The 142,663-nt window shown below is 48.6% G+C and overlaps 7 protein-coding genes across 13 annotated transcripts; 5 read left to right on the plus strand and 2 right to left on the minus strand.

Annotated features, from left to right (window-relative positions):
• The first annotated feature begins 7,108 nt into the window (after positions 1-7,108).
• wdr26a (WD repeat domain 26a) lies at positions 7,109-24,349 on the plus strand. The gene is made up of 14 exons (XM_047042323.1): positions 7,109-7,753; positions 8,452-8,551; positions 8,691-8,747; positions 9,172-9,308; positions 10,018-10,115; positions 12,626-12,782; positions 14,004-14,142; positions 15,011-15,151; positions 15,411-15,530; positions 15,723-15,868; positions 16,824-16,902; positions 17,317-17,446; positions 22,235-22,429; positions 22,589-24,349. Exons 1-14 carry the CDS (start codon positions 7,488-7,490, stop codon positions 22,609-22,611), a joined length of 1,788 nt encoding a protein of 595 aa, XP_046898279.1. The 5' UTR covers positions 7,109-7,487; the 3' UTR covers positions 22,612-24,349.
• Positions 24,350-24,451: 102 nt separating this feature from the next.
• Positions 24,452-28,580, minus strand: cnih4 (cornichon family AMPA receptor auxiliary protein 4). Of its 3 annotated transcripts, XM_047042348.1 has the most exons (6): positions 28,353-28,454; positions 28,153-28,255; positions 26,283-26,351; positions 26,050-26,162; positions 25,672-25,812; positions 24,452-25,282 (listed from the first exon to the last, which is right to left on the minus strand). In XM_047042348.1, exons 4-6 carry the CDS (start codon positions 26,115-26,117, stop codon positions 25,255-25,257), a joined length of 237 nt encoding a protein of 78 aa, XP_046898304.1. In that variant the 5' UTR covers positions 26,118-26,162; positions 26,283-26,351; positions 28,153-28,255; positions 28,353-28,454; the 3' UTR covers positions 24,452-25,254. The 3 variants fall into 3 exon arrangements, with proteins under 3 accessions (XP_046898304.1, XP_046898290.1, XP_046898296.1); XM_047042334.1 differs by lacking the exons at positions 28,153-28,255; positions 28,353-28,454 and adding an exon at positions 28,473-28,580; XM_047042340.1 differs by having other exon boundaries at positions 28,153-28,455.
• Positions 28,581-32,870: 4,290 nt separating this feature from the next.
• fez2a (fasciculation and elongation protein zeta 2a) lies at positions 32,871-43,740 on the plus strand. 5 transcript variants are annotated; one of them, XR_006957661.1, is made up of 9 exons: positions 32,871-33,171; positions 33,581-33,689; positions 34,088-34,291; positions 36,542-36,671; positions 37,077-37,312; positions 38,487-38,567; positions 40,013-40,088; positions 41,478-41,794; positions 42,932-43,740. XR_006957661.1 is itself a non-coding variant. In XM_047041486.1 (9 exons), the coding sequence occupies exons 1-9, from the start codon at positions 32,888-32,890 to the stop codon at positions 42,946-42,948; spliced, it is 1,203 nt and encodes a 400-aa protein (XP_046897442.1). In that variant the 5' UTR covers positions 32,871-32,887; the 3' UTR covers positions 42,949-43,740. The 5 variants fall into 5 exon arrangements, 2 of the variants coding, with proteins under 2 accessions (XP_046897442.1, XP_046897452.1); XM_047041486.1 differs by having other exon boundaries at positions 41,729-41,794; XR_006957662.1 differs by lacking the exon at positions 38,487-38,567.
• A 1,341-nt stretch (positions 43,741-45,081) lies between these two features.
• On the plus strand, positions 45,082-46,900 carry clec3ba (C-type lectin domain family 3, member Ba). Its single transcript, XM_047043014.1, has 3 exons — positions 45,082-45,599; positions 45,746-45,841; positions 46,166-46,900. Exons 1-3 carry the CDS (start codon positions 45,488-45,490, stop codon positions 46,564-46,566), a joined length of 609 nt encoding a protein of 202 aa, XP_046898970.1. The 5' UTR covers positions 45,082-45,487; the 3' UTR covers positions 46,567-46,900.
• Positions 46,901-46,920: 20 nt separating this feature from the next.
• On the plus strand, positions 46,921-48,894 carry LOC124475485 (fibrous sheath CABYR-binding protein-like). The gene is made up of 2 exons (XM_047032149.1): positions 46,921-46,940; positions 47,051-48,894. Exons 1-2 carry the CDS (start codon positions 46,921-46,923, stop codon positions 47,832-47,834), a joined length of 804 nt encoding a protein of 267 aa, XP_046888105.1. The 3' UTR covers positions 47,835-48,894.
• Positions 48,895-53,877: 4,983 nt separating this feature from the next.
• LOC124481246 (four and a half LIM domains protein 3-like) lies at positions 53,878-90,326 on the minus strand. The gene is given in 7 exon segments (XM_047041161.1): positions 53,878-54,123; positions 54,392-54,461; positions 54,463-54,579; positions 55,477-55,646; positions 58,285-58,459; positions 61,708-61,880; positions 90,037-90,326. Coding segments are annotated over 7 exon segments (954 nt in total). The 5' UTR covers positions 90,119-90,326; the 3' UTR covers positions 53,878-53,956.
• An 11,440-nt stretch (positions 90,327-101,766) lies between these two features.
• Positions 101,767-118,712, plus strand: utp11 (UTP11 small subunit processome component). The gene is made up of 8 exons (XM_047044026.1): positions 101,767-101,945; positions 102,079-102,140; positions 102,320-102,422; positions 103,381-103,500; positions 114,942-115,035; positions 115,246-115,376; positions 117,842-117,952; positions 118,553-118,712. The coding sequence occupies exons 1-8, from the start codon at positions 101,886-101,888 to the stop codon at positions 118,634-118,636; spliced, it is 765 nt and encodes a 254-aa protein (XP_046899982.1). The 5' UTR covers positions 101,767-101,885; the 3' UTR covers positions 118,637-118,712.
• The last annotated feature ends 23,951 nt before the right edge of the window (positions 118,713-142,663 follow it).

Here is a 142,663-nt window from a genome sequence, read left to right on the forward strand (position 1 = left end):
CTGTAAACACACTTCAAGATGTAACAAACTTTCAAATTCAGATGCTCACAATCGCCTTCCGAGAGAAACTATAGAGGGTGAAACGTTGTCATGCTGTCAACATAACACAATCAAACCAAACCTGTTCTGGCTTTTGGACTAAATGCCTGATTTTTAGTACCTTGTCCCATGTTACCAAACTGCATCTGAAGGCAGAACTGGGCTGTACCGGGATCATCTGCGCTGCCTGGAGGAAATGGATGAGACATGTTTTAGCCCTGCAAGGCCTGGCTGTCTGGCTCTGACCAGCAGGCCTCCACCCTCCCACCCACCCAGCGTCCACCCTCCCAGCATCCACCCTCCTAGCCTCCCACCTTACCCGCCTCCACCCTCCCACCTTACCCGCCTCCACCCTACCAGCTTCCGGTCATCCTGGGGTCAGTATTACTCCTCCCTGGATTCTGTTCAGCCCCCACCTCTACCCTCCAGCCTCCACCTCTACCCTCCAGCCCCCACCTCCACCCTCCAGACCCCACCTCCACCCTCCAGCCCCCACCTCTACCCTCTACCCTCCAGCCCCCACCTCTACCCTCCAGCCCCCACCTCTACCCTCCACCTCAACCCTCCAGCCCCCACCTCTACCCTCCAGCCCCAGCACCCCTCTCCACCTCTACCCTCCATCCTCCAGCCCCCACCTCTACCCTCCAGCCCCAGCACCCCCCTCCACCTCTACCCTCTAGCCCCCACCTCCACCTCGAACCCATGTTTGTATGAATGTACTCCATGGTAGACAGGATAGAAGGAGCAGAAGTGCTTTGATGGTGGTTTTCCACCAGTATCTTTCTTATACTGGATGAAAGTGCAATAGTTTATTCTTCTACAACACCCTGTCCAACACCCCTTGTGCAGTAACAACATTCCTGTCCCTTTAATTCATATTTTTATAAATAATGACTGTGTTTGTTTCAATTATATTTAAAGAGAGTGGATGGGGGAACTAACAGGTGTAAGTTGTACATACAGGTTAAGCGGTTAAAAGGTGTAATAATTTAATTTATTGCAGATGTCAGGGACACATTTCGTTTCTTACCCAGATGTGAAAGTGCCAATGCTGAAGGCATGACCGAGGTCATTGTGGCCAAAATGTGGGCCTTCGCTATTTCTATTTCTAAAGAATCTCAGGCTTGGAGAGTAAAAAGGCACTTTTAAATAGTCTGTAACTGTGGTGTTGAGTAATTGGTTACCCTTAATGTATTTTATTTCAAATACCTGTCATTTTAAAGTGAGTTGATTAATAAAAACAAATTACATTTTAAATTGTCTTTTTTATCCATGACTTTGAAATGTGTGAAATTCCACAGAAATTCTGTCCACAGACCTTTTGAATCAGTGGTTGTTAACCCTTTCATGCATGCATAATGACCACCTACCCAGGGGTGTCCAAACTTTTTTTAGTGGGGGCCAAATACAGAAAAATAAACAAAGGGCCGGGCCACACTAGAGGTGACATGTTGACGCATGAATATTGTGTGTATTTCTAACTCGCCTACAGTGTGAAGAACATTGGGTTAAAGTAACGTTTTTTTACCCCCTTAAATGTAAAAAAAAAACCACATTGCACTTAGTGGGAGCAGTGATGCTGTCCTCTGGATTGAAGGATGGCTGACATGAGAGAGAAAGGAGAAAGCTTGGTGGTTGAGACACGAAGGACTCCGCAGAGATGGCTATCAGTAATTCTAGTTCTCAGTCTGCTTTTGTTCTGATTTAATATAGAAAATGTTTGTTCACATGTGTGTTGAGCCGAACAGGCTCATCATTCTTTAGGCGTGGCGTCTCATCAGAGGAAATTTGGCATTATTCAAACTCTGATAAAATTCAGGTAGGGAAAGAAGCTGATGTTGACTCTTCAGATAATCATCACATTGCATTACAATCAGTTCTAACTGCTGACTCTCTTCCACTTCTTCTGCATCCACCAGGGAGGGGGTCGAGAACAGCTTGATTTGTTTTTCAATTACATGAAAATCTTGGAAACGCAGGTTGAACAACTGGCCCACGGACTGTCCCAATCCGGCCCGCGTGAGGTACATCAAAAATTTAAAATAAATAAATGTGTTGAGTGGTAGTAAATATGTAGTCCTGAAAGACTACAGTGATTAGGCGATTTACATATGTGCGCTTGCGCAACCTCACCGACAGGAGAGTTAACTTTTGGTTAGCCCTCGAAAATGAAAAACGAAAGGTGATACAGAATGTAGAGTTTGCTTTACAAGACATGGACTTCTAAGTATCTGTTTACTGAGGTGAAAGTCAAAGTTGTGTTCTTAGTTTGTGAAGAAGAGGTCGCTGTGTTGAAGGATTACAATTTGAATCGGCACTAAGGGACTAAAGAAAAAAAATAACGCGGACATAATAAGAACTTGACTGATTCAGTGGGCACGGGCCGCTGATTTGCTAGTTAAGCTACAGACCCTGATCATCACCTGTCAGCTGTCCTTTGCTAGCCTGGCTGCCAGCCCAACTTCTCCCCGCCCCCCCAAAAATTTGGTCGGGAAGTTGGGTCTGGAGGGTCTCGTATTGTAGCCTGGCTGCCAGCCCAACTTCTCCCCGCCCCCCAAAAAATTGGGTCGGGAAGTTGGGTCTGGAGGGTCTCGTATTGGGGACCAACTACAGAAAACCAGAATCTGGGCGAACCAATTAAATTGCCAGGGCGGGCTTTATACGATGATGGACAGATGATCAACAGTAACGTAATCACCCACGTCACAAAAGAGCGCTTATTGAATTCGTTTTGAACAAACATGGCTACCGCTGGAGATCTGGGATGTTATGATACTGCCATCGAGTCTGTTTTAGAAGACATCGACAGCGCATTAATTTTGAAAGAAGAACAGAGAGACGCAATCAAGGCATTTGTCAATGGAAAATATGTTTTTGCCGTCCTTCCTACGGGATTCGGTAAAAGTTTAATTTATCAGCTGGCCCCGATGGAGTTGTAATCCTAAACGGAGAATTTATGCATTGCCCTTTATTGTTTCGCTCAAAAAGGTTGACCGTGTGAACAAGTACTCTCCCTACCCTTAAATTAATTTTACAACACCCGCAAAAATCGTTTGTATTCATTCTTCAAGCATACTTCAAGTCTGCTTGTAGTGTAGTTCTGTTGACAACAACTATGCGGTGCTTAACATGTCACATACTCTGTTGCTCTGATTGGTTGTAGATCTATCCAATTGAGCGAAGAGGCATTTGTTTTCCAGGCTCGTTTGAAACACGCCCTGTAGTCAAAGCCCAACGGAGAGTTCTCAGACTCATATTCTGACTAGAATTATGAGTATGACTATGGAAGCAAATCGTGACCAAAATTCAAATGAAAATGCATTTCCAGAAATGCATTTTCATTTTAAGAATGTGGCTGCATTATTTGACTCATAAATCAAATTAGTATTCAATCATCCTATTTGCATTTTCATTTTCTTCTTTAAGACTGCTCATTCTTTCCCTTAATTAAAATGAAAACGAAAAAGACATTTGAAATTTAATTTTCAAAATATGCCCCAGCAAATAGATACCAAAATTCAATTTGAAATGTAAAATTTGAAAATGAAAATGCATTTCCAGAAATGCATTTTCATTTTAAGAACGTGGCTGCAAAATCGTGACCACAATTCAAATTCAAATGCATTTCCAGAAATGCATTTTCATTTTCAAGAACGTGGCTGCAAAATCGTGACCACAATTCAAATTCAAATGCATTTTTAGAAATGCATTTTCATTTTAAGAACGTGGCTGCAAAATCGTGACCACAATTCAAATTCAAATGTATTTCCAGAAATGCATTTTCATTTTAAGAATGTGGCTGCATTATTTGACTCATAAATCAAATTAGTACTGATTAGTACTGAGCGGACATTGCATTTTCATTTTCATGTTCTGCCCGCAAAGAACTGCCCATAATTCGAAAACGAAAATGCATTCTGAGCGGCGCAGTTGAGTGACGTCAGTAGCCGCTCTTCTTCAGCTCCCTGCTGACCGAGCTACCCATCTTGTTCGGTAGGGGGCGGTGTGCACATACGCATTGCATTACATGGCAAATGTGCCGGGAAATTGATTGAATTGCCGGGTCTTTAGAGGACGCATCACAGATCATGGCGCTCCCTCAAATTGTGCAGACACTGATAGAATTAGCTGAGCTGGTAGAAACTAATAATATATCTGAGTCTGATGCCCGTGACCGAGTAGAACAAGTCACAGAGAGCTTGGCTGCATACTCTGCCGTCACAGACGTACACATTAATGAGGTTGCCATAGTAAACCTCTCTTCAGTCCTGGAACGGCTGGATGCTGTGGAGCCTCAAATGGGACGGGGACGACCAACCATCCACATCCCGTTCGAGTCCATCGAAAACTATTTATTAAATGGTTTAAAAATAAAGGACATAGCGGAGCTGTTGTCGGCCACCAGACCATCCGTCGGAGGATGCAAAGCAACGGATTTATGGAGCTAGAAAGCTGACAAAAGTATCTGAATTTGAATATGAAAGATCTGAAATATTTGTGTGTCGAATTTCATAAAACTGAAATATATTGCTGTTGAATATATAATATCTGAATTATTTGTATGCCAAATTTAATACAACTGAATTATTTTGATCCAAAAATAAAACATTCTAAAATTCAGATTGCAGGAATTCAGATTCTTGAAATTCAGATTGCGGAAATTCAAATTCAGATTGCGGAAATTCAGATTTTGTCTGAACCAGGCCAAAGGTGAAACAGCTTGCTTTCACAGGAAAAAGTAGACCATTTAATAAATAGTTTTCGATGGACTCGAACGGGATGTGGATGGTTGGTCGTCCCCGTCCCATTTGAGGCTCCACAGCATCCAGCCGTTCCAGGACTGAAGAGAGGTTTACTATGGCAACCTCATTAATGTGTACGTCTGTGACGGCAGAGTATGCAGCCAAGCTCTCTGTGACTTGTTCTACTCGGTCACGGGCATCAGACTCAGATATATTATTAGTTTCTACCAGCTCAGCTAATTCTATCAGTGTCTGCACAATTTGAGGGAGCGCCATGATCTGTGATGCGTCCTCTAAAGACCCGGCAATTCAATCAATTTCCCGGCACATTTGCCATGTAATGCAATGCGTATGTGCACACCGCCCCCTACCGAACAAGATGGGTAGCTCGGTCAGCAGGGAGCTGAAGAAGAGCGGCTACTGACGTCACTCAACTGCGCCGCTCAGAATGCATTTTCGTTTTCGAATTATGGGCAGTTCTTTGCGGGCAGAACATGAAAATGAAAATGCAATGTCCGCTCAGTACTAATCAGTACTAATTTGATTTATGAGTCAAATAATGCAGCCACATTCTTAAAATGAAAATGCATTTCTGGAAATACATTTGAATTTGAATTGTGGTCACGATTTTGCAGCCACGTTCTTAAAATGAAAATGCATTTCTAAAAATGCATTTGAATTTGAATTGTGGTCACGATTTTGCAGCCACGTTCTTGAAAATGAAAATGCAATTCTGGAAATGCATTTGAATTTGAATTGTGGTCACGATTTTGCAGCCACGTTCTTAAAATGAAAATGCATTTCTGGAAATGCATTTTCATTTTCAAATTTTACATTTCAAATTGAATTTTGGTATCTATTTGCTGGGGCATATTTTGAAAATTAAATTTCAAATGTCTTTTTCGTTTTCATTTTAATTAAGGGAAAGAATGAGCAGTCTTAAAGAAGAAAATGAAAATGCAAATAGGATGATTGAATACTAATTTGATTTATGAGTCAAATAATGCAGCCACATTCTTAAAATGAAAATGCATTTCTGGAAATGCATTTTCATTTGAATTTTGGTCACGATTTGCTTCCATATATGACAACGTCAGGCTAGTCCTTTGCATATCCACCTCAGACATTAAGACAGATTTTGAAGCACTTGTTCAAGCCCACTGGATTTCTCTCACAGAACAAAATGAACTGAAAAAATGTTTTTGTATAAAGTTGATCAATTGCATATCTTTAACATACTGCCAAACAACTTTTCGGTGTTTGTGAAGATTAACTAGTCACAAATAAAATGAAACACTGATGTAATGATTGTTTTTGTTTTGACTGTTTATTACTTCTATAGTCTTTTCCTATTTGACCTACACCAACATTTTACATAAATATTTACAGAATATCCTTGTTATTCTGATGGCCAGTACCAGCTAATCATAATATATACTGTACTGCTTTTTACAATGGGAGAAAATGAATAGTGAGCAGAATTAAGTTCAAGTTATCGTTGATGTGGCCCTCCAACACATTTCAGGTTTCTCATGTGGCACCTTGTAAAAATGTATTGCCCACCCTTGAGTTACGGAGCTGGGCCATGGAGCTAGGATTTTGATGCTAGGGAGAGTGTGGCAAGCTGGTTTAGCCAAGGCCAAAGGGCAAGAAGGCCAAATTACAGGTGTTGGCCAACTGAAGGGCATGCGACAGCAAGGAGGGACCCGCTATAAGACTTTGAGCCCTGAAATGTTAGGTCTCAGTTCAGGGAAGCACTTTTAAACAGTAGCATTTCTACTTTGAAATGTTTTATTTTGATTAAAATGTATTAGTTTGGCAGCTCAGTGAAGCTCAGTGATATTTGTAAAAATATTTTTACACACAGTAGCCTATAATTGTGCTTCAAATAAAAATAAAACATTTATGTTTTTGAAAAGCTATTGACTTTTGAGATTTGTAATTTGTTGATGGTCCCTAAACATACGCGTTGTTTAGGCAGCCAAAATCTAAGCGGACAGTCGTAGCGGTGCTAAAAACGGGTTAAAATAACACAATACTGGGCGTCAGAATATCTGTTGAATATGGAACTTCAAACCAACTTTACCATGGTCTTCACGGACGGATTGCCAAGATATTTTTGCGCCAGCGGCGTTTTTGACAATTCGTTGGCCAGCTTAGATTTTCGAAAGTAATCGTAATTACTTAAGTAATCGTTATGTTTTACCACGTAGCCTAGGCTGTCTCAACATAATGCAACATCTCTGTAATCAGGAGCTGGAGCAGGTGCGCCACCTACCGCACTTTCTACTACCCTGACGCAAAGTCATGTCGGAATATCCGGTGACGTCACTGCGTTTCTCTATTATGGGTTTGCAGCTGTCAGAGCAACAATAACAAGAGAAGAGCAGTAACGGAAACCATAACGAGTTATTTTGAAAGGCTCAAACACCCTTGTCAGCCGCGAATTTCATTAATACTGTCACCAAAGCTCTCGGCAAATTAACTCTGGCCTCCGCTTCTTCCTCCACCGATTCAGAAACCGGTGGAGCGTCGCCGCCACCGCGGAAGAAACACAGATTCAGTCGCAGAAAAAACAGGGGAGCTCGCGGCTGCAACTGGGTCAGCGGGCCTGACAGTGTGGGTCTTTTCAGTTTTCCAACTTTACACTTTACACCTGCCATCCGCTCAAATCCGCATAGGGTCGTCCATATCAACACTCATAACATGCAGGCCAACGGGGCAGGACAGGCTCCAGAGTCAGAACTGTCCTGCCTGAATAACGGTGCGCAAAACGGAGACGGTGGTGGAGCTCACTCCAATGGACTATCAACCGTAAACAACGGAACCCCAGTCAGTAACAACGGGCAAGTGGTCTCGAACTCCGTGGCTTCGGATGCAAACTCGACCGCAAAGAAAAATAAATGTCCTTCTCAGTCAGAGGAAGACGTCATCAGGCTTATAGGACAACATCTACACGATCTAGGACTCAAGTAAGTTGCCGATAAGTCGATGTTATCAGCAACATTCTGTAAACAGCGGCGAGATGAGGAATGTTGCCCGTAATGATAACATCATTGACGTGAGTCATATTGGCAGTCATGGTATTGCCGATGATGGTATAAATGTATCTACTATTAATGAAGTCCGAGCTAGCGGCGCTGGCCTATAATCGTCTTTAAACAGGACAGCTGCCTCAAATATAAAACCTGTTGACCTTTTTTAAGCAGCTTGGATACTTGAAAGTTGGCGTATTTGCCCCAAAACCAGTTAAGCTTGCAATCACATCCTTCTAAAACGCAGTGGGCCAAACTTGGTGATATTTAATAAAAAAGGTACAATTATATTAACCACATTTTAATTCAAATGATATCTCTTTGCATACCCCCCCCCCTCCCTCCACACTTCCTATTTCTCCCTCCTCCTGTCTCCCTCCCTCCTCCTGTCTTCCTCCTGTCTCCCTCCCTCCTGTCTTCCTCCCTCCTTCTGTCTCCCTCCTTCCTCCTGTCTCCTTCCCTACCTCCTCCTGTCTCCCTCCCTCCTCCTGTCTCCTTCCCTCCCTCCTCCTGTCTCCCTCCCTCCTCCTGTCTTCCTCCCTCCTCCTGTATCCCTCCCTCCTCCTGTATCCCTCCCTCCTCCTGTCTCCTTCCCTCCCTCCTCCTGTCTCCTTCCCTCCCTCCTGTCTCCTCAGTCAGGCAGTGGACCTGTTAATGCAGGAGTCAAGGTGCCGGCTGGAACACCCATCTGCCTCCAAGTTCCGGAACCATGTGATGGAAGGGGAGTGGGACAAGGTTGGCCATAGAAACACATCTAGTTTCCTGCATTTAATATTATCATGCCACATTTTTGCATAATACTCGTCTCTGGTCTTGTTTGTTGTATAGACTAATCAGGCTCCTGTTTTTCACAAAACAATTTATTTAAAAATAGGCAGAGAGTGACTTGAATGAACTGAAGACATTGATGCATTCTCCAAGTGCAATTGTGGTAAGTCCCAACATCATGCTCTATATAGCTACATAGCTACATGCTAACACCTCCTAGCTCTACATAGCTACATGCTAACACCTCCTAGCTCTATGTAGCTATGTTCCAACACACCAGGGAGAGACAGGCCTGGTAGCTTGTCTATGTAGCTATGGAAACCTTGCATTTGTAGCTATGGGTACCTGGCATATTTAGCCATGGATACCTGGCATTTGTAGCTATGGATACCTGTGACATGTAGCCATGGATGCCTGGCATTTGTAGTTGTGGATACCTGGCATTTGTAGCCATGGATACCTAGCCTTTGTAGCCATGGATACCTGGCCTGTGAAGCTAGCTGTATCTTAACTGCTAAGTATAATTTGTGGGTGTCAGTACCAGCCCTGATGCCATGATACTGTCGTCCCCCGTCCCCCCCCCCCAGCGTATGAAGTTCCTGCTGCTGCAGCAGAAGTACCTGGAGTACCTGGAGGACGGGAAGGTTCTGGAGGCGCTGCATGTGCTCAGGGCAGAGCTCACCCCCCTGAAGTACAACACAGACCGCATCCACGTCCTCAGCGGGTAACTCACACACACACACACTGTATACACACACATACACTGTATACACACACACACACTGTATACACACACACACACACACACATAGTGCACATGCATACTGTATATACACACACTGTATACACACACACACAGCATACACACACAGTGTACATTCATATTACAGTTCCTGGAATTTGTAATTTCGGTCCAGATTGCATTTTTTGGTGTCGGTGTGGAATTCCGGCCTTGTATAATATTTAAATTCGCTGTTACCTCATGAACAAGCACATCAATTTCGTTATCACTAAATCTTTGTTTTCGCTGTTTTGACTTTGGTGGCTGATCCATGATAGAAAGAGAGAAGGATGCCCATTCAATTGCGCTTTTAAATGCTCGCAATTTACAGTATAGTGGGCGTATAAAGGCGCTGATTACCCGATGAACTGCAGTTTTGGTAAATCTGACGTAGGCTGAAGTATCACAGGGTGCACCTTCTGCGGGTTGGCCATGGAGCTGATAACGCTACGTGTATGTACATGAGGGCTACAGTGTACACACACACTGTATACACACACTGTATACACACACAGTGTACACACACACACACAGTGTACACACACACAGTGTACACACACACACATACTGTACATGCACACACGTGTTGATGTCTTCAGTCTGAGCGGGATGATGATGTCATCAGTGTGAGCGTGATGATGTCATTCTGAAGGTACCTGATGTGCAGTCAGTCGGAGGACCTGAGAGCCAAGGCAGAATGGGAGGGCACGGGCCCAGCCTCACGCAGCAAGCTGCTGGACAAGCTGCAGAGTCAGTCCACACACACACACACACTACACCATACACACACACACATCCTACACCACACACACACACACACACTACACCATACACGCAGCAAGCTGCTGGACAAGCTGCAGAGTCAGTCCACACACACACTACACCATACACACACATTATACATACTACATCATACACACACACACTCACCATACACCCTCACACACACACCATACACACTACAGCATGCACACACCACAGTGTTTCCCACAGATTAGAAATCTATTTGTGGATGGAGGGGGGGGGGGGGCGGGGATGTTGGGGTTGTTTCATGTCAGACCGGGGGGGATTGGAATAATTCCTTCGTTAATAATTACACAGAATTTTATTAAATATTAATCCAAAATGATTCACACCTTCACAAAATTAACAACAACAAACAAATCATTTTTGCATATTCAAGTAGCAAAGCTAGTGCTAAATAACTACAGTGCCTTGCGAAAGTATTGAATTTATTGAATTTTTCGACCTTTTGCCACATTTCAGGCTTCAAACATAAAAAAATAAATGTTTATATCTTTATGAAAAATCAACAACAAGTGGGACACAATCATGAAGTGGAACAAATCAAAAACTGAAAAATGTGGCATGCAAAAGTATTCAGCTCCTTTACTTTCAGTGCAGCAAACACTCTCCAGAAGTTCAGTGAGGATCTCTGAATGATCCAATGTTGACTAAATGACTAATGATGATAAATAGAATCCACCTGTGTGTAATCAAATCTCCGTATAAATGCACCTGCTCTGTGATCCATTTAAAGCGCAGAGAGCATCATGAAGAACAAGGAACACACCAGGCAGGGCCGAGATACTATTGTGGAGAAGTTTAAAGCCAAATTTGGATACAAAAGATTTCCCAAGCTTTAAACATCCCAAGGAGCACTGTGCAAGCGATAATATTGAAATGGAAGGAGTATCAGACCACTGCAAATCTACGAAGACCCGGCCGTCCCTCTAAACTTTCAGCTCAAACAAGGAGAAGACTGATCAGAGATGCAGCCAAGAGGCCGTTGATCACTCTGGATGAACTGCAGAGATCTACAGCTGAGGTGGGAGACTCACAATCAGTTGTATACTGCACAAATCTGGCCTTTATGGAAGAGTGGCAAGAAGAAAGCCTTTTCTTAAAGATATCCATAAAAAGAGTTGTTTAAAGTTTGCCACATGCCACCTGGGAGACACACCAAACATGTGGAAGAAGGTGCTCTGGTCAGATGAATCCAAAATCGAACTTTTCGGCAAGAATGTAAAACGTTATGTTTGGCGTAAAAGCAACACACCATCCCCACTGTCAAACATGGTGGTGGCAGCATCATGCTTTTCTTCAGCAGGGACAGGGAAGATAGTTAAAATTGATGGGAAGATGGATGGAGCCAAATACAGGACCATTCTGGAAGAAAACCTGATGTCTGCAAAAGACCTGAGACTGGAACGGAGATTTGTCTTCCAACAAGACGATGATCCAAAACATAAAGCAAAATCTACAATGGAATGGTTCACAAATAAAGATATCCAGGTGTTAGAATGGTCAAGTCAAAGTCCAGACTTGAATCCAATCGAGAATCTGTGGAAAGAACTGAACTGCTGTTCACAAACGCTCTCCATCCAACCTCACTGAGCTCCAGCTGTTTTGCAGGGTGGAAGTGGCAAAAATGTCAGTCTCTCGATGTGCACAACTGATAGAGACATACCCCAAGCGACTTACAGCTGTAACCGCAGCAAAAGGTGGCGCTACAAAGTATAAAATTATGGGGGCCAAATAATTTTGCACGCAATTTTTCAGTTTTTGATTTGTTAAAAAGGTTTGAAATATCCAATACATTTGGTTCCACTTCATGATTGTGTCCCACTTGTTGTTGTTTTTTCAAAAACATTTTTATATCTTTGTTTGAAGCCTGAAATGGGGCAAAAGGTCAAAGTTCAAGGGGGCCGAATACTTTCGCAAGGCACTGTATTCAACTGGCCGGCTCGATGACGCCGGGTAAGTAGCTAGCTCCTGAGACTTCTCACCAAAAGAACGAAGGGGAACCTTTGATTAAGACATGTTCGTAGGTACCTAGCGAAAAGTAGCCTCAACTTTCCTAGACCTTTAGCGATGGCACTAATGCTGAAGGCTCACTGATATAGCTGTCGGTCTTACTAGAACAGCGTATGTATGCATCTTTGATAACGTGTGCTGACGTTGTGACTGTGCGTATGTGAGAAAGACGCGTTCGTGACAGAGACGGAGGGTGAGCAGGGAAAGGAAATGCAGCTGAACAAATACGCTGCGTGTTTTAACCTAAATGATGCAAAACATTTTTTTTACGAAACACTATGTAGCGGCCGGTGTTGATTCTGTGGCGCACCGCCACAAATTAGTCTGTGTGGGAAACAATGCACCATACACACACTCTCATGTCGTTGTTTAGTCAGTTGTGTATTTCATGTGAGTGTTTTAGTGAAGAGCATCACACGTCTCCCCCCCCCCCCCCCCTTCAGCATACCTGCCCCCCTCGGTCATGCTGCCCCCCCGCAGACTGCAGACCCTGCTGCTGCAGGCGGTGGAGCTGCAGAGAGAGCGCTGTCTCTACCACAACACCAAGCTGGACAGCAGCATGGACTCTGTCTCCCTGCTGCTGGACCACACCTGTTCACGGTCAGTTCGCTCTCTGTCTCTGTCTCTGTCTCTGTCTCTGTCTCTGTCTCTGTCTCTGTCTCTGTCTCTGTCTCTGTCTCTGTCTCTGTCTGTCTCTGTCTGTCTCTGTCTGTCTCTGTCTGTCTCTGTCTGTCTCTGTCTGTCTCTGTCTGTCTCTGTCTGTCTCTGTCTGTCTCTGTCTGTCTCTGTCTGTCTCTCTCTGTCTCTGTCTGTCTCTGTCTGTCTCTCTCTGTCTGTCTCTCTCTCTCTGTCTCTCTCTGTCTCTCTCTGTAGGTCAAGCTTGTTGTTTGGCAAACCAATGTCAACATGACACGCATACTTTTTATTTTGGGTCTGTAACTCCCAGAGCCTCAGACATGACATCTGAAATTCGTGGTCACGAAATGCTAATTCGTTAGCCTGGTCCTAACCAGACCCTCGTACATTTCATTTGTACAGAGGGTCTGGGATCGCTCCATTGACAAGCGTTGACTTCCTTGTAGGCGGGTACTCTGTTGAAGTTTAAAACTATTGGATCTGCCCAGAGCCACTCTGATCTGCCATAACCAATCGCAAGCGTTCGCCTTAGCCAACTCCTTCACCACTACTGTAACAGAGCTAGCTGCCGTAGCTGGAAAATTAAACATTTCCCGAACCCCGTGGGGAGGAGGGCCACAACATCATGGCCACCAACAAAACTCAGCAAGGAATGTTCTTGCTCCGGCTTTAACTTATGGATATTCGGCAGCGTTGCCACAACCGCAGAATAGCTTCGCTCGCATCTTTCTCCGCCTCCATTTCTGAACTACTCAAACTAGTGCACGACATTAACGCCATCGTTCTCTGCCACTCCCTCTGTTCTCTGATTGGACCTACAAAAAATGTGTTTCTGAAAACCGACTTCAAAGTCAAACTCCCAGACCTAGTACAGAACTAAAATCCAAATTGAGCGGAAGTACGTAGGAGGGCAGAGCCAGGCTACTAATTCGTGGCCACGAAATGCTATTTGTAGTCTAACTATATATTGCGGGCAGTTCTGCTATACCTGTGTGGGGCACATATAGACTACCCAGAGCAAGCTAAAGGTGCAGTCATGGACAGAGATGATTTGATTGTATTTTAGGCTGGGGAATGATCATGGTGAAGTTGGTTTGAAGTTTGATATTCAACAGATACGCCCAGTATTGTGTTATTTTAACCGGTGTTAGCACCGCTACGACATTTGTTGTGGTTGTTCTGTAGGAAGCGGTTCCCCTGCTACACCCAACAGGTCCTGACGGAGCACTGTAACGAGGTCTGGTTCTGCAAGTTCTCCAATGATGGAACCAAGCTGGCCAGTGGCTCCAAGGACACCACTGTCATAGTGTGGCAGGTTGATAGTGTGAGCACCTCCTCATTCATCCATCCAGACAGAGATCGGGCGGGGGAAAGGGGGCCAAGGGGCCAGGGGAAAAGGGGTCTGGAAGAGCCAGCTTGGAGAGGAAAGTGTAGGCAGGGTCATACAGACAGGAGATATACATGGTATTGGGATTGACAGCAGTTATACATGGGATTGGGTTTGATTGACAGGAGATATACATGGGATTGGGTTTGATTGACAGGAGATATACATGGGATTGGGTTTGATTGACAGGAGATATACATGGGATTGGGTTTGATTGACAGGAGATATACATGGGATTGGGTTTGACAGGAGTTATACATGGGATTGGGTTTGACAGGAGATATACATGGGATTGGGTTTGATTGACGGGAGTTAGAAATGGGATTGGGTTTGATTGACGGGAGTTAGAAATGGGATTGGGTTTGACAGGAGACATTCATGGGATTGGGTTTGATTGACAGGAGACGTTCATGGGATTGGGTTTGATTGACAGGAGATATACATGGGATTGGGTTTGATTGACAGGAGATATACATGGGATTGGGTTTGATTGACAGGAGATATACATGGGATTGGGTTTGACAGGAGATATACATGGGATTGGGTTTGACAGGAGATATACATGGGATTGGGTTTGATTGACAGGAGATATACATGGGATTGGGTTTGATTGACGGGAGTTAGAAATGGGATTGGGTTTGATTGACGGGAGTTAGAAATGGGATTGGGTTTGACAGGAGACATTCATGGGATTGGGTTTGATTGACAGGAGACGTTCATGGGATTGGGTTTGATTGACAGGAGATATACATGGGATTGGGTTTGATTGACAGGAGATATACATGGGATTGGGTTTGATTGACAGGAGAGTCACCAGGTTAAAGTGATGAGGACGCTGGAGGGGCATGCGTACGGGGTGTCCTACCTAGCCTGGAGCCCCGACGACGTCTACCTGATCGCTTGCGGCCCAGACGACTGCTCAGAGCTCTGGCTGTGGAACGTCCAGGTGAGCTGGACTTCCGGTCACCTACACCTGTAGATGTGTTGTTGTAAAGCCAGTTTAGCCCACCCTACAGTTCCTGTTGGTGGCAAACGTGTTCAATGTATTTGTTGTGAACCCCTCATCCAAACAATTTCATGTGGGTCGTGAGAAATACAGCTGCTTCAACATCTTACAAGGCCTGAGTCATGAGATCAACTAGCCACAGAGAGGCCCACAAAGTTAGATGATGAATGTTGCAGCTGAGCCTGCTGTGTTGTGTCAGACAGGAGAGCTGAGGACCAAGATCAGCCAGTCCCACGAGGACAGCCTGACCAGCGTGGCCTGGAACCCAGACGGCAAGCGCTTCGTCACCGGGGGCCAGAGAGGGCAGTTCTACCAGTGTGTGAGTATCAGAGAGGGAAGTTCTACCAGTGTGTGAGAATCAGAGAGGGCAGTTCTACCAGTGTGTTCCAAGTTTTCCAGTTGTAACAAGTACAGTTCATTTTAACACAGTGGGATGGATGGCTGGTTGTATGGATGGCTGGTTGTATGGATCGCTGGTTGCATGTATGGATATCTGTCCGTCTATGTCCAGGACCTGGATGGTCACCTGCTTGACTCGTGGGAGGGGGTGCGTGTGCAGTGTCTGAGTTGCCTGGGTGACACCAGGACGGTGCTGGCCTCTGACACGCACCAGCGGATACGAGGGTACAACTTTGAGGACCTGACGGACAGGAACATGTAATACCCTCCTGAGTTCTACACACTTACTTAACCCTATCCCTACACATCTCCTCACACACATTCCTAATTAGAGCCCTACCGATATTAGGCATTTTCAAAACTATTGGTATCGGCATTTATAATGGCGATATAATAATACATTTAAAAAACGACAAAACACCCTTCAACCATGTTATGAGTGTTGGCTTGCATAGTTTGTCCACCAGAGGGCACTTTACAACGTCCCTGTTGGCAACACTCGTGTTTAAAACGCCACAAACCCTACAACAAGCTGACCCAGCCTGAGTTGGGCAGAGTGTTTATGTTTAGTTAAGCGTTTCTGGATTATTTTCTTTTTATACAGTACCAGTCAAAAGTTTGGACGCGTGGGAAAATGTGTCCAATAGTACAGACAAACACACATACAGATACGCACACATACAGATACACATACACATACACACACACACAGATACAGATACACATACACACACACACAAACAGAGGTTGGCAAAGTATCACGTTGTTCACATCACGTACAGTACCAGTTGAAAGTTTGGACACATTTTACCATTCCATGTGTCCAAACTTTTGACTGGTACTGTTGGCCGATATATCGGAATATCCGATTTTTAAATCACCAAATATCTGTATTTGACTGGTACTGTTGGCTGATATATTGGAATATCCGTATCCAATACACCAAATATCTGTATTGATATCGGCCTTAATTGGTCGGGCTCTACTTCTAACCCTAAGTTCTACAGAGTTCCCCCCATCCCTGTAAGCAAGGTACAGGGTTGTTTTATGGGTTTGGCTACTCAAACTGTACAGGACTTTGGTCAACTGCTGTTTTTAAATGTGCTCTATAAATAAACTTCACTTGACTTGACTAGCATATTCGAGAAATGTATTTATTTATTTTTACTTTTATTTATTTCATCTTTTGAATTATTTTTCTGTCTGATGACAGAGTCCAGGAGGACCATCCTATCATGTCCTTCACCGTCTCCAAGAGTGGGAGGTTAGCTCTGCTCAACGTGGCCACACAGGTGAGAGCTAGCTATTGCTACTGCTCCCTAGTCTCCAAGTGTTTTAGCTTCTTAGTGTCTTAGCTCCCCAGACTACCTAGCCTTTTATCTTCCTAACTTACCAGCCTTTTAGCTTCCAAGCCTTCTAGCTTCCTAGCCTTTTAGCTACCTAACTTACTAGCCTTTTAGCTTCCAAGCCTTCTAACTTCCTAGCCTTTTAGCTTCCTAACTTACAAGCCTTTTAGCTTCCAAGCCTTCTAGCTTCCTAGCCTTTTAGCTTCCAAGCCTTCTAGCCTTTTAGCTTTCAAGCTTTCTAGCCTTTTAGCTTCCTAGCCTCCTAGCTTCCTTCCTGCAGCAGTCCCTGTAGCCCTTGTGTGGGAGTCCCTGCAGAGCAGGAAGTGTTGGGGTGTGAGCAGCTGTGTGTGTGTCCTGTAGGGGGTGCACCTGTGGGACCTGCAGGACCGCGTGCTGGTGAGGAAGTACCAGGGTGTGACCCAGGGCTTCTACACCATCCACTCCTGCTTCGGGGGCCACAACGAGGACTTCATTGCCAGCGGGAGTGAAGGTGACGACACCAACCTGAAACTCACGGACTGACCTTCTCTCACATCTTTGAGAACTTGTTTGGATTCACAGTTGGGATATTTTACATTTACATTTACGCATTTAGCAGACGCTTTTATCCAAAGCGACTTCCAAGAGAGAGCTTTACAAAAGGGCATAGGTCACTGATCATAACAACGAGGTAGTGTCGTAAATAATTATTCCAGTTCCCGTGTATAGTGAAAATAAATCAGAGTGTCGAAGTGAGGAAAATCCTAAATCCGTACAAGTCAAAAATAAACTAAGTCCAAAGGTTGAAAATTATTCCAAGTGTAGACAAGTGAAAAATAAACTAAGTCCAAACGATGAAAATTATTCTAAGTGTTGACCCGTCAAATCAGGCTAAGTCCCAACGTTGAAAATTATTCTAAGTCCAAACCAGTCAAAAATCAGGCTAAGTCCCAACAGATGCACTGAAACTCAGAGTATTGATGCAAAGGTTTATTCCAACACAGGGTAAAAAAGGTATCCAAGTGAGTAAGCTCCCAAGAGCAGACTGGCAAGTTCCCTCCAAACGTCCTCTTATATACTGTATTTTCTGCCTATTATTTGTGTCATTTTTTGCTATTGGTACAACACTGTTGGTCACAGATACATTATGCATCCTCACATTATTGGTACCTTTCTGTTGATGACCATTTCTACGCTTCGTCACCCAATTGGCCCCTATACTAGGGTTTCTGATTACAGAAGTTGTGTCACGTTGGCATCTCTGTCCTTACATAAATCTGACCATGTCCAGGCTCGTGTTGGGTGCACACATATCTTAGACTTTCTTCTAGTTGGTATGGGATGCTTGTGCTTTATAAACATAGAAAACCCCTTGACACAGACCTAGGCCTGACCTGGGTGACAGTTTCGGACTTGGTTTGGAGGAGTTTTCCTGCAGCTTGGCCCTATGTGTACGTTCTAATTTACGGCTAGGCCTCTGCATTCCTTAGAGTGGTACTCCCCTATCTTCCTTTGCTAAAACCAACGTTTCACACCTCTATTGTTTTTACTCATGCAGAGCTTAGCATCACATTTCCCATAATACAACTTAGAGTATAATATAAGGAATAATTGAGACATTCACTTTTCAATTAGATAGTTCCATAAATGTAACCCATCTCCATCATTTTCAGCAGGGTGACGTAATTTTCTTCATCAGTAGTCCCAAACATTGCAAGCAGCCAAAACATGAAGCATACATTGTGAAAAAAACTAAACAAGTGCCAAAAGGGAAGACCCATAAGAGCATGCAGTTATACAAGTCGTCGTCGTCGTCGTCGTCGTCGTCGTCGTCGTCGTCGTCATCTGCCGCTTGTCCGGGGATCGGGTCGCGGGGGCAGCGACCTAAGCAGGGAGGCCCAGACTTCCCTCCCCCCGGCCACTTCCGCCAGCTCTTCCTGGGGGACCCCAAGGCGTTCCCAGGCCAGCTGAGAGACATAGTCCCTCCAGCGTGTCCTGGGTCTTCCCCGGGGCCTCTTCCCAGTGGGACGTGCCCGGAACACCTCACCAGGGAGGCGTCCAGGAGGCATCCTAATCAGATGCCCGAGCCACCTCAGCTGGCTCCTCTCGACGCGGAGGAGCAGCGGTTCTACTCTGAGCCCCTCCCGGATGACCGAGCTTCTCACCCTATCTCTAAGGGAGAGCCCGGACACCCTACGGAGAAAGCTCATTTCGGCCGCTTGTATTCGCGATCTCGTTCTTTCGGTCACTACCCATAGTTCGTGACCATAGGTGAGGGTAGGAACGTAGATCGACTGGTAAATAGAGAGCTTCGCCTTTCGACTCAGCTCCTTCTTCACCACGACGGACCGATGCAGAGCCCGCATCACTGCGGACGCCGCACCGATCCGCCTGTCGACCTCGCGCTCCATTCTTCCCTCACTCGTGAACAAGACCCCGAGATACTTGAACTCCTCCGCTTGGTTCAGGATCTCCTCCCCGACCCGGAGATGGCACTCCACCCTTTTCCGGTCGATTACCATGGCCTCAGATTTGGAGGTGCTGATTCGCATCCCAGCCGCTTCACATTCGGTTGCGAACCGCTCCAGTGAGAGCTGAAGGTCACGGCCCGATGAAGCCAACAGGACCACATCATCCGCAAAAAGCAGCGACCCGATCCTGAGGTCACCAAACCGGACCCCCTCAACACCCTGGCTGCGCCTAGAAATTCTGTCCATATAGGTAATGAACAGAATCGGTGACATAGGGCAGCCCTGGCGGAGTCCAACCCTCACCGGAAACAAGTTCGACTTACTACCGGCAATGCGGACCAAACTCTGGCACCGGTCGTACAGGGACCGGACAGCCCCGATCAGGAAATCCGGTACCCCGTACTCTCGGAGCACCCCCCACATGAGCCCCCGAGGGACACGGTCGAACGCCTTTTCCAAATCCACAAAACATGTGTAGACTGGTTGGGCGAACTCCCATGTACCCTCCAGGACTCCGCGGAGGGTATAAAGCTGGTCCACTGTTCCACGGCCAGGACGAAAACCACATTGCTCCTCCTGAATCCGAGGTTCGACAATCCGACGGACCCTCCTCTCCAGGACCCCTGAATAGACTTTCCCAGGGAGGCTGAGGAGTGTGATCCCCCTAAAGTTGGAGCACACCCTCCGGTCCCCCTTTTTAAAGAGGGGAACCACCACCCCGGTCTGCCAGTCCAGAGGCACTGTCCCCGATGTCCACGCGATGTTGCAGAGTCGTGTCAACCAAGACAGCCCTACAACATCCAGAGCCTTAAGGAACTCCGGGCGGACCTCATCCACCCCAGGGGCCCCGCCACCGCGGAGCTTTTCAACCACCTCGGCGACCTCAGCCCCAGAGATAGAAGGGCCCCCCCCGATGTCCCCAGACTCTGCCTCCACGTCGGAAAGCGTGTTGGTGGAATTAAGGAGGTCTTCGAAGTATTCCTTCCACCGATCCAGGACGTCCCCCGTCGAGGTCAGCAGCGCACCATCCCCACCGTATACAGTGTTGACAGAGCACTGCTTCCCCCTCCTGAGCCGCCGGATGGTGGTCCAGAACCTTTTTGAAGCCGTTCGGAAGTCATTCTCCATGGCCTCGCCGAACTCCTCCCATGCCCGGGTTTTTGCCTCCGCGACCGCCAAAGCCGCGTTCCGCCTGGCCTGCCGGTACACATCAGCTGCCTCTGGAGTCCTACCAGCCAATAAAGTCCGATAGGCCTCCTTCTTCAGCTTGACGGCATCCCTCACCTCCGGAGTCCACCACCGGGTCCGAGGGTTACCGCCGCGACATGCACCGACCGCCCTGCGGCCGCAGCTCCGGTCAGCCGCTTCAACAATGGAGGCCCGGAACATGGCCCATTCGGACTCAATGTCCCCGGCCCCCCCCGAGACATGATCGAAGCTCTCCCGGAGGTGGGAGTTGAAGCTCCTTCTGACAGAGGGTTCCGCCAGACGTTCCCAGCAGACCCTCACATTACGTTTGGGCCTGCCAGGCCTGACCGGCGTCCTCCCCCACCATCGAAGCCAACTCACCACCAGGTGGTGATCAGTTGACAGCTCCGCCCCTCTCCTCACCCGAGTGTCCAAGACATGCGGCCCCAAGTCCGATGACACGACTACAAAGTCAATCATCGAACTGAGACCTCGGGTGTCCTGGTGCCAGGTGCACATATGGACACCCTTATGCTTGAACATGGTGTTCGTTATGGACAAACCGTGTCTAGCACAGAAGTCCAACAACAAAACACCACTCGGGTTCAGATCGGGGGGGCCGTTCCTCCCAATCACGCCCCTCCAGGTCTCACTGTCATTGCCCACATGAGCATTGAAGTCCCCCAGGAGGACGAGGGAATCCCCAGGAGGAGCGCTTTCCAGCACCCCCCCCAGAGACTCCAAAAAGGGTGGGTACTCTGAGCTGCCGTTTGGTGCATAAGCACAAACGACAGTGAGGACCCGTCCCCCCACCCGAAGGCGGAGGGAGGCTACCCTCTCGTCCACCGGGGTGAACCCCAATGTACAGGCGCCGAACCGAGGGGAAACCAGTATTCCCACCCCAGCTCGACGCCTCTCACCAAGGGCAACTCCAGAGTGGAAGAGAGTCCAGCCCCTCTCAAGGAGACTGGTTCCGGAGCCCACGCTGTGCGTCGAGGCGAGGCCGACTATATCTAGCCGGAAACTCTCTACCTCGCGCACCAGCTCAGGCTCCTTTCCCGCCAGCGAGGTGACGTTCCACGTCCCTAAAGCTAACTTTTGCAGCCGAGGATCGGACCGCCAAGGCCCCCGCCTTCGGCCGCCGCCCGTCTCACACTGCACCCGACCCCCATGACCCCTCCTGCGGATGGTGAGCCCACTGGAAGAGGGTCCCACGTTGTCTCTTCGGGCTGTGCCCGACCGGGCCCCATGGGAAAAGGCCCGGCCACCAGGCGCTCGCCATCGAGCCCCACCCCCGGGCCTGGCTCCAGGGGGGGGCCCCGGTGACCCGCTTCCGGGCAGGGGCAACTGAGAACCATTGTTGTATTTCTTCATGGTTGGTTTTTTGAGCCACTCTTTGTCTGGTCTTTCACCTGGAACCTGTTTGCCTTGGGTGACCCTACCAGGGGCATGAAGCCCCCGACAACATAGCTTCCAGGATCACTAGGACACGCAAACCCCTCCACCGCGGTAAGGTGGTGACTCAAGGAGGGGAGTTATACAAGTTACAAATTAAAACAACATGAACCACAAACTACATAAAACACTGCCTCTTCTCCCATCCTCCCCCTCTCCCACTCTTTCTCTTCCTCCCCCCTCAGACCACAAGGTGTACATCTGGCACCGCAGCAGTGAGCTGCCCATCGCTGAGCTGACGGGACACACGCGCACGGTCAACTGTGTAAGCTGGAACCCAGTGCTGCCCGGCCTGCTGGCCAGCGCCTCTGACGACAGCACTGTACGCATCTGGGGCCCTGCCCCCTCCCTGGAGGGCCAGGACGCAGAGGGAGCCAATGGTAAGGAAGTGATGTCACGCTGTGCCACCACATTGACATGATGTGATGTCATGCTTTGTCACTACATAGAAAAGATGTGTGGTTTTTCAGGTGTTTCTGATAAAGAACGAACTAAGGAATGTGTTGTTGACTGTCCGTGCTTGTCGCTGTCTCTTCCAGAAAGTTCCAGCATGGACAGTTGATGGTGACCCCAAGAGACCCACTTGGGGTCCCCCGATGTTTCCTTGGTTATAGGAGAACCCTGCTACTGACTCTTAACGAGCCAGGAGAACCCCCTTAACGAGGCAGAACCCTGCTACTGACTCTTAACGAGCCAGGAGAGCCAGGAGTTTTAACAGCTGCAGTGTGGGGGGTGTGGCAGTGAGGCTGAATGTCTGAGCACAATGATGATGATGTCAGAGAGACGTCAGGCTGGTCACTCAAATGAACCTTTATGGCAGGCAGGCAGGCAGGCAGGCAGGCAGGCAGGCAGGCAGGCAGGCAGGCAGGCAGGCAGGCAGGCAGGCAGGCAGGCAGGCAGGCAGGCAGGCAGGCAGGCCTCCTGCCTGTGACCTCCTACAGGGCAGCAGGCTGTCTCCTCTGAGAGCTCCTGCCAGGCGTCTGCCTCACCTGCCAGACGTCTGCCTCACCTGCCAGACGTCTGCCTCACCTGCCAGACGTCTGCCTCACCTGCCAGGCGTCTGCCTCACCTGCCAGGCGTCTGCTTCACCTGCCACCACCAGAACGTTTATTTATTATATCCACTTTATTTAGTCTTGTGTGTCTGATCATCAGGGCTTTAGAAAGAAGGTGGGGGTATGTTTTAAGTTACTCAACATCCACAAAGTCATTATAAGTCGTAAATTCAGCCTTTGAAAGTCTTCAAAGGGTTTGATGTCATGTTGTTTTTGTTTCATAAAGCTGAAATTGAAGATTGTTTTTCTCTCCTGAACTGATATTTTTAGGAGGACTTGAAAGCATTTTATCTAAAATCAGATGAAAACTCAAGAGTATCTAGGATATGCTTGTGTTTAGATGGTGGTTGTGTTATCTTTTCTCCGTTGTGGTTCTTACAGAAGGTACATTTTACTCAAGTGTTTTCTGATGCATAATGGGAAGGAGTGTATTGATAGTGTTTAACGGCCACACTTTTGGGCTCTGGTCATCTGCTCTGCGGAGTAGTTTGACAGTCTTGTGGCTACACAGCGTAAGGCTTCACAGAGGGCTGCTGTACTGCAGAACAGGAAGCACTGTTCTTCCCGTCCCCGTAACCTCACTTCCTCTCTCGAACCCTCTCCCTGCTCTGCTCAAGGAACTGTTGCTTTCTTGGTGGTGTTTTAGTTTATCAGGACTGTCAAGTACTCTACATCCTGACATGACCCGTCTGCTAAAATTTTGTCTGTTATGATTTTTTTCATGGATAATGTTATTGTGTATCATTTTGTTGCACATGCAACATGCATTTCTATTCATGAGTGTATCGTGTTTAGGATGTTGTACAGAGGAAGCCTGTGGGACAGTCTTGGGGTGGGTTAGACTACTACGGTAGTGTGTGATGTAGGAACAGGGTCGAGGCTGAGGTCCCCCCTGCCACCTACACCTTTTCAGAGCATAAACATATATATATATAATGAAAACACAGATCTAGATCAAATGATTCAATAATTCCAGACATGGTGTTTTAGTTTCTGCATATGAAGTACTTTTTAGTTTTGACTTCTGCTTTTGTGTTGTTTCCCTGGTGTTGGGTTTCCCTGGTGTTGGGTTTCCCTGGAGCCACTACAGCTGGCGTGTTCACAGCCTGATTCTTAATGTTTAGCATTTAAAAGGTGTTATTACAAATGAAGTGATCGTACCATGTAGGAGGAATGTCATGTATGCTTTTCTTTTCAATAAAAGCATTGAGGATTTTAAAAGGCTATAACGTGTGGATGATTTACTGGATTAATAAATGACAGTCTGGAGAACCAACAAGGCTTCCAGCCACTCAGGACATATCTACTGATCTGAGCTACATATCTACTGATCTGAGCTACATAACACTTTACTCTTTCAAGTTTATTTAAGAAACTCCATAATTTTCAAACGCAAAGTTTGTAAAACCTTCCAAAATGAATCTTAAAATACTTCCCTCCCCAGTTTGGAACGTAAAGAAATACTGATGCATTGAACACAGGTACTCCCAAACTGCCTAAGAAGCTAGAACAACAGCAGGCATTTTCTCATGGAAAAAGAATCAAACAGGCAATGCATTATCCTCTAACGCATCAAGAGACAGAATCAGTCAAAGTTGAAATGACCCAAATCAGTGTGTAAGACAATGTATGAGAACTCTCATCACCAGCCAGTGGAACCTCAGAGCTGGATCCAATATCAGGTTACTGTAAACACACTGGCTGTTGCTCTGCAGTACAACACTATGGTCAGAAAGAAGAAACCATGAAGAAACAGACAAAACGCATTAAAAAGAAAAAAGCAATTTTTAGAAAGCTTGCTGTTCAGGCGGCTGGGCTGTGATTCCTCTGGCCTGGAACACCAGGAGAGCTGCCAACATGGTTGCAGCAGAACACATGCTCTCACACACACACTTCAGTTACTTAGGACAGTTTTGAGATCAGAAGGAGCATGTTATTAAAATTGATATTTGAGCTGGGCTGAGTGGTGCTGGGCTGGGTGGTGCTGGACTGGGCTGGGTGGTGCTGGACTGGGCTGGGAGGTGCTGACTGGTTGTCCGAGGTCCATGGAGTGTGATGAAGTCTTGGGATGAGCAGGAGGCTTGGCCCAGGTTAATCTCATACCCAAGAGTTCATCATTTGGCTGCTCGGGTTGGGAGCAGAGCAGGACTGTCAGTCGTTGATCAACGCCAGGATCATGCTGGGAAGAAAATACAAGTGTTTCAGTTAGACCACTAAAGTACCAGGGTGGAGGAACTAAACCTAAACTCTGCAGCAGAGCACAGCACTGCTGTCCTGCACTCTGTAGCAGACCACAACACTGCTGTCCTGCACTCTGTAGCAGACCACAACACTGCTGTCCTGCACTCTGTAGCAGACCACAACACTGCTGTCCTGCACTCTGTAGCAGAGCACAACACTGCTGTCCTGCACTCTGTAGCAGACCACAACACTGCTGTCCTGCACTCTGTAGCAGACCACAACACTGCTGTCCTGCACTCTGTAGCAGAGCACAGTTCTGAGTGCTGCACTCTGCAGCAGTGGACAGATGAGACTTCCCTGTAGTTGACAGACGTGACCTGGACTCACCTGTACAGGTAAATGAAGAAGCAGAGCAGGTGGAAGCCCAGTTTGATCATTGACTCCTTCATGTGGGACTTGAGCTGGCCACGGTTGTGTATCTCAGTGGGGTCGAACACGCCCATGTTCCCCATTGGCACCTTTACAAACCTGCCAAAGACAACCCACAAACCAGCAGACTTAGTACATGTACAATGCTGTAGTTCCACTCTACCAATGAACACATACACTGATAAGAAACAATGAACACACAACAGAATGTACTGTTCATGTCACTTTAGGTAACTGATATACATATGATAGGATAACTGATAAACATATGATAGGAAAACTGAATTATGTAGGATAGTACATTTGAATTCTATGTACATTGTAAATCTAGCTCACCTGAAGACATTCCAGGCCGCTACAGGCAGGTTCAGTAGAAATATGAACCAGTGCATGGACACCAGCATCAGTACTGTAGCCAGGGCCTGTCCTACCAGCTCTGGAACAACCCACTACACACACACACACACACACACACAAACTGATTTCTTATCTGAAAATAAGGTTTAAGGAGATGCGGGAATTTCATCCTGCCAAAAAGAAACCATACATGTTTACTGATATTGACTTACTTTGTTCAACTTTGAACAGCAAGCTCGTGCGTTAATGTAGTCACACTCCAAATCCGACAGTGTGATTATCTATCGGTGAAGTTAAGGTACAAGTGATGAATATATACCACCTACAGTGCCCTCCAAAAGTATTGGAACAGTGAGGCCAATTCCTTTATTTTTGCTGTAGACTGAAAACATTTGGGCTTGACATCAAACGATGAATGTGAAACCAGAGATCAACGTTTCAGCTTTTATTTCCAGGTATTTACATCAGGATCTGATGCACAAATTAGAAAATATCACCTTTTTGTTCGAACCCACCCATTTGTCACGTGAGCAAAAGTATTGGAACATGTGACTGACAGGTGTGTTTTGTTGCCCAGGTGTGTCCTATTACATACATTATTCAATCAATAAATACCACTGAATGTCTACACTCAGGTTCAGATTGGGTAAGATAGGTTTTGTCTATGCAGACTGTATTCAGAGGTGAAAACAACATGAAAACCAGAGCGCTGTCTTTGGGTGAAAAACAAGCAATTGTGAGTCTTAGAGAAGATGGAAAATCAATCAGAGCCATTGCAGAAACATTGGCCATAGCCAGTACAACCATTTGGAATGTCCTGAAGAAGAAGAAAACTACTGGTGTACTAAGTAACAGACGTCGAACAGGTAGACCAAGGAAAACATCAGCAGTTGATGACAGAAACATTGTGAGAGCTGTAAAGAAAGACCCTAAAACAACTGTTAGTGAGATCAGCAACAACCTCCAGATGGCAGGAGTGAAGGTATCACTATCTACTGTTCGCAGAAGACTTCATGAACAAAAGTACAAGGGCTACACCAGAAGATGCAAACCACTCATTAGCAAGAAGAATAGGAAGGCCAGGCTGGAATTTGCCAAAAAGTACAGAGATGAACCTCAAAAATTCTGGGACAAAGTTTTATGGACTGATGAGACAAAGATTAACTTTTACCAAAGTGATGGAAAGGCTAAAGTTTGGAGAAAGAAAGGAACTGCTCATGATCCCAAACACACAAGCTCATCTGTGAAACACGGTGGAGGTAATGTCATGGCTTGGGCTTGCATGGCTTCTTCTGGGACGGGCTCATTAATCTTCATTGAGGATGTAACACATGATGGCAGCAGCAAAATGAACTCGGAAGTCTACAGAAACATATTGTCTGCCAATTTAAGGAAAGATGCAACCAAACTGATTGGCAGAGCCTTCATCATGCAGCAAGATAACGACCCAAAACACACTGCCAAAACAACAAAGGAGTTCATCAGGGGCAAGAAATGAAAGGTATTAGACTGGCCAAGTCAATCTCCAGACTTAAACCCTATAGAGCATGCATTTTACCTGCTTAAGAGGAGACTGAAGGGAGGAACCCCACAAAACAAACAACAACTGAAAGCGGCTGCAGTGAAAGCCTGGGAAAGCATCAAAAAGGAAGAATGCAAAAGTTTGGTGACGTCAATGGGTCACAGACTTGCTGCAGTTATTGAAAGCAAAGGATTTGCAACTAAATATTAAGTCTTATTCACTTAAATATGTTTTAAGTATATCTGTTCCAATACTTTTGATCACATGACAAATGGGTGGATTCAAACAAAATGTGATATTTTCTTAGTTGTGCATCAGATCCTGATGTAAATACCTGGAAATAAAAGCTGAAACGTTGATCTCTGGTCTCACGTTCATTATTTGATGTCAAGCCCAAATGTTTTCAGTCTACAGCAAAAATAAAGGAATTCGCCTCACTGTTCCAATACTTTTGGAGGGCACTGTATACTGGAATGGTTGTATGTGACAGCTGAAGTTATCTAGCTGTAGGAAGGGGAATCGATGAGCCTAACGTTTAGTTGGCTAACATGCTAGCTTACTGTGTCATGGCTTCCCGAGTGATGTTTTTCAGTAGCAAGCTCCCAGTCTCAACATCAGCAAGCAGAACACATCTCAACACGGCGGCACTTGCCGGGGCTGGAGCTAGGTAGATACTCAGAGTAAACAGCTGCAAGGCAGGGGAAGCTACTGCAACGTAACTTGTAGGCTGTGATTGATTCTGCATTCGAACACAACTTACTCCCGCCTATCCCGGGGCACCAACGCCGGAGCGCTATTACAAAATAGAAAAAGGTCTTCACTCGAGCCCAGAACCCATTACGTGTACTCCAGGTGGCAACAATAAACGATAAAAGGATACAAAGTATACCGACAGGAAGATGAGAGCGCAGCAGTCGACCAGCGAGAGGATGAATACCGCCGCCTCCATGTCTCGTCCTGCTTCCGTGCTATGCTGTCATTTCCGGTGAAGCAGGAACGGTGATGAACTTTAGACCGGGACAGTTTTATATCGCCGTCTGGCGCGCAAACAGCGGCCCACACATGGGTGGAGCTTGCGTTACAAAACAACCCCTAATAATAGGGCTATTGCTACTACAACCGATGTTTATCGTATAAATTAACGAACAACATAATCGGTTCTCTATGATACATGTGCCCATCGTATAGATAGGATTTGGGCTTGCCTACAGTATTCTCGTCACGAATAAAAAAAACATGTGTAGGCTATAGTAACAAGCTTTGTGTATAGACCAATTATTTGTTTGCAAACATTCGGGATGCGCGCGCAATGTGTTTGCAGGAAAAAGCCTTTGAGAGAGAAAGCGATTACCCATTGATCTGATGCATCAGAATTTTGGTTTGGGTCAAGAAAGTCTTGAAATTTGACTGAGAATGTCGCCCGGTACAGACCGCATAGTCGAGCGGCAACCATGTCTTCATAATCATGAGTGATGTCACAAAGTTCTTAATTTTACAGTTTTACAGTCAATACTACATCTAAAAAGTCGAGCAGTGCAGCTTTCAAAAAATATGGGAATTCTGCTTTTAGCCAGCTGGTCCGATTATTTTTCTGATTTGTTTAAACTGGCAATCTGAGTGAGACTGCGTCTCCTTTGCACTGTTTTGAGTTAGCCTCAGTCACAGACTCGCTCACTGGCAGTGTGCACAATGTTGTATTTCACTCCATTATACACCAGTTCCGTCAGGGAGGACTGCCTAATGTAGATACGAGCCTGATAAAGATAGCCAGCATCTCAGATTTTTTTAACCGAGCCTGTTTCATTCTCATTTGCCTGAGAAAGCGACCTCCGTTAGCCAGGCTAGTTTTGCCCGATCACTTGGTCAGGCTATTTAAGGGGGTCAAGTGAGTTTTGTGCATAAACAAGTGAAACGTAAATGTATTTGTCCAAAGGCCAAGAGCCTCAAAAAGTTAATATCAAGCCCTGCAATCCAGTGGCCAGAGATATATGATGACCTGATCGACACTCCAAGTGTAATAGACCGGGGAGAAGTTCGTCTTATTTAACAATTTAATTAACTATTTCCTGGTCCTCTAACACTGTGTGGACAATATTCAAATGCAATACATTTACATTTAGGTTGTGAAATGTAAATGAAATTGACTGGGGGCACTGTTAAGCGTATTAAATGTAAATGTAAATTGGCCGGGGCATGTTCCATAAAGCCAGGCATGTCAGTTACTTTCCCGTTTATTTGGTAAACTCGCTTTATGGAACAGGCCTCCGATTGTTGACCGCCGTCCAAAATAGAAAAGCTACCTATCTCATGGGAAGTTGCGCGGAGGGTAGGAGTGTCGCGTCTGGGACGCTCCTGAAACGCGCCGCGGCGCGTCTGGTGTGAACTGCACCATTGACTGTGGCCGCGATCAGCGGACTGACATTCAGAACCCTTTAAAGAAGAGTTAAGGAGGCTGTCTCCGCCTCCCCGGCCTCCACCCTTGGTTTTGTGTTTCCTGTTGTAAGGGGAATGCGTCGCTGCTCTCTGCTCGGAGGTCGAGACGGTGTCTCCGTTGGGTGCGGCAGGGAGCCCATGCAAGCAGAACCACAATGCCAAATCAAGTGGTACAATCATGTGTTGTACCGTGTGAATAAAGTATCAAGTAAATACTATACTGAGTCCTCATGCCTGAATCACTATAGTGACAATTCCATAAACCTGTGGAGTAGCTAATTAAAGTATTGGGACATGGCAAGCAACAGTAATATGAGCATTAAAGTTATTAGCTGCAGTTAAACATTCTTTTTATGGTGGTCATCCACACTGCTGCTGATCTTATTACCTTGTCATTGGTCATTTGCAGTGATGCACTACAGTACAGTACCTAATAAACTGTGTAATGACTGAATTAACCAAGGAGCAACCTTCATTTATGACTTGACAGACTAAATGTAATCCTGTTGACCTCTGCTTATGGTACTACTCTAGCTACTGCACAGTAATGGTGTTACTTACGTAATAATAGATTTTTAAATTCCTTTCCTGCCTTCGGGGAAGTGGGGATATTTCAAATGTATCAAAGCAGAACATATCGTGTAGTATGCATACATGCTGTATATATATACATACATATAAATACATGCTGTCTGACTATAAAAATATTTTTATTTGGCGTAGCTGGTAGTGGTCGTGCTTGGGAGAAGTCAGAGATGGCGTGTTCGTTTCTCGGTGAAGGATCAACACGGTCCGGAAAACTCTGACAGTGCTTGCAAGACGACCTCTGTTGCATACACAGACACAACGCACGAGGAGTACTAACAACTGCTACACATGCATACCACCCATGCATCCATCCATCCACCGTCAACCGCTTATCTGGAGTCTGCACACTGTGTATTCAAATAGTCAATTGCATCTTGTAGATAAAACAGATGAAAAAGGTAATTACAGTAAAATTGAATAAAACAATTAAAACATGTCATGCCTTACGCATCATACCCACTGACTGTACAAACAATGGACGGCATGAAAGCACCCCAAAAGTGAAGCCAAAGCATCTCGATGGCCCCCTGGTGGCTAGCTGCAGTATAGGTCCCTCCCCCTCCATGTTAGTGGATGGGACCAGTGGCTTTGTTAGATATAAAACTACTGAGGCACAGGCCCCTATTGATATTCCTTTCTTTCTTCCAAGCGTGTTGCGCACAAAACACTACTAAGCTATAGAAACTCCCCTTGCTTAACCCACTATACAACAGTTCAGGGACGCAAGTTTGATTTCAGCTTTGGCAGGGACATCTATAGTTAATGCAAGCGCACAATTTTTTTTAGCTTCATGTAATATTGTTTCATGTTTTAGTAAAAATAAGATGATCAGTAGACCTATCATTTAGAAGGCTCCACCACACATCACTACTGTGCAGCCTCTGGCTCCAAATGACATCACCAGATCAAAATGGCAGCACCCATATCCGGGATATTTTGGCTTCATTTTTGTACAGCGGGAGACGCATCCATTCTTTTTACAGTCTGATTATACCTTGTTCCACTGGCTGTCCCTAAGGTCCTGGCAGGTTGATACATACTTTGCTGCCAAAATTGGGCAGTTAGGGTTGTCTCCCAGTAAATAAAACAGTTTTGTACTATTTGTTACGGTTTAAAATTCCTTATATTTGTTTATGATTTTAGGTAAGTATGTTGCTCGAATTCCTTTATCACATTATGGGAAATGGAGGTCTGTCTCCACCTCTCCCTGTGAGCAGAGGGAGTCTAACAGACGTGGTCTTGCAAGCTCTGTCAGAGGCATACCAGCCGATGTTCACTCCCACCGGGAGTCTTGAGGAGTGAGTTTCACCACACACCGGCTACATGAGCACAGCTCCACAGCCTCCCCTCCCTGGGTAGCCAGGTCTGCCTGTGAGCAGAGGGAGCACAGCTTCACAGCCTCTCCTCCCTGGGTAGCCAGGTCTGCCTGTGAGCAGAGGGAGCACAGCTTCACAGCCTCTCCTCCCTGGGTAGCCAGGTCTGCCTGTGAGCAGAGGGAGCACAGCTTCACAGCCTCCCCTCCCTGGGTAGCCAGGTCTGCCTGTGAGCAGAGGGAGCACAGCTTCACAGCCTCTCCTCCCTGGGTAGCCAGGTCTGCCTGTGAGCAGAGGGAGCACAGCTTCACAGCCTCTCCTTCCTGGGTAGCCAGGTCTGCCTGTGAGCAGAGGGAGCACAGCTTCACAGCCTCTCCTCCCTCGGTAGCCAGGTCTGCCTGTGACGGTCTGTTTCTACAGCCAGGCTGTGCTCACTGAGTCTGTACATACATAATATTCTTAGTTTTTGTTCAGACACAGTGGTCAAGAGTCTGCCATTGTGTACTGTCTGTTTATATCCAAATAGCATTCTACTTCACACTGTTATAGTGTGACTTTTTTCCTGTATTTTTCTTTTAGCTGTTTTGATATTTGTTGTAGGGTTTATTGTGTGACTTCTCTCTCTCTTTAATAACTTACTATAATAGGCTATATTTGCATATACCCCTTCATTCGCTAGTACAGCTACACTTTATTTGTATAAAATTGTTATAAACCTTTTCTTTCGGGGTATAGAATGCGACTTTGTTTTCTAGCAAGATCGGACCACATTTTTTTGATAAACTCGTGTCTGATATTCAGTAGGCTAGTTATCCATTTGGCATCCTCAAACTAACTCAATAAAATGGGTTTTCAAAGCAGGTTTTGTCAAAAGAACCTGGGTCAGATGCTGCGTCCGGAGTTCCGTCCGGTACCGTTACCGCATACATCACGGGTGTCGGGTATCTTTCGCGCGGCGGCCATGATGGCGGCGCGCTGTGAGTGGCAGGACTTTAACGACCTCAAGACAGTTCCAGAGCAGGGGAACCTAGATAAATTGTTACTGGATGAGGTGAATGGAATGTTACAGGATCTTCCAGAACTAGGCAACAGTTTTTCGAGTGAAATAGGCAGTTTCCAACCAATGGAAGATCTGAAAAGGTTTGATGAGAAGTTGACAGTATGCTTTCAAAATGTCAGTATCAAAACAGAAACAATTGCTCCCGTACAGCTCATCAACGAGGATAAAATAATGAGGAATGACGAGTAAGTATATTTATTTAATCAATAATGCAAGTCTCACTGTAATAAGACCGTTGCAACTAAAGTATCAAATTCCAGTGTCTAGTTGGTCTTTCCACCAGGGCAGTGACTTGCATTTGTAAGAATAACCATCCAACGCGGACCATACACGTTGTATGCTAATGCTATAACGGGCTATTAAGTCATGCAATATACAATAATATAACAGATATGTCTATGTAAAAGCGTGTTGTGACACAACGCGTATTCAAAACACATGTACCCGTGAAGATTAGGAGCAGGAATAATCACGTTTATGGCAGCTCCATCTTGACGAAAATAAGTAGGAACTATTTCTTTTTCTAATTCCGGATAGAATGACTGTCCCCTGGAGCTGGAAGCTGATCTTCCCCCTTCATTAATTTTCTCACAGGATATGGAACGCCCTCACGGCAAACTATGGTAACGTGATGGCGCTGGACTGGAAACAGTCGCACACGCGCACCCTCCACATCCCCGCTCTGAACCTGAAGGACAGTCCAGTGAGTTTGATAGTCTCTCCTTCCCTCTCTCATTCCCTTTTTCACTCTCTCTCTCTCTCTCTCTCTCTCTCTCTCTCTCTCTCTCTCACTCCCTCTCTCTCCACCCCTCTCTCTCCTTCCCTCTCTCTCTCCCTATCTCATTCTCTCTCACTTCCTCTCTCACTCCCTCTCTCTCCATCCATCCCTCTCTCCCCCCCCCCCTCTCTCTCTCTTTCTCTCTCTCTCTCTCTCTCTCTCTCTCTCTTTCTCTCTCTGACTATTTCCCCCCCTCTCTTCCTATTTCTCTCACTCTTTGTCTCTTTGTCCCTCCCTCCCTCCCTCAATTACTTAATCTCTCTCTCTCTTTCTCTCTCTCTCCCTCTCTCTCCTCCCACTCCCACCCCATCCCGGCTGTTCAGAGGGGGTGTGGAGGTCAGAGGGGGTGTGGAGGTCAGAAAGGGTGTGGAGGTCAGAGTTGGTGTGGAGGTCAGAAGAGATGTGAAGGTCAGAGGGCATGTGGAGGAGAGCTGCTGCTGGAGAATGAGGAGATGAGGGAGCAGATGGACCTGCACTCCATCATCGTGTCTTGTTTCAGCGATGAGCCGGTCCTCACTGCAGAGCAGGTACAAACACACGTGAAATGTTGTCTCGTTGGTCGGGGGGGAGGGCCGTTGCTTTGTACACAGTAAAATTTGGGTTGGCCCCACCAAATCTAACTCCAAGCCCTGCCCTGCTGTCGGCCTGTCTGATTGTCGGCCTGTCTGACTGTCGGCCTGTCTGACTGAGAAGTTCTGTGGTCGTCGTCAAACGGTCCGTAATATAAAACAAAGGGATCTTTCGTCAAAGTTCCTGGTGGTCTAGTGAATTTCTGATTTAGAAGAATAGGTTAGGAGTGACGTCTTCAGGTTTATTCCTACGAAAAAGCGGGGGTGATTGTTCGTTGTGGGTTTTTATAATCCACGAGGAAAGAGGGGTATCTTTGTGAAGGTGAATTCCTTCATTGATCAGTCACTCCAGCTGGGCGTTGTCCTGAGATTCACTTATAAGTGTGAAATGGCCGGTAACTTTGGTTTCAATGTTTCAAATGTTCATGCAGTGCTTATACTTACATTTATTCATTTAGCAGACGCTTTTATCCAAAGCGACTTCCAAGAGAGAGCTTTACAAAGTGCATAGGTCACTGATAATAACAACAAGATAGCCCCAAAACATGCGAGTAGCCAAAACATGAAGCACATATTGTGAACAAGCAAAATAAGTGCCAAAGGGAAGAACCATAAGAGCATGTAGTTAAACAAGTTACAATTAAACCTCATGAACCGCTATAAGTGCAAGTGTACCTGTAGAAAAGCAAGCAACGATAAAAACAATATATCACAGCGAGTATTTTTTAAATTTTTTATCAGTTACCACTAACCACGAGAGCAACAAGTCTTTAAGCAAGAGTCATTGTGATCTTGAGGCAACTAACATATGGTCAAGCAAACCATTCCTAAGTACCGTTGTACTCCTGGAACAAGTGTGTCTTGAGCCTTCTCTTGAAGGTGGAGAGACAGTCTGTGTCTCTGATGGAGGTGGGGAGTTGATTCCACCACTGGGGGGCCAGGCAGTAGAAGAGCCTGTGTTGGGACCGGGCGGTCTTGAGCGGTGGGACCACCAGGCGGTTGTACTTCAAAATATAACAATACAACATTCATAAATGGTGTTACAGGCGCTTTCTAGGGGAAAGGCCGTAACACTGCTCAATGAGCCTATGACACTAAGACACACGAGGTACAAGCGAACCAAACGTTTATCTAACACAAAAGGGAAAAACACAGCCGACAGGATAGAGTGGAACTATTAGCGGTGCCAAAGAAAAGTAAGTAACTAACCAAAAGACGTCCCTATACTAAAAACAGATGGGTGGTACCTGCTCCTTACCTAAGGTGTTTAACAAGGGTTAGCTATGTGATGGGGTGTATGCCCATGGGCAGCTTACCTGTTCCAAAGCCCCTGTGCGACTGAACTAATAATGAAACAACGAAATGCACGATACCGAGTATCGGCGATAACTAAACAAACAAACAGGAGGATGACAAAGTATAACACTTAACAAGAGTCTCAGAAATATCGGCCAATGGCACATACGCATACAACGCCAATGATAAACACACACAGAGCTAGAGACTCCTGAACAGAGGGCAGGACAGGGTTTAAATGTGGACGGACAAACAGGTGATTGGAGGAGTGTAGTGCGTTGGCGGCGGGGGAGTGGTGACGACAGCCAATCATGGACGGAGATGGATGGGTGTAGGTGCACCGGTGACGGGGAATGGAGGCGGTGGCCAATCACTGACGGGCACCTGGTTACAGCAACGAGAGTGAGGGGAAACAGAAGGGAAGACAAGCTCACAACAATACAGAACACACATTCAAGCAGGGCGAGGGACGTAACTAATGGTTTTGTTAGTATGATCTAGAGATTGACTAACGTAACTGTACCTGAAGGGAAGTTATGGTCAAACATAAATTAAAACAACATTCTGAATACTGAGAAAAGCACACATTATAGCACATCAACCACTGTCATTGAAATACTGTCCATCAGTTGTGTAGCCCTTGGGCAATGTTTATAAATCATTTTATAAACTGTTTTTATTAAACTTTATAAAAGTGAGTTTTCCTCAGACTCCTTTGTCTCCATACTGTAAGACCATTTTGGTCTACCTTCTGACTCCATGCTGGGCCAGAAGTTTGAAGGTTCTCCGGGAAGAAAAGAAAAGGGGGAAACCGTTTCTCTTGTCGGGGTAGAAGGGTGTGAATAGTACCATGTTTTGTTGTGTGTGGTGTGTTACTGTGTTGCTGTTTTACTGTGTGTTGTGTGTGTGTAGGTCCTGGAGGAGATAGAGGAGATGTTGCAGGACTCTCCAGACCAGGGCCCGTCGCAGCTAGACTTCTCCCTGGGCCCCCCTGGGTCCCCTGGCCCTCCCTGCTCCACCACCAGCCTAAGACAAGAACTGAGTGAGTGGACACTCCTGTGTGTGTGAGTGGGTCCCTGTGTGTGTGTGTGTGTGTGTAACAGACGTGGTCTTGCAAGTTCCGTCAGAGATATACGGGCCACTGTCCGCTCCGACCGGGAGTCGAACTCACCACCTCTGACTTCCCAAGCGCCACCACTACCAACTACGCCAACGAAAAGCTAGCAATTCATTGACGCGCGTGGCCTGTTACATACTTGAGGAGTGAGTTTCACCACACACCGGCTACATGTGTTTGTGTGACCCTGCGTGTGTGTGTGTGTGAGAGAGTTTTAGCCCACCACTAAGGGAGGGAAAGAGAAGTTATGTAAAAGTATATCATGTTATTGTCCACTGTTTAGTAATAACATGTCCACAAAATGTTCAGTGCATGTGTGTGTGTGTGCAGGGTTGCGGGCTCGCTGCGTGGCGGAGCTTAACGAGGTTTTGGAGGAGGTGGAGACACACATCCGACTCCTGAGTGAGGAGCTGCTGGAACAGCTGGCTCTGAGGGACGAGCTGACTTTCCACAAGGAAGCCAGCAACACCTTCATCTCTGCCCTCATCGATCTCCAGACCCTCCACAAGGAGCAGCAGAGGAGGAGGAGGAGCCTGCAGGGCCGGCCGGAGCGGCAGCAGGGATCAGTAAGAATCCTCCTTAGGATAACCCTGACCCTCTCTCTCAGGATAACCCTGACCCGTCTCTCTCAGGATAACCCTGACCCTCTCTCAGGATAACCCTGACCCTCTCTCTCAGCATAACCCTGACCCTCTCTCTCAGCATAACCCTGACCCTCTCTCTCAGGATAACCCTGACCCTCTCTCAGGATAACCCTGACCCTCTCTCTCAGCATAACCCTGACCCTCTCTCTCACGATAACCCTGACCCTCTCTCTCAGGATGACCCTGACCCTCTCTCTCAGGATAACCCTAACCATCTCTCTCAGGATAGCGATGACACTGTCTCTCAGGATAGAGATGACCCTGTCTCTCAGGATAACCCTGACCCTCTCTCTCAGGATAACCCTGACCCTCTCTCTCAGGATAACCCTGACCCTCTCTCTGGGATCCAGGGGGAATACCACCTTCCCACGCCATCCAGTAGCTAGCTGTTAGAAGGCGTAGCTGTTAGAAGGCATAGGTTTTAGAAGGTGTAGCTTTTAGAAAGTGTAGCTTTTAGGAGGCGTAGCATTTAGGAGCTTTAAGTTTTAGGAGGCGTAACTTGCTAAAGCGATCTTTGTGAGAGGTGGTCATTGTGACAGACATGTGACCTACCACAGTGTGAGATCTCAGTCCTGTTTCATTCTTACCAGGCTACTGTTCTTCAGATGTGTCTCTCTCTCCTTCTCTCTCTTCTCACATCTCTCTCTGCCCTGCTCCTCTCTGCCCTGCCTCTCTCTGCCCTGCTCCTCTCTGCCCTTCCTCTCTCTGCCCTGCCCCTCTCTGCCCTGCCTCTCTCTTCCCTGCCCCTCTCTGCCCTGCCTCTCTCTGCCCTGCTCCTCTCTGCCCTTCCTTTCTCTTCTCTGCCTCTCTCTTCTCTGCCTCTCTCTCTGCCCTGCCTCTCTCTTCCCTGCCTCTCTCTTCTCTGCCTCTCTCTTCTCTGCCTCTCTCTCTGCCCTGCCTCTCTCTTCCCTGCCTCTCTCTTCTCTGCCTCTCTCTTCTCTGCCTCTCTCTCTGTCCTGCCTCTCTCTTCCCTGCCTCTCTCTTCTCTGCCTCTCTCTTCTCTGCCTCTCTCTCTGCCCTGCCTCTCTCTTCCCTGCCTCTCTCTTTTCTGCCTCTCTCTCCGCCCTGCCTCTCTCTTCCCTGCCTCTCTCTTTAGCGATTCAGCATGAAGGGGCTCTCCTCTGCCATTCAAAATGGCTTCCGACACACCTTCAGGACCGGGGCCAGGGACGGACAGGTGCTTCCTCCTCTCTCTGTCTTCCATCCCTCCTCCTCTCTCTGCCTTCCATCCCTCCTCCTCTCTCTGCCTTTCATCCCTCCTCCTCTTTCTGTCTTCCATCCCTCCTCTCTCTGCCTTCCATCCCTCCTATCTCTGTCTTCCATCCCTCCTCCTCTCTCTGTCTTCCATCCCTCCTCCTCTCTCTGCCTTCCATCCCTCCTTCTCTTTCTGTCTTCCATCCCTCCTCCTCTCTCTGTCTTCCATCCCTCCTCTTCTCTCTGTCTTCCATCCCTCCTCTCTCTCTGTACCTTCCATTCCTCCTTCTCAACATCCCACTTCCTCTAACCTAAGCTCCTATGATCACTTCCTACCCCATGATCACTTCCTTTCCCATGATCACTTCCTCACCCATAAACACTTCCTCTAACTAGTGTTATCACAAAAACTGGTACTCCGGTACCAAATCAGTACTCAAACAAACAAAAACGTTACAATACCACAAGTTATGACAGTACTAGAAATGTCACCAGAAGTCGCTAGTGGCTCTCTAAATAGTCACTAAAAGTCACTCGATTTGTTGCCAGATTAAATTTTTTTGTCACGAGGGAAGGTGAAATGTCGTAAAATTGGCAACGCTGGCTCCTCTAAAAGTTGTCGACAAGAAAAGTGGAAGAGTCACGTATGGAAATACTTTAGGTGTGAGACAGATGACTGAGAACATCGTCGATCACCAGAAACCAATTTGCAAACATCACCGTTCTGTCCTTTATGGTTTGCAGCATACTGCAAATGCAATACCTAATACTGGGGAATATGAAAGGAGAAAACAGGGTTAACACATTTTTACAGAAGCTTTTAGACTACATAGTTTGCAGAAAGTTGTGTTTTGGAGTTTGGGATGTATACCATATTTTTACCATATTTATACCAGACTATAAGTTGCTCAGTCAAAAAATGAAAAAATGAAAAAAGAGGAAGAAAACATAGTCACAGTGGACTATAAGTCGCATTTATTTAGAAATGTATTTCAAAAATTGAAGACCAAGAACAGACATTTAATCTGGAAAGGCAAGTTATTCAACTACAGCATTTAGATATTGTAGGTGACTGTCACTGTCAACAAATGAGAGTTGTTCAATAACCTATTTTAATTTTTGTCTTTGGTATCGAAAATGGTATTGAGTACCGTAAAATGTCACTGGTATTGGTATGTACTACCGAAATGTTGGTACTGTGACAACACTACCTCTAACACAATCACTTCCTCTAACATAATCTCTTCCTGTCCCATGCTCACTTCTTGGGAGAGACCCCTCCCCGCACAGCAGCTTCTCAAAGGGACAGGGCCTCCACAGAGAACCACCTACTGTCATCCTCCCTATTCCATCTGATATCCTAACACTCCATTCTGTAGTCCGTTGTGTGAGTGACTATGTTCTATCCTGTTATGTGTGGATGGTCAGTACCTGACCACAGTCATCCCCTACGAGAAGAAGCCTGGACCTCCGTCGGTGGAAGACCTTCAGATCCTCACTAAGAGTCAGTGTCTCTTACACACTACTAACTTCACTACATATCACCAGTATCACTACAGTTACGGGGCATTCATACCAACAGCAACGCAAAACAAGGATCTTATGCCATGCAACGCTGTGCTAGCATTAAATTAAATCTTGTGGGTTGACAAAGTTGAAAGCTACGTAAAGCTAACTAGCTAGCTAGTCATGTTCGTAAGTTATTTACGTCCTTGTTTGCATTGTCTGTCTTTCAAACACCAGTCGAAAGTTTTATATTACATTAGCCAGTTACTATGCTTTGGTTTAAATGTCGGTAATCATCAGTGTTGGGAATGTTACCAAAAATTAGTAATTAGTTACAGTTACTAGTTACTTAATTCAGAAGTAACTGCAAATGGGAGATTGCAGTTTTAGAAAAGGACCCCCTTTTCTAAAACTGTTACTACAAATATTTGATATGGTTTCATCAATAAAAACAATTAGAAACTAAATAGTTTAATAATAAACCGTCATTCTTCCGCTACTACAAAGTTCCTACATAAAGCGTTGCCACGCAACAGCCAGATGGACATCTTTGCCGTCTTTTTCAATTTAAAATATTCGATGCGCAGTAATATGGAATGTTAAAGAATGTTATGAGGAGAACCTGTGAGGTTATGCTGGATTTTACAACGGCATGGAATGCGATATAGCCAATCACAATGAAGGATGGTAACAACCAGTTTTAGAATATCAAATTAACGCACACGGATCGTTATCATATTTTAGTGTTGCAGTGGAACAGTGTGGGACACGAGAACTGTAAAATGTTATATCATTGTATGTTGCTAATTAGTTGATTGAAGGCAACAGACTCAACTGTTGACATAGGTTGCATGTCTTGACAACATACCTGGGGGATCAGTCTGTTTAGTTCTGCCTGGCTTAGAGACTGGAAATACTTCTGTTTAAAATCAAGCCTCGGCTGTTTGGATGAAGTGACTCCGACTGCTTGATCAGCGGAGCTAGCACTGGGTTCTTTCACGATTAGCTTTGTAGAAGCGTGTTGTTTTACTAGGTGCTTGTGAAGATTATAATTACTATTCTTTGTAGTGGATAAAGTTCTCGCACCTGCACACAAACTACAACTAACCAGTATATTTTTATCCTTGATCTGGACAAGGGAAAAATAATGTCGATATTTCCATGACAAAAAGCTTGCACGGTTACTTTGTAACTCGTTATTCCCAACACTGGTAATCATACAAACCCATTATATACAGTAGCACTCAAACAGTTGGAGACCACAAGAACATGTACGTCATTTGTTTCTATATGGTGTCTGTTGATAGGTTTACATGCCCCAGTGCCACTAAAAAGTTGAACATTTGTCCACTTTCATTTACGCCCTTCAACGCTTGAATCCGACCAGCCGCTCCTCAATGCCCCTCAGTTCCTCCCCCAGCGACCTGTGGTTCCTCCCCCAGCGACCTGTGGCTCCTCCCCCAGCATCCTATGGCTCCTTCCAAATGCATTTGGGCTCCTCCCCCAACACCCCTTGCCTCCCCCCTCAGCGCACGTTTTCATGCCTCGCTGCATCACATTGCTGTGAACGCTCCGTTACTGAGGTTGCTGTTGCTGTTTTTACTGTGTCATAAATCCCTCGTGTTTTGGGTGTTGTAGTTCTACAAGCCATGAAGGATGACAGTGACAAGGTGCCCAGCCTGCTGACGGACTACATTCTGAAAGGTGAATATGAACTACATTTGATGTTAGTCCAGGAACACAATTACTCTTATTGAGGGACTTGTTGCTCTTGTTGGTTTGTTGTAACTGATTTAACTTATTGTACTCGCTGTGAATTATATTATTGTTGCTTGCTTTTCTACAGGTATACTCTTGCACTTTTTGAGGTTCATGTTGTTTAATTGGAACTTGTTTAACTGCATGCTCTTATGGTTCTTCCCTTTGGCACTTATTTGGTTTCCAAAATGTATGCTTCATGTTTTGGTTGTCCTATCATCTTGTCATTATGATCAGTGACCTATGCACTTTTGTAAAGCTCTCTCTTGAAAGTCGCTTTGGATAAAAACTGTCTGCTAAATGAATACATGTAAATGTAAATTTCCCAGTGGTACAGCACTACAGAATATAGAGGCAGAGCGTATTTTTCTGGAATAAAAGCTGTAGTAGGTGTAGTTGGGGTGAGGGGTGGGGGAGGGGTGGGGATTGGGTGGGGTAGGGGGGTGGCGTGGAGGGGTAGGGTAGGGGTGTTGGGGGGTTAGTAGTGTTGGTCTTCCTAGTGGTGTTAATGTGATATGGTGATATGGTGATAATGGTGATAATGTCACAAAGAGAACGATCACCCTTTACTCGACTCAGGAAACAGACTACAAAGCCACGAGTAGTGCTCTACACTGACCTGTCCTCATGTACACACACCTGGTGTTTGTGTCATGATGCTATCATGAGTAGTGCTCTACACTGACCTGTCCTCACGTAGACACACCTGGTGTTTGTGTCATGATGCTATCATGAGTGGTGCTCTACACTGACCTGTCCTCATGTACACACAGGTAGAAATGTCTAGATGTCTCGTAGAAATGTTCATGACTCGAAATGCGTGAGTCCTCTATGGGTCTGTGTTGAGATGTGTTCTGCACCGCAGTATTGTCCTCTGCTCTGTCCCACCAACGATCGGCCATCTTGACCTCTCTGCGTCTGTTTCCCACAGTCCTTTGCCCTTGACCTCTCTGCCTCTGTTTCCCACAGTGCTTTGCCCTTGACCTCTCTGCCTCTGTTTCCCACAGTGCTTTGCCCTTGACCTCTCTGCCTCTGTTTCCCACAGTGCTTTGCCCTTGACCTCTCTGCCTCTGTTTCCCACAGTGCTTTGCCCAACGTAACCACAGAGCTCTGAAGATGCAGACGCACGATGACAGCAACACTGTGTTGTAACTGTCAGCATTATGTACTCTTCACGGATTCGCCTCTGTAATGTTTTTATGTATGTATTTATCATAACAATATCATATAAAGTACTTACTGCAAAAGGTATATCATTTAAAGTACTTACTAAAAAAGGTCTATCATATAAAGTATTACATATTCATATGATGACAGTAAGAGGTGTTGATGTTCTTATAGCCTTGACCAGGAATTACGAGAATATGACTTAGTGTGATAGTTTAAGGGTTGTTGTGTTGTGAAATTGTAATTATCAGAGAGCTTAGAGTAGACTTTAAATAGACTTTATAGAAGTACATTCAACTAACAGAACAGTAACATGACTGTAGTGAACTCAGTTTCCCATGAGGCCTTGCAGCACTGTGTTCCCAGAGAAGCTGCATCCCAACAGCAGCACCATGACCACACAGGTCAAGGGTTCACAGAGGTCAAGGGTCAGAACTGTAACCAAGCACTGATTAATACTAACTATGCATTTAAATGAAGGAAGAACAAGGAGCTTCAGACGAGGTGTGTGAGGCTGGACAGCAGCCAGGCGAGCCCCCGCCGCCCCCGTCTGGAACGCAGTATTTATATCACTAGGAATCAAGCTGCTTTTATCTTTGCCTGAATCTTTTGTACATCGTAAATTATTTTTTTCAATGGAATATTATACCGAGCTACTTATCTGACACATCGTTCATGTGTTTTGTAAATATTTAATTTTAAATAAACTGAAAGCTTACATTGAACTTTGTCTGTCCTCTCATTAGTTTTCCAGTGATGTCATCAGTGATGTCTTCTCCTGTTGGCAAACTCAAACCCTCACTGTAAACAGGAAAGAGGAAGATGTGGGGAATCATGAGTTATATAACTCTGTGAGACATTTCCTCGACTTGCGTGGTAGTATTCTGGAAAGAGAATGTTGTGTTGCTGGGAGCCATGATCTAAAGAGCATACAGGGAGCTCCTGCCTGTCCTGGTGGCTGGGAGCCATGATCTAAAGAGCATACAGGGAGCTCCTGCCTGTCCTGGTGGCCTGGAGAGGAGCCTCTCATAGCAGCTGCTGGTCACTCTCCACCCTGAAGGGGCTTATCTACTTAAACAACAAAACTGTGTTCTTCTTCCACACAGCAGCAGAGTACAGTATCTGATTGTTGGAGAAGAAGGGATGGCTGTGAGTCAGTACAGCTGAAGACCACAGGAGATAAACACAATAACCAGATTACTGATATATGTTCACACCCCACCAATAACACACTCCATAACACAGTTCATAACAGTTTATAAAACACTCCATAAAACACTCCATAACACAGTTCATAACATAGTTCATAACACAGTTCATAACAAAGTTAATAGCACACTCCATAACACAGTTCATAACACACTCCATAACACAGTTCATAACACAGTTCAAAACGCACTCCATAACATAGTTCATTATACAGTTCATAACACATTTCATAACACACTGCACAACACAGTTCATAACATTCGGTTCATAACATTCGGTTCATAACACACTCCGTAACATAGTTCATAACATAGTTCATAACACACTCCATAACACAGTTCATAACACACTCCATAACACAGTTCATAACATTCGGTTCATAACACGGTTCATAACACAGTTTATAACACAGTTCATAACACTCCATAACACACTCCATAACACAGTTCATAACACACTCCATAACACAGTTCAGAACACAGTTCAGAACACACTCCAAAACACAGTTCATAACACAGTTCATAACGCACTCCATAACATAGTTCATTACACAGTTCATAACACTCAATAACACACTCCATAACACAGTTCATAACATTCGGTTCATAACAAACTCCATAACACAGTTCATAACAGTTCATAACACACTCCATAACACAGTTCATAACACACTCCATAACACAGTTCATAACATTAATTCATAACACGGTTCATAACACAGTTTATAACACGGTTCCTAACACAGTTTAAAACACACTCCATAACACAGTTCATAACATTCAGTTCATAACATTCAGTTCATAACACGGTTCATAACACAGTCTATAACACAATTCACAACATGGTTCGTAACATTTGGTTCAAGAGGAAGGTCTCGTCATGTTTGGGCAGAGAGAAGCCAGATTCTGGTTCTGGAGAGTTCCGTCTCATTAGCGTACAGGGCCGATAGGCGGAGCCTATGGTGCATTCATTAAAATGTTTTCAGTGGGCCAGTGGGCCAGGCCACTGCAGAAACCTTGTTCGAATGTATCTCCTCCCCCACTGGTAAATATTATTGTTGCTCAAATACTGACTTTCCTGAGGGATCTGACTCAGAGTATAACTAACACACACACATTCACTTACACACACACTTCAGCCCCACTTTGAAATACGCCTGGATTGACAGGACAAGTTCAGTTGCTATATTGAGGTATCGTTGTCAACCGTCTTGGGGGAAAAGACGGAAGGTTACCGCATGTGAAAGTATAGCTTTGTGGGCCAATGATGAACAACAGAGTCGTGCGCGTGTTGTGCCTTCTTCTTCTGGCACATTCCGCCTTCCAGCAAACCAGCGAAAACACGTCCAGCTTGAGGAAGAAGAACGAAAACAGAGGTGTGTAATCGGGGGTCCGGGGGTGTTTAACACATCAGTGGCCAGGAGGCATTCCTCTGCACGAGGATCAGTAGACTGATAACTGCTGCAGTTTTGACAAAAAACAAACAATTAGTGTTTGTTGATCCGTTGTTCTCTGTGTTCAGACGCCAGCAATGCTGCCATCGAGGAGCTAAAGAAGCAGATAGAAGACATTGTCCTCGACCTGAACCTGCTGAAAGAACAGCAAGCTTTACAAACAGGTCAAAACTTAATGTGTTATGTAAATAGCGAGTCATGTGAGGTTTTTTGTTGAGTCCCGATGAGAACATGGCGGGAAGCTTGAAGGATGTTTCACATTAGTCATGGAAAACTGAGTGTGAAGAACGAGTTGAAGGCACACATTATATAATCTAAGAGTCTGACGCCAATGACTGTAATGTAACAGTAATATAACTTTAGAGTTTATCATTGTTTGCAACTAATTCTATTAGTAAATAAAATAAGTAAATAGCCTCCCATTAAATTAAACGTGAACCATAAAACCACACACCATAAATAAACATATACAAATCCTGTCCCCCTAGTTTGCCTGAAAGGAACCAAGGTCCTTGGTAAGTGTTTCCTGGCAGATCCAGTGAAGAAGACGCACCACGCTGCTAGCGATGACTGCATCGCTAAGGGCGGGACCCTGAGTGCCCCGCTGAGCGGAGAGGAGAACGACCAGCTGAGCGACTACGTCCGCCGCAGAATCGGCCCCAACCAGCACGTCTGGCTGGGAGTCAACGACATGGTAACGGAGGGCGACTGGGTGGACCAGTCTGGCAGCGCGCTGCGCTTCAAGAACTGGGAGACGGAGATCACCCTGCAGCCGGACGGGGGGCGCAGCCAGGACTGCGCCATCCTCTCCGTCTCCGCCAACGGGAAGTGGTTTGACGAGAGCTGCCGCGGCGAGAGGGCCTCTGTCTGCGAGTTCAACATCGTCTAGACGCTTCCCAGACGGGCCGACACCCTGAGGTGCAGTCAGGCTGAGTGGCAGACAGGAGGACCCATCAGCTTGCTGTCATTGTGCTTATCCTGTATCCTGCTCACCATTACAGTTTCTGCTATCTGCTGTATCATGCAGAGACAAGACCAGGTTGTGGAGTAGGATGTGTCTGAAAGTCTGGAGAGTTTAAGTTATGATATCTGTATGATCTAACAACACCCTGCTGTCAGATCAGTGAGTCGTGAGGACAACTAATGTTCTTGTGTATTCTTAAACTTCTGGCCTGACATCATGTACCCTCTTCTGATGAATGAAATAAAACCTTTAAATGCCATTAATCAGCTTTTCTTATGAATGGCGGCCCTCGATTATCTGTGGGCCCCTGATTGTCAACACAACACTATTGAGACACAACAACACAGCTACAACACAGCTACAACACAGCTACAACAGTCAACAGAGATACTTCATCCATCTGAATCAGTAATCAGGCAAGCAGCACCAGCCCTGCAGAGTCTAGCCCTGCAGAGTCTAGCCCTGCAGAGTCCAGCCCTGCAGAGTCCAGCCCTGCAGACCAGCCCTGCAGAGTCCAGCCCTGCAGAGTCCAGCCCTGCAGAGTCCAGCCCTGCAGACCAGCCCTGCAAAGACCAGCCCAGCAGAGACCAGCCCTGCAGAGTCCAGCCCTGCAGACACCAGCCCTGCAGAGACCAGCCCAGTCCAGCCCAGAGATCAGCCCTGTAGAGATCAGCCCTGTAGAGACCAGCCCAGAGACCAGTCTGGAGACCAGCCCAGTCCAGCACTGCAGAGACCAGCCCTGTAGAGACCAGCCCTGTAGAGACCAACCCTGTAGAGACCAGCCCAGTCCAGCCCAGAGACCATCCCTGCAGAGACCAGCCCAGAGTGCAGCCCTACAGAGACCAGCCCAGAGACCAGCCCAGAGCTGCCCTGCAGAGTCTAGTCCTGCAGAGACCAGCCCAGAGACCAGCCCAGCCCAGAGACCAGTCTGGAGACCAGCCCAGTCCTTCCCTGCAGAGTCCAGTCCTGCAGAGACCAGCCCAGAGACCAGCCCAGCCCAGAGACCAGTCTGGAGACCAGCCCAGTCCTGCCCTGCAGAGTGCAGCCCTACAGAGACCAGCCCAGAGACCAGCCCAGAGACCAGCCCAGCCCAGAGACCAGTCTGGAGACCAGCCCAGTCCTGCCCTGCAGAGTCCAGGCTGCTGGTGAGCAACTGTAATGGTAGCAGCTCTCTCCTCCTCTGGACTGAGTGACATTCCCTCCAGCAGGAGATCATCGTCAACCCCTGGGGCTGCTGGGCTTGGATCTGGTCCTTACTAATGAGACCTGACCTGGTTCTGTCTCTTCAGCTGTTTCAAACAGCCACAAGAGGGCGCTGTGTGATTTTATATCCTTCCAGTCTTCCAGACTCGTACAGTGAAAAACAGTTGGCAGAACAGTTAGTTGAACAGTTAGTGTTTGTCCATTACAAGGTATCCTGAAAACCCTAACGAATAACATGTATTTATGATTTAGTGTCAAAGATACTTTAATCTAGCATGGAAAATGCTCTTCCGTATTACAAAATATAGCTGTGTAATGATCCTGATCCTCTGATCTACTCTGCACAGTAGAGCAGAGTAGATCAGACTACAGTACAGTAGAGTACAGGAGAGCAGAGCAGAACTGAGAGAACACAGATAACCCGCGTTGGGTCAAACCAAAACACACATCCCTCTTAGAAAAACATACATTTTTAGATACACATAAACATAGATATGTGAAAATGTTTGTACACCAAAAATTCAATTTACATCTGTAATACACTTAAAAAAAAACACATTGAAATATGACCTTGACATCACATGATCAACCCCCCTTCCCAATTTGACCCACTTGACCTGGTCCTTGAGTACAATCCACTGTGTAATGTAGGGGAACAACATTCCACTGCTACACTGATGATGACCTAACATGCTGCTGATGATAACCTAACATGCTTCTGATGATGACCTAACATGCTTCTGATGATAACCTAACATGCTTCTGATGATGACCTAACATGCTGCTGCTGATGACCTAAACCCCCATCCTCTCACCTCCCTGTCAGGCGAACCCTCTCACTTCCCTGTCAGGCTCACCCTCTCACCTCCCTGTCAGGCTCACCCTCTCACCTCCCTGTCAGGCTCATCCTCTCACCTCCCTGTCAGGCTCACCCACTCACCTCCCTGTCAGGCTCACCCTCTTACCTCCCTGTCAGACTCACCCTCTCACCTCCCTGTCAGGCTCACCCTCTCACTTCCTTGTCAGGCTCACCCTCTCACCTCCCTGTCAGACTCACCCTCTCACCTCCCTGTCAGGCTCACCCTCTCACCTCCCTGTCAGGCTCACCCTCTCACTTCCCTGTCAGGCTCACCCTCTCACCTCCCTGTCAGGCTCACCCTCTCACCTCCCTGTCAGGCTCATCCTCTCAGCTCCCTGTCAGGCTCACCCTCTCACCTCCCTGTCAGGCTCACCCTCTCACCTCCCTGTCAGGCTCACCCACTCACCTCCCTGTCAGGCTCATCCTCTCACCTCCCTGTCAGGCTCACCCTCTCACCTCCCTGTCAGGCTCACCCTCTCACCTCCCTGTCAGGCTCATCCTCTCACCTACCTGTCAGGCTCACCCACTCACCTCCCTGTCAGGCTCATCCTCTCACCTCCCTGTCAGACTCACCCTCTCACCTCCCTGTCAGGCTCACCCTCTCACTTCCCTGTCAGGCTCACCCTCTCACCTCCCTGTCAGGCTCACCCTCTCACCTCCCTGTCAGGCTCACCCTCTCAATTCCCTGTCAGGCTCACCCTCTCACCTCCCTGTCAGGCTCACCCTCTCACTTCCCTGTCAGGCTCACCCTCTCACCTCCCTGTCAGGCTCATCCTCTCACCTCCCTGTCAGGCTCACCCTCTCACCCCCCTGTCAGGCTCACCCTCTCACTTCCCTGTCAGGCTCACCCTCTCACCTCCCTGTCAGGCTCACCCTCTCACTTCCCTGTCAGGCTCACCCTCTCACCTCCCTGTCAGGCTCATCCTCTCACTTCCCTGTCAGGCTCACCCTCTCACCTCTCTGTCAGGCTCACCCTCTCACCTCACCTGACTGCCCCACAGAGCAGCTCCAGATGTACACGTGCTGTCTCACACTCTACCTATCTCACTCTCTACCTATCTCTCTCTCTGTCTATCTCTCTCTATCTCTCAATCTGTCTCTCCTTTTCTCTAGCTTTCCTTTTTTCTCTCCATCTCTCCTCTCTCTTCCTCTCTATTTTTCCTTCTCTGTCTCCTCTCTCTTCATCTCTATCTATCTGCTGAACGTGCCCAACTCCACCAGCAGGTGGAGCACAGACTTTCTCTCTGACAGGAAGCAGTGTGTTAAGCTGGGAACACAAGTCTGACTCCCGGTCCATCAGCACCGGATCTCCTTAGGGCTGCATCCTTTCCCCTCTGTTCTTCTCCCTGTACACCAACAGCTGCATCTCCAGTTTGCGGACGACACTGCCCTCATTGGGCTCATCTCTGGTGGGGAAGAATCCGACTATAGGTGGGAAGCTGACTACCTGGTGATCTGGTGTAGCCAGAACAACCTAGAGCTAAATGCTTTAAAGACAGTGGAGATGGTTGTGGATTTTAGAAAGAACACAGCCCTACAATCATTGAGTCCATCCCCACCTCCTCCATCACCATCTGGTACACTGCTGCCAAGGACAAGAGCAGACTGCAGCATATCATCCGCACTGCTGAAAAGGTGATCGGCTGCAATCTGCCTACTCTCGAGGACCTGCACACCTCGAGGACCCTGAGGCGAGCGAAGATTGTGGCCAACTCCTCCCACCCTGGACAATCTCTGTTCCAGCCCTCTGGCAGAAGGCTGCGGTCCATCAGGACCAAAACCTCAGTTTCTTTCCATCTGCTACTGGCCTTTTCAACACGGCCAAGGACTCCCACTGACATTTAACTATTATGTACTACAGATCCAGCCAACACCGATTGCACTATGCACAAGCCACCCTGTTCTCTTTTGCACCTTATTCTTATTTGTATATATATTTTATATTGAATTGTTAAAATTTTTAAGATTGTTTAGTTCTTAGAATCAGTTAGAATCTTGTACTTTTTACTTTTATTTCAAGATCCGTATATGTTTGTGTTTGGCACCTTCCTGCTAAAGTAAATTCTGTGTTTGTGTAAAAACCTACATGGCAATTCAACCAAATTCTGATTCTGATCTTTACTTTTCTCTCCTTCCCTCTCCTTCTCTATCTCTCTCTCACACGCAATCTATTTGTTCCTCAATTTCTCTTTATCTTTCTGTCTTTCTATCACTCCTTTTTCTCTCCCTCTCTCCTTCTCTCTCTTTGTCCATCTCTTTCTTTTTCCCCTCTTTTTTCTCTCTCTATCAACTCTACTCTCTCTCTCCTTTCAACAGTAGCCTCTCCCCCCATCCATGTGCTAGCTTTCCATTTCCTTTTTTGGTTAAATAATCTGCGATGTAAGAGGGAGGATAGTGGGGGAGAGAAGGGGGGAGGAGAGGGAAGGAGGAGAGGGGGTGAGCAGAGGGGGGGAGGAGAGGGGGGCCAGTACATGTTACTGGCTCATGTACTTCATCATAGGCTAACCCTGTACATGTTACTGGCTCATGGGTTAGGCTGACCCTAACCCTGTACTTCATCATGTTACTGGCTCATGGGTTAGGCTAACCCTAACCCTGTACTTCATCGTGTTACTGGCTCATGGGTTAGGCTAACCCTAACCCTGTACTTCATCATGTTACTGGCTCATGGGTTAGGCTAACCCTAACCCTGTATTTCATCACTGGGATGAAACCCACCAGTCAGCATGAACACAAGTTTACTGTGTACACACACAAATATGCACACACACACCCATTCACACGTGTAGACATGTGAATGCACACAAACACCCACACACACTTGTAGACATCGGAATGCACACACACTCTCTCACTCACACCGCCCCGGGACGTTCATTGCCGGAGCGGTTCCTCAGGCCCTGGACGGCTGGAACTACCGGAACCGAAACATCTGGACCAGGGGCCAGGGGAGAGGGGCCAGGGGAGAGGGACCAGGGGAGAGGGACCAGGGGAGAGGGGCCAGGGGAGAGGGACCAGGGGAGAGGGACCAGGGGAGAGGGACCAGGGGAGAGGGACCAGGGGAGAGGGGCCAGGGGAGAGGGACCAGAGGAAAGGGGCCAGGGGAGAGGGACCAGGGGCCAGAGGAGAGGGGCCAGGGGAGAGGGACCAGGGACCAGGGGAGAGGGGCCAGGGGAGAGGGACCAGGGGAGAGGGGCCAGGGGAGAGGGACCAGGGGCCAGGTGAAAGGGACCAGGGGAGAGGGACCAGGGGCCAGGGGAAAGGGACCAGGGGAGAGGGACCAGGGGCCAGGGGAAAGGGACCAGGGGAGAGGGGCCAGGGGAGAGGGACCAGGGGAGAGGGGCCAGGGGAGAGGGACCAGGGGGAGAGGGGCCAGGGTAGAGGGACCAGGGGAGAGGGGCCAGGGGAGAGGGACCAGGGGAGAGGGGCCAGGGGGAGAGGGACCAGGGGAGAGGGGCCAGGGGAGAGGGGCCAGGGGAGAGGGACCAGGGGAGAGGGGCCAGGGGAGAGGGACCAGGGGAGAGGGGCCAGGGTAGAGGGACCAGGGGAGAGGGGCCCAGGGGAGAGGGGCCAGGGGAGAGGGACCAGGGTAGAGGGACCAGGGGAGAGGGACCAGGGTAGAGGGACCAGGGGAGAGGGGCCAGGGGAGAGGGGCCAGGGGAGAGGGACCAGGGGAGAGGGGCCAGGGGAGAGGGACCAGAGGAGAGGGACCAGGGGAGAGGGGCCAGGGGAGAGGGACCAGGGGCCAGGGGAGAGGGACCAGGGGCCAGGGGAGAGGGACCAGGGGAGAGGGGCCAGGGGAGAGGGGCCAGGGGAGAGGGGCCAGGGGAGAGGGACCAGGGGCCAGGGGAGAGGGACCAGGGGCCAGGGGAGAGGGACCAGGGGAGAGGGGCCAGGGGAGAGGGGCCAGGGGAGAGGGGCCAGGGGAGAGGGGCCAGGGGAGAGGGACCAGAGCCTTCTGGACCTGCTGAACACCACTGAGGGCCAGGGACCGACACACACACAATGCTGGACACTTTACATTTTGATTTTTAATGAGACTTAATCAACACATATAACTGGACATAGTAATAGAATTGACTTTAAACTGATTCAAATTACATTTTCCATCTTGTAGATGGAACAGCATCTTTAGTTAAATCAAACAAATGGTAAATGGACTGCATTTATATAGCGCAATTTTTACCTTAGCGGCACTCAAAGCGCTTTACATTTTTTCCTCTCATTCACCCATTCATACTCACACTCAAACATACCGACGGCAGCGAGCTGCCATGCACGGCACCGGCCTGCCCGTTGGGAGCAACTTGGGCTTCAGAGTTTTGCTCAAGGATACTTCGGCACATGACGTAGGAGGAGTCGGGGATCAAACCGCCAAGTTTGTGATGAACAGACGACCCTCTGTACCCCCTGAGCCACGACCCTCTGTACCCCCTGAGCCACGACCCTCTGTACCCCCTGAGCCACGACCCTCTGTACCCCCTGAGCCACGACCCTCTGTACCCCCTGAGCCACGACCCTCTGTACCCCCTGAGCCACGACCCTCTGTACCCCCTGAGCCACAGCAGCCCCACAACTAAAGAATATCGTCCCTCTGACTCGCCAGCATCAAAGCTCAAATAATCATAAAGGCACTTTTATAATTTTCATATATTGTGTGCCGACCAACAACAATAAAAAACATTTGCGACACTCAAAATCAAAATGTGTCTTTGGTGTTTTTGTGCATCATATAGACCTGAGAGCAGAAAATACAAGTGAGAAGTAGTGAGCAGGGGAGAGGGGTGAGAGGAGGGAGACATGGGGGAGAGAGGGGGGAGAGGAGGGAGACATGGGGGAGACAGGGGGGAGAGGGGGGAGAGGAGGGAGACATGGGGGAGACAGGGGGGAGAGGAGGGAGACATGGGGGAAACAGGGGGGAGAGGGGGGAGAGGAGGGACACATGGGGGAGAGGGGGTGAGAGGAGGGAGACAGGGGGGAGACAGGGGGGGAGAGGGGTGAGAGGAGGGAGACATGGGGGAGACAGGGGGGGAGAGGGGTGAGAGGAGACATGGGGGAGACAGGGGGGGGAGAGGGGTGAGAGGAGGGAGACAAGGGGGAGACAGCAGGTGGGAGAGGGGTGTGGCAGGGGGGAGAGGGGTGAGAGGAGAGAGACAGCAGGTGGGAGAGGGGTGAGACAGAGGGGAGACAGGGGTGAGACAGGGAGGAGATAGGGAGGAGACAGGAAGGAGACAGGGAGGAGACAGGGGGCGTCTATAGACTGTTGCAGTCTCGGCAGAGGATCTTGTCTCCGTCGGGGAAGAATCCAGCCCCAACCAGGGACCCGTGGCAGAGGGAGCAGTGGAAGCAGGCCTGGTGCCACTGTCGCTCTTCAAACGAGATGTACTTTCCCCCCGCCAAACCCTGCAGCCAGAGGGCAGCTATGTCACTCACCCCTCTCTATTTACACCTGTTGCTAGGTGACTAACAGGTGTTACTAGGTGATTAACAGGTGTTGCTAGGTGATTATCAGGTTTTGCTAGGTGATTATCAGGTGTTGTTAGGTGATTAACAGATGTTACTAGGTAATTAGCATGTGTTGCTAGGTGAATAACATGTATTGCTATGTGATTAACAGGTATTGCTAGGTAATAAGCATGTGTTGCTAGGTGATTACTAGGTGTTGCTAGGTGATGGCGGCAAGCCTACCAGTGATTGGCTTAGCGCAGGCCTCACACTTCTTGGCGTAGAGGCTACTGAAGCACTGCAGGCAGTAGGGGGCTGTCGTCCCGGGAGGTGAAGTGCTGCCCGGCCAGCTGCACCTGGCAGCCCGCACACACAAAACACTCCCGGTGCCATGGCTCGTCCCGGTAGGTCACCCCGCCTTTAACCAGGGTCTGGACACAGAGGAGCAAAGACCCATCCTTTAACTAGGGTCTGGACACAGAGGAGCAAAGACCCATCCTTTAACCAGGGTCTGGACACAGAGGAGCAAAGACCCATCCTTTAACCAGGGTCTGGACACAGAGGAGCAAAGACCCATCCTTTAACCAGGGTCTGGACACAGAGGAGCAAAGACCCATCCTTTAACCAGGGTCTGGACACAGAGGAGCAAAGACCCATCCTTTAACCAGGGTCTGGACACAGAGGAGCAAAGACCCATCCTTTAACCAGGGTCTGGACACAGAGGAGCAAAGACCCATCCTTTAACCAGGGTCTGGACACAGAGGAGCAAAGACCCATCCTTTAACCAGGGTCTGGACACAGAGGAGCAAAGACCCATCCTTTAACCAGGGTCTGGACACAGAGGAGCAAAGACCCATCCAGAGCAGGTCAGCCTGGTGGAAGTCATGACAATAGTTCCATGTGTTGGTCCAGCTCACCTGTACCCTGCCCAGGTCTCATCCTCCCCCTTCTCCCCTCCCGATCTCTCCCCCTCATCCTCTTCATCTCTCTCCTCACTATTCCTTCTCCCCCCTTCTTCCTTTAGCCTCCCTCCCCTCCCTCATCCCCCCCCCTCCCTCCCTCCCCTCCCTCCCTCCCTCCCTCCCTCCCTCCCTCCCTCCCTCCCTCCCTCCCTCCCTCCCTCCCTCGCCCCCCTCCCTCCCTCCACCCCCTCCCTTCCTCCCCCCCCCCCCCTCCCTCCCTCATCCCCTCCCTCCCTCCCTCCTCCCTCCCTCCCTCCCTCCCTCCACCCCCTCCCTTCCTCCCCCCCCCCCTCCCTCCCTCCACCCCCTCCCTTCCTCCCCCCTCCCTCCCTCCCTCCCTCATCCCCTCCCTCCCTCCCTCCCTACCTGTTTGCAGCGCGTGCAGCGTGGAGCCAGCTTGTCCTCATAGCAGGCCACACAGTAGTGCTCATCCTTGTCCGGGATGAAAGACTTGGAGCCGATTGGCTGCTCACAGCTATGGCACACGAAGCACGCCTCGTGCCATGTAGAGCCCCCATACTCCAGCTTCCTGGAGCCTGGGGGGAGGGAAGGGGAAAAAGGCGGGAGAGGGATGAATACAGTAGAGAGGGAGAAAGGGAGGGGGAAGAGAGAGACAGGAGCAGGGAGGGGGGAAGAGAGAGACAGGAGCAGGGAGGGGGAAGAGAGAGACAGGAGCAGGGAGGGGGGATCTGGAGGGTGTGATCTGTCATAGCAGACTCAGATAAGAGCAACAGTGTCAACATGTTGAAGGGAAAAGTGAGAGAAGAAGACTACGGTCTGTTGTGGTGAGAAGCTGCAGATGGCTGTAATCTAACCAAAGCCCTGACTACGAAGCTGGATCTAGGGTTAGGCCGAATCCCAATACTCCCCCCTTACCCCTTACCCTTAGTTTTGCGCGTTCACGTGAGAGCTAGTGGTGTCCCAATACTCTTTGAGCTAGGGGTAGGGCTAAGACTAAGGGGTATACACCCCTTAAAACCAAGTAAGATCGGGATCTTACTTGAAACCTAGGGCTATGTGAATACTGCATGACCGGCAACAATGGCGGCCAGATCATCCAGAGAGTCCCATAAATGTAATATTTTCGGCTTAATTAATTGATAAAAAAATTATGACAGTCTTGTTTTGTGTTATATACAGTCATGAACATATATTTGCAACCATTTTCCTAATTGAAACGTTTCTAAAAATCGCTAATTTGGTACACTAATGTTACAGTGCTGAATTGCACAACAGTCCCCGCATTTCTTTGACTAGCCTGTCTACAGTTTAAGTTAACTCCATTAGCAGCGAATTTCGTTTAATATCAGTGCATAACACTACTTGCTTTAGAGATATCGATACGTGCTAGATGACGTACCTGTAACCAAGTGGGTGTCCCATTTCCTAGGGCTATGTAGCCCTTACCCCTCAGTTTCGAGGGCCAAGGGGAAGGGGTAAGTTAAGGGGAAGGGGTAAGTTAAGGGGAAGGGGTAAGGGGGGAGTATTGGGATTCGGCCTTAGTGAGGTATCTTTAGGTTTAACTCTGGATTTTCAGTGTCACGACGATGGTGGTTAACTTCTTACCAGGATAGATCACCATGGTAAATCATGCTGCACACCTAACCCGTAGCAGATTATTTTTGAGATAACAGATCAACACGTATAATAGCACCGTTTACTGTCCAACCAAAAGTATCTTGGAAAGTGACATGTTGTCAGAGATCCCGTGGATCTTCATCTTCAGCTGGACTCTGGCAGCACCAAGGATATGGTGGAATGCAAGTCAGGCAGTCTGTGAATTAATCGCAGTCAGTGCCCGCTCGCAGCAGTCAGTGCCCGCTCGCAGTGGTCAGTGCCCGCTCACAGCAGTCAGTGCCCGCTCACAGCAGTCAGTGCCCGCTAGCAGCAGCCAGTGCCCCGCTCGCAGCAGTCAGTGCCCCGCTCGCAGCAGTCAGTGCCCGCTCACAGCGGTCAGTGCCCACTCACAGCAGTCAGTGCCCACTCGCAGCAGTCAGTGCCTGCGTTCGCAGGCTTCTTGGCCTTTGACCCTCTCTTCCCTTCTTGATTGTATTTGGCTCTTTTATCTCCCTCTCTTCCTGAGCTAGGTGTATATAGGGAGTATACAGGGTATATATAGGGAGTATATAGGATGTATATAGGGAGTATATAGGGAGTGTATAGGGCAGGGGTACACAATTAGAAACCCAAAAGGTCCACTCACCAAATTTCCATTCAGTCCAGGGTCCGGAACAGTGATAGTTTATTTTTCTGGCCCTTACCTCAGAGTTCTGGGGGGAATTTGGTTCAAAGTGTCTATGCTATGTGTCATAGTGACGTTTCACATTTAAGCAATAAGCCCCAAGCTGATTTTAGAAAAGGTAAGGGGAGTTGTTGGGCACGACGCGAATATTTGATATGGTTTCATCAATAAAAACAATTAGAAACAAAATAGTTTAATAATAAACCGTCATTCTTCCTCTACTACAAAGTATAGTTCCTACATAAATCGTTGCCACGCAACAGCCAGATGGACACCTTTGCCGTCTTTTTCAATTCGAAATATTTGATGCGCAGTAATATGGAGTGTTAAAGAATGTTATGAGGACAACCTGTGAGGTTATGCTGGATTTTACAACGGCATGGAATGCGATATAGCCAATCACAATCAAGGATGGGAACAACCAGTTTTAGAATACCACTTTTGACAAGGGCAACCGTCTCACTCCAGATTAAACACATCGGTTTTGTACTCCCCACTGGCAGCACAAATGCATAGGATACTTGTCTGAAATGTGCGATTTTCGGAATAAACTTTTCACTTTTTGTTGGGTTTAGAGCACGCGGCCAACGTTGAGTGAGTGAGTTCAGATGGTGATTACAGTTATTACAGCTCCTGATTGTACATGGAAGAAAGAAACCACATCTAGCAGGAACAATTTAATTCCACAATAATATATCGGTTATAGGTCCTGGTCCGGAGAGGAAACCCCCTGGGTCCGGACCCGGACCACGGTCTGCCAATTAGTGACCCCTGATATAGGATGTATATAGGGAGTATATAGGGAGTATATAGGGAGTATATAGGGACCAGCCAGCTAGCACGTCTACTGTCAGTCTACCAGTACAGCGTCTAGAGTAGAGGCCTGTGGAACACACCAATACAGGCCTGGAAGGGAGGGTCTCTGTGGTTACCTGGCATGACGTTCTTGTCGCAGGCCACGCATTTGGAGGAGAACTCGTTGCAGTAGCAGTCGTTGCACAGCAGCGCCTCCTCCTGGCTGGTGAAGGGTTCGTCTGCTAGCGAGCGTTCGCATCGGAAACACCGGAAACAGTGTTCATGGTAGTGTCTGTCCTCGTAGAACAGCTCCTGGAAGAGAGACAGGACAGTGTTCATGGTGTCTGTCCTCGTAGAACAGCTCCTGGAAGAGAGACAGAACAGTGTTCATGGTGTCTGTCCTCGTAGAGCAGCTCCTGGAGGAGAGACAGAACAGTGTTCATGGTGTCTGTCCTCGTGGAAGAGCTCCTGGAGGAGAGACAGAACAGTGTTCATGGTGTCTGCCCTCGTAGAGCAGCTCCTGGAGGAGAGAGACAGAACACAGTGTTCATGGTGTCTGTCCTCGTAGAGCAGCTCCTGGAGGAGAGACAGAACAGTGTTCATGGTGTCTGTCCTCGTAGAACAGCTCCTGGAGGAGAGAGACAGAACAGTGTTCATGGTGTCTGTCCTCGTAGAACAGCTCCTGGAGGAGAGACAGAACAGTGTTCATGGTGTCTGTCCTCGTAGAACAGCTCCTGGAGGAGAGACAGAACAGTGTTCATGGTGTCTGTCCTCGTAGAACAGCTCCTGGAGGAGAGACAGAACAGTGTTCATGGTGTCTGTCCTCGTAAAACAGCTCCTGGAGGAGAGACAGAACAGTGTTCATGGTGTCTGTCCTCGTAGAACAGCTCCTGGAGGAGAGACAGAACAGTGTTCATGGTGTCTGTCCTCGTAGAACAGCTCCTGGAGGAGAGACAGAACAGTGTTCATGGTGTCTGTCCTCGTAGAGCAGCTCCTGGAGGAGAGACAGAACAGTGTTCATGGTGTCTGTCCTCGTGGAACAGCTCCTGGAGGAGAAACAGAACAGTGTTCATGGTGTCTGTCCTCGTGGAACAGCTCCTGGAGGAGAGACAGAACAGTGTTCATGGTGTCTGTCCTCGTAGAGCAGCTCCTGGAGGAGAGACAGAACAGTGTTCATGGTGTCTGTCCTCGTGGAACAGCTCCTGGAGGAGAGACAGAACAGTGTTCATGGTGTCTGTCCTCGTGGAACAGCTCCTGGAGGAGAGACAGAACAGTGTTCATGGTGTCTGTCCTCGTGGAACAGCTCCTGGAGGAGAGACAGAACAGTGTTCATGGTGTCTGTCCTCGTAGAACAGCTCCTGGAGGAGAGACAGAACAGTGTTCATGGTGTCTGTCCTCGGGGAACGGCTCCTGGAGAGAGACAGAACAGTGTTCATGGTGTCTGTCCTCGTAGAACAGCTCTTGGAGGAGGGAGACAGAACAGACAGAGTAAGAGAGAGAGGAAGACGGTGTACGATTGTTTTATATCACGTCAGCAGGCCGGAGGATGACCACATCCTGTCTGTGTGAGGGGGAGACACTGTGTCTGTCTGAGGGGGAGACACTGTGTTTGTGTGAGGGGGAGACACTGTCTGTGTGAGGGGGAGACACTGTGTCTGTGTGAGGGGGAGACACTGTGTCTGTGTGAGGGGGAGGCACTGTGTCTGTGTGAGGGGGAGACACTGTGTCTGTGTGAGGGGGAGACACTGTATGGATGAACGAATGAACGAATGAACAATCTAACTAGCCTAAACAATATTACATTCGAAGGAAATGTGGGAATTAGGTTAAACTGAAACAAGGAATGTGGTGTATAATTGTATGAAATGTATGATGAAAATTGTCCAGCAATTGCGCCAAGCAAATACCAAGAAATAGGTTGGGGCAGTTTGTCTTTCGACTACACTTGCAAAATCCGCGATGGGACTGAGCTCGAATAGCTTTGGCGACTTTTTATAGTACAAAATCGCTGTCAATCAAAAGGAGATGCAGTCTTTCGACAGACCCTCCAATCATCACGCAGAAGCCCAGCGTCCAGGCCAGCCCACTCCTCAATTCACCCCCAGAGACGCTGAGCGTCCATGGGCGGGACTTATCGCAGCATTCATATAATGACCATATAGTTTCGAAGCACTGAAAACTGTTCTAAGCAGCCCCATTGAAGTACATGGTAGTGATGGGAAGTTCGGATCATTTTACTGATTCGGTTCTTTGAATCTCGTTCAGTAAAATGAACAAATCTTTTTTCGAGTCATTCGTTCATTTCAACGGGGGGGGGGGGGGGGCATTAAAATAATGTATCATGACAGTTTGTATGATTTGGTCATTTATAATCACAGTAGCATTTAATTATCACGGCAAACAATTACACTGCACTAAACTGTAAGTGTAAATGTAAAGTGAAAATAACAAAACCAGTCAGTATGATGACTTGAGCGAATATCATTCACGTCTTACTAAAACAGCGGCCACGCGATAGGAAATGAGGAAACTGAAATCCTCTACTAAATTACAATGCAGGTCACGTGAAAAATGATCCAAAGGCTCGTAGAAAGACCGAGTCGGGAAATGAACGAATCATTTCTTTCCTCTAGCTACCTGTACAGAGCCTATGCAGGTCACGTGGAAAATTCTACAAAGACTCATAGAAAGACCGAGTCGGGAAATGAACGAATCGTTTCTTTCCTCTAGCTACTGTACAGAGCCTATGCAGGTCACGTGAAAAAATCTCCAAAGACTCATAGAAAGACTGAGTCAGGAAATGAACGAATCGTTTGTTTCTTCTAGCTACCAGTACAGAGCCTATGCAGGTCACATGAAAAATGATCCAAAGACTCGTACCCGAAGACCGAGTGGGGAAATGAACGAATCATTTCTGTTTACTTGGACGAGCCACTCACTCTTTGAGAGGACTCGTTACTCCCGAGTCGTTGTAAGGATTCGTTCAAAATGAACTCGTTTTCGAGATGAACGTGTTCTAACGCATTTAAAATGTTAACACAATAGTAAACATTTGACCATCAATTTATGGACATTATAGGGGAAGCCAAGCCTTCCTTGCAGTCTTAAAGAAATTGCCACTGCATGATCTGATGTACCACAACATCGTTTCTGAATGAAAATGTTGACCATAATTGTGCTGCCTTTAGAGTTCCATAATTGTGCTGCTGCCTTTAGAGTTCCATATTAGTTTTAAAGTTCAAACTGTGACCGTGACTGATTTGGTTATTATTGTGTCACATTGCTTAAACCGCCAACTAGTGGATAGTTTAGTCATTAACATAACAAGTGGGAAATCGGACAACTCGTCACTTAACATCCAGACATCTGTCCAGCATGCAAACACACTACTAGGGTACAATAATGGAGAGTCCTGAAGCTAACCAGCTCAGACGTGAGCGTGCTGACGCTAACCAGCTGAGACATGAGCGTACTGACGCTAACCAGCTCAGACGTGAGCATTCTGAGATACGGTCCTCAGAATGGCAGGTTCAAAATGGCTGCCTCTGTGTTAGCCTCACCCTGGCGTCGTGGGCGATGAGCTCCTTGCACTCGTCGCAGGTGTTGGCGAACAGCGAGTCGTAGCAGGGGATGCAGTAGGGCTGATCGTCTGTCTGGATGTACTTGCGCCCGTAAAGAGACTCCTTGCAGTTCCCACAGTCGAAGCGATCGCTCATGGTGACCTGCTCCAGTCCTGAAAGAGAGGAAGGGGGGGGGGGGGGGTCATGTCAGTTCTGAGAGAGAGCGTACAAACAGAGTCAGTTCAGCTGAGAGAGAGTACAAACAGAGTCAGTTCAGCTGAGAGAGAGTACAAACAGAGTCAGTTCAGCTGAGAGAGAGTACAAACAGAGTCAGTTCAGCTGAGAGAGAGTACAAACAGAGTCAGTTCAGCTGAGAGAGAGTACAAACAGAGTCAGTTCAGCTGAGAGAGAGTACAAACAGAGTCAGTTCAGCTGAGAGAGAGTACCAACAGAGTCAGTTCAGCTGAGAGAGAGAGTACAAACAGAGTCAGTTCAGCTGAGAGAGAGAGTACAAACAGAGTCAGTTCAGCTGAGAGAGAGTACAAACAGAGTCAGTTCAGCTGAGAGAGAGTACAAACAGAGTCAGTTCAGCTGAGAGAGAGTACAAACAGAGTCAGTTCAGCTGAGAGAGAGTACAAACAGAGTCAGTTCAGCTGAGAGAGAGGAGTACAAACAGAGTCAGTTTGGACTGCAAAACGGGGGAGGGGGGTCATTGTGACGTCTAGTCCTGAGATACAAGGAGTTAAAACAAAATCAACTAGAGAGGGTAGGGTGTGTTGCTTGCATCGGTTGCAGATGGGTCCGTTTATTATGAAACAAGTTATTCTAACGACGTTGTCACCAGCAGTGTTTTTCAGATGGAATCGCGATTCAAACAGTACCATCTGCTAACTGAAAATATGCCCCAAACACGTAAATAAGCTTGATATTTATTTAGGGGGAAATGGCTAATTCAAAAGAAGTTTGCTGGAAGCGATCATTGTCAGTAAAAAAGCCAAAAGCGACCATTTGGTCTCAGTCTACAGCCCTGCGTGGAGAAGCTGAATTGTGCTACTAGCAAGCTAGCCTACTATAGCTCTGTTGGTAGCCAAACTTCACTGAATGTGCCAGAAATGAAAAACATTTCTTTTGACATAAAGTTTAGCCTGTGGCATTGAAGACAGCGACGCACCACACAAACCTGAGTTGAAATACATTATTTAATGTGACATTACTTACTGTACATTTAGTTATTTAGCAGACACTCTTATCCAGAGCGTAAAGTACAGGGACATTCCCCCAAGGCAAGTAGGGTGAAGTGTCTTGCCGGGAATCGAACTGGCGACCTTCAGATTACTAGCCCGATTCCCTAACCGCTCAGCCACCTGACTCTACTGTACATGCAAGTCTTGAATTGCTTAAATGTATGAAGCTACTAGTAGTACACCACGGCACGATACGATACTTGCTGTGCGACAGTCTTAACATATTTATGCATGTCGTATCTATGCGTCGTTGCTAACGGAGTACACTGTTGAGTAAACTTTGTTGACACAAGGCACTTTTTGCGACAAAAACGTTGTAACCTCCTAAACTGTGCAATGGAATGTAAATAAAAATACAAGCAACTAAATCGGGACCAAGACTAAACTTTTGACACCAACGTTGTCTATGTAGTGCAAATATTGACGGATCCTAAGGGGTGGGAAAAGAATAATAATATATATGTGAGAGAACAATGGTTGTGCTCACCGATGGCGTGAGCACACCCAATGAGTCAGGACTGTAGAGGGAGACTGGGGGAGGCAGGGGGAGGCAGGGGGAGACTGGGGGAGACTGGGGGAGGCAGGGGGAAGGCTGGGAGGGGAACAAGAAAGAATGAGTCTTGAGAACAGGAGTGACACTATAAAACGGCTGTTAACTTTTATAGCTGCTGGATGAAAGTGAGACACAGAGAGAGATTGATAAGAGCTCCTCCCTAGTTTCAAGTTCATTACTGTCTGTAACAGTAATCATTCATTATCATTCTGCTCCTTTTGCCCCTCCATAGTTGGGGTTAGGGTTAGTGGTCTGTCCACTTATTAACAACCTACCAACCCTGTAGACACAACCGGTACACCACCTGTAGACAGAACCTGTACACACCACCTTTACACCACCTTTACACCATCTGTACACACCACCTGTACACCACCTGTACACCACCTTTACACCACCTTTACACCACCTGTAAACCATCTGTACACCACCTGTGCACATCACCTGTACACCACGTGTACACCCCCTGTACACCATCTGTACACCACCTGTACACCACCTGTACACCACCTTTACACCACCTTTACACCACCTGTAAACCATCTGTACACCACCTGTGCACATCACCTGTACACCACGTGTACACCCCCTGTACACCATCTGTACACCACCTGTACACCACCTGTACACCACCTGAACACCACCTTTACACCACCTGTAAACCATCTGTACACCACCTGTACACCACCTTTACACCACCTTTACACCACCTGTAAACCATCTGTACACCATCTGTACACCACCTGTACACCACCTTTACACCACCTGTACACCACCTTTACACCACCTTTACACCACCTGTAAACCATCTGTACACCATCTGTACACCACGTGTACACGTTACCTGTACACACCACCTTTACACCACCTGTACACCACCTGTATACCACCTGTACAAACCACTTGTACACCACTTGTACACCACCTGTACACGTCACCTGTACACCACCTGTACACCATCGTGTACAGGCCTCTGCCAGTTCCTCTGTGCCAGACAGGCCTCTCCCAGTCAGACAGACAGACAGACAGACAGTTTAAGCTGCTGATGAAACAGCACTCAGGGCTGATTCACTGCTGTTAGCCCCACAGCACTGGTGTACAGTACATGAGATGATTCACTGCTGTTAGCACCACAGCCAGTCAGCAGTAATGTTAGCACCACAGCCAGGCAGCAGTAATGTTAGCACCACAGCCAGTCAGCAGTAATGTTAGCACCACAGCCAGGCAGCAGTAATGTTAGCACCACAGCCAGGCAGCAGTAATGTTAGCACCACAGCCAGTCAGCAGTAATGTTAGCACCACAGCCAGGCAGCAGTAATGTTAGCACCACAGCCAGTCAGCAGTAATGTTAGCACCACAGCCAGGCAGCAGTAATGTTAGCACCACAGCCAGGCAGCAGTAATGTTAGCACCACAGCCAGGCAGCAGTAATGTTAGCACCACAGCCAGGCAGCAGTAATGTTAGCACCACAGCCAGGCAGCAGTAATGTTAGCACCACAGCCAGGCAGCAGTACAGTACGTGAGCTATCCGAACACACTGAAGGAGGAGGGCTTGTTCTGGGACATGGAAGGCCTCACGCAGGGTCCTGGAGATGTGCCGGGCTGAGGACCAGCTCTGGCCGGCTCTTGGCCGCTCTCTGAACTGCAGGGTGGATTTATGGTCTCTGGAGAGGAGAGTTGTAGCTCTGACCATCCGGACGGCAATCAGTTAAGATTAGGTAGCAGGCTGCTTGCGATGGCTGCAAGGGAAGTTCACATGAGGGAATGTGCCACAGCCGCTAGGTAAACACACCCAAGAGGACAGGATCTGTTCTGCGGCTGTCAGAGCACATGAGCTGGAGCAGGTCAGGGAGGGGGAGGAGGAAAGGGGAGGAAGGAGGGGGAGGAAGGAGGGGGAGGAAGGAGGGGGAGGTGGCAGGGTGAAGAGGGAGGGGGAGGAGGGAAGGAGGGTGGGGGAGGGAGGGTGGGTGAGGGGGAAGGGGGAGGAGGATGGGGAGGAGAGAGGGGTAAGGGGGAGGAGGGAGGGGGAGGAAGGAGGGAAGGTGGGCGGGTGAGGAGGGAGGGTGAGGGAGGATAGTATTCAACCACCTCTATCACATTCCTCCTCCCCCCAGGCCCTGGCCCTCCGTTCCCATGGGCAGCTAGCTGACGTCAGTGTGCGACCCAGGACCCTGGCAATCACACAGTACCCAGTCCCCCCTCCCCAAACCACCCCTCCTCCCCCAGCCACACACCCCACACCCCAACCATTTCCACCCCTACCCCTTCCCCTCCTCCCAGAGAGACAAGAGGGCCCTTCGTCCTCTCAAGGACAATGACCCTGGAACAGTGTTTACAACTTCCTGTCTCTGAGTAGGGCTCCTCTGATATGATACCGTCCTCCCTCCTTCTCTGCTATCTCTCTCCCTCTCTGTCTTCCTCCCTATCTCCCTGTCTCTCTCTTAATCTGTGCTCTCTCTATCCTCAGGGAGGTTCCTCAGCCTGAAGAGGATCCCGGTGTGATAGTCTGATGTAGAGAACACCAGACTGCAGCACCCGCACACACATCACACTAAGTGGATTCTAAGAAACCTCCTGGTTCCTTTAACTCCTTCTGACTTGTTGTTTGATAAGAAGCAGACAGCAGAGCACCATGGAGACCCTGAGCTCCTGCCCTAACTCCCCTCGCTCCGCCTCACATGGACCGGAGGCACCCCCCACTGTGTTACGCCTTTTTCTGGCCAGCGCCCAATGAGAAGGCCTGCTTGGCAGATTGGTGGCCAATGAGAAGGCCAGTTAACAGATGAGTGTTTGGGAAGAGAGAGAGAGAGAGAGGGGGAGACAGCACACAGCACACAGCACACAGCACACAGCACACAGCACACAGCACACAGCACTGAGCACACAGCACACAGCACACAGCACACAGCACACAGCACACAGCACACAGCACACAGCACACAGCACACAGCACACAGCACTGAGCACACAGCACACAGCACACAGCACACAGCACACAGCACACACCACACAGCACACAGCACACAGCACACAGCACACAGCACACACCACACAGCACACAGCACACAGCACACAGCACACAGCACACAGCACACAGCACACAGCACACAGCACACAGCACACAGCACACAGCACACAGCACTGAGCACACAGCACACAGCACACAGCACACAGCACACAGCACACAGCACACAGCACACAGCACACAGCACACAGCACACAGCACTAACCACACAGCACACAGCACACAGCACACAGCACACAGCACACAGCACACAGCACACAGCACAGAGCACACAGCACACAGCACACAGCACACAGCACACAGCACACAGCACACAGCACACAGCACACACCACACAGCACACAGCACACAGCACACAGCACTAACCACACAGCACACCGAGCAGGCCAGCCAGCTAGCAGACCCTGACAGCTGCTAGCTGTCGCTCAGGCAGTCAACACTCTAGCACCATTGAGTCTAGAGGTTACCAAGATGGCCAACACATCAACAATGAAGAGAGAGACAAAGAGAGGGGGAGATGATGGTGATGCTGCCGTTTCATGGGGTCACGTTGAGCAATCTGAGCCACAGTTTACGTTCCAATGGGTTGAACAGCTTCTGATTGGCTGCTGTTGGTAAACAGAAGAAGGCTGACATTCTTTGCAGCGTCGTAGGAGAAAACCCTGGTACACACACACAGATATTTACATTTATTCATTTAGCAGACGCTTTTATCCAAAGCGACTTCCAAGAGAGAGCTTTACAAAGTGCATAAGTCACTGATAGTAATAACAAGATTGACATTGCAGGTAGCCAAAACATGAAGCACATATTGTGAACAACCAAAAATAAGTGCCAAAGGGAAGAACCATAAGAGCATGTAGTTAAACAAGTTACAATTAAACAACATGAGTCGCTATAAGTGCAAGTGTACCTGTAGAAAAGCAAGCAACAGTAAAAAATAAAACATTTCGCAGAGTACAACAATTTCAATCAGTTACCACTAACCAACAAGAGCAAGTCTAACACACGCTAACACACACACCCACACTCGTTAACACACACACACACACACACACACACACACACAAACTCTCCAACACACACCCACACACACTCTCTAACACACACACAAACACCAACACACTCACACACACTGTCACACCTCACCCCAGCCTGTCATTGTCCCTGAGCCTCTAAGCACTGCTGGCCAGGGAGCTGATGACAAGGCTGTCCTGTAAACACACAGTCCTCCAGACAGATGTCACTAATCAGCACCTGCAGAGGAGCACTCCCTGGCCAGAGTCATCTGAATGCCTGGCCGCTTCGTAATGAGCACTCTGGTGTGGCCGGTGATTCAGCTGATTCTGATAAGAGCTTCTGTGTTGCTGTGTAACTCTAGCTGAACTCTGACCAGCACAACCAGGAACCGCAGGAGAGGAGACAGAAGAGGAGAGGACAGAGGACAGGACAGGAGGAGAGGAGACAGGAGAGAGGACAGGCGAGTAGAGGACAGGAGGAGAGGAGACAGGAGAGGAGACAGAAGAGGAAAGGACAGAGGACAGGAAAGGAGAGAGGACAGGAGAGGAGTGCAGAGGAGATGAAAGGAAAGGAGAGGAGAGAGGACAGGAGAGGAGAGGAAAGGAGAGGACAGGAGAGGACAGGAGAGGGGAGCAGATGAGAGGAAAGTAAAGGAGAGGAAAGGAGAGGTAAGGGGACAGGAGAAGAGAAGAAAGGAGAGAGGACAGGAGAGGAGACAGAAGAGGACAGGAGAGAGTACAGGAAAGAAAAGGAAAGGAGAGGGAAAGGAGAGGGGACAGGAGCGGAGAGCAGAGGAAAGGAAATGAGAGGAAAGGAGAGGAAATTAGAGGAAAGGAGAGGAGACAGGAGAGGAGACAGAAGAGGAAAGGACAGAGGACTGGACAGGAGAGAGGACAGGAGTGGAGAGAGGACAGGAGAGGAAAGGAAAGGAGCGGAGAGGAAAGGACAGGAGAGCAGATGAGAGGAAAGGAAAGGCGAGGAGAGGACAGGAGACAGGAGAGGACAGGAGAGAGGACAGGAGAGGAGACAGAAGAGGACAGGAGGACAGGAGAGGAAAGGAAAGGAGAGGAAAGGAGAGGAAATGAGAGGAAAAGAGAGGAGAGAGGAGACAGAAGAGGAGAGGACAGAGGACAGGAGAGAGGACAGGAGTGGAGACAGGACAGGAAAGGAGAGGAAAGGATAGGACAGGAGAGAGGACAGGACAGGAGAGAGGACAGGACAAAAGAGGAGAGGAGAGGAAAGGAGAAAGGAGAGGCCAGGAGAGGACAGGAAAGGAGAGGAAAGGAGAGGACAGAGGACAGGGGAGGAAAGGGGACAGGAGAGGACAGGAGAAGAAAGGAGAGGAGAGGAGAGAAGACAGGGGAGGAGAGGACAGAACAGGGGAGGAAAAGAGAGGCCAGTTCAGCAAAAATGTGTTCTGTGAAAATATATGTGGAAGACGTGTCAGTTGTTTATTCTGGGGAGGATAGAGACAAAACCAGTTTAGAGTTGACTTCACTTTCAACGGGAGTTTTATAGTGATTGAGAATAATGTCTGAGAATGTCACTGGTCTGGAGCTAAACACCACTCTTAGAGATAATTATGGGCTGGCTGAGCTTGGAGACACTCTGAAGCCATCATTCAGACGGGGGGAGAAAGGACACTGAGGACTCTTGAGGGAGTCGGTTTGTGTGAATGACGGTAGAGGAAATCCACACACACACTCAAACACACACACACACAAACACAATCTGCCATGATGCTTCATCTGACACCAAACAACAATACCACAACTCTCCATGTCACACTGCACCTCAGCCACCATGAAGGAGCTGTCTTGGGTTTGTCAAACCCAGACATCCCAACCTGCAAAAACTAATTTCAGGGAGATGGCTTCACCGGCTAGTTAGTTTACATCAGTAGAGTAAGACCAGACTCCAGGTCGGGCCCTAAGCTGTCTTCCCTTTGAAAGGAAAGGAGAGAAACCCTGCATACGCTCCAGCTGAACATCTGGTGTATGTCGGCTGAGGCGTGCAGGGGCAACCTGAGCCCTGCAGGGCTAAACTCCTGCCAGAGCAGTCACAGCTCCCACAACTCAGACCTCTCTGCTGCTACCTGAACACTGCTGCTCCTGAACACTGCTGCTACCTGATCACTGCTGCTCCTGAACACTGCTGCTCCTGAACTCTGCTGCTACCTGAACACTGCTGCTCCTGAACACTGCTGCTACCTGATCACTGCTGCTCCTGAACACTGCTGCTCCTGAACACTGCTGCTACCTGATCACTGCTGCTCCTGAACTCTGCTGCTCCTGAACTCTGCTGCTCCTGAACTCTGCTGCTCCTGAACACTGCTGCTACCTGAACACTGCTGCTCCTGAACACTGCTGCTACCTGATCACTGCTGCTCCTGAACACTGCTGCTACCTGAACACTGCTGCTACCTGAACACTGCTGCTACCTGAACACTGCTGCTCCTGAACACTGCTGCTACCTGAACACTGCTGCTACCTGAACACTGCTGCTCCTGATCACTGCTGCTACCTGAACACTGCTGCTCCCTGAACACTGCTGCTCCTGAACACTGCTGCTACCTGATCACTGCTGCTCCTGAACACTGCTGCTCCTGAACACTGCTGCTACCTGATCACTGCTGCTCCTGAACTCTGCTGCTCCTGAACTCTGCTGCTCCTGAACTCTGCTGCTCCTGAACACTGCTGCTACCTGAACACTGCTGCTCCTGAACACTGCTGCTACCTGATCACTGCTGCTCCTGAACACTGCTGCTACCTGAACACTGCTGCTACCTGAACACTGCTGCTACCTGAACACTGCTGCTCCTGAACACTGCTGCTACCTGAACACTGCTGCTACCTGAACACTGCTGCTCCTGAACACTGCTGCTACCTGAACACTGCTGCTACCTGAACACTGCTGCTACCTGAACACTGCTGCTACCTGAACACTGCTGCTACCTGAACACTGCTGCTACCTGAACACTGCTGCTCCTGAACACTGCTGCTACCTGATCACTGCTGCTCCTGAACACTGCTGCTACCTGAACACTGCTGCTCCTGAACACTGCTGCTACCTGAACACTGCTGCTCCTGAACACTGCTGCTACCTGATCACTGCTGCTCCTGAACACTGCTGCTACCTGAACACTGCTGCTACCTGAACACTGCAGCTACCTGAACACTGCTGCTACCTGAACACTGCTGCTACCTGAATTCTGCTGCTACCTGCACACTGCTGCTACCTGAACACTGCTGCTACCTGAACACTGTTGCTACCTGAACACTGCTGCTACCTGCAGCCACCTCCCCTCTATCTCCACCCACGACACATCTCCACCTGTCAGAACCCTGACCCTGATACTGTACCTGCCAAAAAGGAGTTGACTGGGATGGCTTAACATCAGAAGCTTTTGAAATGTTCGGCCCCTGCCTCTACCTGCCCCTCCCTTTATCACACACACTCACTCACACACACACACACACACACACACACACTAACATTAAGAGGAAGGAGTCCTCCCTAGCTTGTGCAGCAGTGTCTCTCTCCCCCACGGAGCCATGAGACCTTAGAAATAGAGAGAGAGAGAGAGAGAGAGAGAGCGAGAGAGAGAGGGAAAGAGAGACAGAGACAGAAAGAGAGAGATATAGGGGAGAGAGAGACAGAGAGAGAGAGAGAGAGAGAGAGAGAGAGGGAGGGAGGGGGGGAAAGAGGGACAGAGACAGAGGGGAGAGAGAGAGACAGAGAGAGAGAGACATAGGGGAGAGAGAGACAGAGAGAGAGGGGGGGGAAAAAGAGAGACCAGAGACAGAGGGGAGAGACCGATAGAGATAGAGACAGAGAGAGAGAGAGAGAGAGAGGGGGGGGGGAGTCCAGTGTCTGATGGGAGTCTGTCTGGCTCGTTTTAACATGCATGCTGATTAATGGTCCTGGAACCAGGAAGTGCATGAGTGTGCGGTGCTGTGCAGGGGGGGTTGACCCTGGGGTCGTTTGTTTCCCTCTCTGGTACCGCAGGGAGAACGCCCCTACTCCGCCACGCAGAGCTTGTTGTGTGGCTGGAATGAGCTCACTTCAAAGGTGTTCATAAATCACGCTGCCATGCAAAGGAACACCCTCCCTCCTTCCCCCTCTAACTTCTCCATCTCCTTTTCTCTACAACACCCCCCAGTCCTCTACGCCCTCTGCCTTCCTAGCCCCCCCAGTCCTCTACGCCCTCTACCTTCCCAGCCCCCCCAGTCCTCTACACCCTCTACCTTCCCAGCCCCCCCACCCCCCAGTCCTCTACACCCTCTACCTTCCCAGCCCCCCCAGTCCTCTACACCCTCTACCTTCCCAGCCCCCCCAGTCCTCTACACCCTCTACCTTCCCAGCCCCCCCAGTCCTCTACACCCTCTACCTTCCCAGCCCCCCCAATCCTCTACGCCCTCTACCTTCCCAGCCCCCCCAGTCCTCTACGCCCTCTACCTTCCCAGCCCCCCCAGTCCTCTACACCCTCTACCTTCCCAGCCCCCCCAGTCCTCTATGCCCTCTACCTTCCCAGCCCCCCACCCCCCAGTCCTCTACGCCCTCTACCTTCCCAGCCCCCCACCCCCCAGTCCTCTACGCCCTCTACCTTCCCAGCCCCCCCAGTCCTCTACGCCCTCTACCTTCCCAGCCCCCCACCCCCCAGTCCTCTACGCCCTCTACCTTCCCAGCCCCCCCAGTCCTCTACGCCCTCTACCTTCCCAGCCCCCCCACCCCCCAGTCCTCTACGCCCTCTACCTTCCCAGCCCCCCCAGTCCTTTACACCCTCTACCTTCCCAGCCCCCCCAGTCCTCTACACCCTCTACCTTCCCAGCCCCCCCAATCCTCTACACCCTCTACCTTCCCAGCCCCCCCAGTCCTCTACACCATCTACCTTCCCAGCCCCCCACCCCCCAGTCCTCTACGCCCTCTACCTTCCCAGCCCCCCACCCCCCAGTCCTCTACGCCCTCTACCTTCCCAGCCCCCCACCCCCCAGTCCTCTACGCCCTCTACCTTCCCAGCCCCCCCAGTCCTCTACGCCCTCTACCTTCCCAGCCCCCCCAGTCCTCTACGCCCTCTACCTTCCCAGCCCCCCCAGTCCTCTACGCCCTCTACCTTCCCAGCCCCCCCAGTCCTCTACGCCCTCTACCTTCCCAGCCCCCCACCCCCCAGTCCTCTACGCCCTCTACCTTCCCAGCCCCCCCAGTCCTCTACACCCTCTACTTTCCCAGCCCCCCCAGTCCTCTACGCCCTCTACCTTCCCAGCCCCCCCACCCCCCAGTCCTCTACGCCCTCTACCTTCCCAGCCCCCCCAGTCCTCTACGCCCTCTACCTTGCCAGCCCCCCCAGTCCTCTACACCCTCTACCTTCCCAGCCCCCCCACCACCCAGTCCTCTACACCCTCTACCTTCCCAGCCCCCCCAGTCCTCTACGCCCTCTACCTTCCCAGCCCCCCCAGTCCTCTACACCCTCTACTTTCCCAGCCCCCCCAGTCCTCTACGCCCTCTACCTTCCCAGCCCCCCCACCCCCCAGTCCTCTACACCCTCTACCTTCCCAGCCCCCCCAGTCCTCTACGCCCTCTACCTTCCCAGCCCCCCCAGTCCTCTACGCCCTCTACCTTCCTAGCCCCCCCAGTCCTCTACGCCCTCTACCTTCCCAGCCCCCCCAGTCCTCTACGCCCTCTACCTTCCCAGCCCCCCCAGTCCTCTACGCCCTCTACCTTCCCAGCCCCCCCAGTCCTCTACACCCTCTACCTTTCCAGCCCCCCACCCTCCCAGTCCTCTACGCCCTCTACCTTCCCAGCCCCCCCAGTCCTCTACACCCTCTACCTTCCCAGCCCCCCACCCTCCCAGTCCTCTACGCCCTCTACCTTCCCAGCCCCCCCAATCCTCTACGCCCTCTACCTTCCCAGCCCCCCCAGTCCTCTACGCCCTCTACCTTCCCAGCCCCCCACCCCCCAATCCTCTACGCCCTCTACTATTTCTATTATTTTGACCATTTATCTGTTGTTGGTTAATCTAACTGGCTTTTCCATTAGAGGACCGCAAGTTCTTGCAGTTTTGGTTTAGTAGAGTTGTATGTATTTTCCTGACTTTCCTCAAGGTGAACTGCGATCCTTCACACTCTTATCTCTATCACACGGAGTCTTGTTACCACGCAGAAAAACACCATTTGTCTTCTCCAACTACTACTGATAAACAGGCAGAGTCTCCTGTCTGGCAGTGAACTCAGAGACAAGGGGAAGCACAGGTCTTCGGGTAGGACAATAGTAGACTGATCTATGGAGCATCGCTAACAGACATGGCTATCTATCCTGATCAATCTACCTTCTACCAGGTCCACCCTTCTACCAGGTCCACCCAGGCACACCCTGTACACTCCACATCCTGTGCACTCCACACCCTGTACTCTACATTCCCTCCACACCCTGTACATTATACACCCTCCATACCCCTCCACACCCTGTACACTACACAAACCACACACCCCAGACATTATATACACACCCCACAGTCCTGGAATGAAGGGATTTCATCACGAGGGATGAAAGGTTGAGGGATGGGGGCGGTTGAGGGGGGTGGAACGCCTGCAGGATGAGGTCATGGTGTTAGTGTGTCCCAGACCCAGTCCTCTCTGTCCTGCAGGATGAGGTCATGGTGTTAGTGTGTCCCAGACCCAGTCCTCTCTGTCCTGCAGGATGAGGTCATGGTGTTAGTGTGTCCCAGACCCAGTCCTCTCTGTCCTGCAGGATGAGGTCATGGTGTTAGTGTGTCCCAGACCCAGTCCTCTCTGTCCTGCAGGATGAGGTCATGGTGTTAGTGTGTCCCAGACCCAGTCCTCTCTGTCCTGCAGGATGAGGTCATGGTGTTAGTGTGTCCCAGACCCAGTCCTCTCTGTCCTGCAGGATGAGGTCATGGTGTTAGTGTGTCCCAGACCCAGTCCTCTCTGTCCTGCAGGATGAGGTCATGGTGTTAGTGTGTCCCAGACCCAGTCCTCTCTGTCCTGCAGGATGAGGTCATGGTGTTAGTGTGTCCCAGACCCAGTCCTCTCTGTCCTGCAGGATGAGGTCATGGTGTTAGTGTGTCCCAGACCCAGTCCTCTCTGTCCTGCAGGATGAGGTCATGGTGTTAGTGTGTCCCAGACCCAGTCCTCTCTGTCCTGCAGGATGAGGTCATGGTGTTAGTGTGTCCCAGACCCAGTCCTCTCTGTCCTGCAGGATGAGGTCATGGTGTTAGTGTGTCCCAGACCCAGTCCTCTCTGTCCTGCAGGATGAGGTCATGGTGTTAGTGTGTCCCAGACCCAGTCCTCTCTGTCCTGCAGGATGAGGTCATGGTGTTAGTGTGTCCCAGACCCAGTCCTCTCTGTCCTGCAGGATGAGGTCATGGTGTTAGTGTGTCCCAGACCCAGTCCTCTCTGTCCTGCAGGATGAGGTCATGGTGTTAGTGTGTCCCAGACCCAGTCCTCTCTGTCCTGCAGGATGAGGTCATGGTGTTAGTGTGTCCCAGACCCAGTCCTCTCTGTCCTGCAGGATGAGGTCATGGTGTTAGTGTGTCCCAGACCCAGTCCTCTCTGTCCTGCAGCAGGGCCAGGGTCTGTGTCCCCCTGGTCTCCTGCTACCGAAAAACAAGCACACGTCTAACAGAGATCATGTCTGCCAGACGCTGGGGATGGTGGGAAGGCAGAAGAAAGGATGTTGAGATCAGAGGGAGAATCTGGCACCACTGTGTGGTTCTGGACACCACACTCTCCAGGCTGGGTGACTACAGAGAAGCCTGCTGAGGTCTCATCAACCTCCAATCAGAGGAGCCATGTGGTCAATCTCATAGAAGCACTTCCTGCTAAGGTTGGAGAATTACGTGATGGACAACAGCAGAAGTAAGCAATAACATCATCAACAACAACAACATCAACAAGAACGACAGCTATATATGCTATTGTTCCTACAATTAACATTATTCACCTGTGACCAGGGTTCTAAATAAACACCCGCCGGGTGTTAATAAAAACTCACTAGCCAGTTTGGCCAGTTAGGCTCTGTTCTCGGCATGGTTCTTGGTCATTTATCCCCCTGGCAGTACTTCCTGAGTTTCCCATGAACACTGTGCCATAATGCTACGTGATAACGTTTTATATGCCCATTGGCTGCGCGCAGTTGAAGTGAAACCGGCGCGAGAAACCGTGGAAACGAACGGAGCGTCCACCAGAAAACACAAGGAAGAAGTCAAACGAAGCATATGCGGATCATAGGAGGTAATAAGAGCTAGCTAGAGTAGTAAAGTAAAAAGTTAACTTAATGCGGCGGTGGTTAGGACAAAGTTCTGTGGGCGAGAATAGGAACGAGGCAGGGGATGAGGATATTGATAGCACTAGAGAAACAAAGAAAATAAAATGTAATGCCAAATGGCTGACGGGTCGGGAATGGCTTGTGTTTGACAATGAAAATGTTGTCATGTTTTGTAAGGATTGCCGTATGTAGTTAGCTTGGCTGCCAGCCCAACTTCTCCCCGCCCACAAAAAAATTTGGTCGGGAAGTTGGGTCTGGAGGGTCTCGTATTGGGGACAACTACAGAAAACCAGAATCGGGACGGACCAATGAAATTGCCAGGGAGGGCTTTATACGATGATGGACAGATGATCAACAGTAACGTAATCAACAACGTCACGAAAGAGCGCTTGGGTTGAATTTGTTTTCAACAAACAACATATTACGTTGCTCTGATTGGTTGTAGGTCTATCCAATTGAGCGAAGAGGCATTTGTTTTACAAGTTCGGTTGAAACACGCCCCGTAGTCACAGCCCAACGGAGAGTTTTCAGACTCATATTCTGACTAGAATTATGAGTATGACAACGTCAAGCTAGCATGTAGTCTACGCATAAGAAAAAGTATGTTGCTTACTGACACAGTCTAGTGTAATGTAAATACACTGTTCTTAATAAAGAGTGTATTAGGTCAGTTTAATTAAAGCCTGCTTAGGACAAAATGTTACTGTAAATGCATGGGCAGGAGTCAATCTCATCATGATGCAAATGGACGTTTTAGCCATTTACAATAAATCGTGTCCTTACTTAGTCACGTGTTGGTGATTTCTCATACCCTTGCATCATACTTCTGTGCTTCATTTTACTTCATTTTCTGTGTTTTTCATGCCAACAATGTTAATAAAATGATCAAATGCATTCAGTGAAACTCATAATTGTTCTTATTTTCACCGGAAAGTGAAAATTTGGCTAGTGGAAATTCTGATTGGTTGGTAACTTTAGAAAGTTACCAGCCAAATTGGCTGGTGATCAAATAAGTTAATTTAGAACCCTGCCTGTGACCATGCACCCTCCTATAACTGGTGTTCCAGCAAATCAATTTCAAGATCAGCCTTTATTCTTTTGCCTTAAGTATACATTAACATTTAGTCATTTAGCAGACGCCCTTATCCAGAGCGACTTACAGTAAGTACAGGGACATTCCCCTGAGGCAAGTAGGGTGAAGTGCCTTGCCCAGGGACACAACGTCATTTGGCACAGTCGGGAATCAAACCAGCAACCTTCTCATTGGTAGCCCGATTCCCTAACCGCTCAGCCATCTGACACCCACCCACCAAGTATACCATCTCTTGGTCACTTTTTGGCACTTGCTTTATGAGATGCAGTTTGTACAACTCCTTTACTGGTAACTGGGAATACAGGAGATTACATTAAATTCAACATTTTCTCATGCAGAATTCACCTGCCATTAAATGCACATCTCATTGTGTACAGCTCTGTTCAACAGGATCAAAATGTGCAAATCGTTTTTATATTAATTATTCTCATAATTTCAGTGTAACTGAAAATTCCACACCAGCCTGTAAATAAAAGTACATGGGGAGAGATCTACAGTAGCTACCATACATGTAGGCTTCTTTGCATCCATCTCTGCGGCAGCAGTTAACGTCTCTTCATTATCTTAATCATCATCATCATCATCATCATCCTGTGATGAAAAGCATTCTGTTGGGGGTTACTGCTACTACAAGTTGAAATAGGCACCAACTGATACTTTGTATTAGGTCGAATATGATTAAAACCAAGGTGATGTAGAGGCTACAATCACAAGCTTAAAGGCCTAAGCAAAATATGCCTTACCTGTTCGTAGTATGTTTTTATATTTAATATAACATTTAACATGCTATCTAATCCACCACTATTTGACCTGTAAAATTAACGGACAGTGTAGTTAAATGTTCAATGTATAAACTGGCTACTGCATTTAAATGTATGCATTGACTCGGCCAGCAATTGTCTCCCACGCCAATTATCTCTCCTACGCTGCTACAGCCGTGTTGCTTCTTTGTGGAATATGTGCTCAGATTCACTATGAACACGTATTAAAATTCTATCTGAAGTGTGGTGAAGTAGAACAACGTTTTTTGTTGCCGGGTGCCATGGTGGATCCTAGTATTGGAGTTCCATTGATGTTTGCTTTTAATAGTTCTCATGCTTAACTCAGAGTGGACGTACTCTGAGTTGATTTAACTCATTCAAATCAGCTTTTCTGGAACTGAAGAGTTGGGGTTTTCCATTTTAGAGTAAATCAACTCAGAGTTCAGGGTTAGGTTCACTGTTTGTTAAACCCGCTTTCTGGAATACCCCCCAGGTGTCTGGTCGCAGCGCAGGATGTAGGGGCTCTGATCCTCAGCAGGATCACCCTCTGTTCATCTATCCAAAACATCCCTCAGGCTAGCCTCAGGCATCACAGGCTAGCCTCAGGCATCACAGGCTAGCCTCAGGCAACACAGGCTAGCCTCAGGCATCACAGGCACCTCAGGCATCACAGGCACCTCAGGCATCATAGTCTAGCCTCAGGCATCACAGTCTAGCCTCAGACATCACAGGCACCTCAGGTATCACAGGCAACTCAGGCATCACAGGCTAGCCTCAGGCATCACAGGCACCTCAGGCATCACAGTCTAGCCTCAGGCATCACAGGCACCTCAGGCATCACAGGCACCTCAGGATTCACAGGCTAGCCTCAGGCATCACGGGCTAGCCTCAGGCATCACAGGCTAGCCTCAGGCATCACAGTCTAGCCTCAGGTATCACAAGCACCTCAGGCATCACAGGCTAGCCTCAGGCATCACAGGCTAGCCTCAGGCATCACAGGCACCTCAGGCATCACAGTCTAGCCTCAGGCATCACAGGCACCTCAGGATTCACAGGCTAGCCTCAGGCATCACAGGCTAGCCTCAGGCATCACAGGCTAGCCTCAGGCATCACAGTCTAGCCTCAGGTATCACAAGCACCTCAGGCATCACAGGCTAGCCTCAGGCATCACAGGCTAGCCTCAGGCATCACAGGCACCTCAGGCATCACAGTCTAGCCTCAGGCATCACAGGCACCTCAGGATTCACAGGCTAGCCTCAGCCTCAGGCATCACAGGCACCTCAGGCATCACAGGCAACTCAGGCATCACAGGCTAGCCTCAGGCATCACAGGCACCTCAGGCATCACAGGCACCTCTCAGGCTAGCCTCAGGCATCATAGTCTAGCCTCAGGCATCACAGGCTAGCCTCAGGCATCACAGTCTAGCCTTAGCCTCAGGCATCACAGGCACCTCAGGCATCACAGTCTAGCCTCAGGCATCACAGGCACCTCAGGCATCACAGGCAACTCAGGCATCACAGGCTAGCCTCAGGCATCACAGGCACCTCAGGCATCACAGGCACCTCAGGCATCACAGGCTAGCCTCAGGCATCATAGTCTAGCCTCAGGCATCACAGGCTAGCCTCAGGCATCACAGTCTAGCCTTAGGCATCACAGGCACCTCAGGCATCACATGCTAGCCTCAGGCATCACAGGCACCTCAGGCATCACAGGCACCTCAGGCATCACAGGCTAGCCTCAGGCATCACAGGCACCTCAGGCATCACAGGCACCTCAGGCATCACAGTTTAGCCTTAGGCATCACAGGCACCTCAGGCATCACATGCTAGCCTCAGGCATCACAGGCACCTCAGGCATCACAGTCTAGCCTCAGGCATCACAGGCACCTCAGGATTCACAGGCTAGCCTCAGGCATCACAGGCTAGCCTCAGGCATCACAGGCTAGCCTCTGGCATCACAGTCTAGTCTCAGGTATCAAAAGCACCTCAGGCATCACAGGCTAGCCTCAGGCATCACAGGCTAGCCTCAGGCATCACAGGCACCTCAGGCATCACAATCTAGCCTCAGGCATCACAGGCACCTCAGGCATCACAGGCAACTCAGGCATCACAGGCTAGCCTCAGGCATCACAGGCACCTCAGGCATCACAGGCACCTCAGGCATCACAGTCTAGCCTCAGGCATCATAGTCTAGCCTCAGGCATCACAGGCTAGCCTCAGGCATCACAGTCTAGCCTTAGGCATCACAGGCACCTCAGGCATCACATGCTAGCCTCAGGCATCACAGGCACCTCAGGCATCACAGGCACCTCAGGCATCACAGGCTAGCCTCAGGCATCACAGGCACCTCAGGCATCACAGTCTAGCCTCAGGCATCACAGGCACCTCAGGCATCACAGGCACCTCAGGATTCACAGGCTAGCCTCAGGCATCACGGGCTAGCCTCAGGCATCACAGGCTAGCCTCAGGCATCACAGTCTAGCCTCAGGTATCACAAGCACCTCAGGCATCACAGGCTAGCCTCAGGCATCACAGGCTAGCCTCAGGCATCACAGGCACCTCAGGCATCACAGTCTAGCCTCAGGCATCACAGGCACCTCAGGATTCACAGGCTAGCCTCAGGCATCACAGGCTAGCCTCAGGCATCACAGGCTAGCCTCAGGCATCACAGTCTAGCCTCAGGTATCACAAGCACCTCAGGCATCACAGGCTAGCCTTAGGCATCACAGGCTAGCCTCAGGCATCACAGGCACCTCAGGCATCACAGTCTAGCCTCAGGCATCACAGGCACCTCAGGATTCACAGGCTAGCCTCAGGCATCACAGGCTAGCCTCAGGCATCACAGGCTAGCCTCAGGCATCACAGTCTAGTCTCAGGTATCAAAAGCACCTCAGGCATCACAGGCTAGCCTCAGGCATCACAGGCTAGCCTCAGGCATCACAGGCACCTCAGGCATCACAGGCTAGCCTCAGGCATCATAGTCTAGCCTCAGGCATCACAGGCTAGCCTCAGGCATCACAGTCTAGCCTTAGGCATCACAGGCACCTCAGGCATCACATGCTAGCCTCAGGCATCACAGGCTAGCCTCTGGCATCACAGTCTAGTCTCAGGTATCAAAAGCACCTCAGGCATCACAGGCTAGCCTCAGGCATCACAGGCTAGCCTCAGGCATCACAGGCACCTCAGGCATCACAGTCTAGCCTCAGGCATCACAGGCACCTCAGGCATCACAGGCAACTCAGGCATCACAGGCTAGCCTCAGGCATCACAGGCACCTCAGGCATCACAGGCACCTCAGGCATCACAGTCTAGCCTCAGGCATCATAGTCTAGCCTCAGGCATCACAGGCTAGCCTCAGGCATCACAGTCTAGCCTTAGGCATCACAGGCACCTCAGGCATCACATGCTAGCCTCAGGCATCACAGGCACCTCAGGCATCACAGGCACCTCAGGCATCACAGGCTAGCCTCAGGCATCACAGGCACCTCAGGCATCACAGTCTAGCCTCAGGCATCACAGGCACCTCAGGCATCACAGGCACCTCAGGATTCACAGGCTAGCCTCAGGCATCACGGGCTAGCCTCAGGCATCACAGGCTAGCCTCAGGCATCACAGTCTAGCCTCAGGTATCACAAGCACCTCAGGCATCACAGGCTAGCCTCAGGCATCACAGGCTAGCCTCAGGCATCACAGGCACCTCAGGCATCACAGTCTAGCCTCAGGCATCACAGGCACCTCAGGATTCACAGGCTAGCCTCAGGCATCACAGGCTAGCCTCAGGCATCACAGGCTAGCCTCAGGCATCACAGTCTAGCCTCAGGTATCACAAGCACCTCAGGCATCACAGGCTAGCCTTAGGCATCACAGGCTAGCCTCAGGCATCACAGGCACCTCAGGCATCACAGTCTAGCCTCAGGCATCACAGGCACCTCAGGATTCACAGGCTAGCCTCAGGCATCACAGGCTAGCCTCAGGCATCACAGGCTAGCCTCAGGCATCACAGTCTAGTCTCAGGTATCAAAAGCACCTCAGGCATCACAGGCTAGCCTCAGGCATCACAGGCTAGCCTCAGGCATCACAGGCACCTCAGGCATCACAGTCTAGCCTCAGGCATCACAGGCACCTCAGGCATCACAGGCAACTCAGGCATCACAGGCTAGCCTCAGGCATCACAGTCTAGCCTTAGGCATCACAGGCACCTCAGGCATCACATGCTAGCCTCAGGCATCACAGGCACCTCAGGCATCACAGGCACCTCAGGCATCACAGGCTAGCCTCAGGCATCACAGGCACCTCAGGCATCACAGGCACCTCAGGCATCACAGTTTAGCCTTAGGCATCACAGGCACCTCAGGCATCACATGCTAGCCTCAGGCATCACAGGCACCTCAGGCATCACAGTCTAGCCTCAGGCATCACAGGCACCTCAGGATTCACAGGCTAGCCTCAGGCATCACAGGCTAGCCTCAGGCATCACAGGCTAGCCTCTGGCATCACAGTCTAGTCTCAGGTATCAAAAGCACCTCAGGCATCACAGGCTAGCCTCAGGCATCACAGGCTAGCCTCAGGCATCACAGGCACCTCAGGCATCACAGTCTAGCCTCAGGCATCACAGGCACCTCAGGCATCACAGGCAACTCAGGCATCACAGGCTAGCCTCAGGCATCACAGGCACCTCAGGCATCACAGGCACCTCAGGCATCACAGTCTAGCCTCAGGCATCATAGTCTAGCCTCAGGCATCACAGGCTAGCCTCAGGCATCACAGTCTAGCCTTAGGCATCACAGGCACCTCAGGCATCACATGCTAGCCTCAGGCATCACAGGCACCTCAGGCATCACAGGCACCTCAGGCATCACAGGCTAGCCTCAGGCATCACAGGCACCTCAGGCATCACAGTTTAGCCTTAGGCATCACAGGCACCTCAGGCATCACATGCTAGCCTCAGGCATCACAGGCTCTGTGAAACAACCAGACACCATGTGTTTTGGAGTTTGGTGGTTTTGTAATTTGAGAAATAAATATGCATTTTGTGATGCAAGTTTCATGTTGCATCACATGCTTGAAAACATTGTCTATTTCTCTCCTCGTGAACTTTTCTTCATTATTGAAAAATAAAATAAAATGTTTAACCTCTCTCTTTCTCTCCCCTCTATCCTTTTGAAGCATGACAAGCAGCAGGGAAAGAGGGAGAAGCAGAGAGGGAGAAAAAGCAGAGAAAGAGGAGAGAGGCAGAGGAAGAGAGAGGCAGAGGAAGAGAGAGGCAGAGTTAGAGAGAGCTGCAGTACTCAGCAGTGATCTGGGTAGGAATATCATCAGTTTGTGTGTCCCCTCCTCCATCTCACCTCCTCCCTCCTTCATCTCACCCCCTCCCTCCTCCATCTCACGTCCTCCCTCCTCCATCTCACCTCCTTGAGGACACTTCCTCCCTTGTATGGCAGCTGAGGGCAGAGAGGGAGGCAAGGAGGGAGAGCGGGAAGCAGGGAGGAGGAGAGAGAGAGAGGCAGGGAGGAAGAAAGAGAGGCAGGAGGCAGGAAGCAGGGAGGAAGAGAGAGAGGCAGGGGCCAGGGAGGCATGGAGGCAGGCAGGGAGGGAGGGGCCTGTGAAGGTGACAGGACCAGCCTTGGGGGGGGATTAGGGTTGTCTAACTCCACACCCTATGAGAGGCCTTCTAGGGACTACTGATAAACGTACTCATACACATGCACTCATCACTTGTTCTACCCTATAAAACACTCATACACATGCACTCATCACTTGTTCTTCAGCACAGTTGTACTGATGTCATGCCAATACATCTTAGGGGGATGAGAGAGACAGAGAAAGGGGGAGAAAGAGAAGGGGGGATGAGAGAACGGAGGGGAGAGAGAGAGAGAGAGAGAGAGAGAGAGGAGGAGAGAGGAGGAGAGAGAGAGAAAGGGGGAGAGAGAGAGAAAGGGGGAGAAAGAGAAGGGGGGAGTGAGAGAACGGAGGGGAGAGAGAGAGAGAGAGAGGAGGAGAGAGGAGGAGAGAGAGAGAAAGGGGGAGAGAGAGAGAAAGGGGGAGAAAGAGAAGGGGGGAGTGAGAGAACGGACAGAGGGGAGAGAGAGAGAGAGAGAGAGAGAGAGAGAGAGAGAGAGAGGAGGAGAGAGAGAGAGAGAGAGAGAGAGAGAAAGGGGGAGAGAGAGAAAGGGGGAGAAAGAGAAGGGGGGAATGAGAGAACGGAGGGGAGAGAGAGAGAGAGAGAGAGAAAGAAAGGGGGAGAGAGAGAGAAAGGGGGAGAGAGAGAAGGGGGGAGTGAGAGAACGGACAGAGGGGAGAGAGAGAGAGAGAGAGAGAGAGAGAGAGAGAGAGAGAGAGAGAGAGAGAGAGAGAGAGAGAGAGAGAGAGGGTGGGACTGGAGATGATTTTCAGTCCACCTGGAAGTTTGTTTCAGTGCATCCGTAAGTCACTGTAAAAGGAATGCAGAGCTTACTTTTAACCTCTGCATGTTTGCTGCTTATGACTAGAAAAGTCTTTGGTCATTTGGACATTTTGTAGATGGACTTTTTTTTGTTGTTGCACTGATCGAATTCTAGGACCATCCATTCATGGCTTTCCTAAATATGTAATCATCCAGTATTAAAATTACAATGGTAAAAGCTATTTTCAAGCTATTTTGTCATTGCTATTTCAGTTGGCTGCTTCGTGATCAGCGATTTTCACGTCTTTCAAGGTTGCGATTCCCTTTTCTTTCAGCAAGTGTCGCAGAAACTCGAATGCCTACTCGTGGGGTGGGGAGAGAGAGAGAGAGAGGTGGGGGGAGAGAAAGAGAGGTGGGGGGAGAGAGAGAGAGAGGTGGGGGAGAGAGGGAGAGGTGGGGGGAGAGAGAGAGGTGGGGGAGAGAGGGAGAGGTGGGGGAAGAGAGAGAGAGGTGAAGGGAGAGAGAGAGGTGGGGAAGAGAGAGAGGTGGGAGATAGAGGTAGAAGGAGAGAGAGAGAAAGTGGGAGAGAGAAAAAGAGAAGGAGGGAGAGGAGATGATTTTCAGAGAGAGAGACAGACAGACAGAGACATCCAGAAGGAGAGAGAGAGAGAACTGTGTGTGATTTCCTGATAAGGAGCTACATTCTTGATGGTGCAACAGTGTAATCCTGTGTGGACCTGACAGTGTTTACTCTGCAGCAGCAGCAAACAGCTCAATCAACAGCTGCGCAGCCAGCACAGACACACAGCCAGCACAGACACACAGCCAGCACAGACACACAGCCACACAGCCTGCACAGACACACAGACACAGAGACACACAGCCAGCACAGACACACAGCCTGCACAGACACACAGCCACACAGACACACAGCCTGCACAGACACACAGCCACACAGACACACACACACACAGCCTGCACAGACACACATACACACAGCCTGCACAGCACAGACACACAGCACAGATACAGCCTGAACAGACACACAACCTGCACAGACACACAGCCTGCACAGACACACAGCACAGACACAGCCTGCAGAGACACACAGACACACAGACAGCACAGACACACAGCCAGCACAGACACACAGCCTGCACAGACAGCACAGACACACAGATAGCACAGACACACAGCCTGCACAGACACACAGCGCAGACACAGCCTGAACAGACACACAGCCTGAACAGATCCATCACTACCAGCAACTAGCAGCAGTCCTTGATCCCGCTAGTCAAAACAACTCTTCCAGCGGCATCTGGGGTCAGCAAAGCCATAACAGTGATGGTAGACTTTTGATTAACAAAAACACAAATGCAAACACACGCACACATCGCACACACACGTAAACTCTCTCTCTCTCTCTCACACACACAGATTCACACAAACAAATGCAAACACATACACTCCCAGTTCTCCCTGCCCCCTGAGGAACACTGATGAGTTTTAACATGTTAAAGCAGCTAATCAAAAGAGACACTTGGAGATAATCAAGCAAGACAGTTGACACACCCAAGTATCATCTGACATCATATCATACCACACACACACACACACACACACACACACACACAAGCCCACACACACACACAGACCTACACTTACACACACACATTCCTCTGATTGCCTCTCATCTGCCATGATGTCACATTAATTCGTCTTCATTCTTAGGCAGATGTGGAAACTAGAGTAATCAAGACTGTTCTGTTTCCCACTCAGGCTGGGGGCTGAGGGGGATAGAGAGAGAGACAGAGAGAGAGACAGAGAGAGAGACAGAGAGAGAGAGAGACAGAGAGAGAGACAGAGAGAGAGAGACAGAGAGAGAGAGACAGAGGAGAGAGAGAGAGAGAGAGAGAGAGAGAGAGAGAGAGAAGAGAGGAGAGAGAGAGAGAGAGAGAGAGAGAGTCTGGTGGAGAGTCAGCAGGCTCAGTCCTCTGTGATAACCATGGTGGACACCTCTCCTCTATGATAACCATGGTGGACACCTCTCCTCTATGATAACCATGGTGGACACCACTCCTCTGTGATAACCAAGGTGGACACCACTCCTCTGTGATAACCATGATGGACACCACCATTTTAAAGTTTAAAATAAGCATTGAAACCTGTGCCGCTCCAGTCTCCTATGCACACAATGCTCCTCCTCCCCTGCTCACTTTGATGATGTCATCAAGCACAAGGACAGAGCAGGCCCTTTGTACATGAGTGAGAGGTGTCATGATGGCAGAAACTGGACTAGGAGAGGTGTCATGATGGCAGAAACTGGACCAGGAGAGGTGTCATGATGGCAGAAACTGGACTAGGAGAGGTGTCATGATGGCAGAAACTGGACTAGGAGAGGTGTCATGATGGCAGAAACTGGACCAGGAGAGGTGTCATGATGGCAGAAACTGGACCAGGAGAGGTGTCATGATGGCAGAAACTGGACAGGAGAGGTGTCATGATGGCAGAAACTGGACCAGGAGAGGTGTCATGATGGCAGAAACTGGACCAGGAGAGGTGTCATGATGGCAGAAAGAAAGAGGAATGTTTGTGTAGAATTATTTTACGGTGGTAAATTAAAACCTTGCAAACTGCGATGTGCGTTGGAAGGCTATTCGCTACTATGGCAACACCACCAACTTGTACAAACACATTAAAACACACAAAAAGGAGAACTCGGAGCTGCACCAGAAACGAAGAGAGGAGGAGGAGGGAAATCCTCCAGACAGTGTGTGTTTATGTGTATCTGTGTGTGTGTTTGTGTGTGTGTATATCTACTGTGTGTAAGTGTATATATATGCGTGTACATGTGTGTCTGTGGGTGTGTATCTGTGTGTGTGTCTGTGTGTGTACATGTGTATATATGTGTATGTGTTAATGTGTGTATATATGTGTGTGTGTATACTGTATGTGTGTGTGTGAGTAGTGAAGGTTTGCTACCAAGCTTCCACGTCAGCGTTTGTTGATGGTTCTCTGGGGCCTGGGGGGGTGGGGGGTGTGTTCCCCTGGGGCCTGGGGGGTGGGGGGTGTCCCTCTGGGGGGTGTTCCCCCTGGACTCACCACCTCGTTAATCCTCAGAAACATAAACATTCTGCTGTTTCTCATGTTCATCCATGTGTCAGAACCCCTGCTGCATGCTGGGAAGAGTGTCAGAACCCCTGCTGCATGCTGGGAAGAGTGTCAGAATCACTGCTGCATGCTGGGAAGAGTGTCAGAATCACTGTTGCATGCTGGGAAGTGTCAGAATCACTGCTGCATGTTGGGAAGAGTGACAGAACCCCTGCTGCATGCTGGGAAGAGTGTCAGAATCACTGTTGCATGCTGGGAAGAGTGTCAGAATCACTGTTGCATAATGGGAAGAGTGTCAGAATCACTGCTGTATGCTGGGAAGAGTGTCAGAATCACTGCTGCATGCTGGGAAGAGACCCAGCCACTGAGCTGGTCACACACACCACACACACGCACCTTACACGAAACCTGGCTACCCTTCAGCAGGGTGGGACAGTCTGACAGCACTAAGGGTTCAGAGGGGAGTGATGCTGAGATGCAGAGGGGAGTGAGCCGAGAAGTAGAACCAACCACGCTCCTCCACCCCCCAGACCTGCCAGGACGACGCCAAGCCACGAGCTGCAGCCTTATATGGTTCCCTGCTTGCAGCAGGACACTGAAAAACTGCTCATACTGGAGTCGCCCAGACAAGCCTTCATAGGAGGAGGCTGTGTTGTGGTGGGGGAGAGAGAGAGGGGAGAGCCAGAGAGAGTCAGAGAGAGAGAGAGTCAGAGAGAGAGAGTCAGAGAGAGGGGGAGAGACAGGGAGAGAGACAGAGAGAGAGAGAAAGGGAGGGAGGTGTACAAGTTCCTCTCCTCGCCACAGCCCTTCAGAGACTAGCTAAGCCCTCTGTAAACAGCTTAAGACAAAACACAATTCAGCCAATCTGAATGACCTCTAATTGAATCAATCTATTCTAATTCAATCAGGTGCTGACATGCCAGTAACAATCATTGAAAAATACTTTTGGTTTCTTCATATCAAATTAGATGATGTCCTTATACTCTGGATTAGGGGACCTGTGTGTGAATCCTCACCGGGCCGATGCCTCCTGCAGCAGCTGAAGACAGCCTCTCTCCTGAGACCAGCAGGAGCAGCAACACACACCTCCAAAACACACCTCACACACACACCTCACACACCTCACACACACCTCCAAAACACACGTCACACACACCTCACACACCTCACACACACCTCACACACACCTCCAAAACACACCTCACACACAACTCACACACCTCACACACACCTCCAAAACACACCTCACACACACCTCACACACACCTCACACACACCTCACACACACCTCCAAAACACACCTCACACACACCTCCAAAACACTTCACACACACCTCCAAAAACACACCTCACACACACACCTCACACACACCTTCAAAACACACCTCACACACACACCTCACACACCTCACACACACCTCCAAAACACACCTCACACACACACCTCACGCACACCTCCAAAACACACCTCACACACACCTCACACACACCTCCAAAACACACCTCACACACACCTCACACACACCCCTCCAAAACACACCTCACACACACCTCCAAAACACACCTCACACACACACCCTCACGCACACCTCCAAAACACACCTCACACCTCACACACACACCTCACGCACACCTCCAAAACACACCTCACACCTCACACACACCTCCAAAACACACCTCACACACACCTCACACACACCTCCAAAACACACCTCACACACACCTCCAAAACACACCTAACACACACCTCATACACACCTCCAAAACACACCTCACACACACCTCAGACGCCCGTCAGCCTCTAGGACTGCTGAAATAGATACTAAACTGTGACACCATGACGGCTCACTGGCTGTCCAAAGTCACCAGCCGCCAGGCTAGCACACGCTAAATACACTCCTGGGTGTTCCATGGCTTACTGGATGGGATGTCCACCTGAACATGTTATTGCTGTTGTTGATGGAATAAGTGGACACAATTACACATGTAGGATCACAGTAACATATCACTTGATTCCACAAGGGATGATATCATGAGGGCTTTCTGCTGAACCTGCAGAGCCCAGCCTCGTCACAGCTGACAGGAAGTAGTCTTTCTTCCTCTCTGGTTTCAACTCCTGCCTCCCACAGTCCTCCAAGCCCTCAGCTGAGTGTATCATCACTGAGTTGTCATATTTTCTCTCAGAGTAAGTAGAGCGTGTTGCGAGGGCAGAGACGCCCAGCTCTGTCCGCTACTGTGTGTTTAATGTATCGCAAGGAAAGCCAGGAATGTGACTGTCTACGACCACAACGGCACATGAACACTTACATTACATACTGAAGAATCCACTGACTTCATACAATTACAAACACAGACTTTAAATGAATTAAAAGGAGTTTTGAAATGTACTCAGTAAATAACTCACTTCTAAGTGACTGGCAAACAACCACTTGTTTGAGCTTATATATATTATATGCATACACTGTTGCTTTGTCAAAAACACAAAGCATGTTAGTTTCCCTGACCACCAAGACCAATTTGACCAACCTTTTCCTTGTTCCAACGTTAATAATGCATTCATACATCGTTCATTCATTTATGCGGACAGTTCATTTCACTCAAGTCCATTTTTCCATTACTGAATCATACGTGACAAGAAGGATTTGAGTAGGTAAATACAGTTGTACATGTCAATGATTTATAACCTTATATACTTTTGAAATCTATACATATTTATCAAGCAAGATGGGCGTACTTAAAAGTGAAACCTTTTAGGAAGGTTTAGCACAATTTCGAGAAAAAAGAAAGTTGGTAAGTGGCACCAAAGTGATTAGGACGCTTGAAGAAAAATAAGACTTTATGTTGTATAATGCGCTTACCAGAAGTTATATCTGCAGTTGAATTCACCTTTGCAACCTGACAGTCGAACCCCGCCACCTCTCGGTCTCTGTCGCTCGACATTAGAGGGATGTAGATTGCAGCCGGTCCCCACGTCTCTAATTCAGCGCCGGAGGCACAACTTTAGTGTTCCGTGTTCACCGTAGTCAAACTCGGTGAGTGACTGACGAAGAGCGACGCGATCTACCGGTTACTTTTGTCCAACTCTGCCTCGGAAGTTGCTAGTGAGTCACAAGATCCCGCCCCGATATTGGGAAAGAGAGAGAGAGAGAGAGAGAGAGAGAGAGAGAGAGAGAGAGAGAGAGAGAGAGAGAGAGAGAGAGAGAGAGAGAGAGAGAGAGAGAGAGAGAGAGAGAGAGAGAGAGAGAGAGAGAGAGAGAGAGAGAGAGAGAGAAAAGGGGGGGGGGGGGAGACAGAGAGAGACAGAGACAGATACAGATACAGTGAGAGAGAAAAACATTGCTTGGTATGATTGGTTGGCAGTGGGCTGAAAGTGCTGAAGATTTCACAAAATCTTGTCTAAAAACTACTGACCGAAAGTTAACACATTGACTTTAGAAAATCTCAACTGAATTCTCAGACTGAACAGGTTTAGGAATCCGAGCAGTTTGGAAGGCTATAGCTTCAGCCAGACTACATGTTTTATTGTTTGCAGGACTAGTGTAGAACTGACAATGGAAGCAACCATTCTGTCTTAACAGTAAACGAGTCGTGGATACCTCCATAAACAAATCTACACCCAGGACTCAATATGTCTTAGTCTGTCAAATATCTAGGAGGAATTAAACAAAGTTTCCTTAAGAATACATTTCCTTATACCGTACATCGTTTGTAAAGTACCCGTTAGTTCATTCTAAACTGGGCAAAATCGAGTTCCTGCTCTTTGTCTTATAGACTCGAGGCACTTCCGTTTGACTTCTCCCCGTTCTCTCATTCTTCTGGTTTCCACGGTGACTCAGAGTTTGGGAACAGATGTGTGAAAAAGCAGCTGCTGTTGGTCCTCAGGGAGCCGTGAGATTAGGGCTAGATCAGATCTCTCTGCTGCCCCAGAGCTACAGACAGCAGCATCATCTCTGCTACCCCAGAGCTACAGAGAGCAGCATCATCTCTGCTACCCCAGAGCTACAGAGAGCAGCATCATCTCTGCTGCCCCAGAGCTACAGAGAGCAGCATCATCTCTGCTACCCCAGAGCTACAGAGAGCAGCATCATCTCTGCTGCCCCAGAGCTACAGAGAGCAGCATCATCTCTGCTACCCCAGAGCTACAGAGAGCAGCATCATCTCTGCTACCCCAGAGCTACAGAGAGCAGCATCATCTCTGCTACCCCAGGTTTGTCAGACTGTTGTTACTGTTGACTCAAGCTCAGTCCCAACATGATAACATTGTGTGTTGGAGGTGTGTGTTTACCTTGACGTCAGACACACACCTCGCTGCCAGGTTTCTCTCACCATGCTCTCTCTTCAGGGGGTGGGGGTGGGTAAGCTGTTAGAGCAGTTAACTGCTAATCAAGAGGTTGCAGGTTCAAATCCCCACTCCTGTATGTCAACCTGGTTAAAAATATTTGGAGACACAAATATGGTACTCTTCACCTGCAGGTCAGCAACAGCCTGCCCATCTTGTAAACCTCACAGCAGCAGCCTGCCCATCTTGTAAACCTCACGAGGAGGAGAGGGACAGCCTGGGGCTGGTGAAGAAGCTGTTAAAAGGGAAGGTTTAGAGCTTGTCTTTTCATCTCAGAGTGTCTGGAGGAAGCAGGCTTGACTCTTTCCGAAGATGAAGGCAGAGATAGCGTGGTAGGCAACAGCCGGTTTTATGAAACCCTTTTATCTTCTGGACACATTACTTGCCAAGCCGGGATGTTTAAATTGAAATAAAACGTCTTCAGAAACCGTGCCAGTCTTTTTATTATTGTTTTTTTAATCTGAAATGTTTATCACACTGTCTGTGCTTCTGCTCCTCCACTTAATCACATGTTATGAAATAATAAAACATACTATTATGTTATTAGTATTAATTAAGTATAATGAATATACATAATATTGTTATGATGGCTTTTTAACAGTCATTCATCTCTGTAATTCTTCTGGTATTTATCCAGGGAGGCATGTGAGGCTTGTCTCTGCAGATTACAGCTGGACAGTTGGTGAGTGTGGTTCCTGATCCCAGTCCAGCCTCACTCCTCTCACGCCCCTAATTACAGACTCTCATTTTACACTCTGAAGACCAGTGTTGTTGGGCCAGAACAGCAGATTAGAGGATAGAGGATCTCTTCATCACAAGACCGAGGCTCCATCCTGCCTCCATGCTGCCTCTATCCTGCCTCCATCCTGCCTCCATGCTGCCTCTATCCTGCCTCCATCCTGCCTCCATGCTGCCTCCATGATGCCTCTATCCTGCCTCCATGCTGCCTCCTTGCTGCTTCCATGCTGCCTCTATCCTGCCTCCGTGCTGGCTCCATGCTGCCTCTATCCTGTCTCCATGCTGGCTCCATGCTGCCTCCATGTTGGCTCCATGCTGCCTCTATCCTACCTCCATGCTGCCTCCATACTGCCTCCATGCTGGCTCCGTGCTGCCTCCATGCTGCCTCTATCCTGCCTCCATGCTGGCTACATGCTGCCTCCATGCTGCCTCTATCCTGCCTCCATGCTGGCTCCATGCTGCCTCTATCCTGACTCTATCCTGCCTCCATGCTGCCTCTATCCTGCCTCCATGCTGCCTCTATCCTGCCTCCATGCTGCCTCTATCCTGCCTCCATGCTGCCTCCATTCTGCCTCCATGCTGGCTCCATGCTACCTCAATGCTAGCTCCATGCTGCCTCTGTACTGCCTCCATGCTGGCTCCGTGCTGCCTCCATGCTGGCCCATAGGCGGAAATCACACAACCCCCCCATCCTGGGAAAAATATGATTTGTCCCCCCAAATAAATCACTGTAAACATAGGGACATTTAAATAATATTTATAATATATATGTAACATATTACAATGACAATGATTTTCACTTTCTCTGTCTCGGCCTGGACACAAGACAAGGTCAACTAAGGATTAATCAGGTAATTCAACAAGCAGGACCATGAATGTTCAGAGTACTTTACTCTGCTGAAGGCCTGCACACTGTAAGTACTACACAGGAGGAGAGTTATATTACAGAATGGGTAGAACATGGGGATGGGTATAGCTCAGTGGTAGAACATGGGGATGGGTATAGCTCATTAGTAGAGCGTGGGGATGGGTATAGCTCAGTGGTAGAACATGGGGATGGGTATAGCTCAGTGGTAGAACATGGGGATGGGTATAGCTCAGTGGTAGAACATGGGGATGGGTATAGCTCAGTGGTAGAGCATGGGGATGGGTATAGCTCAGTGGTAGAACATGGGGATGGGTATAGCTCAGTGGTAGAACATGGGGATGGGTATAGCTCAGTGGTAGAACATGGGGATGGGTATAGCTCAGTGGTAGAACATGGGGATGGGTATAGCTCAGTGGTAGAACATGGGGATGGGTATAGCTCAGTGGTAGAACATGGGGATGGGTATAGCTCAGTGGTAGAGCATGGGGATGGGTATAGCTCAGTGGTAGAGCATGGGGATGGGTATAGCTCAGTGGTAGAACATGGGGATGGGTATAGCTCAGTGGTAGAGCATGGGGATGGGTATAGCTCAGTGGTAGAGCATGGGGATGGTAGAGTGGTAGAACATGGGGATGGGTATAGCTAGTGGTAGAACATGGGGATAGGTATAGCTCAGTGGTAGAACATGGGGATGGGTATAGCTCAGTGGTAGAACATGGGGATAGGTATAGCTCAGTGGTAGAACATGGGGATGGGTATAGCTCAGTGGTAGAACATGGGGATGGGTATAGCTCAGTGGTAGAACATGGGGATGGGTATAGCTCAGTGGTAGAACATGGGGATGGGTATAGCTCAGTGGTAGAACATGGGGATGGGTATAGCTCAGTGGTAGAACATGGGGATGGGTATAGCTCAGTGGTAGAACATGGGGATGGGTATAGCTCAGTGGTAGAACATGGGGATGGGTATAGCTCAGTGGTAGAACATGGGGATGGGTATAGCTCAGTGGTAGAGCATGGGGATGGGTATAGCTCAGTGGTAGAGCATGGGGATGGGTATAGCTCAGTGGTAGAACATGGGGATGGGTATAGCTATAGCTCAGTGGTAGAGCATGGGGATGGGTATAGCTCAGTGGTAGAGCATGGGGATGGGTATAGCTCAGTGGTAGAACATGGGGATGGGTATAGCTCAGTGGTAGAACATGGGGATGGGTATAGCTCAGTGGTAGAACATGGGGATGGGTATAGCTCAGTGGTAGAACATGGGGATGGGTATAGCTCAGTGGTAGAACATGGGGATGGGTATAGCTCAGTGGTAGAACATGGGGATGGGTATAGCTCAGTGGTAGAGCGTGGGGATGGGTATAGCTCATGGGGATGGGTATAACTCAGTAGTAGAGCGTGGGGATGGGTATAGCTCAGTGGTAGAACATGGGGATGGGTATAGCTCAGTGGTAGAACATGGGGATGGGTATAGCTCAGTGGTAGAACATGGGGATGGGTATAGCTCAGTGGTAGAACATGGGGATGGGTATAGCTCAGTGGTAGAACATGGGGATGGGTATAGCTTAGTGGTAGAACATGGGGATGGGTATAGCTCAGTGGTAGAACATGGGGATGGGTATAGCTCAGTGGTAGAACATGGGGATGGGTATAGCTCAGTGGTAGAGCATGGGGATGGGTATAGCTCAGTGGTAGAGCATGGGGATGGGTATAGCTCAGTGGTAGAACATGGGGATGGGTATAGCTCAGTGGTAGAACATGGGGATGGGTATAGCTCAGTGGTAGAACATGGGGATGGGTATAGCTCAGTGGTAGAGCGTGGGGATGGGTATAGCTCAGTGGTAGAACATGGGGATGGGTATAGCTCAGTAGTAGAGCGTGGGGATGGGTATAGCTCAGTGGTAGAACATGGGGATGGGTATAGCTCAGTGGTAGAACATGGGGATGGGTATAGCTCAGTGGTAGAACATGGGGATGGGTATAGCTCAGTGGTAGAACATGGGGATGGGTATAGCTCAGTGGTAGAACATGGGGATGGGTATAGCTTAGTGGTAGAACATGGGGATGGGTATAGCTCAGTGGTAGAACATGGGGATGGGTATAGCTCAGTGGTAGAACATGGGGATGGGTATAGCTCAGTGGTAGAACATGGGGATGGGTAAAGCTCAGTGGTAGAACATGGGGATGGGTATAGCTCAGTAGTAGAACATGGGGATGGGTACAGCTCAGTGGTAGAGCATGGGGATGGGTATAGCTCAGTGGTAGAGCATGGGGATGGGTATAGCTCAGTGGTAGAACATGGGGATGGGTATAGCTCAGTGGTAGAGCATGGGGATGGGTATAGCTCAGTGGTAGAGCATGGGGATGGGTATAGCTCAGTGGTAGAACATGGGGATGGGTATAGCTCAGTGGTAGAACATGGGGATGGGTATAGCTCAGTGGTAGAACATGGGGATGGGTATAGCTCAGTGGTAGAACATGGGGATGGGTATAGCTCAGTGGTAGAACATGGGGATGGGTATAGCTCAGTGGTAGAACATGGGGATGGGTATAGCTCAGTGGTAGAACATGGGGATGGGTATAGCTCAGTGGTAGAACATGGGGATGGGTATAGCTCAGTGGTAGAACATGGGGATGGGTATAGCTCAGTGGTAGAACATGGGGATGGGTATAGCTCAGTGGTAGAACATGGGGATGGGTATAGCTCAGTAGTACAACATGGGGATGGGTACAGCTCAGTGATAGAACATGGGGATGGGTATAGCTCAGTGGTAGAACATGGGGATGGGTATAGCTCAGTGGTAGAACATGGGGATGGGTATAGCTCAGTGGTAGAACATGGGGATGGGTATAGCTCAGTGGTAGAACATGGGGATGGGTATAGCTTAGTGGTAGAACATGGGGATGGGTATAGCTCAGTGGTAGAACATGGGGATGGGTATAGCTCAGTGCTAGAACATGGGGATGGGTATAGCTCAGTGGTAGAACATGGGGATGGGTACAGCTTAGTGGTAGAACATGGGGATGGGTATAGCTCAGTAGTAGAACATGGGGATGGGTACAGCTCAGTGATAGAACATGGGGATGGGTATAGCTCAGTGGTAGAACATGGGGATGGGTATAGCTCAGTGGTAGAACATGGGGATGGGTATAGCTCAGTGGTAGAACATGGGGATGGGTATAGCTCAGTGGTAGAACATGGGGATGGGTATAGCTCAGTGGTAGAACATGGGGATGGGTATAGCTCAGTGGTAGAACATGGGGATGGGTATAGCTCAGTGGTAGAACATGGGGATGGGTATAGCTCAGTGGTAGAACATGGGGATGGGTATAGCTCAGTGGTAGAACAGCTAGCTCAGGATCAGATGAGCGTGCAGGTTTAAATCCCTCCCTGAACATCGCTGAGGGTAAAAGCATCTGCTAAATGTACACAGTATTATTTCATTGTAAAATAGCTTTCAGGAAAACATTCGCTCTTGTTTTCCAGCGTTGAAGATGACTGAACCTTCAGGAACAGTGAGTTCAGGTGACACCGTGATGAATTAAAATACCAGGAAAAAATGATTCCAAGTGACTGAAGTGATTTTTAGGCGCCGTGAGTTTGAAGCCATCTGGACAACTTCTGAGGAAGGTAAACACTGAGTGACATCAGGACATGTGCCGTCCATCTGGGATTGTTCTAGTTAATGTGTAAGTGGTGGCTTGCAATGTCTAAAAATACACATCTGGAGACTCGCGGCAGCAGTTCCAGCTGAGGACTCCAACCTTGTGAGGGAGAAACTGAAGGATTCAAGTTCAAGTTTCAGCGCTCAGGTTTATTGCCATGTGTAACAAGTACAGGTAAATTTGAATTTTTCAGTCCTGAGCAGTCCTGCTCCACTTGACCAACACCTGAGAATGACCAGAACTAAGAATACACACACACACCCACACATGCACCCATACACACACACACACACACCCACACATACACCACACCACACAACCACACACACACACATCCATACACACACCCACAAAGACACACACAACCACAAACACACACCCACTACATCCCCCACCCCTCCCACACACACTACACACACAACCCCCCCCCCCACACACACAATCACAGACACCCCCCATACACAACCACACACCCACTACACTCCCCACCCCTTCCAAACACACACACCCACTATACTCCCCCACACACACAACCACACACCCCCACTACATCCCCCCCACACACAACTCTCCCACACACACACAACCACAAACTCCCACTCGAAGCCCCACCCTCCACTTCACCTTTCCTCTGTGTGTATACTCTAAGAAAACAGACAATCCTGTAATATCCACCCCACACCCAAGCTAGGACAACAAGTAGCAGAAATTTATAGCAAACGATGTAGAGTTTCCAGGAGGAGAAAGGGAAGAGGAGAGAGGACAGATGAGAGAGGAGGAGAGAGGGAAGAGGAGAGGAGGAGAAGAAGGAGAGGCTGGTCCAGAGGAGACTCTCTGGGCACGAAGCAGGACCCTGTAGTGCCATACCTGATCTGTCCAGCATCTCAGAGCAGCAGAGGCTGTGTACCTACTGATCTGTCCAGCGTCTCAGAGCAGCAGAGGTTGTGTAGGGTGAACACACCTGTACATTGCAGGTCAGGGAATCAAAGAGACAGTCCTCTCACATGGCTGTGTGTGGAACTGACACAGGTTTTACAGCAGGGGAATCTCTGATTTAGGCTCTTGTTTCACCACTCGGGACCATGTGACCCGTCTTGCCAGTGAGAAGCAGTTAGAGTTTGTTGATGGATGCAAATGGGGGTTGGGGTTAGCCCGAGAACGCTTATGATAAAGCCAGGCTAACCCTAACCCTGCATATAGAAGCACCAGCCTGGGTCAAGAGACACATGCCTTGGTCCTGAGCTCACCCTGAGTCCAGCTCTACTCCGTCACCAGTGTTATTTTTACATGGCCATATGAAAATCCTGCCATAGATCTTCACCACCAGAGCATTCCTCTACCCCTGAACCCTGTCAAACCCTCAGTCTCCCTCCTTCTTCTCCGCTGCTTCCCTCCTGCCTCTCCCCTGCCTCCCTCCTGCCTCTCCCCTGCCTCCCTCCCTCTCCCCTCCCTCCCGCCTGTCCCCTGCCTCGCTCCCTCTCCCCTGCATGCCTCCCTGTCTCCCTCCTTCATCTTCCCTGCCTCCCTCCTGCCTCCCTCTATCCAGCATCAGCAGTGATGCATATAGTTTAGTAGTATAACATTTGACTACAGATCCAGAGGTCACCGGTTCGATTCCCCCTCTGAATGTTGCCAGGTTGCCAGGCATGTGCTAACAGACCATAGTAGATCCCCAGCTAGTGTGTTCCCTGAGGTGCCCCAGCGGACTGGGCCGTCGTCATGACAAATGACCCTGCGTGAATTCAACATCAGCAAAGACGTATTACAGCCGTAACTCCTGCTGGGTTCCATCAACACAGAGTTAGGTTCCTGCTGCTAGAGACCATCAACACTGGGCTAGGTTTCTGCTGCAGGAGACCATCAACACAGGGTTAGGTTCCTGCTGCAGGAGACCATCAACACAGGGTTAGGTTCCTGCTGCAGGAGACCATCAACACAGGGTGTTGTGCAGCACAGCAAAGCATGGCTAGTCCACCCTGCAGCACAGTAAAGCGCTGCTAGTTTGGCTTTGTTTGCACTCCGACATTCTTGTAAACACTATGTCGTCTCGTCTTTGACTGGATTGCATGCGGGAGGTAGTGTTACAGTCTAGCGCTACAGCGCACTGATCAAATTGCGTTATTGCAGGCCCTTAAAATAGTTTGTGTGAAATCAAATGACTAGTCGACAACAGAAATAATTGGTGAGAATTTTTTACTGTCGATGTTTCATTTCAGCCCTAGGAAACAGGCAGAGCTGCTCTAAGCCCCACAGCCCAACAGAGCTGCTCTAGCCCCACAGCCCAACAGAGCTGCTCTAGCCCCACAGCCCAACAGAGCTGCTCTAGCCCCACAGCCCAACAGAGCTGCTCTAAGCCCCACAGCCCCAGAGCCCAACAGAGCTGCTCTAAGCCCCACAGCCCAACAGAGCTGCTCTAAGCCCCACAGCCCCACAGCCCCACAGAGCTGCTCTAAGCCCCACAGCCCAACAGCGCTGCTCTAAGCCCCACAGCCCCACAGCCCAACAGCGCTGCTCTAAGCCCCACAGCCCAACAGCCCCACAGCCCCACAGCCCAACAGAGCTGCTCTAGCCCCACAGCCCAACAGAGCTGCTCTAGCCCCACAGCCCAACAGAGCTGCTCTAAGCCCCACAGCCCCACAGCCCAACAGAGCTGCTCTAAGCCCTACAGCCCAACAGAGCTGCTCTAAGCCCTACAGCCCAACAGAGCTGCTCTAAGCCCCACAGCCCAACAGAGCTGCTCTAAGCCCCACAGCCCCACAGAGCTGCTCTAAGCCCCACAGCCCCACAGCCCCACAGCCCAACAGAGCTGCTCTAAGCCCTACAGCCCAACAGAGCTGCTCTAAGCCCCACAGCCCAACAGAGCTGCTCTAAGCCCCACAGCCCAACAGAGCTGCTCTAAGCCCCACAGCCCCACAGCCCCACAGCCCACAGCCCCACAGCCCAACAGAGCTGCTCTAAGCCCCACAGCCCAACCGCCCAGCCAGCCTCACACATATAGCACACATTCCTTGTGGTCGTAGGGGCTGAGTAAGACCCAGATGGGACAGAACTACAGTCAGCCTGATTTAAAAACAGTTCTTAATTTCTCTGCTTTTTCCCACATCAACAAGGAGGGCAGTCTGGCCGAGGCTGGTCTGAGAGGCTTGGAGGCCAGGGCTGGTCTGAGAGGCTTGGAGGCTGGGGCTGGTCTGAGAGGCTTGGAGGCTGGGGCTGGGCTGAGAGGCTTGGAGGCTGGGGCTGGGCTGAGAGGCTTGGAGGCTAGGGCTGGTCTGAGAGGCTTGGAGGCTGGGGCTGGTCTGAGAGGCTTGGAGGCTGGGGCTGGGCTGAGAGGCTTGGAGGCCAGAGCTGGTCTGAGAGGCTTGGAGGCTGGGGCTGGGCTGAGAGGCTTGGAGGCTAGGGCTGGGCTGAGAGGCTTGGAGGCTGGGGCTGGGCGGAGAGGGTTGGAGGCTGGGGCTGGGCTGAGAGGCTTGGAGGCTGGGGCTGGGCGGAGAGGGTTGGAGGCTGTGGCTGGGCTGAGAGGCTTGGAGGCTGGGCTGAGAGGCTCCCAAGGGCCTGTGATGACCCCCTCATCCTCTACAGCACACCGGTGATGACCCCCTCATCCTCTACAGCACACCGGTGATGACCCCCTCATCCTCTACAGCACACCGGTGATGACCCCCTCATCCTCCACAGCACACAATCAAGAGCAAACACACAAAAAACACCACCGGGATTGGTCTGTGTTTCCGACAGATCAGTAGTGTGGACACACACAGCAGTAACTCCATGTGTGGGAGAACATTGAGCGTGGATTTCCTCTGGTTCTGGTCATGCTCTGAGGCTTGGATGTTTTGACACATGACAAGAACTTCCTCCATGTTTCCTCACTTCACAACCGGAAACTCCAACAAACTCTGGAATTATAGAACAATATTTGAGAACTAGAACAACATGGGAGTTTTATAACAACACTGGAGTTCTAGAAAAATACTGGTGTTCTATAACAACTCTGAGTTCTAGAATAACATGAAACATAGAATAACCAAGCTCTTCCCCTGTCTGGCCCCCCAATGGTGGAATCATCTCCCCAACTCCATCAGAGACACTGACTGTCTCTCCACCTTCAAGAAAAGGCTAAAGACTCACTTGTTCCGGGACTACACCAGCACTTTTTTTTTTTTTTTTTTTCAAGATTTGTTGGTTCAAATGTTTGCTTATTTCCTCCAGGAACACACTGACCATTATTTAGGGAGCTGCTCTTGTTGGTTAGTTATAATTGATTTAACTATTTGTACTTGCTGTGATTTATATCATTGTTGCTTGCTTTCCTCCAGGTACACTCTAGCACTTTCGAGGTTCATGTTGTTTAATTGTAATTTGTTTAACTACATGCTCTTCTGGTTCCACTCATTGGCACTTGTGCTTTTCACAATGCATGCTTTAAGTTTGTGGCTACCCACAATGTTTGGGGCTATATTTTTGTTCATGATCATTGACCGATCATTGTAAAGCTCTCTCTTGTAAGTAGCTTTGGATAAAAGCGTCTGATAAATGACTACGTGTAAATGTAAACATGGGAGATCTAGAACAACACTGGAGTTCTAGAACAACACAGGGGATCTAGAACAACACTGGAGTTCTATAACAACAGGGGTCTAGACATTTAATGTCACAAACCTGTAAGGACGGAGTCACAGTCTGGCCTTGTGAAAGGGTGCTTGTCACATCCCTGGTTTGCGACCGTACAAGTAGGATGAAAGGAACGTATCAATACTGCCACCTGCTGTTCTAATATTTACCTCAATTGTAATTAAACTATAATATAAACGATTGAAATTTAGAAATTATACATTTTACAAGGTTATAGCCTTATCATCTCAACCCAAAAAATAATAAGAAAAAAAAACTACGATAAAATAATATCAGAATTTAGCGAATGTGCTGCATCAAAACCATACCAGTGCAGCAACCCACGTGGCTCCGTACAGGAAGCGTCACATTTAGGAGCACGAGCTTGCCGGCAGAGCTGACTTGAGTCTGGATTACAAGTTACACATATTGAAACATATTTATACAATATTACCGGCTGTCCAGTATTCACAATTCAACAGCATGTCGTCTTTCAGAAAAGCTTTAAAATCCCAACAGCGGAATCATAAAGAACGATCGCAGGTGAGCATTCTGCGGTGTGTTGGTTGCTACCTAGTACCAGTAGCTAGATAGCTGCTGGAGTGCTCATCTATGACAGCTGACTCTCATAACATCCACACCAGCCATACTCTTTACCTAACTTTGTCTCTTTCAGCCCGGTTTCAGGAAACATTTAGGCTTTCTGGAAAAGAAGAAAGACTACAAACTTCGAGCAGAGTGAGTTGATTCATTGAAAAAATCAACCTCGAAGTAATATTGAGAGTTGAGGAAGACACCGTGTCGCCTTGTTGTCATAGCGACGTCATATAGCTCCAACTGGCAGGAACAACTTGAAAGAGTTAGATGGTTGCCTTTAAAGTAGAAGGACGTGTTTAAGCGTGTTTTGTCTCCATCAGTGACTACCATAAGAAGCAGAATACCTTGGCTGTCCTGCGAAAGAAAGCGCTGGACAGGAACCCAGATGAGTTCTATTACAAGATGGTCAGCTCCCAGCTGCAGGTGAGTCTGAATACTGACCACATCATCTCACCGCAGACATGGTGGTTTGTTTGTAGAGTTTATATTGCATAAACTTTTTTCATTTGGTTCATTTAGCAGATGTTTTGATCTATAGTGAAGTACAGACAGGGCAGATAGAAACAACAGATAATCAAGGATCAGAAGTGCAGAGTTCTATAAGTATTAGTGTAGTCAGAGTCAAGGAACAGTCTATATTTACCAGGCACAGTGTACAGTAACATCTCAGCTAACAGACGCAACAATAAACAACAATAAACATCTCAACTACAATATTGTATTGTACGGCCCTGCAAAAACTCTTGTGACACAGCACTACAACATCCAAAAGTGTAGCAGTGATACTAGTGATAGTCAGTGTTTCTAGTGATGGTCAGTGTTTCTAGTGATGGTCAGTGTTTCTAGTGATAGTGTTACATTACATGTATGCATATAGCAGACACTTTTATCCAAAGCGACTTCCAAAAGAGAGCTTTACAAAAGTGCATAGGTCACTGATCATAACAACGAGATAGCCCCAAACATTGCGGGTAACCAAAACAAGAAGCATACTTGGTGAAAACGAAATATGTCCGAAAGGGAAGAACCATAAGAGCATGTAGTTAAACAAGATACAATTAAACAACATGAACCTCGAAAAAGTGCAACCAACAAGAGAAACGAGTCTCTCAATAAGAGTCATTGTGATCCTGGAGGAAACCTCAGGTTCAGACAAACATTCCTAAGTGCCGTTGTACTCCCGGAACAAGTGCGTCTTGAGCCTTTTCTTGTGTTACTAGTGATGGTTAGTGATACTAGTGATGGTCAGTGTTACTAGTGATGGTCAGTGTTACTAGTGATGGTCAGTGTTACTAGTAATGGTCAGTGATACTAGTGATGGTCAGTGTTACTTGTGATGGTCAGTGTTACTAGTGATGGGGTGTGACTCTCTGGTCTGCAGGAGGGGGTGCATGTTGCTAACAAGCCCCGAGGAGAGGAGGAGGTGACGGAGGAGCAGCTGAAGGTGATGAGGACCAGGGATGCGCGATACGTGGAGATGAAGAGGGTGGCTGAGATCCAGGTGACAGCTGCTGGTTATTGATCTTCACCTTCACTGTGATGTGAAGAGGGATGCACAGATTATAGATCTTGATGGTATGAATATAGTCTGAGGTATAATCACGGTTTCAGGATTATTATGCATTCATTTATTTCACAACATTAGAGATGTAGAAAATCACATGAACGTTATAAAATTAGAGGTTTAACTGTACAACATTTTGTTGACGGCTTTTGCTTTTTAACAGTTGCTGCCTTTCAAAACAGAAAGCATAGTTACCAAATAAAACATTAACAAATAAATAAAACATAATTATAACTTTTCTAGGTGCGCTTCTCAGGTATTTGCGCTTTCACAGAATGTGCGGTGTCTGGAGCCACTGTCTTTGTTGTTTCCCAATATAAACACAAATGGAACTCAACAAAATATAAGCCGCAGTCTTTAAGAGAATCCAAAACACACATCCTATCAGATTGTTTCTACCATCCTACAATCAACAGGTAGAAGCATTTAACAGTGCAAAATACCCTTATCAGATTGTCCTACATCCTTATATTGAGGGGACTAGTATGAGTAACCAGAGAAGTTTCAATCATGTTGCACCTTTCTTGTCAGAGTTAGTTAGCAGGGGGTGAATTTATTGGTGCGACTGCCCTGAAATGCACCGCCCCCCATGTCATTTCTGTTCTGTATATCCCAGCATCAAATAATTCTTACTGTACATTGAGGGGACTAGTATGAGTAACCTACCAGCCTACAATAAACAGGTAGGATTATTTAACAATGCAAAATAGTCGTTAGTCAGAATGTCCATCTGACTAACTATTGTATAACAATATATTCTATACTTTAAAGCCTGTATTTGTAAATTAACTTCAAGAAATGTACCTTACTCTGATGGTAAGTAGGTACACTATAAACTAACACACACAATGATTAATCACATACTATCAGCTCAAGCTAGCAACAGGAGAAAACGTAGAATAATAATGTCCCTTTTATGACTGAGAACAGAAACACTCGGTGTAGCTGAGCCTTAACGGTTACAAAAGGAGACGTTTTAAACAACATCTGCTGCTCCTACATGTGAAGATTTCAACTGAACAATTATGGGGTTGAGATATTTAGGTCAACCATCTCTGAAGAACTGAAATTATTATTCACATTGTTATAATACGTTTTTAGCTGACACTTTTCTCAAAAGCGGTGTATGGGGGGAATTGAACCTGCCACTGTATCGGCATTCACCACTCTAACAATGCGCTACATCTCGATATAGACCTGCTCCAATGTGTTGGTACCCCTCCACAAAAAGTGAAAAATGCACAATATCCTCTGAAATAACTTGAAACTATTAGGGTTGTCCCCACTCAGTCGATTTTCTGGTAGATATGCTCTTGGTCGACTAAGATTTTTTTGTCAAGCTGCCGTATGGTAGCCTGACGTTGTCATACTCATAATTTTAGTCAGAATTAGTCTGAAACCGCTCCGTTGGGCTTTGAGTATGGGGCGTGTTTCAACTGAACTCATAAAACAAATGCCTCTTCGCTCAATTGGATGTACCTACAACCAATCAGAGCAACGTAATATGTTGTTTGTTGAAAACAAATTCAACCCAAGCGCTCTTTGGTGACGTGGTTGATTACGTTACTGTTGATCATCTGTCCATCATTGTATAAAGCCCGCCCTGAAAATTTCATTGGTCCGAACAGCTCCTGTTCGGGTATAGTTTTTTCGCAACTGAGCTACTCCAGACCCAACTTCCCGACCAAATGTTTTTGTGGGCGGGGCTAAGTTGGGCTGGCAGCCAGGCTAGCCGTATGGCAGTGTGAGATCTGATTCCGGCTTGTGTCACCATTGCTGAATTAAAGAAATGTTTTACAGAAATTGTAGATTATATTATTTAAGACAGATAAAGCAACTCAAAAATGTATTTAAAAGAAAATGTGTTATTATTTAAAAAAAAAATTTGAGTGCAAACTCTGCCAACCACGGTTTATTTTTCATAGTTGAATATCATGTACCTTACCACCTGAAAACCACAAGTTGGCCTACTTCGCTCATGCTAACGCGCTGGGTTGAAAAATGAATATGCCTATTATAAGAATCACATCCAAATCGAATGACATTATCTTCTCTGGCCAAGACAACACAATCTTTGTCTGTTGCACCGTTCCCCTCTCGGCTTCTACGTAAGTTGGCATGCTGCACTTTTTCAGCCAGTGAATAGCACGCTGATTTGCATGTTAAACAAACAATTTTTTACTTGTAACATTGTAAGAGATAATAAATAATCAGGCTTTTTGTATTGTATCGGCATTTGGTAACAATAGGACTGGTGACATGAGGCTTTTTATTATTATTAATAGCTTATTTTATAGCGGCTGAATCTGGAATGTCCAGCAGCTACATTGAGTCAGATCGGGAAAATGTTTGTACATGTTTGTCTAGTTGACAATCTCCCTTCTTACGTATGTATTTCTTTCATATTATCTCTTAAAACAGTGAGGTAAAACATCACACAAAATGGTTTGATGAAAAACATTGTGACATTTATAGTTTCAAATTTCGAGGAGTCGATTTCCAGAAGTGCTAGTCGAGTCTTGGTCGACTAAAAAAAATCATAGTCGGGGACAGCCGTAGAAACTATAACAAAAACTTTGTTTAATAGAAATTAGACTTTCTTTGGGAAAAAGCCCGGGGAAGACCCAGGACACGCTGGAGGGACTATGTCTCTCGGCTGGCCTGGGAACGCCACGGGGTCCCCCAGGAAGAGCTGGTGGAAGTGGCCGGGGAGAGGGAAGTCTGGGCCTCCTTGCTTAGGTTGCTGCCCCCGCGACCCGACCCCCGGAAAAGCGACAGATGATGGATGGATGGAGACTTTACTTTTGATTTTGTTTTCCAACATAATGTAAATAAAACAAATTAAATTGGCATGGACAGATATTATAGGACACCCAACCTAATGTTAGTTGCACAACCTTTACATTTACATTACGTCATTTAGCAGGCGCTCTTATAGAGCGACTTACAGTAAGTACAGTGATATTCCCCCCCAAGGCAAGTAGGGTGAAGTGCCTTGCCCAAGGACACAACGTCATTTCTGCGGGGCGGGGAATCGATCGGCAACCTTCTGATTACTAGCCCGACTCCCTCACCGCTCAGCCACTGGACACTCCCCCTTTAGAGGCAATCTCTGGATCTCAGTGATAGTGCTGCACTTGTTAACAGGTAGTTGGGCCCACTCTTCCTGAATAAACTGCTCCAGCTCTGTCAGGTTTGATGGGTGCCTTCACCAGACTGCAAATTCAGCTCTTCCCATATATGTTCAATAGGATTCAGATCAGGACTCTTGGAAAGTTACTTCAGAACAGTCCAATGTTTTCTTCCTATCCATTCTTAAGTGCCTTTAGCTGTGTGTTTTGGGTCGTTACCCTGTTGGAGGACCCATGGCCTGTGACTGGGACAGAGCTTTCTGACACTGGGCAGTACGTTGCTCCAGAATGCCTTGATAGTGTTGAGATGTCATTGTGTCCTGCACAGATTCAAGGCACCCTGTGCCAGGCACAGCAAAGCAGCCCCAAAACATGACAACCCCATGTTTAACTGAAGGTATGGTGTTCTTTTCATTGAAATGTTTTCATCTGTGAACATACAGCTGATGTGACTTGACAAAAAGCTGCAGTTTTGACTCATCTATCCAAAGGCCATCTCCCAGAAGGATTGTGGCTTGTCAATATGCATTTGAGCACATTCCAGTCTAGTTTCTTTGTTTTTCTTTCAACAGTGGAGTCCTCCTGTAGGGGTGGGCGGCATACCGGTATTGCATTGTGCCATGATATGAATTTTGCCATATCATGGATATCACGATATATTAATAAATGTATTAGTAAAGTGTTTCTGTTTGGTATAAAATATAAGTCAAGTGATACTGCCTAGTGGGCTAGTTCAAATTTGTATCTTTTACCAACAAAAAAACAATACAGCATGGACGCTGCACGCATTGTGCCAGCCAATGAAAGTCAACAAACAAGCTAGCGCAACTCCAGAGCAAACAAACATTCATATGAGTAAACTGCTTTTGTTGGCAAGTGTAAGCAAGCATTAACGATGTCTGAAAATAAAGCCAGTGGCAAATCAACGTTGATTTGCCGGACAAAGAAGAATTGGTTATAAAAAAATTAAGCCTCTGTCGTTTGGATGATTTGGTTTCAAGTTATCCAACATCGACCAACCAACAGTAGCCTACTCTGTAAGTTTTGTCGTCGAATTGTGCTAGGCAAAGGTGGAAACACTAGCAATCTCTTTCACCACCTGAAAGCCATGCATGTGCGTGAAAATGAATCTACCAGAATGCGTTTGACAAATCCAATGCCAGGTTGGTTAGAATTGTGAAATGTATGCTTATTGTAGGCCAACAGAATCGAGTATTCAGCCATGTCATAATAACTACTTACTAACCGAGAGTGAGGTCAGAGGAGGGCAATAATAATCAGATCGTGGACCGGCGATGAGGTCAATGCGCGGCTGGCATGACTACCCATTAGCCAATCAGAGTGCTCGTACTGTCGATGCCATATAATAATTGTTTATAGCTAGAGCTAACTCTACAAATATTTAACCCATTTTTTGCGATCCAATAAACCTAGGCTACTGTTGAACGCGTAGGCTACTGAGAAGTCGTTCTTCCTTTGCAATTAAATGCTGCAAAATTGGGAAAATTCAACTAATGTGACAGCGACACACCGGAGTTACCCAATCCAAATCTGTCCGAGTGTGGTAGATTAGCCGCTGCAGTGCGGATTGCATTGTCATGACATTTTAAGAATAACTAGAGAGGGTACAATTTCTGGGGAAATTGTGGGGTGTGCTTGCTTGTGTTGGTTGCAGGGGTGTGTATTTAAATTACATTTTACAACTGATATTTCTGTATATTTTATATAAAAATGCATAGCCTACTTATTATTTATAAAGATTACATAGATTTAAAAGCATATTTATATCATATTTATGCTCATTTACAACTCAAAATACTAAGAGTGAAGAGTAGAATAAAATATTGTCTTCTCATTTCCCCTGCAAGAGGGAATGGTGATCAGCACCTCATAGTTGAATAAAAACTAATACATTTGGCAGACCGGTGTAAAACTTGACCTAATCTCAATGACTTAAACGTTGTGATATTTTCAGGCATTTAGCCTACTCCTATTGCATTCATTCATTAATAAAGAAATCCTATAACGAAAATGTATTTGTGAGGAATGTTTATTTTAACGATTGAAAACAGATGCATCAAAGACTGCTGTAGTATGTGTTTCCCGGGCAACATACGCTAATGTCATGATGCTAATGCTTCAGTGAAATAGTAGACTACTGTTTCCGAAAGTAGATGTAACTACTTCTTTATATCAGCTTATATTGTGCATTACACTTCACAATTGTGTTTCATATCTCAAAGTAAAATTAGTAAATAGTTATCCCCCTGGCCTATTTGCTTGTGGCGTTTCTGCTCCTCCCTCGCAGTAAAGCAGTTAGCTTAGCTATCTCCCAGAAGTTAACGAGCTGCTAAACTAATGTTCTGCCAAAGGTAGTCACGCGATATTTTGTGACGTCTGTAGCGTCAGTGACTGTGGCTAGCAAGTTAGCCACCGTTATTTTCACTTTTGCCACAAAAACTAAACCGTGCAACGGAACATAAATCCCAATAGAACCAACACAATCGTGACCAAGACGAACCTTTTGACATTGACGTTGTCTATGTAGTCCAAATATTGACTGAGCCTTAGGGGCGCGAAAATAAACAATAATAAATATATATGTGAGATAACAATGGTTATGCCCTTGCTGAAGGCAAAGCACACCCAACTAATATATCGTGATAAATACTGATACTGCCAGTGCTTACGAATTATACCGTGATAAACATTTTAGGCCATGCCGCCCAGCCCTATCCTCCTGGGTCTTCTTCTTTGGAGGCCTCTCTCACTGAAACATGAAGGATGGTTTGGAGGCCTCTCTCACTGAAACATGAAGGATGGTTTGGAGGCCTCTCTCACTGAAACATGAAGGATGGTTTGGAGGCCTCTCTCACTGAAACATGAAGGATGGTTTGGAGGCCTCTCTCACTGAAACATGAAGGATGGTTTGGAGGCCTCTCTCACTGAAACATGAAGGATGGTTTGATCAGAAACTGAAGTACCTTTATCTTGGAGTTCAGCTAGTCTCTTCAGGCAGTTATCCTCAATCTTGTTCTTTTCCTGCCTGCCTCTATCCTTCTGTTTAATCTGGGGTGGATTTGCCTCTTGCAGCTGCGCACAGGGAAGCTCGCTTCGGTTCCATAGACCTTGAGCTTCTTAATTAGGGTTCCTCCGGTAGGTCTGCCGTGATGGATTTTCCTGTACTGTGAAAACTTGGGGAAATCTTTAAAATGCCTCCTCTTAAACCAAAGGTCCAATTGACTTGACATTTTGTACAGATGTCGCTAAGTGTAGAATTTATGTCTTTATATAGGGTGACATGGAATAAGAAATGCAATTCAAAATGGCTGAAAGGGGTGTATTTATGTAAATATCCACATTGTCACAATATCTTAATTTCAATAAATTAAATATAATTTTGACTAATGGTTTTTCAAACCTAATAGGGTTCAGGATGACATCACTCCGAAGTACTATAAACAATTTCACCTTGGTATGTCAAAATAGGATTGAATTAGAGCTGTTTCAACTAGGGATGGGCATTCGACTAAATTGTCTTAATCGATCGTCGGGAGAATTAACGATTGATTTTCGATTAATCATTAACATTTTTATATAAAAATTCACTATTTATAGGCTATATTAAAATGCAGTGAAAATAGAAAAAACAGCGTGTTTCCGCATTGAGATCTGTGGCTATTACAAGAAAAACAACTATTTCTGTAACTCCTAGAGGCAGCTAGAAGCCTGTGCTCAAACACAATTGACCCTCGCTTTTTTCCCGGCTAATTAACAAAGCTTCATAAAAACCTTTGCCCTCAACAATACTTAAGGGTAGCATATCCATCTCGATGGACTTGCAGATCCGTTGGGTAATTTCTCTGCTCGTTGTGCATCGCAGCTCCTCCGTGCTAGCACCGAGAGCAGGATGCACCGCCACTAACCAGGGTCGGATTTACGTTCTTCAAGTGGTACATCATTTGAGTCGTGGAGGAGTTGTGTTTATACTCAGCTTTGCAGTGTTGGCAGTGAACAAAGTAATGTTTTAGTCAATATGGTCTCACGCTACACTTCGCCGTGAACTCTTCATGTTTACTTTTGAAATACATGGAAACTCGCCGGTAACTGAGTAGGTATGTGGCGTTTTGGTAAAATGTTTACTTGCTGCCACTTAGCGAAATCCATTGCATTCTTTCAAGACTCACACTACGCAACAGAACACGCATTAGGTTTATTGATGAACAAATAATGTCATCGACTAAATTCTTATTGATCGATAATCGATCGTCAATTAATTATGCCCATCCCTAGTTTCAACTTTGGCTCTATCTAACAACGCTTACCACAGGAGAAACAGCTTACTTTTTTATACAGTAACTAAACATGACAATATTCAACACTGCAAATAGCTCAACGGGGTGGGACGGTGACCTGCAAAGTATAAGGTCATAGGCTGAACCCAGCCACAGTGTTTGAGCCTGTCTTAAATTGAATATCTTTTTAGTTAAACAGGATGACATCGTTCTGAAGTGCCATGCGTAATTTCACCTTGATATGTCAAAAGACCATTCAATTACAGCTTTTTAAACTTTGGCCAAATCGAACAATCCGTGCTACAGGAGAAACTGCTTTTTTTAATACAGTAACTGACTACATATTCTCATCCTTGAGGGTAGCTCAATTGGTTGAAACAGTGTCCTGCAAAGTGCAAGGTCACAGGTTCAAATCCAAGCACAGTCTTTTGGCCTGTCATCATTTTGATTACTTGTTTAGTTAAACAGGCAGACATCATTCTAAAATACCATCCGCAATTTCATGCAATTTCACCTTGAAATGTCAACCGTTTCTTAACATATGTCCCAAAGCTGAAAAACTAATACTCATATCACGCAGTCGGAACACAGCTAATCAATCAGCATCAGCACCCTTGGGTACCCAGCATGCAGTGCAGCATGTTAAAAAACACAGACTTGTGGAAAATAGTTTGGTTACAACAGCCGTGCAAGGGATTTCAGTTGTTGTGTTTGTTCAGTTAGATGTTTGTAATGTTATTGTTTGTTAGTTAATATAATCTTGTTGGTCACCCTGATTGTGCATGTTGTGTAGTTTAATCGGACCATAGTGTCGGCTGCTGTACTATCACAAGTTATTTTCGCAAGCAGCTGAACATGAGCTCTGCCCTAGCTCAGTTGCCCACATGACTATTGTTAGTTGTGCATTGACTGATATATTTTGGAAAGAGATCAACTCAAAGAGTTTCAATATCCTATAAAAAGCTAATACTCTGCCTTTCTATTCATAGAATCTCAGCAGTTGGTGTGTAGGAGAGAAGCCAGAGAGACTGACTTGTAACCTTATGTTCATGAGTTCAAATCCCCATTCAGCCTATTGTTGTTGGCCAAACATCAAGTAGTTTTGCTCTCTTGTTGTCCAAGTCTCGATCTTCTACAGTGTACATGTTTATAATATTTTGCCATTTTATTGGGGTGTGCTTGCCTTTCGCCGAGCACAAACCATTGTTATCTCACACATATATTATTTTTATTATTGTTTATTTTCGCGCCCCTAAGGCTCAGTCAATATTTGGACTACATAGACAACATCGATGTCAAAAGGTTCGTCTTGGTCGCGATTGCGTTGGTTCTATTGGGATTTATGTTCCGTTGCACGGTTTAGGTTTTAATTAAGTTTTTGTGGCAAAAGTGAAGCTAACGGTGGCTAACTTGCTAGCCACAGTCACTGACGCTACTGACGTCACTAACGTCACGAAATATCGCGTGACTACCTCTAGCAGATCATTTGTTTAGCAGCTCGTTAACTTCTGGGAGATAGCTAGGCTAACTGCTTTACTGCAAGGGAGGAGTAGAAATGCCACAAGCAATAGGCCAGGGTGATAACTATTTAGTCATTTTACTTTGAGATACTTTTACTTTGTGATATGAAACACAATTGTGAAGTGTAATGTACAATATAAGCTGATATAAGGAAGTAGTTACGTCTACTTTCAGAAACAGTAGTCTACAATTTCACTGAAGCATTAGCATCATGACATTAGCCTCTGTTGCCCGGGCAACACATACTACAGCGGTCTATGATGCATCTGTTTTCGATCGTTAAAATAAACATTCTTCTCCAATACATTTTCGTTGTAGGATTTATTATGACATTATATTACAAGTAAACGATTTTTGGGTGAAATTATCATTACCTGTGGTTTCAAACTAGTGTAGCTCACTGCAACACTATACAGTAGCCTAGTAGGCTACTTACAAAACAGCGTTAGCGGCTAGATAAAGACTAGTACTAACAGAACAGCACTAGCGGCTAGGTAAAGACTACTAAGAGAACAGTGCTAGCGGCTAGGTAGCCTAGTAGGCTACTGTAGCTAACAAAAACATCTCCACAGCTGTTTACAGTACTGTAGGAAGTCAAACGGCGGCACATGTTTTTGGTGAAACGATCTGACTAGTGACTACTAACCTGAACTCCATTGCCACAGCCTAAACTTTGTCAATCTGTTCATGAAAATAATTAATTTCAGCCTAGACCGTACAATGGAAGTAACGTTAAATCGAATTCAACCAACGCAATCGCTACCAAGACAGTCTAGTAGTAGTTGTAGCCTACAATCTACCGGGGCAGCTTCTCCACACAGCAGGTCTATATCGCATTTTGCCTTGTTACTGACAATGATCGCTACCACTGACATTCTTATGAATGAGTGATTTTCCCCTAAATAAAGGTCAAGCGTATTTACGTTTTTTGGGGCATATTTTCACTTAGCAGATGATACTATTTGAATCGCGATTCCATCTGAGATAGCTAGCTACTGCTGGTAACGTTGTTGTTAAAATACATTTCAAAGGGGGTTCTTGATTAATGAATGAATGTAATATGAGTAGGCTAAATGCCTGAAAATATCACGAGAAGGGAAAAACTTACAATGACATTTAAGTCATAGAGATTAGGTCAATTTTTACACCGGTCTCCCAAATGTATTCGTTTTGATTCAACTATGAGGTTGCTGATCACCATTCCCTCTTGCAGGGGAAATGAGAAGACAACTATTTCATTCTACTCTTCACTCTTAGTATTTTGAGTTGTAAATGAGCAGAAAAAAATATGCTTTTAAATTTATGTAATCTTTATAAATAATAAGTAGGCTATGCATTTTAATATAAAATATACAGAAATGTAATTTAAATACGGACCCCTGCAACCAACACAAGTAAGCAAGCACACCCTACAATTTCCCCAGAAATTGTACCATCTCTAGTTAATATTTGCAACACAGGAACATCAAGCCGCGTGGGGATTATTTTATAGTCTATGCATATTATTCTCCTTCTGTTCTCTTCAGACAACTTTCTCTCTCTTGCTGTCTCTGGTCTAGGGCTGCAACAAACTATTATTTTGATAATCGACTAATCTAACGATTATTAGAACGATTAGGTGACTAATCATCTATTTTTTCACTGATTAATCAGTAGGCTTTGAATGACCATTCAGCTTTTGCAATTTGTTAAAACATTGAGTTAAACTTATTCTAACTAATATGTAAAACCAGGAAATCACTTAAAATGTTGAAAATAATATTTTTATTGCACTTTGAGCCAACTGAACAGGGCTGCGCATCCCGATAACGATGGATCGTAGCAACTATCGAGCAAAAAACAAAACCATCGATATTTCTTACGTCAATTCCCAAACATGCACGTAAGGTGTGAGCTAATCTATGCGCTTTCAAGAGTTACGAATTTTCAAGAGACACTTTAGCTACGATGTCTTTGAGAACACCTTTTGTTTTCATCTGAGTCTGTGGAATGGCTAAAAGAGACTGGTTTGATGATCTAAGGGGCCTGGAAGTGTGATACAGCATAAGAAGATCTGAGATAAACAATGGAGCCAATCCATGTAAAGCTTTAAAAACAAGTAACAACACCTTAAAATCTATTCTATATTTGACTGGCGACCAGTGAAGAGAGGCCAATATTGGAGAGATATGGTCCCTCTTCCTGGTACCAGTCAACATTCTAGCAGCCGCATTCTGGACAAGCTGCAGGCGTGATAATGATGATTGACAAATACCATAATATGGTGTATTATGGCAATAATCAGCATTTTTTTTTTTTTTTTTTTTACAGCCGCCAAGCCCCCACCCTTTCCCATAGCTCTGGGAGAACTAAAAAAGGCCCAGTCACTGAGTGTGTGTGTGTGTGTCTGACTGTTGCGATAGGTTTAAAAATTCTGCTTCTTCTGTTACAGAAAATTGAGAGGTTGAAATCGGAACTGCATGTCCTGGACGCTGAGGGCAAACAGAGAAACCAGCACACCTTCTTCATGGACTCGGAGAAAGAAGGTGGAGGAATTGATACAGATATTTATTAACCCTTAAGAAACTAAAGGATGTGTTGGTACTTACCTTCATGTTGCCCATATGTTTGAAGACCAATGATCTCGCTCTTTCTCTGTCTCTCTCTGTCTCTGTCTCTCTCTCTGTCTCTCTGTCTCTCTGTCTTTGTCTCTGTCTCTCTCTGTCTCTCTCTGTCTGTCGCTCCCCCCTCCCCAGTCCAGGAGTTTGACCTGGCCAGACACCTGGACACAGCCCCAGAGCTGGTGGGGAGGGTGTTTAACAGACCCACCCTCCTAACTCTGGAGACCAAGACTGTCCAGGGAGCAGTGGAGCCTGGCAGTGTGAAGGTACACACACACACACTCTCTCACACACTCACGCACACACACGTCAATCCTGTGTGTCACGTGTCATGTCCTGTGTGTTACGTGTCATGTGTCCTGTGTGTTGCGTGTCCTGTGTGTTGCGTGTCCTGTGTAAGTAAGTAAGTAAGACTTTATTTATATAGCACATTTCATACAGGAATTGCAGCTCAAGGTGCTTTACATAAAATCAACAAAAACAATAATACAAGTGAAACATATAACAAACACATGCACTCTTGCACAGTCTTTGTGGTTTCCCAATTAAAATAAAGTAAAAAACAAAAATAAAGTAAAATTATAGTAATTATAATAAAAACTACAAAATAACAAAATACAATGACACAACCAGATAGAGCGTATCTGTGTCTCAGATAGATAAAGTGTGACACATAAGCAATAGTGCAAGTCAAACACAAGCCGCAATCTTTGCGGGAATACAAAGCAAATCTATAAAAACAATAATATAACTACTAAAAGTTGTAAAACCCTTCTGAGATAAAAATGTGTTAAATGCTTTGGTAAAAAGGTAGGTTTTAAGCTGACTTTTAAAAATGTCTAGCGTATTTGCTAGCGTATTTGCTTCCCTTAATACTTAATAATGGGTAATTTTTTCCATAATTTTGGGGCGTAATTGGTAAAAGGCTGCATCACCAATCTTCTTATGACTGCTTCCGCTGACATCTAATGGGCCTGCATTTGATGATAGCAGTGTTCTAGCTGGTGTGTAGTTTATAAGAGAGTTAGCAATGTAGCTAGGTCCTTGTCCGTGAAGAGCTTTGTGTGTGAGGAATAGGACCCTAAAGTCAATTCTGAAGGTAACAGGGAACCAGTTTAAAGTAGCTAGGACAGGACTAATGTGTTCTCTCCTTTTAGTTTTGGTCAATAATCTAGCTGTATAATTTTGAATGAGCTGTAGTCTTTCAGTGTTTTTCTTGGGAAGACCAACGAAAAGTGCGTTACAGTAGTCCAGCCAGCTGTATATAAAAGCATGAATTAACTTCTCTCGATCATTTTGGTTCATGAATGGTAGTACCTTTGCTATATTCCCCAGGTGAAAGAAAGCAGTTTTGGTCACTTTATTAATGTGAGAGTTGAAATTCAAATCTGAGTCCAGGATTACACCGCGACTTGTCACCTCTGGTTTAAGCCAGGGGGTTAAGGCCGAATCCCAATACTCCCCCTTACCCCTTCCGCTTACCCCTTACCCTTAGTTTTGCGCGTTCCCGTGAGAGCTAGTGGTGTCCCAATACTCTTTTGGAGCTAGGGGAAGGGCTAAGACTAAGGGGTATACACCCCTTAAAACCAAGTAAGATCGGGAGCTTACTTGAAACCTAGGGCTATGTGAAAACTGCGCGACCGGCAACAATGGCGACCAAATCATCCAGAGAGTCCGATAAATGTTATATTATCGGCTTAATTAATTAATAAAAAAATTATGACAGTCTTGTTTTGTGTTATATACTGTCATGGACATATATATTTGCAACCATTTTCCTAATTGAAACATTTCTAAAAATCGCTAGTTTGGTACGTTAATGTTACAGTTCTGAATTGCACAACAGTCCCGCATTTCTTTGACTAGCATGTCTACAGTTCTAAGTAAACTCCATTAGCAGCGAATTTCGTCTAATATCAGTGCATAACGCTACTTGCTTTGGAGATATCGATACGTGCTAGATGACGTACCTGTAACCAAGTGGCGTCCCATTTCCTAGGGCTATGTAGCCCTTACCCCTTACTTTCGAGGGCCAAGGGCTAGTGGTAAATTAAGGGGAAGGGGTAAGGGGAAGGGGTAAGGGGGGGTATTGGGATTCGGCCTAAACCTCCTAGATTCTTAGTTAGCATCTCTCTTTTGGATTTGGGCCACATAGTAGGACTTCAGTTTTTTCTTCATTTCTTCCTCATTAATTTAAGAAAGTTATCATTCATCCATCTGTGTGCTACGTGTCCTGTGTGTCACGTGTCCTGTGTGTCACGTGTCCTGTGTGTCACCTGTCCTGTGTGTCACAAGTCCTTTGTGTCACGTGTCCTGTGTGTCACGTGTCCTGTGTGTCACGTGTCCTGTGTGTCACGTGTCCTGTGTGTCACGAGTCCTTTGTGTCACGTGTCCTGTGTGTCACGTGTCCTGTGTGTCCTGTGTGTCCTATGTGTCCTGTGTGTCCTATGTGTCCTGTGTGTCACGTGTCCTGTGTGTCACGTGTCCTGTGTGTCCTGTGTGTCCTATGTGTCCTGTGTGTCCTATGTGTCCTGTGTGTCACGTGTCCTGTGTGTCACGTGTCCTGTGTGTCCTGTGTGTCCTATGTGTCCTGTGTGTCCTATGTGTCCTGTGTGTCACGTGTCCTGTGTGTCACCTGTCATGTGTGTCACGTGTCCTGTGTCCTGTGTGTCACGTGTCCTGTGTGTCGTGTCCTGTGTGTCACGTGTCCTGTGTGTCACTTGTCCTGTAGAGACTGGCCCGGCAGCGTAGACACCAGTACCACCTGCTGTCTCAGCGAGTCGACAGAGAGAAGAAGATGTTTGTCATTGCACAGAAGATCCAGACACGCAAAGACCTGCAGGTGAGCTCTGCTGGGCTAGGACTGGGGCTGAGGCTAGAACTGGGGCTAGAACTGGGGCTAGAACTGGGGCTAGAACTGGGGCTAGGACTGGGGCTAGGATTGGGGCTAGGACTGGGGCTGGGGCTAGGACTGGGGCTGGGGCTAGGACTGGGCTGGGGCTACGACTGGGGCTTGGGCTAGGATTGGGGCTGGGGCTAAGGCTGAGGCTAGGACTGGGGCTGGGGTGAGGACTGGGGCTGAGGCTAGAACTGGGGTTAGGACTGGGGCTGAGGCTAGGGCTGGGGCTAGAGCTGGGGCTAGGACTGGGGATGGGGCTAGGACCGGGGCAGTAAACCTTTGCCGGCTGGTCTCTGTCTGCTCTGATTGGACAGTAGGGCTGATGTGATCTCTGATTGGACAGTAGGGCTGATGTGATCTCTGATTGGACAGTAGGGCTGGTGCGATCTCTGATTGGACAGTAGGGCTGATGTGATCTCTGATTGGACAGTAGGGCTGATATGATCTCTGATTGGACAGTAGGGCTGATGCGATCTCTGATTGGACAGAAGGGCTGATGCGATCTCTGATTGGACTGTTTGGCTGATGTGATCTCTGTTCCAGGATAAGACCTCCAGGGTGAAAGTGCAGAAGGAGACACAAAACACCCCCGCTGTCTACAAGTTTGAGACCAGGAGGAAACGATGAGGCATCCATCTCTCTTCTCTCCCTCCTCCCCTCCACCTCTCCACCACCCCTCTGTCCCTCCTCTCTTCCACCTCTCCACCACCCCTCTGTCCCTCCACCCCTCCACCACCCCTCTGTCCCTCCACCCCCCCTCTGTCCCTCCACCCCTCCACCACCCCTCTGTCCCTCCTCTCTTCCACCTCTCCACCACCCCTCTGTCCCTCCTCTCTTCCACCCCTCCACCACCCCTCTGTCCCTCCTCTCTTCCACCTCTCCACCACCCCTCTGTCCCTCCACCCCTCCACCACCCCTCTGTCCCTCCTCTCTTCCACCCCTCCACCACCCCTCTGTCCCTCCTCTCTTCCACCCCTCCACCACCCCTCTGTCCCTCCTCTCTTCCACCTCTCCACCACCCCTCTGTCCCTCCACCCCTCCACCACCCCTCTGTCCCTCCTCTCTTCCACCTCTCCACCACCCCTCTGTCCCTCCTCTCTTCCACCTCTCCACCACCCCTCTGTCCCTCCACCCCTCCACCACCCCTCTGTCCCTCCTCTCTTCCACCCCTCCACCACCCCTCTGTCCCTCCTCTCTTCCACCCCTCCACCACCCCTCTGTCCCTCCTCTCTTCCACCCCTCCACCACCCCTCTGTCCCTCCACCTCTCCACCACCCCTCTGTCCTTCCACCCCTATGTCCCTCCACCTCTCCACCACCCCTCTGTGCCTCCTCCCCTCCACCATCCCTCTGCCCCGCCCAGCCCCTCCCCCGCCCTTCTGCCCCTTTCCCTCCTCCCATCCTCTCTACCACCCCTCCACCACCCCTCCTCCCCACTGACCCTCTGCCCCTTTCCTCCCCCCCTCCCCCACCCCTCCAGCCCCCCCTCTCCCCCAGCCTCACAAGAAACGCATCATCACCAGAGGCCCATCTGGTAGCAGGGCACTCTCCCTAGTGTTGTACAGATATTTCACAAGCTACTGTTTGATTATCCTGTTAAATAAATATCTTTGCGATTAATTTCGGAGAAGTCCATCTGTTTCCGTTTGCGTTTGATTTACTGCTGGACTATCAGCTGTAAGGCTCCTGGCGTGTTCTCCACTAGGTGGCAGTACAGCAACACAGCAGCAGAGCTTAGCTTGCTGTGAGCAAGCTAATCAGATGGGCCTTATCAGACTGGAAAAGGAGCGATTGCGTGGAACTTAAGAGTGCTTCTCTATAATCTCAGTTAAGAGGTTATAAACATTTGCTACTTCTTCTATGGAGTCTTCCATAATCAGCAACTGGACCTGCTGGGGGAAGAGATACCTGCTGGGGAAGAGAGATACCTGCTGGGGAAGAGAGACCTGCTGGGGAAGAGAGACCTGCTGGGGGAAGTGAGACCTGCTGGGGAAGAGAGACCTGCTGGGGGAAGTGAGACCTGCTGGGGGAAGAGAGACCTGCTGGGGGAAGAGAGACCTGCGGCTTTGTGCTTTTTGTGTTGAGGATGTTCATCGTGGCAAAGAATGAATTTGGAAACAGTGATCCTTTGATGTAGGCTGACCCATGCCCAAAGAGCTCACGTCTAGGAGGGCAGGTGTACGCTGGTGTTCATATCCCTGCCTATACACACGCCTTATCAAATATCATGTGCACAATGTAGGCTTGTTTATACGCACACCTAATGATCTATCAAACTGTAAGGTGTTTGCTCCAACCCTCCAGAGTAGCCTACACATACTTCACCAGGATCAGGTGAGCGGTGAACGCCCTGTGTGCAGCTACGCTGACCCTGATTACACCCCATAGTGTGTGTCTAGTGTGCAGGTGATCAGGTGTGTCAGTGTGTGTGTGATCAGGTGTGTCAGTGTGTGTGTGATCAGGTGTGTCAGTGTGTGTGTGATCAGGTGTGTCAGTGTGTGTGTGTGTGTGTGTGATCAGGTGTGTCAGTGTGTGTGTGTGTGTGTGATCAGGTGTGTCAGTGTGTGTGTGTGTGTGATCAGGTGTGTCAGTGTGTGCGTGTGTGATCAGGTGTGTCAGTGTGTGTGTGTGTGTGTGTGTGTGTGTGATCAGGTGTGTCAGTGTGTGTGTCAGTGTGTGTGTGATCAGGTGTGTCAGTGTGTGTGTGATCAGGTGTGTCAGTGTGTGTGTGATCAGGTGTGTCTGTGTGTGTGTGTGTGTGTGATCAGGTGTGTCAGTGTGTGTGTGTGTGTGTGATCAGGTGTGTCAGTGTGTGTGTGTGTGTGATCAGGTGTGTCAGTGTGTGCGTGTGTGATCAGGTGTGTCAGTGTGTGTGTGTGTGTGTGTGTGTGTGATCAGGTGTGTCAGTGTGTGTGTGTGTGTGTGATCAAGTGTGTCAGTGTGTGTGTGTGTGATCAGGTGTGTCAGTGTGTGTGTGTGTGTGTGTGTGTGATCAGCTGTGTCAGTGTGTGTGTGTGTGATCAGGTGTGTCAGTGTGTATGTGTGTGATCAGGTGTGTCAGTGTGTGTGTGTGTGATCAGGTGTGTGTGTGATCAGGTGTGTCAGTGTGTGTGTGTGTGTGTGTGTGTGTGATCAGGTGTGTGTGTGATCAGGTGTGTCAGTGTGATCAGGTGTGTGTAATCAGGCATGTGTGTGTGTAGATGATCAGGCGTGTGTGTGTGTCTCAGGACCACGTCCAGAGCAGACTGCAGGCTGGGAGCCAGATCACAGGGAGGCAGGCTTGATTGATCACTTTGGTGGCAGCAGCTTCATAAACAGCCCCCATCCATCAGACTCCCCTGGGATCTGCAGGAGGGGGGAGCCAGGGAGGGGGGAGCCAGGGAGGGAGGCTGAAATGTCACAGGGCCTAGAGAGAGGTGTAGGGGGAGACGGGGGCTGGACAGAGAGGTGGAGGAGGGGAGGGGCTGGAGAGAGAGAAACGTGGAGAAGGGGAGAGGGGCTGGAGGAGGGGCTGTAGAGGGGTGGGAGAGGGTATGGAGAGAGGTGGAGGAGGGGACAGGCTGGAGAGAGAGATGGAGGAGGGGACAGGCTAGAGAGAGAGGTGGAGGAGGGGACAGGCTACAGAGAGGTGGAGGAGGGGACAGGCTAGAGAGAGAGGTGGAGGAGGGGACAGGCTGGAGAGAGGTGGAGGAGGGGACAGGCTACAGAGAGGTGGAGCAGGGGACAGGCTAGAGAGAGAGGTGGAGGAAAAGCATCGAAAAACAGCATGTCATGGGAAACAACACTGTCACAGTGTGTATGGTGACATGGGACACACCACATTCAGATCAAGCTTATAAACACACCACATCCAGATCAAGCTTATAAACACACCACATCCACATCAAGCTTATAAACACACCACATCCACATCAAGCTTATAAACACACCACATCCACATCAAGCTTATAAACACACCACATCCAGATCAAGCTTATAAACACACCACATCCACATCAAGCTTATAAACACACCACATCCAGATCAAGCTTATAAACACACCACATCCAGATCAAGCTTATAAACACACCACATCCACATCAAGCTTATAAACACACCACATCCAGATCAAGCTTATAAACACACCACATCCACATCAAGCTTATAAACGCACCACATCCAGATCAAGCTTATAAACACACCACATCCAGATCCTGGAGCTGTTCAACACAGTGATCTCCCTCCCTCTTTGTGCGTCACACAGAATCCTGCGTGCTCCTTCCTGTGAGCGTGGGGGGGGGGGGGGGGGTGAGGAGGTCGAGGGGTCGGAGGTCTGTGTGCGTAGATCCGGGACTTTCTCTATCCGGCCGGAGACAGTCAGGCCTCTGTTTCCCTGCTCCTTCATGAGGGGGCTGGCGGCCGGGGGCCGGGGCTGGGTGACCCTCTGATTTTTAAGATATAGACACAAATTCATCTGTTTGAGTTTGAGGGGTTTTGCTGACGTTCACAGGGCATCCTGCCCCCCCCGTCCCCCGCCCCATCCCCCGCCCATCAACCCTTCTGCCGCCCCACCCCCATCACCAAACCCACAGGAACCTCAGGGTCACCAGTCACAGTGTGTCTGTGTGTGTGTGTGTGTGTCATGGCTGCGGGGTGTGACTCTGACCCTCAGCCTGGTTAAATGCTCTCTGTTCCTATTTACATAAACATGAACACAGAAGGTTACCAGAGGAACGGCTTTAACATGAGAGAGGACAGAATGAGAGCAGAGGAGAGGAGGAGAGCAGAGGAGGAGAGGGGAGGAGAGCAGAGGAGAGGAGGAGAGGGGAGGAGGAGAGGGGAGGAGGAGAGGAGAGGGGAGGAGGAGAGCAGAGGGGAGGAGAGCAGAGGAGAGGAGGAGAGGAGAGGGGAGGAGGAGAGGGGAGGAGGAGAGGAGAGGGGAGGAGGAGAGCAGAGGAGAGGAGGAGAGGAGAGGGGAGGAGGAGAGGGGAGGAGGAGAGGAGAGGGGGAGAGGAGAGCAGAGGGGAGGAGAGCAGAGGAGAGGAGGAGAGGAGAGGGGAGGAGGAGAGGGTGGGAGGAGAGCAGAGGGGAGGAGAGGGGAGGAGGAGAGGCCGTCTGATGCAGAACCCTCTAATCTCTTCCCTTAACTTCTGTTTGGTTGAGGTGGAAGAGAGAGATGGAGGGAAGGATGAGGGATGGAGGAGAAGGAGGAGGGGAGAGATGGAGGGAGGAGGGGAGAGATGGAGGGGTAAGGTCAATAGAGGAAGGGAGAGATGGAGGGATGAGGGCAGAGATGGAAGGATGAGGGGATAGATGGAGGGAAGGATGAGGGATGGAGGGGAGAGTTGGAGGAGAGAAGAGATGGAGGGAGGACGGGAGAGATGGAGGGTAGAGATGGAGGGATGGAAGGGAGAGAGGAGAGAGAAGGAGGGATGAAGGGAGAGAGGCAGGGAGGAGAGGAGAGATGGAGGGGAGAGATGGAGGGTTGAAGGGAGAGAGGGAGGGAGGAGAGGAGAGATGGAGGGGAGAGATGGAGGGATGAAGGGAGAGAGGGAGGGAGGAGGGGAGAGATGGAGGGGAGAGATGGATGGATGAAGGGAGAGATGGAAGGAGGATGGGATAGATGGAGAAGAAGGATGAGGGATGGAGGGAGGACGAGAGAGATGGAGGGAGGAAGAAGGGGAGAGATGGAGGGGAGAGATGAATGGATGAAGGGAGAGAGTGGGGGAGGGGGGGAGAGATGGAGGGGGGAGGTCTTTGTCTTCATGCCAGGGGGAAGACATCTGAAGAAAAATCTTTACAACCCTGACAGTGCCCCTGATGTGTCTGTGTGTGTATGTGTGTGTTTGTGTATCTCTGGCTGTGTGTGTATCTGTGTGTGTGCGTTTATCTGTTACTGTGTGTGTTTGGGTATAAGAATGGGTGTGTGTGTGGAATGTGTGTGTATGTGTTTGGGTATAAGAATGTGTGCATGTGTTTCCAAGGATATGGATCAAGGATATGGATCTTGTGTGTTTGTGCGATTTTGTATGTTTGTGTGTGATTGTGTATGTATTTAAGTGAGTGTGTGCATGTGATTGTCTGTGTGTGCATCTGATAGTGTATCTGTGCATGTGTATGTTTGTGCATGTGATTGTGTGTGTGTGTATCTGATAGTGTATCTGTGCATGTGTAAGTTTGTGCATGTGATTGTGTGTGTGTGTATCTGATAGTGTATCTGTGCATGTGTAAGTTTGTGCATGTGATTGTGTGTGTGTGCATCTGATAGTGTATCTGTGCATGTGTATGTTTGTGCATGTGATTGTGTGTGTGTGCATCTCTGGCTGTGTGTATTTACGTGTGGCTGTGTGTGTGTATCTGTGACTGTGTATGTGTGTGACTGTGTGTGTGTTTGGGTATAAGAATGTGTCTGTGTTTCCACTAAAAGATATGGATGTGTGTGTGTGTGTGTGTGCATGTGATCGTGTGTGCGTGCGTTTGTATGTGATTGTGCATGAATGCGTGTGTGTATGTGATTGTGCATGTGTGTGTGTATCTATGTTTGGAGGTAGGATCACCGAGCCCCCTTCAAATTGCCTCTAATGAGCCACAGGGCTGGTACTCGAATTGATTAAATTAGCATGGGAGCCTAAATCATGATGGGGCCCTCACCCAACCCAATGCACACACACACACACACACACACTGCTCCCCTACTCAAGCAGCAAACCTCCAGGGGGTTAGGGGGCAGCACTGCAGGGGGCAGGATGGCCCAGGGGGAGCCGGGGGGGGGGGGGGGGGGGGGGTGAGGGGGGTAGAAATAGGTGGGGTGGGGTAGATGGGGGTTAGATGGGTGTGGTGAGTTAGTGGTCTAGGAGGATGTGAGGATTAGTGTGAGGTGAGGATTAGTGTGAGGTGGATGAAATGTGGGGGGTAGAGGGGTGTGTAGGGGGGGGGTGTAGGGGGGTGTGTGAGGGGGGGTGTAGGGGGGTGTGAGAGGGTGTGTGAGAGGGTGTGAAGGGGTGTGTGGGTGTGTGTGAGGGTGTGTGTGAGGGGGTGTGAGGGGGTGTGAAGGGGTGTGTGTGAGGGGGTGTGAAGGGGTGTGTGTGAGGGGGTGTGTAGGGGTGTGAAGGGGTGTGTGTGAGGGGGTGTGAGGGGGTGTGTAGGGGTGTGAGGGGGTGTGTAGGGGTGTGAGGGGGTGTGTAGGGGTGTGAGGGGGTGTGTGAGGGTGTGTGTGAGGGAACCCCCTTCTGTATGGGCAACAGCATCAGTCCATCATGGGAACATGTTCGTTGCACTCTACTCACAGACCTGTCCTTTACCTGCCAAACCTGTCCTTTACCTGCAAAAGCTGTCCTTTACCTGCCCTGTCCTTTACCTGCCCTGTCCTTTACCTGCCCTGTCCTTTACCAGACCTGTCCTTTACCTACCAGACCTGTCCTTTACCTACCAGACCTGTCCTTTACCTACCAGACCTGTGTTTTACCTACCAGACCTGTCCTTTACCTACCAGACCTGTGTTTTACCTGACCTGTCCTTTTGTGTGTGTATGTATGTATGTGCGTTTGTGGATGTGGTGTGTGTGTGTATTCATGTATGTGTGTGTTTGTGTAAATGGTGTGTGTACGTGTGTGTGTATTCATGTTTGTGTATGTGGTGTGTGTATGTATGTGTGTCAGGCCAGGGTGTACTCTGGGTGATTGCTGTAATCAGATCCCAGTGTTAATCAGAGTGGGTTCATCTCTTCTTATGGATAGTTGATTGTGATGTGATGATTCTACATTCACTCCAGCCTCTAATACCCCCTCTCCAGCCTCTAATACCCCCTCTCCAGCCTCTTATACCCCCTCTCTACAGCCTCTAATACCCCCTCTCTACAGCCTCTAATACCCCCTCTCCAGCCTCTAATACCCCCTCTCTACAGCCTCTAATACCCCCTCTCCAGCCTCTAATACCCCCTCTCTACAGCCTCTAATACCCCCTCTCCAGCCTCTAATACCCCCTCTCTACAGCCTCTAATACCCCCTCTCCAGCCTCTAATACCCCCTCTCCAGCCTCTAATACCCCCTCTCTACAGCCTCTAATACCCCCTCTCTACAGCCTCTAAAACTCCCTCCAGCCTTTAATACCCCGTCCTCCTCTTAAAACCCTCTCCAGTTTCAGAGGAGGATTAGATGAAAGGAGAGGAGGAAGAGAGGGCGAGAGGAGGACAAGATGGGTGAGGAGGGGAGGAAGAGGAAGTAGAAGGGAAGAGAGGAGGGAGGAAGAGGAAGTAGAGGGGAAGAGAGGAGGGAGGAAGAGGAAGTAGAGGGGAAGAGAGGAGGAGGGGTGAGCGGGGATGTCTTGTTTTCTGGTCCTGCCTGTTTTAGGGTGGGACAGACACACCCTCTCTTTCCTCTTTCCTCTCTCCCCCTTCTCTCTTGTCTCCCTGTCTCTGCTCTCTCTTTCCTCTCTCCTGTCTCCCTTTCTCTCCCCCCTTATGTCTCTTTTCTCTCCTCTCTCTTTTCTCTTTCTCTCCCCCCTCTCTTTTACGAGGGGCCCCAGTGCTGCGGCTATTATGGCTGCCTCATCAGCCAAGTTCCTACAAGGCCCAAGACAAATTAATTAACCTAATTAGTGGCTGTGATTGCAGGCGTGATTATGGGGGCTGGAAGGGGATGCAGGGGGGAGGGAGGAAAGGAGGGAGGGGGAGGGCCTGGCTGGTAGCCGGGCTGGGGGCTGTGGGATGTGGAGGTGTGGGAGGAGAGATGAACAGCATGACTAATGAGACGCAGTGTCTCTCCTGCTCTCTCTCTCTCTCGCTTTCTCCTGCTCTCTCTCTCCTGCTCTCTCTCTCTTTCTCCTGCTCTCTCTCTCCTGCTCTCTCTAGTCTCTCTCTCTTTCTCCTGCTCTCTCTCTCCTGCTCTCTCTAGTCTCTCTCTTTCTCCTGCTCTCTCTCTCTTTCTCCTGCTCTCTCTCTCTTTCTCCTGCTCTCTCTCTCTCTTTCTCCTGCTCTCTCCAGTCTCTCTCTCTCTTGCTCTCTCCAGTCTCTCTCTCTCCTGCTCTCTCACTCTCCTGCTCTCTGCAGTCTCCCTCTCTCTCCTGCTCTCTCTCTCCCGCTCTCTCCAATCTCCTTCTCTCTCCTGCTCTCTCTCTCCCACTCTCTCCAGTCTCCCTCTCTCTCCTGCTCTCTCTCTCCTGCTCCCTCTCTTGCTCTCTCCAGTCTCTCTCTCTCCTGCTCTCTCACTCTCCTGCTCGCTACAGTCTCCCTCTCTCTCCTGCTTTCTCTCTCCCGCTCTCTCCAGTCTCCCTCTCTCTCCTGCTCTCTCTCTCCCACTCTCTCCAGTCTCCCTCTCTCTCTCCTGCTCTCTTACTTTCCTGCTCTCTCCAGTCTCCCTCTCTCCTGCTCTCTCACTCTCCTGCTCTCTCACTCTCCTGCTCTCTCCAGTCTCCCTCTCTCTCCTGCTCTCTCTCTCCCGCTCTCTCCAGTCTCCCTCTCTCTACAGTCTCCCTCTCTCTCCTGCTCTCTCTCTCCCGCTCTCTCCAGTCTCCCTCTCTCTCCTGCTCTCTCTCTCCCGCTCTCTCCAGTCTCCCTCTCTCTACAGTCTCCCTCTCTCTCCTGCTCTCTCTCTCCCGCTCTCTCCAGTCTCCCTCTCTCTCCTGCTCTCTCTCTCCCGCTCTCTCCAGTCTCCCTCTCTCTACAGTCTCCCTCTCTCTCCTGCTCTCTCTCTCCCGCTCTCTCCAGTCTCCCTCTCTCCTGCTCTCCTCTTCACTCTGACTAGACACCCCCACTCTCCTCTTCACTCTGACCAGACACCCCCACTCTCCTCTTCACTCTGACCAGACACCCCCACTCTCCTCTTCACTCTCCCCCACTCGCAATCTCATATGTCTCCTCTTTCTATTTCTCTCTCCCCTTCACTGCTTATCCTCTTATTCTCATCCTCCCATCATTCCAGATCTCTCTTCTGTACTTCCTTCTCCTCCTCCTCTCTTATGGTATTGGGCCAGGGTCAGGGTTAGTGTGTTGTGTAGTCCACAGGGTATATACATCCTCTGCTTTCCTTTGAGTTCAAACACACACATACACACACACACACAGGCTCAGCCCACTGGAGAAGGTAGCAATATTTAAATTTTCTTCTATTTGTATTGGAAACAGAACAAAGATATTCTTGAGAACGAAGCAAAAATGTCCGTCCTGCCTGCATCAGCAGTTCTAATGTTTGTAGGGAGCTGGATCGGGAGCCATGAGACCCCAGCAGAACCTTCCTCAGGAGAACCTTCCTCAGTAGAACCTTCCTCAGCAGAACCTTCCTCAGCAGAACCTTCCTCAGCAGAACTTTCCTCAGTAGAACCCTGGTGTTCCTCCACGGTCCTGCGGAGGCTGTGGTCCCCATCACCTCTGAATGTCACCCTGGTCGCTGTATCTCTGCTCGACTGAAAACACCCTGGTCTCAGCCATTTGATTCCCAGATTGTGCGCGTGTATCTCTCTCAGTCTCTCTCCTCTCTCTCTCTTATTCTCTTCTCTTGTTCTCTCTCTCAAATTCTCTCTCTCTCTTATTCTCTCTTTCTCTCTCTCTCTCTCTCTCTCTCTCTCTCATATTCTCCTCTCTCTCTGTTTCTCTTTCTCTTTCTACAGTACTTCTCACCCTTCTCTCTCTCTCTCTCTCTCTCTCTCTCTGTTTCTCTGTCTCTATGTCTCTCTCTCTCTCTGTCTCTATGTCTCTCTCCCTCCCTCTCTATCTCTCTCTGTCTCTCTCTGTCTCTCTCTCTCTCTCTGCCCCCCCCCCTCTCTCTCAGTATCAGTGCCAGGCAGGTGATTAGACATCCAGCAGCAGACCAGCAGAGATAGGGAGGTGTGCATATCACCTTTTTAATCTGGAGACGAGGAGCGTGGCCCTCCTGTTTTCAGATTCTGCTCCTGGCTCCTCCTCTGAGAGCGGAGCATCACACTGGGTAGCTTGAAGGGGAGAGACCTTCATACATCAGGACATCTACACTTAACTCTGCACTGCTCTTTGTGGATTATGTTGTGTAGCAAATGGTAATAATTAGTGCTGTCAGTTAAACTCGTTATTTACGGCGTTAATTATTTTATCGCAAGATTAACGTTCCTATTGGCCTAGCAAACGTTGTAGTTTTTTTCACATGCTGTTGCAACAACAACTGAGGTTAGAAAAACGACATCACCACACCGGATCTAGCTATACCGGAAACAAAACAACAGGCACGCCACACACACTTGTTTGGGGCTAAAGAGCAGTAGGCTAACATTACGTTTTTAGTGGATGGCGAACGCGAGACGCCAAAATGGATGCCAATAAGTTTCTGAATGGAAAGTTTACTTTTAAAAAGTTGCCAAATGGTTCCATTGACAAGACCAAAGTGATTTGTGTGTTTTTTCGTTGAATTTGTCGTATTAGAAAAAATTATGGGACAAAAAGAAATCAAGGGACATTTAGAATAGATAAAAAATGTGTGATTAATCGCGAGTTAACTATGCCATTAATGTGATTAATCGTGAATAAATATTTTAATAGTTTGACAGCCCTATTAAATACATTTACAAAATATTAAAATAGTCAAAATCGTTTGTTTTACTGAAATTACAAAGAAAACTGGAAAACAACATTGTAGTTACTGCACTTATCTTCTGCATTACCTGTGTAGCTATTTAAGGAAATCCAAAGACAGAGTGAAGTATCTGCATTTTGGGGTCATGGGTCAAATCTGTGGCTGTGTTTTTTAATTAATAAATATCACTTCATCAATATATGTTCAATCAGTGCACTACCACTAATCTACCTACAACACATCTCGCTGGATAGTCAAAGAACTTAGAAATCATCTCTCAGTTTCACGTTTTGCGTAGTTACTGCGCTTAGCTTTTGCAGGGCAGTATTCCCATCCCCATGTTCTACCACTGAGCTGTACCCATCCCCATGTTCTACCACTGAGCTATACCCATCCCCATGTTCTACCACTGAGCTATACCCATCCCCATGTTCTACTACTGAGCTATACCCATCCCCATGTTCTACCACTGAGCTGTACCCATCCCCATGTTCTACCACTGAGCTGTACCCATCCCCATGCTCTACCACTGAGCTATACCCATCCCCATGTTCTACCACTGAGCTATACCCATCCCCATGTTCTACCACTGAGCTATACCCATCCCCATGTTCTACCACTGAGCTATACCCATCCCCATGCTCTACCACTGAGCTATACCCATCCCCATGTTCTACCACTGAGCTATACCCATCCCCATGTTCTACCACTGAGCTATACCCATCCCCATGTTCTACCACTGAGCTATACCCATCCCCATGTTCTACCACTGAGCTATACCCATCCCCATGTTCTACCACTGAGCTATGCCCATCCCCATGCTCTACCACTGAGCTGTACCCATCCCCATGTTCTACCACTGAGCTATACCCATCCCCATGTTCTACCACTGAGCTATACCCATCCCCATGCTCTACCACTGAGCTATACCCATCCCCATGTTCTACCACTGAGCTATACCCATCCCCATGTTCTACCACTGAGCTATACCCATCCGCATGTTCTACCATTGAGCTATACCCATACCCATCCAGTGTGATTGGAGTGTGTTTGAAGTATGTGTGGAGTGTGTGAGGGGAGTGTGTGGGTGGAGTGTGAGTAGTGTGAGTAGTGTGTGAGTAGTGTGTCTCCCCTGGCCCCTGTGACAGTGCAAGGCGTCACAGTGAAGGTAAATCCAGCACTTAAGGATTCCTCTCTCATTTAGCGGCTCCATTCCTGCTTTAATGAAGCCGCAGCGATCCCCTGCCACAGAGCTGATGTTATCCACAGGCCCCAACAGCACGTGTGTGTGAGAGAGAAGACCAGTGTTGTGTGTGTTTGAGAGAGAGTGTGTGTGTATTGTTGTGAGTGTGCGAGGGAGGGTGTGTGTGTATTGTTGTGAGTGTGTGAGGGTGTGTGTTTATGTGTGAGGGTGTGTTAGAGAGTGAGAGTGTGTGTGTGTGAGGGTGTGTTAGAGAGTGAGAGTGTGTGTGTGTGTATGAGGGTGTGTGTGTGTAGCGTTCCACGCTGCGCTCAGCTTACAGCTGTAGTGAGTGCGTGTCTCGGCCATCAGATATTTATAAGAGGTCATGAATATGTATGAGCAGAGAGATGGGACTGAGGTTTGTCCTCTGTAGGGGATGAAAGGAGAATGTGTGTGTGTTTGTGTGTGAGAGAGGAGAAAATGCTTCCGATGGAAGAGATGGCGGCGGCAGGGGGGGGGGGGGAGTAGCGGCGAAGGGGGGGGTCACCAACAACCAGGATGAGCCACCATACCATTGTAACACAATAAGCATCAATATTTTCTACGACTGTTATTTTTATTTATAATCATTAATAATGAATCATTATTATTTTATAATAACAACATGCTGTTCTGTTGGCTGGAGGAAGTGTTCAGCATGGCTGTTCAGCTGGCTGGAGGAAGTGTTCAGCATGGCTGTTCAGCTGGCTGGAGGAAGTGTTCAGCATGGCTGTTCAGCTGGCTGGAGGAAGTGTTCAGCATGGCTGTTCTGCTGACTGGAGGAAGTGTTCAGCATGGCTGTTCTGCTGACTGGAGGAAGTGTTCAGCATGGCTGTTCTGCTGACTGGAGGAAGTGTTCAGCATGGCTGTTCTGCTGACTGGAGGAAGTGTTCAGCATGGCTGTTCTGTTGGCTGGAGGAAGTGTTCAGCATGGCTGTTCTGTTGGCTGGAGGAAGTGTTCAGCATGGCTGTTCTGTTGGCTGGAGGAAGTGTTCAGCATGGCTGTTCTGTTGGCTGGAGGAAGTGTTCAGCATGGCTGTTCTGTTGGCTGGAGGAAGTGTTCAGCATGGCTGTTCAGCTGGCTGGAGGAAGTGTTCAGCATGGCTGTTCTGCTGACTGGAGGAAGTGTTCAGCATGGCTGTTCTGCTGACTGGAGGAAGTGTTCAGCATGGCTGTTCTGCTGGCTGGAGGAAGTGTTCAGCATGGCTGTTCTGCTGACTGGAGGAAGTGTTCAGCATGGCTGTTCTGCTGACTGGAGGAAGTGTTCAGCATGGCTGTTCTGCTGACTGGAGGAAGTGTTCAGCATGGCTGTTCTGCTGACTGGAGGAAGTGTTCAGCATGGCTGTTCTGCTGGCTGGAGGAAGTGTTCAGCATGGCTGTTCTGCTGACTGGAGGAAGTGTTCAGCATGGCTGTTCTGCTGACTGGAGGAAGTGTTCAGCATGGCTGTTCTGCTGACTGGAGGAAGTGTTCAGCATGGCTGTTCTGCTGACTGGAGGACGTGTTCAGCATGGCTGTTCTGCTGGCTGGAGGAAGTGTTCAGCATGGCTGTTCTGCTGACTGGAGGAAGTGTTCAGCATGGCTGTTCTGTTGACGTCTACATGATGCTGAGAATGACATCATCAACATTGTAACAATGGCCGCACCCCAGGTCCAGCATCCTTTTATCATGCTCTGCTGCATAACACACTACACACACACACACCTTGCTAGGTTGAAGATTAGGGTCAGGCTAAAAAGACTTCCATCGGACGCAAACAGTTGTAGAGTTAAATGCAATGAAATGCTGGTTAGGAATATTACATGGTACCACATGTTATTAGATGATTTCACATGTTATCATATGGTACCGAACCAGAGTCCGACAGCGTGTTGTTTCACATGTTATCATATGGTACCGAACCAGAGTCAGACAGCGTATTGTTTCACATGTTATCATATGGTACCGAACCAGAGTCCGACAACGTGTTGTTTCACATGTCATCATATGGTACCGAACCAGAGTCCGACAGCGTGTTGTTTCACATGTTATCATATGGTACCGAACCAGAGTCAGACAGCGTATTGTTTCACATGTTATCATATGGTACCGAACCAGAGTCCGACAGCGTGTTGTTTCACATGTTATCATATGATACCGAACCAGAGTCCGACAGCGTGTTGTTTTCACACACCCCTGCCCCCCCACACATACTCACACACCCACACACTCATACACACATATTAACTCACACCCCCCCCCACACACACACACACTCACAGACACTGCTCACCTGTGTTGGACAGGTCAGAGGTCAGCATGCAGGCTGACCAGAGCAGCACAGCCACACTGCTCACCTGTGTTGGACAGGTCAGAGGTCAGCCTGCAGGCTGACTAGAGCAGCACAGCCACACTGCTCCCCTGTGTTGGACAGGTCAGAGGTCAGCATGACCCGAGCAGCCTCTCTTGGCTCGTCAGGCTTCATCAGGGCTAATTGATGGGCGCTAGGCAACCTGAGCTTGCATTAGGGCTCCCCATTACCATAATGGGCAGGTTTTAATATGGTTAATAGACTGCCACGACCTTGCCCACGTATACACAAGGGACAGAACAGAGGGGGAAGGAGCCAGGCAGACACACAGACAGGTAGGCAGACAAACACACAGGTAGGCACACAGGCAGGCAGACAGACAGGCAGGAGAATCATATAAAGTGGTTCTGCATTGAACAATAAAAAGAGAGAGAGAGAAATAGAGAGGGCTTTTCAGCCCTGATGATGATGATGGTGGTGATGTACTCAAGAACAAAGGACACTCTGATGTTGTGGTTTTACTGGACAGTGTCTGTCGGCATGTTGCCAGCCATCCAGTCACATACCTATTGTGCGAGTGCCGGCTTGTAGAGATGGCGTGGGCACAGCGGCTCAGCCAGGGGGGCACGAGGGCGGGGGGCAGTCCTGGAGGCGGGGGGCAGGGGGCGGGGGGGGCAGAATTTGAAATATGTGCTTTGGAAAGACCAGGGGGTTAACATTTTGGTTTTGTCTGAGTGGATAAATGATCCCAGGAGCCGGACAATAATGTTTTTATGGGACTCTAAATATCGCTCTCAACGGGTCCATTGTGGGAGGGAAATGGACAGCATGTTGTTAGAACGGCAATGGGGGAGAGAGGAGGAGGAGGAGGAGGAGGAGGAGGGACAGAGGGGAGGAGAAAGTAGGGGGTGAAGAGTAGAAGAGGAAGGAAGGAGGCGAGAAGGAGAAGGAGAGGAAGGAAGGAGGCGAAGAGAGGAAGGAGAGGAAGGAGGCGAGGAAGATAAGAAGAGGAAGGGAGGAGGTGAGTGGGGGCAGAAGGAAGGAGGCGAAGAGGGGCAGAAGGGAGGAGGCGAGGAGGGGCAGAAGGAAGGAGGCGAGGAGGGTCAGAAGGAAGGATGAGAGGAGGGGCAGAAGGAAGGAGGCGAGGAGGGGCAGAAGGAAGGAGGCGAGGAGGCGAGGAGGGGCAGAAGGAAGGAGGCGAGGAGGGGCAGAAGGAAGGATGCAAGGAGGGGCAGAAGGGAGGAGGCGAGGAGGGGCAGAAGGAAGGAGGCGAGGAGGGGCAGAAGGAAGGAGGCGAGGAGGGGCAGAAGGAAGGATGCAAGGAGGGGCAGAAGGAAGGAGGCGAGAAGGGGCAGAAGGAAGGAGGCGAGGAGGGACAGAAGGAAGGAGGCGAGGAGGGGCAGAAGGAAGGATGCAAGGAGGGGCAGAAGGAAGGAGGCGAGGAGGGGCAGAAGGAAGGAGGCGAGGAGGGGCAGAAGGAAGGAGGCGAGGAGGGGCAGAAGGAAGGATGCAAGGAGGGGCAGAAGGAAGGAGGCGAGGAGGGGCAGAAGGAAGGATGCAAGGAGGGGCAGAAGGAAGGATGCAAGGAGGCGAGGAGGGGCAGAAGGGAGGAGGCGATGAGGGGCAGAAGGGAGGAGGCGATGAGGGGCAGAAGGGAGGAGGCGAGGAGGGGCAGAAGGGAGGAGGCGATGAGGGGCAGAAGGGAGGAGGCGCGGAGGAGAAGGAGAGGAAGGAAGGAGGCGAGGAGAGGAGGGGCAAAAGGAAGGAGGCGACGAGGAGCATATGGGAACAGGGCAAGATGGGAGCAGGGCAAGGAGATAGAGAGTCACCCTGTATGCAACAATCAGCTCCCTTGTTCCCCAGAGGAGGGTCCTCAGAACATGCTGCTCCAGCCAGGGGCTCCCTGGGTCAACCAGCCCAGAAACAAGCCCTGGACGCTGGGCTGGAGAGATAATGTTTCTCCCTAATCTACGCTGCTACACCCACCACCCTGGACCTAGCAAGCAACACCCCTACGCACAGACAACACTGCTGCTCTGTGTCTCCTTCTTTCCCCCTCTTCCCCTCCCTCTCTCCCTCTTCTCTATGTTCCCCTCTTCTCCCTCTTCTCCCTATCCCTCTTTCTCCATCGCTCTCTCTTTCCCTCTCCTTCCTCTCCCTTTTCTCCCTCTCCCTTCCTCCGCCTCTAGCCCCCCACCCTCCTTCCCTCACATTCCTTGTGTGTTTCATATTGAAGCTATGAACCATGAGCGGGTGTGGAAACATCCGTGGGTTGCACCTTGTGCCGTTGACTAGCACAACCCCTGGGCTGTCTGGCCATACACCTTTTTTATTGCTTTTTTACAACGGGACAATCAACAGGAAATGTCTTTAAACAAATGAGTAATCACAGATCTGATTGTGGATGTTGAGGTGAACAAACTGGTCTTGAATAATTACTTGCTGAACAATGGTTCACTTGAAAAATCCTCGGACCGTATTTACAGCAAGCTAGTTATGCCAGTTTTCCAAAAATACATTTCAAGTTTAAGTTTTTTGGCAAACTTTCAGTTCAATCAGGAGAGACCAGGGAATGAGTGAAGTGATGTTTATTTTACAAAAGATGATAGTATTAACATCAGGTGCTTGGCGCTTACACACCATGGGGAAATCAATGATCAATAGCCGAAGATGAAATCAGGAGCCGAAGATGAAATCCCCCCATGGAGTCCAGACACTGGTGGCGGCCGGCGACCCAGCCAGACAAGCCGAGGAGGCCGGAAACCAAGCCACCGCGCCGATGGGTAGGTGGAGGGTTGCGCACGGTGGTAGAATGGACAAACTAAACCGGGGGAGAAACATATTTAAAGGCACAGCAGCAGGATGATAGGCTGTGCTGATAGAAGTGAGCGGATAATCAAACCCAGATGACAGCCCTGATATTGAGGATGAGGGAAAGAAGATCGCAGGTAGCGGGGTGGGCATGCAGCATGTAGCTGGGTGGGCATGCAGCATGTAGCTGGGTGGGCATGCAGCATGTAGCTGGGTGGGCATGCAGCATGTAGCGGGGTGGGCATGCAGCGGGGTGGGCATGCAGCATGTAGCGGGGTGGGCATGCAGCATGTAGCGGGGTGGGTATGCAGCAGGTAGCTGGGTGGGCATGCAGCATGTAGCTGGGTGGGCATGCAGCATGTAGCGGGGTGGGCATGCAGCAGGTAGCTGGGTGGGCATGCAGCATGTAGCGGGGTGGGCATGCAGCATGTAGCGGGGTGGGCATGCAGCATGTAGCGGGGTGGGCATGCAGCAGGTAGTGGGGTGGGCATGCAGTGTGTAGCTGGGTGGGCATGCAGCATGTAGCTGGTTGGGCATGCAGCAGGTAGCGGGGTGGGCATGCAGCATGTAGCGGGGTGGGCATGCAGCGGGGTGGGCATGCAGCATGTAGCTGGGTGGGCATGCAGCATGTAGCGGGGTGGGCATGCAGCAGGTAGCGGGGTGGGCATGCAGCATGTAGCGGGGTGGGCATGCAGCATGTAGCGGGGTGGGCATGCAGCAGGTAGCGGGGTGGGCATGCAGCATGTAGCGGGGTGGGCATGCAGCGGGGTGGGCATGCAGCATGTAGCTGGGTGGGCATGCAGCATGTAGCTGGTTGGGCATGCAGCAGGTAGCGGGGTGGGCATGCAGCAGGTAGCGGGGTGGGCATGCAGCAGGTAGCGGGGTGGGCATGCAGCAGGTAGCGGGGTGGGCATGCAGCATGTAGCTGGGTGGGCATGCAGCATGTAGCTGGTTGGGCATGCAGCAGGTAGCGGGGTGGGCATGCAGCAGTGGGCATGCATTCAGTGTGATTCCATCCAGATATGGATAGCAACCTAACTAGCAGCAAGACAATATAATATATATAATATCAAGTGGATACTTTTCAGTAGGGATGCGGTGAATTGAATGTTAATTATTTCTGGTGTTTACTGATCATCCATGTGGATGAGCAGTAATATCCCTAATCCAGCTGTCATAAGGTTCACCTGTAGAATGTCAATGTATGCCACCTATATACCCATTTAATAAATATACAAACAATATACATATATGGGTGTATATAGGCTGTGTGGTCTATGTGGGCTGCTTAGCAGAAGATGTGTCTAAGCTTGGTGTGGTTTGTGTGACAGGTGTTGAGCAGCAATAGTCTGCCTCTGTCTTCCTCTGTGGTGGTCATACGGTAGACGGGCCAGAGGGGGATGGTGGGATACTCTGGGGTCCTCTGGAGGCCTGGGGAGTCTCCCCTGAGAGGGCACACATGTCTGATGCTAACCAGGGCAAGACTGCAGACAGCTGATCAATACATCAATCAGAACATTACCACTTCCCCCTCCTCTTCCTGTTCTCTCTGTCTTTCTCTCTTTCTCGGTTTCTCTTTCTTTCACTCTCTCTTTCTCTTGCTATCTCTTTTCTCCATCTCTCTTCCTCTCCACTCATGCCTCTCTCTCTGGTGGACTAGTGTTTCCTAATGTGAAGCAGAGAGAGAGAAAGAGAAACAGAGAGAGAGAGACAGGCAGAGAGAGAGAGAGAGAGAGAGAGAGAGAGAGAGAGAGAGAGAGAGAGAGAGAGAGAGAGAGAGAGAGAGAAAGAGAGAGGGAGAGAGCTTGTGGCCACTCCTTTGTGTTTTGTTCTTTCTGTTATGTTCAGAGTTGTCCTTCGTGGCCTGCAGAAGCCTGGCATCAGGATGAGCCTGCAGCCTGCAACTGCTGCAGACATGAAGCAGACCCCAGCCATGAGACGCTGGTGCCCAAGATAGAGACACACTGGAGGGAAAAAGTGAGAGAGAACATGAGATGAGAGATAGAGATAGGGGGGGAGAGGGAAGGAAAGAGAGAGGAGAGAAGGGGAGACAGAAAGAGGGAAACAGAGAGAGAGCTAAGCGGAGAGAGGGGGGAGACAGAGAAAGAGAGGGAACAAGAGAAACAGAGCGAGAGGGAGAGGGGGGGGATACAGAGAGAGAGAGGGTAGGAGAGAAACAGAGCGAGAGGGAGAGAGACAGACAGAGAGAGAGAGGGAAGGAGAGAGGGCACATTGTCCTCAGTCTGCACGCAGGCTCTTGTCTCTGCAGCCATCTTGAATTCCGTCCATTCAGGCGAGGTCGGCGCGTGGGCCAGGCCTCCGACGCACTTCCCCGTAACACACACAACCCTGACACACACTCACACAACCCTGACACACACAACCCTGACACACACTCACACAACCCTGACACACACTCACACAACCCTGACACACACTCACAATTGTTACACACACACAACCCTGATACACACTCACAATTGTTACACGCACACAACCGTGATACACACACACAACCCTGACACACACTCACAATTGTTACACACACACAACCGTGATACACACACTCACACACACACCAGCAGCCTTTCAACTGGCTCTGTTACAGGACATCTGCACCAGATCGCTTCTACCCGCAGACCCCCCCCCCAGTAACACTTCGCCCACCTATGACACACACACAGACCCATGATTATATACGTGGTTTTATAAACTGTGAATCACACACACACACACACGGTGCATTGGCAGCCAAAGTACACACGGAACGTCCAACACTCATTACGCACACACACACGCACACAGCATTTTTCAAGCTCTTCAGCCAAATGCCAGAGGAGAATCTGGAGGGCATCAGCTCTGCTCTCTGCTGCTCCCTGGGTGGCTTCTACCCAGCGGGGGGTCTGGGGGAGGTTTCGGGGAGGCTTTGGGGGAGGCTTCGGGGGAGGCTGGGGCGAGGCTGGGGGGTGGCACGATGAAGGAGGGGGGTTGGGAGGAGAGGGTTACAGGGAGGGATGGGTGCTGGGAGGAGGGGGGTGAGGGAGAAGGGCGGTGAGGGCGGTGGGGGGTGAGGGCGGTGAGGGCGGTGAGGGAGGCAGCACTAAGGGTTTGGGCCAGACTAGCCCAGAATTCCTCTCTCCCTTGTTCCAGTTGGTGGTGTGGGCATAGCTGCGGAGACATCCTTTATCAGGGGGGTGCTGGGGCGGGGGGCTTAATGTTGCAGGGCCGTTCCACGTTGGTGGATTTTCAAGTTATATCATTTGAAATGATATGCTGTCAGCAGGGGGTGCTGCAGCACCCTCAGCACCCCCAGTTTCCGCGGCCATAGTAACACCATGTGAAAGGGTGGGCTGTGTGACCTACAAGGGTGGGCTGTGTGAGGGCTGCATCAAATACTCTTTTTGCTCTGCTAAATTGCTGCAGTAGTCCACACTGGACCGGTGGGGACCTCATTCTAATATTACGGTAACTATTACATTTAGTCATTTAGCAGACACTCTTATCCAGAGCTATTAGCTGCTCCTGGCATTCTCTAATTCTCCCGTCTCCATGAATGACGACCGTGAGTTCCTGGTCCCTTTCCTCACCCTCCGGCCTGTGATGCTGCGCCGGTCACAGTCCCCAGTCCTGTGGCTACCTCTGCTTACACTGACATTTACTCTGATCCAAGTTGAACAGTGGATTTTGGTTCTCAACAGCCATTAACACTTCACTGCTTGTATGACTATGTTTGGCCTGTGTTCTGCACCTCTCTTTCACCAGCCGTCTCTGGAGGATCTCAATGAAGTGCTCCTTCCAAGGTTTCTTACATTTTTTCTCCTCTAGTGAGTTTTTCTGGGAGTTTTCCACCAACGCATTTTGGGTGCCGGTTCAGAGCCGGTGCTTAATCGCGAACCAGTTCTTTCGAAAGACTGAGAACCCGAAAAGTGGTTCATAAGTGGTTCATACGTGGTTCGCAAATAGCACCACTTCGGAGCTGGGCTAGATTGGGAACCAAGTAATAACCGCTTGGGGCGGGGTTACCGTGACCAACAAGACAAACAGAATCCTGTGACCGCCATTGCTCTAAGTTTTTACCATTCATATTTCAGCTAAACTGTACTTGTAAATCAGTATCTGAAATAAAATGTAATGAGAAGTGGGCAGTGTAGTTTCTGAAAATGTGCTCATTTTATTGATGAAACTGCTAATTTGTAAACTTGCTCCGACTTTTCGATAACCTAGCTAGCATCGCAGTGCAGTGCAGACAATAGTTGCTGCGTTTTATTATAATCTTATCAAATGAGTGAAATGACAAACACAAATTTTATGAGCTATTGAGCCTATATTTAACACAAATGTAATACACAAGCACGATACAGCAACATTTTATAAAATGTTGCGCTGATAATGCCAGTGTTGTCATACTGCTGCGAATCCAGGATATTGCTCTGTAAGCAAGAAAACACGCATCTTTACCTTGTGTTCTTAGCGTTCTTCGGATTGATAAACATCCTTTAGACAGGCTCTGCTTTGTGTTTGGCGCTGCCGCGCTAGCGTTGCTGGGAAAGATGAGACGTATACAGTGACGTAATGAAGTGGCTCTGTGGTGGCTCTTTAGCCTGTGGAAAAGCAAACCGGTTCTTAGAAGGCTCGCAAATTGAACCAGCTCTGAACCGGCTGTAGCACCAGCTCCCAACTAGCTCCCGGTTCACTTTGGTGGAAAGGGGGTATCAGAGATCAGCTCCACCTCAGAGATCAGCACCTCAGAGTTCAGCACCTCAGAGTTCAGCACCTCAGAGTTCAGCACCTCAGAGATCAGCACCTCAGAGATCAGCTCCACCTCAGAGATCAGCTCCACCTCAGAGCTCAGCACCTCAGAGATCAGCACCTCAGAGATCAGCACCTCAGAGCTCAGCACCTCAGAGATCAGCTCCACCTCAGAGATCAGCACCTCAGAGCTCAGCACCTCAGAGATCAGCACCTCAGAGATCAGCACCTCAGAGCTCAGCACCTCAGAGCTCAGCACCTCAGAGATCAGCACCTCAGAGTTCAGCACCTTAGAGCTCAGCACCTCAGAGTTCAGCACCTCAGAGATCAGCACCTCAGAGTTCAGCACCTCAGAGATCAGTACTGGATTATCTGTAAGTGTTTTCCTCCAATATGACCCTGATGTATTTTGAGACATGCAATTGGTCCGTGTTGAAAGCGATTTTGAGGTGAAAATAGTTAAACACACAAAATTTAACAGGCTAAGAAATACCCATCTGTTGAGCCTTTTGGCAAATGTGTGTGTATGAATTTGTGTGTTCTCTGTGTGTATGAGTGTGTGTGTGTGGTGGGGGCGTGATGGATGGAAATGAGTGTTCGATGGGGTTGATGACAAGAGGAACGTGACAGTTGGAGTGACTGTAGTGTGTGTGTGTGTGTGTGTGTGTGTGTGTGTGTGTGTGTGTGTGTGTGTGTGTGTGTGTGTGTGTGTGTGTGCTGGGGGCACATCGATGGCCATGTCAGGGGTGAATGATAACCAGGGTCTTTTCAACACTGCTGGAGGAGTCAGACACTATGATGGATGATGCTCCAGCTGGGACCCCCTCCTCCTCTACACCATCCCAGGATCAGGGGCTGGGCTGCAGGGCCTGGTTCTGGGGGGTAGGGGCCGGTTCTGGGGGGGTGGGGGATTTAGGGGGTGGGCTGGAGGGCCTGGCTCTGGGGGGCTAGGGGGGGTGAGGGGGGCCTGCTGGAGGGCCTAATCTCTAGACTGTCTAGTGCAAACCCCAGAGCAGGGGAACAGCTGACTAGGTTTACGAGGACTGGCTCATCATCACTCCCATCTGTCATTATACCTATCTTCATCATCCTCTCCATCATCATAATTATCTGCACTGTTTCTTAGAAGCTAGCTTATTATATTTCACTGATTCACAATATGTTTTCCAGCAGCTAATACTTCTGTTACAGCACTGTAGGTTACTGGTCTCTAGTCTGGAATAAATTGAGTTAATGTTGTGGTGGTTGGTAGGATATCTTCATTTTTTTGGCTTTTCATCAACCAAACCTAAACACATAAAACAACATTTCTAGACTGTGTTCCTTGTCATCTAGGATGTGCTCCTTGTCATGTAGGATGTGTTCTATGATCTGAAGTTCTGCTGCTTCCGAAGAATCTGTAGACTCCAATAGGTATGTTCTCTCTCCTCTCTCTCTCCTCCCTCCTCTCCCCTCTCTCTCCTCTCCTTCTCCTCTCTCCCCTCCTCTCTGTCTGCATTGTACTCCATCTCCTTTCTCTCTCTCCCCTCTCTCTCTTCTTTTTCTCCTCTCTCTCTGGTCTCTGGTCTCTCTGGAGGACCCTGCCTGGTCTCTCCCTGGTCTATTTGCTCTACTCTAGCAGGGACCCTCCCTGATCTCTCATCTTAACCTTCAAACACCAGGACACACACACTCACACACACTCAAGAGCAGAGAGAGAGAGAGAGAGAAAGAAAGAAAGAGAGAGAGTCAAGGCTCCAGCAACAAAGGCCTGTGTGGAGCAGAGAGGCCTTGCCAGACCTCGGCCCACTAATTGACGGCTGGAGGGAGAGACAGAGGTGCAGATATGAAAGACACCAGACCCCCGACCAGCCTTCTGTACTGAACACACACACACACACAGAGTATACAGTATGTGTGCATTGGATGCCTCAGAAAGAGTTCCTTAAGAAATTCCACATCTTCTTATGTCCTTGTCTCTTCCCTGAGGGTTATGGTTACACACACACACACACAATCCCACAGCACACCTCAGACATACACAGGTATATACATGCACACACTCATTTTTAGTGAGTTAATAACAGGA

The sequence above is a fragment of the Hypomesus transpacificus genome, chromosome 2 (genome assembly GCF_021917145.1).
Source record: "Hypomesus transpacificus isolate Combined female chromosome 2, fHypTra1, whole genome shotgun sequence".
Lineage (NCBI taxonomy): Eukaryota > Metazoa > Chordata > Actinopteri > Osmeriformes > Osmeridae > Hypomesus > Hypomesus transpacificus.

Coding starts and splice junctions, on each gene's coding strand:
- wdr26a (XM_047042323.1), top strand. CDS start 7,488: ATGCAGGCCAACGGGGCAGGACAGGCTCCAGAGTCAGAACTGTCCTGC. Junction 10,116..12,625: donor GCTGCTGGACAAGCTGCAGA/GTCAGTCCACAC, acceptor CCCCCCCTTCAG/CATACCTGCCCCCCTCGGTC. Junction 15,531..15,722: donor GAGGGCAGTTCTACCAGTGT/GTGAGTATCAGA, acceptor GTCTATGTCCAG/GACCTGGATGGTCACCTGCT.
- fez2a (XM_047041486.1), top strand. CDS start 32,888: ATGATGGCGGCGCGCTGTGAGTGGCAGGACTTTAACGACCTCAAGACA. Junction 33,690..34,087: donor TGAACCTGAAGGACAGTCCA/GTGAGTTTGATA, acceptor CCGGCTGTTCAG/AGGGGGTGTGGAGGTCAGAG. Junction 40,089..41,728: donor CCTTCAGATCCTCACTAAGA/GTCAGTGTCTCT, acceptor TGGGTGTTGTAG/TTCTACAAGCCATGAAGGAT.
- LOC124475485 (XM_047032149.1), top strand. CDS start 46,921: ATGGCGGCCCTCGATTATCT. Junction 46,941..47,050: donor ATGGCGGCCCTCGATTATCT/GTGGGCCCCTGA, acceptor CATCTGAATCAG/TAATCAGGCAAGCAGCACCA.
- utp11 (XM_047044026.1), top strand. CDS start 101,886: ATGTCGTCTTTCAGAAAAGCTTTAAAATCCCAACAGCGGAATCATAAA. Junction 102,141..102,319: donor GACTACAAACTTCGAGCAGA/GTGAGTTGATTC, acceptor TGTCTCCATCAG/TGACTACCATAAGAAGCAGA. Junction 102,423..103,380: donor TGGTCAGCTCCCAGCTGCAG/GTGAGTCTGAAT, acceptor TCTGGTCTGCAG/GAGGGGGTGCATGTTGCTAA.
- cnih4 (XM_047042334.1), bottom strand. CDS start 28,541: ATGGAGGCGGCGGTATTCATCCTCTCGCTGGTCGACTGCTGCGCTCTC. Junction 25,813..26,049: donor GCGGCCTGGAATGTCTTCAG/GTGAGCTAGATT, acceptor TGTCTTTGGCAG/GTTTGTAAAGGTGCCAATGG. Junction 25,283..25,671: donor TTCTTCATTTACCTGTACAG/GTGAGTCCAGGT, acceptor TTTTCTTCCCAG/CATGATCCTGGCGTTGATCA.
- clec3ba (XM_047043014.1), top strand. CDS start 45,488: ATGATGAACAACAGAGTCGTGCGCGTGTTGTGCCTTCTTCTTCTGGCA. Junction 45,600..45,745: donor GAAGAAGAACGAAAACAGAG/GTGTGTAATCGG, acceptor CTCTGTGTTCAG/ACGCCAGCAATGCTGCCATC. Junction 45,842..46,165: donor ACAGCAAGCTTTACAAACAG/GTCAAAACTTAA, acceptor CTGTCCCCCTAG/TTTGCCTGAAAGGAACCAAG.